Source organism: Triticum urartu, chromosome 4A, assembly GCF_056163025.1.
Source record: "Triticum urartu cultivar PI428250 chromosome 4A, HENAU_Tu73, whole genome shotgun sequence".
Classification (NCBI taxonomy): Eukaryota; Viridiplantae; Streptophyta; class Magnoliopsida; order Poales; family Poaceae; genus Triticum; species Triticum urartu.
In genome coordinates this window covers 606,526,916-606,670,365 of record NC_141876.1, presented here as the reverse complement: position 1 = coordinate 606,670,365, position 143,450 = coordinate 606,526,916, and the positions used below count along the sequence as shown (strand labels likewise).

Below are 143,450 nucleotides of genomic sequence, written 5' to 3'. Positions count from 1 at the left end.
AGGACGAGGGCCGACGGGGACGGATATCAAAACCATGGCACTATGTATAACAAACAACGTACGGGTAAGATAATTATTATATGAGTAACTATATATCCAAATCACACAAACATCAATTTTTTATATAAAATTTCATGAACAAGAGGCTCACGACAAGGTGGTGCCGGTGACGGGACGGTGCAGGCTTGTGGGCCTAAACTTTGCGCGCTGCCCTGTGAGTCTGCTGGGCCTTTAAGGCCTGTAATTACACACCTGTGGCCTATCAGGCCCACAGGGCAGCGCCCCAATTTTTTTATAGTAATTTTCTTTTCTGCTTTATTTTCTTCTATTTATTTCTGCGTAGTTTTTTGTATAGTTTTTTCTTTTCTGTTATATTTATTTGCTTCTATTTATTTGTGAGTAGTTTTTCATCTAGTTTGCCAAAATTCAACATTTTCAGAGTTCATTTTGTAGTGATTTTCAATTTCACGGTCATTTTGTAAACGATTGAAAAATAACAAATATAATTTTTTTCTTTTCTGCTTTATTTTTTCTTCTATTTATTTCTGAGTAGTTTTTTCTTTTCTGCTATATTTATTTTCTTCTATTTCTTTCTGAGTAGTTTTTTATATAGTTTTTTTTCTTTTCAGCTATAGTTTTTCTTCTTTTCTGCTATTTTTTCTTTTCTGCTATTTTTTCTTTTCTGCAAAACTTGATGGTCAAAGTCTGGAGTTATAACTTAAAAAAAAGAAATGTCGATGTGCAATTAGTTTTTGCCATAACAGAAGAAGTCCGGAGTTGTAATAAGTTATTAAAAATAAAAAAGAGGTGCAATGCTCATTAATTTGCTTCAAGCCTTTTGGAATAGTGTAACTGCACTGCGCATAGCTCCGTGCAGTCTACCGTATTCCTGAAGGCTTGAAGCTAAGCAATGTGAGCATTGAGCCTCTTCTTCATCGTCTCTGCACTCATGGCTTATAAACCGCTCCTAGTCCCTCTCACTTCGCGAGGTGGGACTAAAAAACAGTTTGCCATAACCTCATTAGTACCGGTTCGTGATACGAACCGGCACTAAATGGTGATGGTGGGGCCATAGCCTGACCGCAGGCTGACACAGCCTCTTTAGTACCGGTTCGTGGCATGAACCGGTACTAAAGGTTCGCCACGAACCGGTGCTATTGATCGCTGCCACGAACCGGCACTAGTGTACACATTAGTGCCGGCTGAAATTCCAACCGGCACTATTGTGCTTCACATTTGACCCTTTTTCTACTAGTGTAGTCATCCCGAGTCAAATTCGCAGTTGACTCACCACATGTATGACCACCAGAGCCCTGGCCCGTCTCCATGTCCCGTGCATACCGCACGCCTCGCCGCTATTACTGCGTCGAGCCTCCGCTGTCCCGGTCGAGTCTCAAGGGTCGCAAGACCACACCACTCAACCCCCACTGCAGAGTACCACCGATCATCACTGACCGATGACGAGTTTTACGCTTCCATCAGACCCTTGGGCTCCAGTCTGAACTACGCGTCACTCGCTTTTCCCGCTGAATAGGCTTCGACTCTTTGAGCTCTTACGCCGTAGCCCCTCAATCCAGCTCCACCTTCAACATGACTCCATGGTAGATGATCAGTCCACCTTCGCGTCCCGTCGACTTCAAGCTCACATGCGTACGCCATCTTGAATCAACCCCACGCCATAGTCTTGTCGAAGCCACACAAGCCCTCGGGGCCTGCGCCACGTGTTCCTGCGTCCAGAAGTCGGTCACCATCAGTATCACGCTCCTATGTCGCTGTTGCTGATCCCACCACCGTCTTCTGTACCGACCGACTTGCGTCGATCCCGTCAGACTATCTAGTCCGACCCAGGCTCCCAGATCATTCCACGAATTTCCATCCGTCACATGATAATTCCATCTTAGCTGACATGACTTCATGCAACGCTTTCAAGCATCCATGTTGCGCCAACAAATCTTCCACCCTTGTCTGTCATAACCCAAGGTTTTATGTCCCGTTGAACTTCTCCACCTTAAACATGATACCTGTTGGCGCCATGATTCTTCATATGACTGACCCAGTGAAAAATTCATCGAGCTTCCACCACAATGCCCCAAGTACACGAGCAAACCTGAAGAGGTACACCCCCATGCACTAATAGCAAAATCCAACCAACCTTGGTATTTCACGTGATATGCTCCTGGCTCAGTATCTGATGCTAGCTTTGCTTTTGTCAAGTCTGTGCTTTCCAATGTAAACTATCAATGGATTTCATCTGCTGATTTGATCTGACTGCCTCGTGTCTTTGTCTCCCTTGTCGACTGCTGCTTTCAAACGGCTACAGCTGCCCGACTCGGAGACCAGGAGATCACGTCTCCTCATGGGACTCGGTCCCTTTTTTTTGTCCAAAAACAAATCTCACGACGCCCTTGTGTAGTTTCGTACGCATGCCTCCAGCCTGAACATGCAGCGCCTGAGCCACAGCTTCAACCTAACGGCTGTACAAGGGCATAGCCCACCAAGCACGCACCAGCCAGCCCCACCTGGGACAGCCTGACACGTTTTAAGCTGCCCACTAGCCGCCTCGGCTTTTGCTCCCTGCGACCCAGCGCCCAAATTGGTCTGCGCCGCTTCGATCGATCCCGTCGGTCTTCTAGACGAAGAACACCAACGGTTTCACCGCCGCCGCTTGTACCAATCCTCTGCTAGACACACGTATGATCTGCAAGACCTGCAGCGTACTAGCCTCACGTCGCCTGCTTCAGATCACTTTTCTCCATCTCGCCGAGAACCACACCATAGCCGGCTGCATCTCAACTCGATACTTCCTTCTAAATCAACGATCCACAGCCTCCGAACAACCTAGCTCATGATACCACTTGTCAGAATAAATCCGAGGCATACCGTTGATTATCCAAGGACCAAGCAATCACACGAGGCACGACACCGAGATTTGTTAATAAGGTTCATCGATATGGCTACATCCCCGGGGCCTGACTACGGGCGCTCCTTCCCGTGACACCGTCACAATACCGCACACCGGCCACCCGGCCGCCGGCACACGTCGCCGGCTCCCCCTTGCGTGCCTGTGCTATTATGTTGGCATAGGTTACATCGTGTGTCTACCCCCACTATATATGAGAGGCCTAGGATACAAGTGTCCTACTAGGACACGTCTCCATAGCCTATCTAAACACAATACAACTGCAAGTCCAACTGTAACCTACCTTATACACTATATTCGACACAACTCCAACAAAACCGAGGTCGCAAAGTTGTTCTTTGACATATACATCCTCGTTCGGCTGACGAGATGGATGTCAATTTTGCATCGTTCCTGTATTTCTATTTGGAGTGGCAACCTAACAATTTGCTCAATGGGTTATATAGAGTACTTATGTACGTATAGTTTCCATGTGAAAGTAGGTTAGGTCCAAATGCGGAAGAAACGGTGCGATGCTTTGGGGAGTTGGTGGCAGGAGGTATGCATGTGCCGGACGAGGAAGTAGTAAGTTAATCAAAGGATATATACTCTACAAATGCACGTTGCGATACATTGACTGATGACTCCATGCACAAGTCCTTGTCGATTCTTCTTTCATTCATTCTTTCTAAAATGTTTTTTAATCCTCTGGTGGAACATCTATTTGTTTTTGTCGGCATTCATCTGAGAATTCAAGGGCCGAGTGTGCGGACCAGCCTCTGTACATACATATGGTGAAAACCAAACCAGAATCTTGGATTCAAGTGCTGATTGAGGATGGCAAATTGGCAATGGCTGGTTGGTGGGGAAAAAGCAAGTCAGGCCTAAGTAGTACTCGTGCTGATTGATTCGAAGGATGGAAGTTGGTACGTGGACTGGAGGCGGCTAGCTGATGGTGGTTGGGTACTTGGGTGCTAGCTGTATACGGAGGCCCTGAGCGAGTGGTAGCACATCTTCTGCAACAACACAACTACTTGTAACTAATCACTGCAATAATGGTAATTCATCAGAGGTTATTTAAAAAATTCTAAAACGAAAGGCGCCGCTCTAGATGAGAAATTTCAGGCGCAGGTAGCACAAATGAGAAGCCAGATGAACGCATCTATTGGCATTCATTTGTGAAAGGTGCTGGAATTTAGTCTATTTTGGGACAGCCCAATAACTATTTCAGAAATTCCTAAATAAATTCTAGAGGCCCACTTAGCCCATTTGTGCAAGGAAGGGATACTACTAAAGTTTAGTCCCACATTGCTAGTTTAGTGGAAGTTGGACCTCCTTATAAGGGAGGTTCTTTCCCCACTTGTATGAGCATGAGAACAAGAGGGACATCCACGCGCGCTCCTCCTCCGCCGCCCGCCGCGCCTAATTTTTTGCCACGCACTACGGGTATACAAAAGGTCACTTGGGAGCTGAAAAGTTTTTGCGGTAGTGGATAATGAATACGAACGGCGCACCTCTTCGCGTGCTGCCTGTTCACTTCGTCTCCCTCCGTTGCTTCACCTCCTGTCGCAGCCTGTTCGCGTCCCTCTCCTGTGCCTATATAAGAGAGGTCGTTCCTCTCCAGAGAGACACATCAGAAGGTCCTCTACCTCTCGCCACACAGTTCCTGAGCACTGCGCTGCTGCTAAAATCTTCCCCATCCCTGGTCTCGGCGTGCACCGCAGGTCGGGACAGTAGGCCTCCGAAACCGCACCTTTTGAGTCTTGTATGGGAGAAGGGTGATAAGGTTTTTTGGGAGCACTCTGCGCGACTACTGACTTCTTCGTCACGGACACCACGGACTCCGACGACTACTTCCCCAACGTCGACAACCTCCTCGACGACATGGAGGACACCGACCCCAAGTCCAGTGCCTCTGCTCCTGCTGCTGTCACGTACGTGTTTCTCCCCTTTCTATTGGAGGTTCTTCTACAATTCCTTGTTCTAGTATTTGCCCTAGATATGTTAGACTCTATTTCATATATGCAACCTAGTATACTGTCTGTTTTAGATATGTTTAGTTACTCTTCATATATGAACATGCTGTTTACCTTCTCTTTGTCAAATCGCATGGCTTATTTTATCACTGCTATACTAGCCATGCTTTATCTAGTATTTCTGTTAATAAACTCATTCGGTAAATTGCTTATTTTTTCAACAATCCAAAAACCTTATTATAGGCAATTTACCCCAAGTGGTTTTGCTGCTTCCATGAGACCTCCTATGTTTGAGGGTATCCACTATAAGAGGTGGCGCGCGAGAGCAGTCTTATGGTTTCAAACCATGAGTTGCTATGACGCCACTCTTGGCAAACCTGAAGGAGAGCAAGATGCCCAACAGGCACAAGCTTTTCAGAAAATGGATACCTTGTTTAAGGCTGCTCTCTTGAGTGTTCTTGGTGAGAACATAGTTGATGCTTATGCGTCAATTGATAATGGAAAAGATATGTGGGATGCACTCGAGGCCAAGTTTGGGATCTCGGATGCTGGCACTGAGCTGTACATCATGGAGCAATTCTACGACTACAGGATGACTGAAGAGCGCTCCGTGGTTGAGCAAGCTCATGAGATACAGTCATTTGCTAGAGAACTTGAGCACTTCAATTGTATCCTACCGGACAAGTTTATTGCTGGAGGTACCATCACTAAGCTTCCTCCCTCGTGGAAGAAAATGCACTTTGCTACCTCACTGAAGCATAAGAGGCAGGAGTTTTCCGTTCCGGATCTCATTGGTACTCTTGATGTGGAAGAAAAGGCGAGAGGAAAGGACAACCGTGCTCGAGGTATTGAGGGAGGTTCTAGTGCCAATCTGGTACAGAAGAAGAACTTTCAGCCCCACAAGTTCAAGAACAAGGGCAAGTTTGATGGTAAAGCAAAGTTTGATGGGAAGAACAAGGCTGTGCAACACACGAACTTCAAGAAGAAGAATGACAAGAAGAAAGGTGTTTGTCATGTGTGTGGAGATCCTGATCATTGGGCTCCTAGTTGCCCCAATCGCTATGACAAGCGTCATCCTGGGAAAGGCGGCAAGACCGCTAATGTTGTCATTGGAGACACTGACATGAAGGATGTTGGGTATGGTATATTTCCGACTATTCTTTCAGTATGTCATTCTCCTGATTGGTTGATTGATACGAGTGCTAATGTGCATGTATGCGGTGATATTTCCATGTTTTCGTCTTATCAGACCGCAGGGACTTCAACCGTGCTGATGGGCAACGGTTCAAGTGCTTCTGTTCGTGGTGTTGGCACGGTCAATCTGAAGTTTACTTCGGGAAAGATCGTGCGGCTGAAGAACGTGCATTATGTCCCCTCCGTCAATAAAAATCTTGTTAGCGGATCTCTTCTGTGTAGAGATGGCTACAAAGCTTGTCTTTGAGTCGAATAAATTTTTAATTTCTAAGTATGGAACCTTTGTTGGTAAAGGCTATGAGTCAGGAGGCCTGTTTCGTTTATCCTTATCAGACGTTTGCAATAAAGTTGTTAATCATATTTGCAACAATAGTGAATCAAATGTGTGGCATTCACGTCTTTATCATGTTAACTTTGGTTGCATGTCGCGACTAGCAAAGTTGAACTTAATCCCTAGTTTCACCATTGTCAAGGGATCTAAGTGTCAAGTGTGTGTGCAAGCTAAGCAACCTCGTAAGTCTCACGTGACTGCGGAAATGAGAAATCTTGCACCACTAGAACTCATATATTTAGATCTATGTGAAATGAATGGTGTTTTGACAAAAGGTGGAAAGAAATATTTCATGACGTTAATTCACGACTCCACTAGATACTCCCGTGTGTATCTTCTAAAATCTAAGGATGAGGCTTTGAACTTTTTCAAGATCTATAAAGCTGAAGTGGAAAACCAACTTGATCGAAAAATCAAGAGGCTTTGGTCCGACCGTGGTGGAGAGTATTTTTCCAATGAATTTGATGCTTTTTGTGCGGAACATGGTATAATCCATGAGAGGACGCCTCCCTACTCACCTCAGTCAAATGGGGTGGCCTAAAGAAAGAACCGTACTCTAACTGATTTGGTTAACGCCATGTTAGACACATCGGGTCTCTCCAAGGCATGGTGGGGGGAGGCGATATTGACAGCATGTCATGTCCTAAATCAAGTCCCCACAAAGAACAAAGAGATAACTCCATTCGAGGAATGAGAGAAGAAAAGGTTAAAGCCCTCTTATCTGCGAACATGGGGTTGTTTGGTGAAAGTCAGTGTTCCAATTCCAAAGAAGCGGAAGCTTGGACCAAAGACTGTGGATTGGGTTTTCCTGAGGTACCTGACATGCATGTCGATACGATCATGGAGTCGAATGATGCGACTTTCTTTGAAGATATCTTTCCCATGAAGGATATGGCTACCTCATCTAATCAGGAGATGCCTAGTTCATCGAATCAGGAACCAGTTAAGATTACTGAACCTGCCATTTCGATGGAACACTTTGAAAAACCTGCGGAGGAGAACAATGAAGTTCCTACTAGGAGCAAGAGACAGAGGATTGCAAAGTCCTTTGATGATGAATTTCTTGTGTATCTCATAGATGACACTCCCAGTTCTATTTCAGAGGCATATGCATCTGAGGATGCTGACTACTTGAAGGAAGCGGTCCGTAGTTAGATGGATTCCATCTTGGCAAATGAAACTTGGGAGATAACTGATCGTCCTTATGGGTGCAAACCTATAGGATGCAAATGGGTATTCAAGAAGAAGCTTAGGCCTGATGGTACTATTGAAAAGTACAAGGCTCGGCTCGTGGCTAAGGGTTATACCCAAAAGGAAGGTGAAGATTTCTTTGATACTTACTCACCTGTGGCTCGACTGACCACTATTCGAGTTCTACTTTCACTAGCTGCCTCACATGGATTTCTCGTTCATCAAATGGATGTTAAGACTGCTTTCCTAAATGGAGAGTTGGACGAGGAAATTTATATGGAACAACCAGATGGGTTTGTAATAGATGGTCAGGAAGGGAAAGTGTGCAAGTTGCTGAAGTCTTTGTATGGACTTAAGCAAGCACCCAAACAGTGGCATGAGAAGTTCGAAAGAACTTTAACAGCTGCAGGCTTTGTTGTGAACGAAGATGAAAAATGTGTGTACTATCGCCATGGTGGGGCGAGGGAGTTATGCTTTGCTTGTATGTTGATGACATACTGATTTTCGGAACAAATCTGAATGTTATTAAGGAGGTCAAGGATTTCCTATCTCGCTGTTTTGAGATGAAGGATTTATGAGTGGCTGATGTCATTCTGAACATCAAGTTGTTGAGAGACGATGATGGTGGGATTACATTGCTTCAATCTCACTATGTGGAAAAGATGTTGAGTCGCTTTGGCTACAGTGACTGCAAGCCCTCTCCAACACCATATGACGCTAGTGTGTTGCTTCGAAAGAATCAAAGAATTGTTAGAGGCCAATTGAAATATTCTCAAATTATTGGCTCGCTTATGTACTTAGCCAGTGCTACAAGACCTGACATCTCTTTTGCTGTTAGCAAACTGAGCCGGGTTGTCTCAAAACCAGGAGATGTGCATTGGAAAGCTCTAGAGAGAATTTTGCGTTATTTGAAAGGTACTGCGAATTATGGAATTCACTACACTGGGCACCCAAAGGTGCTTGAAGGGTATAGTGATTCAAACTGGATCTCAGATGCTGATGAGATAAAGGCCATGAGCGGATATGTATTTACTCATGGAGGTGGCGTTGTTTCTTGGAAGTCTTGCAAGCAGACCATCTTAACGAGGTCAACAATGGAAGCAGAACTCACAGCACTGGATACAGCTACGGTCGAAGAAGATTGGCTTCGTCGGCTCTTGAATGACTTGCCGGTTGTTGAGAAACCTGTACCGGGTATCCTTATGAACTGCGATAATCAAACTGTGATCACGAAAGTGAACAGTTCAAAGGATAACATGAAGTCATCAAGACACGTTCTGAGAAGGTTAAAGTCTGTCAGAAAAATGAGAAACTCCGGAGTTATTGCATTGGATTATATCCAAACATGTAAAAATCTGGTAGATCCTTTTACTAAGGGTCTATCACGTAATGTGATAGATAATGCATTGAGGGAGATGGGTATGAGACCCACAATATGAGTTGTTCACAGTGGTAACCTATTCTTTGTGATCGGAGATCCCGTGAATTAGATGTGGAAGACAAGCTGTTGGTCAACCAGGAGTAGAGTACCTTTACTATTAAAGTACCACTCCATGAAGATGCAATACACTCCTAAATCTGCATGGCAGGTTGATGTATATCTTAATGTGTTCTAAGAGGCTCATTGAAGCAGAGATGTTGTCCTGCAGAACATCTTTTGAAGAACGCACCTATATGAGTCTGATTGTTAAACGTCGCAATCTATGAGAGTAGGGTTCTCTCTAGTAAAATCATGAAAGGTCTCGGAGTATGACGCATAAGATCCACCCGCGGGGAAGACCCACGGTAGCCACGTATCGGTCAAGGCTTTATGTGAAGCTAGATTCGCAGAAAACTTGCAGTTCAAGGCTCAGCCCACTGTCCAAGTTGCTTACTAGTGTAGCATAGAGTTCTAGGTGGAAGTTCAACTTAACAGTCTCCACTATAGTACCGGTATATAAAACAGTGTTTTGGAACCAAAGGCAAATTTTGTGTGCCTCTGGGATCTGGTGGGGGATTGCTGGAATTTAGTCTATTTTGGGACAGCCCAATAACTATTTCAGAAATTCCTGAATAAATCCTAGAGGCCCACTTAGCCCATTTATGCAAGGCAAGGGATACTACTAAAGTTTAGTCCCACATTAAACAGTGTTTTGGAACCAAAGGCAAATTTTGTGTGCCTCTGGGATCTGGTGGGGGATTGCTGGAATTTAGTCTATTTTGGGACAGCCCAATAACTATTTCAGAAATTCCTAAATAAATCCTAGAGGCCCACTTAGCCCATTTGTGCAAGGCAAGGGATACTACTAAAGTTTAGTCCCACATTGCTAGTTTAGTGGGAGTTGGACCTCCTTATAAGGGAGGTTCTTTCCCTACTTGTATGAGCATGAGAACAAGAGCGACATCCATGCGCGCTCCTCCTCCGCCGCCCGCCTCGTCACGACGCGTTGCGCCGCGCCGCGCCGCGGGTTGTGGGAATGAGCCGAGCCGATGTCTAATTTTTTGCCATGCACTACGGGTATACGAAAGGTCACTTGGGAGCTGGAAAGTTTTTGCGGTAGTGGATAATGAATACGAACGGCGCATGAGGGAGTCCTGGATTAGGGGATATCCGGATAGCCGAACTATCACCTTTGGCCGGACTCCTGGACTATGAAGATACAAGATTGAAGACTTCATCCCGTGTCCGGATGGGACTTTCCTTGGCGTGGAAGGCAAGCTTGGCGATACGGATATGTAGATCTCCTACCATTGTAACCGACTCTGTGTAACCCTAACCCTCTTTGGTGCCTATATAAACCGGAGGGTTTTAGTCCGTAGGACGAACAACAATCATACCATAGGCTAGCTTCTAGGGTTTAGCCTCTCTGATCTTGTGGTAGATCTACTCTTGTACTACCCATATCATCAATATTAATCAAGCAGGAGTAGGGTTTTACCTCCATCGAGAGGGCCCGAACCTGGGTAAAAACATCGTGTCCCTTGTCTCCTGTTACCATCCGCCTAGACGCACAGTTCGGGACCCCCTACCCGAGATCCGCCGGTTTTGACACCGACATTGGTGCTTTCATTGAGAGTTCCTCTATGTCGTCATCTTTAGGCCCGATGGCTCCTCCGATCATCAACAACGATGCGGTCCAGGGTGAGACTTTTCTCCCCGGACAGATCTTCGTATTCGGCGGCTTTGCACTGCGGGCCAATTCGCTTGGCCATCTGGAGCAGATTGAAAGCTACGCCCCTGGCCATCAGGTCAGATTTGGAAGTTTGAACTATATGGCTGACGTCCGCGGAGACTTGATCTTCGACGGGTTCGAGCCACAGCCAAACGCGCCGCACTGTCACGATGGGCATGATCTAGCTCTGCCGCCGGACAGTGCCCTGGAGGCCGCACAAGTGTGCGCTCTGACCCTTAGCTCGGAGCCGACTGCGCCGATCGAGGACGGGTGGCTGGACACCGCCTCGGGGGCTGCTATCTCTACGGCGATTGAGCCGAACACCAACCCTGTCCTTTGCGAAGCTCGTGACTCCAAGGTGCCGGACTCCTCTCCGGACTCCGAACCTTCCGCGCCCCTGCCAATCGAATCCGATTGGGCGCCGATCATGGAGTTCACTGCTGCGGACATCTTTCAACACTCGCCCTTTGGCAACATCCTGAATTCACTAAAGTCTCTCTCTTTATCAGGAGAGCCCTGGCCAGATTATGGTCAGGAAGGTTGGGATGCGGACAACGAAGAAATTCAAATCCCACCCACCACCCACTTCATAGCCACTGTTGATGATTTAACCGACATGCTCGACTTCGACTCCGAAGACATCGACGGTATGGACGAAGATGCAGGAGACGACCAAGAACCAGCGCCTATAGGGCACTAGAAGGCCACCTCGTCATACGACATATACATGGTGGACATCCCAAATGATGGGAATGGCGATAGAACAACGGAGGATGACCCCTCCAAGAAACAGCCTAAGCGCCGGCGTCAGCGGCGCCGCTCTAAATCCCGCCATAGCAAAAACGGCGATTCCGGCACCGGAGACAATAACACCCCGGACAGTGCCGAAGACAACCCCCTCCAGCAGGATTCAGCACAGGAGGATGGAGAAGCCAGCCCTCATGAGAGAGCGGCAGACAAAGAGGTAGAAGACGATAATTACATGCCTCCCTCTGAAGACGAGGCAAGCCTCGACGACGACGAATTCGTCATGCCTGAGGATCCCGTTGAACAAGAGCGTTTCAAACGCAGGCTTATGGCCACGGCAAGCAGCCTCAAGAAAAAGAAGCAACAGCTTAGAGCTGACCAAGATTTGCTAGCCGATAGATAGACTGAAGTCCTGGCGGCCGAAGAGTACGAACTCGAATGCCCCTCCAAGAGCTATCCAAAACGCAGGCTGCTACCCCGATTAGAGGAGGAAGCACCTAAACCTACATCACTAGTGCATAATACGGCTGACCGGCCACCTCGTGGCTGCGACAGAGAGGCCTCTCGGCCCTCCACTCAAGCCGCACCCCGGCGCCGCTCAAAAAATACCAAGGCGCGGGAAAATGCGCCAGACCTGCGGGATATATTGGAGGACAAGGCAAGGCAAACAAGATCGATCTACGGATCGCGTGGGCGCCCCACGATACGTGATGATAACCGTCACGCCGGATATGGCAATTCCGGCTGGGCCGAACACAGTAGACAAAGCTCATTTGAGCTGCGTCGTGATATAGCCCAATACAGAGGCGCCGCACACCCACTATGCTTCACAGATGAAGTGATGGATCATCAAATCCCTGAGGGTTTCAAACCCGTAAACATTGAATCATACGATGGCACAACAGATCCTGCGGTCTGGATCGAGGACTATCTCCTTCATATCCACATGGCCCGCGGTGATGATCTACACGCCATCAAATACCTCCAACTCAAGCTTAAAGGACCAGCTCGGCATTGGCTTAACAGCTTGCCAGCAGAGTCAATTGGTTGTTGGGAAGACCTGGAAGCCGCATTCCTCGACAATTTCCAGGGCACTTATGTGCGACCACCAGACGCCGATGACCTAAGCCACATAATTTAGCAGCCAGAGGAATCGGCCAGACAATTATGGACACAGTTCCTAACCAAGAAAAATCAAATCGTCGACTGTCCGGATGCAGAGGCCCTTACAGCCTTCAAACATAACATCCGCGACGAGTGGCTTGCCCGGCACCTAGAATAGGAAAAGCCGAAATCCATGGCAGCCCTCACAACACTCATGACCCACTTTTGCGCGGGAGAGGACAGCTGGCTAGCTCGTAGTAACAACATGACCAAGAGCCCTGGTAATTCGGATACCAAGGACATCAATGGCAGGTCGCGTCGCAACAAGCACAAGCACCGCATTAATGGCGATAATGCTGAAGATACGGCAGTCAATGCCGGATTCAGAGGCTCTAAACCCGGTCAGCGGAAAAAGCCATTCAAAAGAAATACTCCGGGCCCGTCCAATTTGGACCGAATACTCGATCGCTCGTGCCAGATACACGGCACCCCCGAAAAACCAGCCAATCACACCAACAGGGATTGTTGGGTGTTCAAGCAGGCAGGGAAGTTAAATGCTGAAAACAATGACAAGGGGCTGCATAGCGACGACGAGGAGGAGCCCCGGCCGCCGAACAATAGAGGACAGAAGGGCTTCCCCCACAAGTGCAGACGGTGAACATGATATATGCAACCCACATACCCAAAAGGGAGCGGAAGCGTGCACTAAGGGACGTATATGCGATGGAGCCAGTCGCCCCAAAGTTCAATCCGTGGTCCTCCTGCCCGATCACTTTCGATCGAAGGGACCACCCCACTAGCATCCACCATGGCGGATTCGCCGCATTGGTTCTAGACCCAATCGTTGACGGATTTCACCTCACTAGAGTCCTGATGGACGGCGGCAGCAGTCTGAACCTGCTTTATCAGGATACAGTGCGCAAAATGGGCATAGACCCCTCAAGGATTAAACCCACAAAGACGACCTTCAAAGGCATCATACCAGGTGTAGAGGCCAACTGTACAGGCTCAATTACACTTGAAGTGGTCTTCGGATCCCCGGATAACTTTCGAAGCGAGGAGTTAATCTTCGACATAGTCCCGTTCCGTAGCGTCTATCATGCATTGCTCGGATGAACCGCATTTGCAAAGTTCAATGCGGTGCCGCACTACGCATACCTCAAGCTCAACATGCCAGGCCCTCGAGGAGTCATTATGGTCAACGGAAACACCGAACGCTCTCTCCGGACGGAGGAGCATACTGCGGCCCTCGCGGCGGAAGTACAAAGCAGCCTCTCAAGGCAATTCTTGAGTCCGGCTATTAAACGTCCGGACACCGTCAAGCGCGCCCGGAGTAACCTACAACAAGACCGCCTGGCACGTCCCGAGCATGCGTAGCAATGCGGCCCCAACCCCAGCCCTCGCGAAATTGCGAAACCAGTACTACGCGTACATAATTATGCTCTGGAAATACCATGGGCATAGGGGGAGGGGCACGACCACGGCAGACCCAGAATGCGGCTCAACCGCACCAGGGGCTCCCAATTGCGTCATTCTTTATTTACTTTCAGGACTCCTTTCTCAAGAAGCCCTGTCCGGCAGTAGAATCTCCGAACACACGATGCAACAGCCAGGGAAGCAGAAAGCTACGTCGAGTGTCTAGGTGGTATCTATAACGAGCAGTATACTTGTTTACATATCATCCCGCAGCTCGCTCCTGGAGGGGGACATGTCAAATAGTCCCGTCCCTTGCTTATCGCACTATTTGTATCGTTCTGCTTTTACCGCAGCTTTTTTGAATAAACAATGCATAGTTTTTGCCTATTATTGCATTCCTTTTTTATCTATATATGTTCACTTATGACATGTTGCATCCGTACGCTTTGGTACGGCCAAATACACCAGGGGCTTAAGTACCCCAAAATATGGTGTGATAAGTCCGAACACTTTCACAAGTGCGGCACCCCGAACTTATAGCATTATATGCATCGGCTCCGAATCATGTCTTGGGTCAATAGTTGGGTTTGCCCGGCTCCCATGTTTTGGTACCTTACGTTCCGTTATATCGGCTAAGGTAGCGCTGGGAGAACCACTGCGATTGTGCCCCGGTTGAGCTGGGTTAAGCACCTCAGTGGAGAAAGCTAAAACTGACCGTCATGATAGGGCGAGAGCCGGTCGCTGTTCGAGAGGTTTTCGAGTCCCTAAAGACTTATGCCGCTTAGAGCGAGGAGTCGGCTTTGTCCGGCCCAGGCGTGGATAGCGCCCCGAACTCGGTCTTCCGGATACTAGGGGCTTCACCGAAATTTAAAATTATAGAATTCTATGACTAAGTGAGAGTGTTCAAGCATTATAGTCCGGTTGCCTTGTTCGTTGTGTTGAGCGCCTCCCTCGAAGGACCCAAGAATGGGAAAAAGAGCGCTCAAGTTTATCCCGAACACCCAGCACTCGTGGCATGGGGGCAGAAGCCGACGACTCGCCATCTCTCAAATTTAATAAACGGCCGCATAGAAGGTAATATTTTAAATTCACAAGCGTTGCTTAGCGCATATGAACAAGTTTTCAAGCGTACAGGATAACAAATGCGAGTTTACTAAAAAATTACATCTTTGGAGCATTCACCTGCTATAAGGCGGGCACCCTTCAGGACGCCCTCATAATACATCTCGGGCTTGCGATACTCCCTGCCCGGCGGTGGAGCGTCCGTCACAAGCTTCTCAGCGTCCATCTTGCCCCAGTGCACTTTAGCACGGGCAAGGGCCCTACGGGCACCTTCAATACAGACGGAGCGCTTGACGACTTCAATCCAGGGACAGGCGTCCACCAGCCGCCTCACCAGCCCGAAGTAGCTCCCAGGCATGGCTTCCTTAGGCCACAGCTGAACTATGAGGCCCTTCATGGCCTGTTCGTCCACCTTATGGAGCTCGACCAGCTGCTTCAGCTGGTCGCTCAAGGGCACCGGGTGTCCGGCCTCAGCATACTAAGACCAGAACACCTTCTCCGTCGAGCTCCCCTCCTTGGCCCGGTAGAATGCGGCAGCGTCAGACACACTGCGGGGCAGATCTGCGAATGCTCCTGGAGAGCTCCGGATTCAGGTAAGTAACAAGTAATTCACTTTCACGTGCTTGCTTTGCATGAAGAATGCCTTACCATCCGCTATCTTCTTCATTGCCTCAATTTCCTGGAGGGCTTTTTGGGCTTCGGCCTTAGCGGCTTTGGCACTCTCAAGAGCCGAGGCGAGCTCGGACTCTCGAGTCTTTGAGTCACGCTCCAAACTCTCGTGTTTTTCCACGAGAGCCTGGAGCTCTTGCCGCACCTCCGCCACCCACGCCTCCTGCTTCTCTCGCTCGGTGCGTTCCGCGGCCGCATTGCTTTAGGCCTTGGACACCGCTTCCTTCAAGGTCGCCACCTCGTTCGTGGCCCCTGCAATTCCCACGTTATTCCTGTTATTTTTTGCAACCACATCTTTTACATACTTCCATAAGGTATTACTTACCTTCCTTGTCCTCGAGCTGCTTTTTGGCAAGGTCGAGCTCGTTCTCGGACCGCTCGAGGCTCTACTTCAATGCATTGACCTCTGCAGTCAGTGCGGCAGAGGTCAGCAGCGCAACCTGCATTCCCATACTGACATACTTATGTTAGACTCCCGTGTACATCTTTTTAGATCCTCAGTTCGGCTTTTCTTTTCGAACACCAAACTGAGCATCAGGGGCTACTGTCTATGCGGTAATATTTTTACATATCTTAAATACATACCTCAAAGCCTGTTAGAAGGCTGGCACAGGCTTCAGTCAGCCCGCTCTTGGCGGACTGAACTTTCCGGATCACCACACTCATAACAGTGCGGTGCTCCTCGTCGATGGAGGCACCGTTAAGCGCCTCCAGCAAATTATCCGGTGTCTCCGGTTGGTCGGAGGTCACCGGTGTCGCAGTCTCGCCCTTCTTATGAAGGGGTCGCCTGCCGGACTCCTGAACCACTGAAGGTTCCGGTGCGGAGTCCGGCCCAGGGCCGGACTTAGATCCCTTTGGGGTTTTATCCCCCTCGCGTCTGGAGTCCGGGAGGTTGCCTTGCGGCGCCTCCTGGCCGGGGGCCCCTTTTGGGACCCCACCTCAGCATCATCCGCAACGCGAGGAGAGGAGGCAGCCGGAAGTGAGGTGCTGTTCACGTCCGACGAATCCAGGGAGCCGCTCGTTGAAGCGTCGAGCTCGTCCTTGGGCGGGCTGCAGGGTTATATTCTGCGTTAGGAGATACTGTGCGACAAATGAAACGCCATGAGTTATTCTGGTATCCGTACACTTACGATTTCGCCAGGGGCTTAGCCCTCGGTGGCCACTCCTCTTCGCCGTCGTCGGCGTTGGTGGAGTAGTCCAGAGGAAGGGTCCTTCCCTTCTTGGACCCTCCGGCCTCCCCAATTGGGGCGACCTTCCTTTTCTTCTCTCCCCCCGCTGGGGGAGAGGCCTCTTTTTCCTCCTCCTCGTCTTCGCGGGAGGAGTCCGCCTCGGAGTCATCGGACGATGAGTCCGACAACACCTGGCGCCGGGAACTCCTTCGAGTTCCCGTGGCCTTCTTCTTGGCCTTCTTCTCCGGCACCATGTGAGGTGCCGGAACCAGCAGCCCCGTCAATCGGGCGTCCGCTGGGTCTTCTGGCAAGGGAGTCGGACAGTTAACCTACCCGGACGTCTTCTGCCAGGCCTGTCAAAGGTAAGGGAGTTTAGATCCCGCATAGAGTCAAACTATGGATAACAAGAGTCCCGTAAAGGGTAAAGTAGCTTACCCCACTGGCTTGACGCTGCGAGCTGTATCCGCGATCTTCGGTAGCGGATGCGGGAGCCTCGGCGCCCTTGAACAGCACCTTCCAGGCATCTTCGTACGTAGTGTCGAAGAGCCTGCTCAAGGTTTGGTGCTGTGCCGGATCAAACTCCCACAAGCTGAAGGCTCGTTGTTGGCACGGGAGGATCCGGCGGATGAGCATGACCTGGACTACGTTGACAAGCTTGAGCTTCTTGTTCACCAGGCTTTGGACGCAGGATTGAAGTCCGGTCAGCTCTTTCGAATTACCCCACGTCAAGCCCGTCTCTTTCCAGGAGGTGAGCCGTGTAGGGAAGCCAGATTGGAATTCGGGGGCCGCCATCCATTTAGGGTCACGCGGCTCGGTGATGTAGAACCACCCCGATTGCCACCCCTTTATGGTCTCCACGAAAGAGCCCTCGAGCCATAGGACGTTGGGCATCCTGCCCACCATGGCACCTCCGCACTCCGCCTGGCGGCCGCCCACTACCTTCGGCTTGACATTGAAGGTCTTCAGCCATAAGCCGAAGTGGGGCTGGATGCAGAGGAAGGCCTCGCACACGACGATGAACGCCGAGATGTTGAGGATGAAATTCGGGGCCAGATCGTGGAAATCCAGGCCATAGTAGAACATGAGCCCCCGGACAAATGGGTGAAGTGGAAAACCTAGTCCGCGGAGGAAGTGGGTGAGGAACACCACCCTCTCATGGGGCCTGGGGGTGGGGATAAGCTGCCCCTTGTCGGGGAACCGATGCGCGATGTCACTGGACAAGTATCCGGCCTTACGCAGCTTTTTGATGTGCCCCTCCGTGACGGAGGAGACCATCCACTTGCCTCCCCCTCCGGACATGGCTGGGGAAGGTTGAGGCGAGATGTGCGGACTTGGGCGCTGGACCTTGAGTGTGCGGAAATGGATGAGCAAAGGAGGAAGAAGGCGTGTGTGAAAAAGTGGATCCTTATCCCCTTATATGGACGGACGAAGCTATGCGTCCCCACCAGCCTGGTAAAACTCGCTTATCTCCCAAGCGCCGTAATCAATGGCGCGGTTGGGTTACCCACGCCCGTATTGATGAGAATCCCAGAATAAGGGGACACGATCTCTGCTTTGACAAGATGTGCCAAGGAAACCGCCTCGCTAAACGCGCTGAGGTGGGACAGTAAAAACGATTCGAATAAAGGCCTGGCCGTGGTGTGATGTCACGCCGCGGAATACGTCAGCAGATTGAATTTTTGTAAATATTATTCTCTCTACGGTGGTATGTGGAACTTATTTTGCAGAGCCGGACACTATCCTTGTGTTCGAAATCTTCTATGAAGTATTCGGAGGAGGAACCCGCCTTGCAATGCCGAAGACAATATGCGCGCCGGACTCGTCGTCATTGAAGCCTGGTTCAGGGGCTACTGAGGGAGTCCTGGATTAGGGGGTGTCCGATAGCCGAACTATCACCTTTGGCCAGACTCCTGGACTATGAAAATACAAGATTGAAGCCTTCGTCACGTGTCCGGATGGGACTTTCCTTGGCGTGGAAGGCAAGCTTGGCGATACGGATATGTAGATCTCCTACCATTGTAACCGACTCTGTGTAACCCTAACCCTCTTTGGTGCCTATATAAACCGGAGGGTTTTAGTCCATAGGACGAACAACAATCATACCATAGGCTAGCTTCTAGGGTTTAGCCTCTCTGATCTCGTGGTAGATCTACTCTTATACTACCCATATCATCAATATTAATCAAGCAGGAGTAGGGTTTTACCTCCATCGAGAGGGCCCGAACTTGGGTAAAAACATAGTGTCCCTTGTCTCCTGTTACCATCCGCCTAGACGCACAGTTCGGGATCCCCTACCCGAGATCCGCCGGTTTTGACACCGACAGCGCACCTCTTCGCGTGCTGCCTGTTCACTTCGTCTCCCACCGTTGCTTCACCTCCTGTCGCAGCCTGTTTGCGTCCCTCTCCTGTGCCTATATAAGAGAGGTCGCTCCTCTCCAGAAAGACACATCAGAAGGTCCTCTTCCTCTCGCCACACAGTTCCTGAGCACTGCGCTGCTGCTACAATCTTCCCCATCCCGGCTTGCGGCGTGCACCGCAGGGCGGGACAGTAGGCCTCCGAAACCGCACCTTTTAAGTCCTGTACGGGAGAAGGGTGATAAGGTTTTTCGGGAGCGCTCTGCGCGACTACTGACTTCTTCGTCACGGACGCCCCGGACTCCGATGACGACTACTTCCCCGACGTCGACAACCTCCTCGACGACATGGAGGACACCGTCCCCAAGTCCAGTGCCTCTGCTCCTGCTGCTGTCATGTACATGTTTCTCCCCTTTCTATTGGAGGTTCTGCTACAGTTCCTTGTTCTAGTATTTGCCCTAGATATGTTAGACTCTATTTCATATATGCAACCTACTATACTGTCTGCTTTAGATATGTTTAATTACGGTTCATATATGAACATGTTGTTTACCTTCTCTTTTTTTTGAGCAATCAAGACTTTATTTCTCAAATGACAGCTAGATCATTTACAATTGCGTGAGAAATAAAGTCCGGGATATTAGATTCCCAGAAACAAGAAGTTCTATGACTAAAAGCATTGCTTGCTAGTAAATGTGCAACCTCATTTGCTTCACGAAGACAGTGTGAGAACTCAACTTTGCCAAAGTTTAGACCTAGGTGCCTGCATTCCATTACAGTTGCCACATTCTCACCCGAGTACTCATCTGGATGTCGGACCGCTTCTAGCACAAAGCTATTATCTGACTTGACCTACACTTTGTTACAGCCAATTCAGTCAGCTAAATAAAGACCATTCCGAATTGCCACAATTTCAGCAGAGTCGACGCTGTTTATATGAGGTAGAAACCAGTTTGCAGCAGCAATTAGCTTCCCCTGATAGTCTCGCGCAACAGCGCCCGTTGCACCTGAAAGGGTTTCAGGTTGAAAAGCTGCGTCCACATTGATCTTGATTACTTCACTCAAAGGTCGCTTCCATGTTTGATCGTTCCTCTTCTCCGCTTGTTTGCTCGAGTATGCACGGGCAAAGTTTGTAGCGAGAACCCTGATAGATATGGCTGCCTTATCTGCATCTTGGACCGACTCCCCTTTCACATGTTGTCTCCTCTGCCACCACAGGTACCAGGCAGCCACCAAAATAAGTTCAGGTATAGGTAGATCATCAGCGGCTCCCGCCATCTCACTAAGAATCTCCATTGTAACTGATCCCAAGCGGTCCTGTCTAACTGCTGCCATAATTCTTTCATATAAACCCAGCTATTCCCACACCTCCTGCACCCTTGAACATGAAAATAAACAGTGTTGTATATCCTCCACCCCCACTGAACAAAACGGGCATTGCGGGACTAGGGGGATGTGTCTGTTTGCTAAAATGCCATAACAAGGAAGCAATCCATTCAGGCTCTTCCAAGCAAAGTGCTTAATCTTACCTGGAAGTTTTAAATTCCACACTTTTTGCCAAATGGTATTGGCTTGTATATTTCCTTGCCCATCTGATCTACTGAGGTGTCTGCCATACGTGTGCTCAAACTGCCTATGATATGCAGATCGAGCTGAGAAGATCCCTGATCTTGTGTAGTGCCATGCAACAAAATCTTCCACCACCTGAACATTCAGAGGAATCTGGAGAATCCTCTGCACATCAACCGGGGAAAACACGTCTCGAATTAGGGCTTCGTCCCATTGTCCATGATGTGGATCGATCGGTTCATCTACAAACCGTAGCATCACTGTACCGCAAGGGGTGATCACTTTCCTTGATGGGCTGGATGGAATCCACGGGTCTTGCCATATATCAATGTGTGATCCAGTCCCAACTCTCCATATACATCCTCTCTGAAAGGTTTGTATACCAGCTACTATACTCTGCCATGTGAAGGGCGAGCCTTTCTTCGGTCCTGCCTTCAAAATATTTCCCTCTGGATAGTACTTTGCGCTCAACACACGTGCACATAAAGAATCCGGGTTCTAAATTAGTCGGCAACACTGTTTTGCTAACATAGCAAGATTAAAACTGTGAAGGTCTCTAAATCCTAATCCCCCTTTCTTCTTTGGTACACACAATTTCCACCACACAAACCAATGCATTTTCTTTTTCTCTTCTCCATCTCCCCACCAAAACCCAGACATCTCATCTGTGATTGTTTTGCAAATTCCTTTGGGGAGCTTAAACACAGACATAACATATGAAGGAATTGCTTGTTCTACCGATTTCAATAAGATTTCCTTTCCCTGAATAGACAAGAACTTCTCTTTCCATCCTTTTAGTCTTTGGCAGATTCTATCCACTAGATGTTGGAAACAATCACTTCTATCCACCCCCACCATAGTGGGCAAGCCCAAATATTTGTCTGATAGAGCCTTAGTAACTATATTCAGCTCCCCACACACCTCTTCTCTTACTCCAACTGGAGTGTTAGGGCTAAAGAAGATACTTGATTTTGCATTACTCACCAATTGCCCTGAGCTTTCACAATACGTACTTAGAACTCTTCTCAGAGTGGTAGCACTTTGCATGTTGGCCTTCATTAATATTAAGGAGGCATCTGCAAACAGAAGGTGAGAAATCATGGGGGCATTTCTACACACTTCAATACCTTCCAAGTGACCCAGATCCTCCTCATGTGCCAACATACATGACAGCCCTTCCGAGCATAATAGAAAAAGATAAGGGAGAGAGGATCCCCTTGACGTATCCCTCTTGTAGGAATAATCTCATCTGTTTCTTTGTCATTGAAATGAATTCTATATCTGACAGACGAAACACATTCCATTATTAATTGCACCCAGTGTTCATTGAATCCCATCTTCAACATCATTTTCTCCAAAAAAAAACCACTCAACTCTATCGTAGGCTTTATTCATATCCAACTTCACCGCACACATTCCAGAATTACCATGTGTCTTCTTCTTTATCGTGTGAAAGCATTCATAGTCCACTAGAACATTATCAGTAATCAACCTTCCTGGTACAAATGCACTTTGTGTGGGAGATATGATCTCTGGCAGAATACTTTTTAGTCTGTTTGCAATCATCTTAGAAATAATTTTGTAAGCGACATTGCACAAACTAATAGGCCTATATTGGGTGATTACCTCAGGGCTGTCGACCTTCGGAATCAAAACCACATTTTTCTCATTCCAACCAGCCGGGATTTTCCTGTCATTTATAGCTTCCAACACCTCTTTGGTGAGCTCCTCACCCATAACATGCCAAAACCTCTTAAAGAATATTGCATGTAGTCCATCAGGCCCTGGTGCTTTCATGTCACCTATTTGGAAGAGTGCTTTACGCACGTCCTCTTTGGTATACGGTGCAACCAAGAATTCATTCATGTTATGAGTTACAAGAGGTTTTACAGTAGATAAAAGATCCGGGCTAATCGCCCCTCCACTAGAGGTGAACAGATTACTAAAATACTCGCGGACCAAGGGTCGCAGATTGTCATTACCCTCTACCCAATTCTGGCCCTCATTCTTCAGTTTCTTTATCAAGTTCCTCCTCCTTCTAGCCGAGGCACAATGCTGGAAGTATGAGGAGTTCCGGTCTCCTTTCTTCAACCATTTAACACACCCCCTTTGAGCCCAGTAGATTTCATCTTGTTCAAGCAAATTTTCAATCAGCACTGACAGTTCTTTATGCCTCATTTTTGCTTCATTCGAGTACGGTCCCCTCATCAATCTCTCAAGTTCTTTGCACGCAGCTTTGAGCCTAGCCTGTGGCTTCCGTAGTATCTTACGGTCCCACTCGTGTATGTCCTGATGTATAGCCCCAAGCTTATCAGAGATTTTAGGGCATAAACCTTGGTGAATGGCCTTCTGCCATGCAGTGTTCACAATCTCATTAACTGTTTCTTCCTCCAGCCACCTCATTTCAAACTTGCGTTCTTTCTTTGGGTTATTATCCTCAACTCCAGCCAGATACTCCATATCCATCAACAACGGACGATGATCTGATTTGCCTAGCTCCAAGTTACTGAGCCCCGCAACTGGATGCAAAAGTAGCCAAGCTGCATTGGAGACCGCTCGATCTAGCCTCTCGCGAAGCCCGCCCCTAAACCAAGTGAATTTGTCACCTACGAAGCCAACATCCTCTAACATGCAGTCAGACAAAGCATCTTGAAACGCCTGTAAACGAGACTGTTGGCGGGGAGCGCCCCCTTCCTTCTTTGAAGAATATAAGATTTCGTTAAAGTCTCCTATTATCATCCAGGGTAAACTTGATTGGGCGTGCAAATCCCTCAAGTTTTGAAACGTCCTCTGTTTATTATCCCAACTTGGCTCCCCATATATTCCTGTCAGCCTCCACATTTGCCCGTCTGGTTCTTCGACAGACACATCAATGAACTCCAAAGTGGTGGTCCGGGAGTAGATTCTAACCTCCTTCTTCCAGACCATTAAGAGTCCACCTTTTCTCCCATCCAGACTGGGCACCACTAGTCTATGATCACATTGTAGTTTCCTCATCAGCTTTTCTACCTTAACGTTATCCAGGTGTGTTTCAGACAGAAAAAACACATCCGGATTGAAACGCCTCTGGAAATCTAGAAGCGAACAAACTGTCGGGGCTCCAAGCAAGCCCCGACAGTTCCAGCTAAAGATTTTCATTGCTGCCGGCGATCCTCCATGCCGGAGGTCGCCGTTGTCATAGTAGTGCCACCTGCTGTCCCACTCTGACCATCCTGATCGTTCTCACGTACCCGCTGCCTCTTCTGATCTTGTACCTTCTGGGGAGTGCTCATCGCTCCTTTGTCCTCAGGAACAGCCTGGCCACCCTCTATCCGCATAACTCTGTCCGCTACAACTCCAGCACTTGAAGGTGACCCCGGGTTTTCCTTCAGAAAAGTTCCATTTGGACCTACGAGCCTCTTTCTCGCCGTCGGCCATAACTGACTTCTATCTCCACCAAGATCCATGTTCTGGTTTTCCTCCTCGTTTGCATCCCCTGGATTACTTCTCTCTCGACCAAATCCTCTTCCACGACCTGTTCCAAATCCACCTCTGCCACCCCTTCCGCCTCCATGCCTGGGGAAGTTTGGGGCGTCGAAGTTAACCAAAAGCCAGTCTCCCCACTCACAATCTTCATCCTTGTGTAACCCATCTCCACATTCAGTTACCAAGTGTCCAATAAGGCCACAAAAGAAACAGAAATCCGGCATTTTCTCATATTCCACAAGGTTATAGGGACAAACCTAACAAGAGGTGTGTCCACATCCAAAAACACACGAGCTCGCAGATAATTTGTTTGGACAATTCTTCCATCATTGACTGCTACCTGGATTGGTGGTTTGCCCACTTTCCTTGCTATTTTCTCTGCGATCTCTTTCTTCTTCATCAAGCCGTCAGGAACCCCTATGATCCTGGCCCATACTGGGATTCGATCAAGTTTGTAATCCTTTGCATTAGTGAACCCGTCATATTCCTCCATAACCACAGCAAATCCACGGAACTGCCATGGGCCTCCACCCATGACTCTATTCCAGTCGCCAACACACATGAACTGAGCGAGGAACAAGTTTTCCCCCACAGATTTGAAGGTGACCCCTTGTGCTGACGCCCAGGCATTCCGCATAGATTTATAGAGAGCTACATAACTGAAAGGCTTAGTGGTATGAACCCTGAAGATCGCTATCCATCTGACCTCCTGCGCAAGTCCATCAATCTCTGCAAAGAGATCGAGATCCTCCTCCTCTTCTCCATGCAGGTTTAGACCCGCAAACTTGTCCTCCAAGTTCGGCCCTGTTTCCCTGCTATTTTCTCCATTACCGCCGCCAGATCCGCTCGCCGCCACCGGCGTCATCGTCTCCTTCCCAGCCATGCAACACGACCGCAACATGCGCAGCTGTACCAGGATGCGATCTAGACCGCGCCCGCGCCGGATCAGCGCTCAAATCAATGGGAACCCGTAGGTAGATAGGGGAACTCTCGCGGTCGCCGCGGGAGGAAAGTGGAACCCTAGAAAAACCCTAGGGGTAAATAAGTTTGCCACGCCCACCTACGAAAATTTGACTGAGGGCTGTTGTTTACCTTCTCTTTGTCAAATCGCATGGCTTATTTTATCATTGCTATACTAGCCATGCTTTATCTAGTATTTCTGTTAATAAAATCATTGGGTAAATTGCTCATTTTTTCAACAAAAAGTGGGTCCATATATATTATATTATTGGCCAAGTGGTCACCTTGGCTGTACATGTTGGAACCAAGAGAGGGTTGGGGAATCATATGCTTACCTCAGCTGCAATTGCCATCGCATGGAATTAAAGGGGAGAAATTGCATGAAGAACTGGTGTACATTGACTGACAACTCCTTGCACGAGTATCATGTGGAGTACAGACTACAGAGTAATTTGTCCAGTCGGTTTTTCTAATCTGTTGGTAATTTCAGGAACATATTAGTCATTATGTTACAATTACTGCCGGTCAAACTTTTACAGTTTTGACCATCACTAAATAAGAAAATATCATGTAATATTTAAAAAAAATATTTTTTAGATTTAAATTGCTAGTCAAAGTGCCACCTCAAAGATCTTATCAATTACTATAGTTATCTTAAACGGTATCTATATTCTAGATCATAGGGAACGATCGAGTTGGGTTCCTATAACAGCCAAGTGGCCAAGTGGCCAAGTGTACATATATACATTCTTTTTGGCATCTGAGACAGACAGAGGTAGTCCAAAAGATTATCTTTCAATTATGTGGTGATTGAGGACCAAGGTAGCCGGTGGGAAAGGTAGTCTGAGACTAGGACCGAGAAGAGTTGAATTCCTCACATGGCAGAAATAGCAAGAAAGTACGTTAGGTGCAGATGTGGAAGAAGAATTTAGCGGCACACATGAAAGAAATAGCAAGGAAGGAGCTTGCAGCTCACCTATCCTCCTTGTATAAGTGCAGCATATCACTAGTACAAAGAAACACGCAGCTTACTGAAGAAGCACAACATGTGTGACGACAGACCAAGAAGGCTCCTAGCCATTGCTGTTCTAACCTCTCTTGTGAGCCTCGCTGCCGCTGCTTCTTCTTCTTCATCTAACACCACTGACTTCGAAACCCTCCTTTGCTTGAAGCTCCATCTCTCTAACAGCCCCAACTCCGTCCTTGGCTCATGGGTGCAGAACAACTCCCTCCCTTTTTGCAGCTGGCTCGGTGTCACTTGCAACGCATCTCGCGTTGTCGCGCTGGACCTCGAGAACTCCGGCCTCAATGGCCGGATACCACCCTGCATCGCCAACCTCACCCTTCTCTCAAGAATCCACTTCCCGGAAAATCTGCTGAGCGGCCACATACCAGCGCAGCTTGGGCAGCTGAGCAGGTTGAGCTACCTTAACCTCAGATCCAACAGCCTTACTGGTTCCATCCCCAACACTCTGTCCTTCACATCCCTCCAGGTGATTGATGTTGGGAACAACAAGCTCAGCGGAGATATCCCGGAAAGCCTCGGGACGCTCCGCAATCTCTCTGTTTACGCCTTTCTCGCAATAGCTTGACAGGCAGCATTCCGCTTTCACTTGGAAGCAGCAGCTCGAACTCCCTTGTTTCTGTCATCCTCGCAAACAACTCCCTCACAGGACCCATTACGTCGGCACTTGCACATAGTTCATCTCTTCAGGTGTTGAACTTGGTAAGAAACAACCTCGACGGAGAGATACCTCCTGCTCTTTTCAACAGCACATCGCTTCAAAGATTAGCCCTTGGATGGAACAATTTTTCTGGGTCAATACCTGCGGTCGTTCCAAATTTCAATTCACCCTTGCAAGCTCTTATATTGTCGGTGAATAGTCTTGCAGGCACCATACCGTCGACTCTGGGTAATTTTTCTTCCCTTCGATTCCTTCTGCTTGCGGCCAACAGTTTCAAAGGCAGTATCCCAGTGAGTGTAGCAAAAATCCCAAACTTGCAAGAACTAGATGTTTCTTACAACATTCTGTCAGGGACTATCCCGTTCTCCATATTCAACATGTCTTCACTCACCTACCTTAGTTTAGCTGTTAACAATTTTGTTGGGGAACTTCCATTTGACATCGGATATACACTTCCAAGCATCCAAACATTCATATTGCAACAAAATAAGGTTGGAGGAAAAATCCCTGCATCGCTAGCCAACGCAACCAATTTCCTTTCCATTAACCTAGGGGCTAATGCATTCTATGGCATTATCCCTTCTTTTGGGTCTCTTTCTAACCTAGAAGAGCTAATTCTGGCAAGTAATCAGCTAGAAGCTGGAGACTGGTCATTCCTCTCCTCGTTGGCAAATTGCACGCAGCTGCAGGTCCTGTCTTTGGGAACCAACATGATGCAAGGAAATCTGCCAAGTTCAGTTGGTAGGCTTGCAAATAGCCTACAGGCTTTGGTTCTGCACGCAAATAAGATGTCTGGTAGCATACCACCAGAGCTAGGGAACCTCACAAACCTCTCATTTCTTAGAATGGAGCAGAACCAGTTTGCGGGTGATCTCCCCGACGCAATCGGAAACCTTGCAAACTTGAGTTCCGTAGACTTGTCACAGAACAGACTTTCTGGAAAGATTCCACGTTCGATAGGCAAACTCCGTCAACTAACCAAGCTATTCTTGCAAGATAACAATCTCAGTGGAACCATTCCTAGGGAGCTAGGTGATTGCCAGAGTTTAATCACTATCAACCTTTTGTGTAACGCGTTGAGCGAGAGCATACCAAGAGAGCTCTTCTTTCTTGACTCTTTATCTGCAGGTTTGGATTTGTCCCACAACCAACTTTCTGGACAGATTCCACAGGAGATTGGTGGCTTGATTAATATAGGCCCACTGAATTTTTCCAACAACCGTCTTTCTGGCCACATTCCAACTACTCTAGGCGCTTGTGTCCGCTTAGAGTCCCTTCACCTAGAGGGTAATTTTCTTGATGGCCGAATTCCTCAGTCTTTCGTCAATTTGGGAGGTATTTCTGAGATCGATCTATCTGGAAACAACTTGAGTGGTGAAATTCCGAACTTTTTCCAGTCCTTCAAATCTCTGAAGCTTCTCAACTTGTCCTTCAACGACCTTGACGGTCAAATGCCACAAGGGGGCATATTTGAAAATTCTCGTGCAGCCGGATGGCGGCGGACTCGGTGGTTCTACCGAGGGGGGGGGGGAGTTCGGGGCAGGCGGCCACGACTCCCTCTCCTTCTACCCTCTCGCCGGTGATGGCGGCCTCGCCGTCGTTGGCCGGCCGAGGAGGGGTCCGTCTGGGGCAGGTGGCCTCGGACGTTTCCCGTGCGGGTCCGGTTTCTACGGCTGTCTCTTCTGAGGCGCTGGGCGGGAGTCAGGGGCAGGTGGCCCCGGTCCTTCCGGCACCTCCGGCTGTCGAGACGGCGGCGCCCTCAGGCTTGAGGGCTGTGGTGGGGGGGTGCTCAGGCAGGCGGCCCCGGCACCTTCTACCCCCGGCGTTACGTCCGTCCGCAGGGGGAGTCCTTCGCCGCTGCCTCCTCCGAGTGCCGCTACTCGGGAGGAGGTTATTGCCTTTGGCGGGATCCCAGACCCGGTCTCTGAAGGGAGACGGATGAGTTCTCGTCTCCAGGACTATCCGGAGGTTGATGACATGAAGCAAAGGTGCGCTATGAGGGCGGCCAAGCTTCGTGACATTGAGGTCACAACCGGTATGTCAGTCAACTTATCCAATTCTATTTTGCATTTTTCTAAGGATGAGATTATTAATAATGCAAATCAAGTAGGGGTTTCGCTTGGGAATAACAATTCTGAAATTACCAACTCGGTTAACGATCTCCTTGATCTGGAAGCGGAACGTGCTTTAGAAACCATTAGAAACCTAGCGGCAGTGAGACCTATGAATGATGCTGAGATTGATGCGTTGGGGGTGAGAGTGCTTGACAATTTTTGTGCGGACCTTGTTCCTCCCACTGTTGAATCCGAGGAGGAGGAAGTTAGTGTAGAGGATGTAGTGATTCAACCACCAGAGCCCGGTTATGAGGACCGGACGGAGGTCAATAGTAAACCAAAACATAAGTGGAAGCGGAAGGTGTATCCCGCGTCCGCGGTACGTAGGAGTGCTAGGATTCGTACGGCCAAAAAATTCCATGATGACTTATGAAAGGAATATTCTGGAATAGCAGAGGTCTGAAGGACTTGGCTAAACGAAGGTTTCTCGCTGAAGCGTCTTTAGAGCATCGATTAGATTTCATTGACCTCTCTGAAACTGGTCGGGGTAATTTTGCGCCATAGTTTCTTAGCACGCTTTCGGGGGGTGTCGATTTTGATTGGCATTGCCTTCCCCCGCGGGGGAGATCCGGTGGGATCTTGCTTGGTGTGAGGTGTGACTCACTGGAGGTCCGTAGCGTTGTGATGGGTGACTTCGCGGTCAAATTTCGGGTTAGGTCTAAAGCAGATGGGTTTAACTGGGTTCTGGTGGCGGTTTATGGGGCCGCACAACCTGAGCTTAAACCGGAGTTTCTGGCTGACCTGGTTCGAATTTGCGGGTCCGAGCAACTCCCAATTCTGGTTGGCGGTGATTTCAACATCATTCGGAGGAGAGAGGAAAAGAATAACGATAACTTTGACGGAAGATGGTCCTTTATGTTTAACACCATCATTGAGAGCTTGGATCTGAGAGAGATCGAGCTTTCTGGTCGAAAGTTTACCTGGGCCAACTCTTTGCCTAATCCGACATATGAGAAGTTGGATCGGGTACTAGCAAGCGTCGAGTGGGAACAGAAGTATCCTCTCGTGACGGTTCAGGCTCTCTCGCGCGGGATTTCGGACCACACACCTTTGTTCGTGGACTCAGGCGAGCCCAATCATGTGGGAAACAAAAATACTTTCTCCTTCGAACTGGCTTGGTTTGAACGAGAAGGTTTCCTAGATCTAATAGCCAGGGAATGGGCTACAGATAGAGGAGGCAAATCGTCTGTCGAGAGATGGCAAAATAAGATTAGAGGAGTTTCCTACGGGGCTGGGCTAAACACCTTAGTGGGACATATAAGATTGAGAAGGACAGGCTTCTTGCTCTTATACAGTCTCTCGACATTAAAGCCGAATCAACAATTTTGCAACCTGCTGAGTTCCAATTTAAGCTCGATGCGGAGATGAGGTTCAAGGAACTTCTCCGCGAAGAAGAGTTGAAGTGGGCGTTGCGGGCTAAAGTTCTCAAAGTGATCCAGGGGGATGCGAACACTCAATTCTTTCATCTGATTGCTAATGGCAAACACAGAAAGAAGAGAATTTTCCAGCTTGAGCAAGAGGAAGGAACAATTGTTGGTCAAGACAATCTGAAACTTTACATTACCGAGTATTATAAGCAGTTATTTGGACCTCCGGAGGATAGTGCTGTGTCCCTCGATGAGTCCAGGAATGAGGATGTGCCTCAACTAACTGCTGCTGATAATGATATTCTGGTTGCTCCTTTTTCGGAAAAGGAGGTTTTTGATGCCATCTCACAGATGAAAAACAATAAGGCTCCCGGGCCGGATGGGTTTCCGGCGGAGTTTTACAAAAAATGCTGGCATATTATTAAGGGGGATTTACTTCCTATGTTCCATGATCTCTTTTCTGGACGGCTTCAACTTTTTCACTTAAATTTTGGAACAATAACACTGCTTCCTAAGAAGACAGATGCTCTGAGGATTGAGCAGTTCAGGCCAATATGCCTGCTGAATGTTAGTTTCAAAAATTTTACCAAGGTTGGGACCAATAGGCTCACACAGATTGCGCATTCTGTGGTGCAGCAGTCTCAGACTGCTTTCATGCCGGATAGAAACATCCTGGAAGGGGTGGTGGTCGTGCATGAAACGCTCCATGAAATCCATTCGAAGAAACTAGATGGAGTTATCTTTAAAGTGGATTTCGAGAAGGCGTACGATAAAGTTAAGTGGCCTTTCCTACAACAGGCCTTGCGTATGAAAGGTTTCGATGAGGTCTGGAGACGCCAGGTTGAATCTTATATGCAAAAGGGGAGTGTTGGAATTAAAGTTAATGACGACATAGGTCATTACTTCCAGACACACAAGGGCCTAAGGCAAGGGGATCCGATGTCCCCTATCTTGTTCAACATTGTTGTGGACATGTTGGCAATTTTGATAGGAAGGGCCAAGGAGGTTGGCCAAGTGGGAGGCCTGGTGCCTCATCTAGTTGATGGAGGGATTTTCATTCTTCAGTACGCAGATGATACTATCATCTTTATGGAGCATGACTTGGTAAAAGCGAGAAATATGAAGCTGGTGTTATGTTTATTTGAACAATTGACTGGGCTCAAAATTAATTTTCATAAAAGCGAATTGTTCTATTTTGGTAGAGCCAATGAGGAACAAGAGGCTTACAAACAATTGTTTGGGTGTGATTTGGGGGCTTTGCCATTCACATACTTAGGAATTCCAATCCACCATCGTAAGCTCACGAACAACGAATGGAAGTGTATTGAGGATCGATTCAAAAAGAAACTGAGTTGCTGGAAGGGTAAGCTCATGTCATACGGAGGCCGTTTAATTCTTATTAATTCAGTTCTCACGAGTATGCCTATGTTTCTTTTGTCTTTTTTCGAAGTCCCAGTTGGTGTTAGGAAAAGACTGGACTTCTATCGATCCCGTTTCTTTTGGCAAGGTGATGAGCTAAAAAGAAAGTACCGTTTAGCAAAGTGGGATATCATCTGTAGACCGAAAGACCAAGGGGGTCTTGGGATTGAAAATCTTGAAGTTAAGAACAGATGTCTTCTCAGTAAGTGGTTGTGGAAGTTATCTAGCGGAACTGACGCCACTTGGGCACAAATCCTCCGTAATAAGTATCTTCAAACCAAAACGTTGTCTCAGGTCACAGTAAGACCGAATGACTCACCCTTTTGGAAAGGCCTTATGAAAGTAAAGCTTTCATTGTTTCAGAGGACAAAGTTTATTGTTGGTGACGGTGCTAGTACGAGATTCTGGGAGGATACTTGGCTCGGAGGGGCGCCCCTTGCCATCCAATACCCGTCGTTATATCGTATTGTTCAACGACGTGAGGCTTTCGTTGCAACGGTGTTCCATTCGATCCCCCTTAATATTCAGTTTAGAAGGCCGTTAGTGGGTAATCGTTGGGAAGATCGGCTACATCTAGTTACGAGACTGATGAATGTCCAACTTTCACAACAACCCGATAGATTACGCTGGAATCTCACTAGGTCGGGTGAATTTACAGTTAAATCAATGTATGTTGATGTCATCAATTCGAGCTCGATTCCTAGCACCAAGCATGTGTGGGATGTCAAAGTTCTTTTGAAAATCAAAGTGTTTATGTGGTTTCTACACAAACAAGTTATTTTAACGAAGGACAACTTGACAAAGCGTAATTGGACAGGGCCTACTAGGTGTAGTTTCTGTGATCGGGGTGAAACAATTAAACATCTTTTTCTTGATTGCCCACTAGCTAGAGTTTTATGGAGGACTGTCCATATTGCTTTCAATATTTCTCCACCGAATTCAGTCAACACGTTATTTGGAACATGGCTAAACAGGGTAGAGCCCGGGTTAGCAAGACATATTCGTGTGGGAGTGTGCGCCTTGGTGTGGGCGCTCTGGAATTGCAGAAATGATTTGGTTTTTAACAGAACAACAAACATTCATTTTTTGCAGGTTATCTTCAGAACTACGGCGCTGATCCGTTCCTGGTCGCTACTCACTCCGACGGAGGCCAGGGAGCGTTTGGTTACTGGATCTACCCGCTGGGAGACGGTAGCTCGGGATATCTTCAACCGGTTTGGATGACGGTCATGTAATAGGATAGGCAATTAGTTTCCCTGTCTATTTTCGAGCCAACCGGTTGTGGTTTATCTCTTTTGGCTAGTCAGTGTATCTAGCCTTTTGGTTCTGTGTGAGCCTTTTGTCTTATCTTTTTTTACTTGCGGAGACATTGAGACCTTGTTGAACCATTTTATTAATAAGATGGCCGTATGCATCATGCTGATGCAGAGGCCGGGGAGGCCCCCTTTTCGAAAACAAAAAAAATTGTCCAAGGGAATAGTATGTTGTGTTCCACTTCCCCGATGCTACAACTGCCACTTTGCTCCGCGTCATCCAGACACAGGCGCACTTGGCGTACTCTAAAGATAACTGGGATCAGTGTGGCGGCTCTTGCTTTGGTCTGTATGTCATGTGTAGTATTTATTCTCTTGAAGAGGAGGAGTAAGAGATCTAAACATTCAGATCATCCATCATACACGGAGATGAAGAGCTTCTCATATGCTGATTTAGCCAAAGCGACAAATGGTTTCTCTCCAGACAACTTGGTTGGTTCAGGGGCATATGGATCAGTATACAAGGGTGTACTTGAGTCTGAAACAAATGGAATGATTATTGCTGTAAAAGTTTTCAAGCTTGATCAACTTGGAGCACCAAAAAGCTTTGCTGCCGAGTGTGAGGCCTTCAGAAACACTCGTCATCATAATCTTGTAAGGGTGATTTCTGCCTGCTCAACATGGGACAACAAAGGGAATGATTAAGGCTCTTATTATTGAATACATGGCTAACAGCACCCTAGAGTGCTGGATTTATTCGGAAACGAGAAGACCATTGAGTTTGGGCTCCAGAGTAACGTAACAATCGCAGTGGATATGGCTGCTGCACTGGATTATTTACATAACAGTTGCATGCCCCCTATAGTCCATTGTGATTTGAAGCCTCGCAATATGCTACTAGATGATGTCATGGGTGCCCGTCTCAGTGACTTTGGGTTAGCCAAGTTCCTTCAAAATCATAACTCTTCAAGTACCATTACTTCTTGTTGAGTAACGTGATTGTATTAGGAAACATAGCTTAGACTAGGAAATATTCTGGCTTGCCTTGTACTCCAAGTAGATCATGTACTCCTATACATATGCCCACGAGGCTCAAGCAATACAACGAACTATTCCCCCAATCTCCCTCTCTCCCTTCTAACATGGTATCTATCGCAAGTCGATCCTAAACCCTAGCCGCCGCCGCTTCCGCACCTGCGCGCCGCCCCCGGGGCGGTCGGCCTCCATGACCGCCGCCGGGGGCCGCGCCGCCCGTACCTAGGGTTCGTCCGCCGGCCGTGTTGACCGGCTGTCCTAGAGAGTTTTTTTTCCGATCCTTTGATCCGGGTTTTCTCTCTCTCTCGCCGGTCGCTTTGATCGGCGTCTACTTTTTGGTTTTCCGATCTATGTGATCCGGTTTGTGTCGCCCACCGCCGCCGTCGACCCCGTGCGCCTCTACTCCAACACCGGCGCGATTGGCCGGCTTCTTCACCGACCCGGCGGCCTCGCGCGTCGTCCGCGCGTCAGCCCGCCGGTCGCCCCGACTCGGCAGCCTCGCGTCATGCGGCGGCCCTTCACCGCCGCCGTTCGCGCGACGTCCCGCCCGTCGATCTACGCCGGCCGTCACCGCCCTGCTCCGACCGGGACTCCTGCATCACCCCGACCCGGTGGCCTCGCGTCATGTGGCGGCCAATCATAGCCGCCCTGCCGCCCGCCGCCGCCGGCTTCATCTCGGACTCCGTCGTCACCACGCCTCCACCAAGCAGCGTCCCTGACCTCGCGCGCGATCGGCTTGATCACCCGCTCGCCGCCGCGATCCGCCTCATCTATGCCGCGGGACCGACCTGGCCCGTCGGTTGCACGCGCCTCCGCAGGTCCCGTGAAGATCGTCCCCGAGTTCAGCGCACCTCTCCACCGATCGAGCATCGGGCTGCCGCTGCCTCGCCCCGTCGGGCCGCAGCGCCGCTGCCCCGTGGTTCTTCTCCCGGCTGCACCGACCCGCGTCACCGCTGCGTCGCCCCTTCGGGCCGTAGTGCCGCGGCCCGCGGTCCCCCGCCGCCCCGAGGGCGTCCGCTCTAGGCCGTCCCGTGGCTGCGTCGACCCTCGTGCCGCCGCTGCGTCGCCCCGTCGGGCCGTAGCGAGCGTGGCACGCGGTCCACGCCGCCGTCCTGAGCCGTCCCCGCGGTTGCACCGACTCGCGAATCGCCGTTGTGTCGCCCCTTCGGGCCGCAGCGTCGCGGTCCGCGGCCCCCGACGCCGCCCCGACGCGCCTACCGCCGCTGCGTCGCCCCTTCGGGCCGTAGCGCCGCGGTCCGCGGTCCACTCCGCCGTCACCGCGCGTCGACCTCCCGTGGTATGCGCCGCGCCGTCTCCCTTGGCGCGGGAACGCCACCGTCCGCGCTGGTCTTCGTCATGTTGTTGGGTTCTACTCGCCTACTTCGAGCACCGCCGCCGCGCTCCTAGCTTAGCCGCCGCCGCCGCTGTCAGGCCGCCTCCGCCGTTCTTCTTCGGCCGCAGCCGCTGCTACCCCTGTAGCCGTCGCCGCCGCCCGTCCACCTCCCTTCATCTTCGTCAAGCACCAGCCCGTCGCCAGCGTTGCCGTCATCTACCCCGACCACTTCGTCTACTCCGACCACCGTTGGTGACATCGACCCCGTGCCGATGGACGCCACAATCGTCGTTGAGTTCTTCTCTGCTGGCCCCTCCGACTTCTCCGACATGGCGTACAGCTCGTGCAGGTCCCTTGTAACACCCTCGATGCGACTATATCTCCCACGTGTCGAGGCACGACTTAGAGGCATAATTGCATTGAAGGCATATGTCGCAAGTGAGGTAATCTTCACACAACCCATGTAATATATAAAGGAAAAAGATACATAGTTGGCTTACAATCGCCACTTCACACAATTACATGAATAAAGCATTACATCAACCAAATACAATCAAGGTCCGTCTACGGAACCAAAATAAAAGAAGAACCCCAAATGCGACAAAGGTCCCCGATCGACCCCAACTGGGCTCCACTACTGATCAACTAGAACGGAAAACAACACAGAGGACAAGATCTTCAACGAGCTCCTCCTGAGCTTGGTTGCGTCATCTGCACGGACTCATCGGCACCTGCAAGCTGGTTTTGGAAGTAACTGTGAGCCACGGGGACTCAGCAATCTCGCACCCTCGCGATCAAGACTATTTAAGCTCATGGGTAAGGTAAAGGTATGAGGTGGAGCTGCAGCAAGCGACTAGCATGTATGGTGGCTAACATACGCAAAAGAGAGCGAGAAGAGAAGGCAAAGCACGGTCGATAAGAGTATGATCAAGAAGTGATCCTATAACAACCTACGTCAAGCATAACTCCAACAACCGTGTTCACTTCCCGGACTCCGCCGGAAAGAGACCATCACGGTTACACACGCTGTTGATTCATTTTAATTAAGGTCAAGTTTAGGTTTTCTACAACCGGACGTTAACAAATTCCCATCTGCCCATAACCGCGGGCACGGCTTTCGAAAGTTCAAATCCCTGCAGGGGTGTCCCAACTTAGCCCATGACAAGCTCTCACGGTCAACGAAGGAATAGACCTCCACCCGAGACGTTCCGATCAGGCTCGGTATCCCGGTACAACAAGACATTTCGACAGGGTAAAACTAAACCAGCAACACCACCCGAATGTGCCGACAAATCCCGATAGGAGCTGCACATATCTCTTTCTCAGGGCACACTCAGATGAGCCAGACGTCGGGTAAGCCAGCCCAGAGTTGCCCCTGGTAGCCTCGGACATCGCTCAGTTGGACCAACACTCAGAGGAGCACTGGCCCGGGGGGGTAAAATAATGATGACCCTCAGGAGCGTGACTCCCAAGGGAAAAGAAAAGGCTAGGTGGCAAATGGTAAAACCAATGTTGGGCATTGCTGGAGGAGCTTTACTTAAGGCGAACTGTCAAGGGGTTCCCATAATAGCCCAACCGCGTAAGGGACGCAAAATCCGGGAACATAACACCGATATGACGGAAACTAGGGCGGCAAGAGTGGAACAAAACACCAGGCATAAGGCCGAGCCTTCCACCCTTTACCAAGTATATAGATGCATTAATTAAATAAGATACAACGTGATATCCCAACAAGTAAATAAATGTTCCAAATAAGGAACGGCCTCCAATCTTCACCTGCAACTAGCAACGCTATAAGAGGGGCTGAGCAAAGCGGTAACATAGCCAATCAACGGTTTGCTAGGACAAGGTGGGTTAGAGGTTTGACATGGCAATTGGGAGGCTGACAAGCAAAAGGTAGGCATCATAGCATTGGCATAGCAAAAGAGCGAGCAAACTAGCATAGCAAAGATAGTAGTGATTTCGAGGGTATGATCATCTTGCCTGAAATCCCGCAAGGAAGAAGAACGAGTACATGAAGAAGACAAACGGAACGTAGACGAACGGGTCCTCACAAACTCGACGTTATCGGAACCAATCCGAAGAAGCAATCACCGGAAAAGAAGCACACAACATAGTAAACAACCAACACATCAACATGGCATGATGCACAATCAAGTATGATGCATGACCAGTTTAAAGAAGCATGTCATGGCAAAGAGCACAAGCAATCCTACAAATTAAGTGGAGCTCAATATGCAACGGGTTGCATATTGACGAAACACCACATCAATTATTTAGTTCTCTCTCGTTTATGTACCCCAACAATATTAAATGTTGTTAAACATGGCAAGAGGGTGAAGCAAAACAAAACTACCTATCTAGGCAAGTTTAAATGAGGCCGGAAGCAACGAACAACAATTCCGGAAACTCCCCATGAGCATATTATAGATTTGGTACTGTTCTGCCCTAAACACAATTTTAGAGTTGTTAAACATGCAAGATGATGCCACCATGTTAAACTAGGCAAAATTCTACCCCATTTACATATAAAGATTATTAAAAACGGAGCTACGGTTATTTAGTTATGAATTAAATCATTTTAGCATGGCATAGGAGCAAATTAATGCAAACAACATTTTAAGCATTTCAAACATAGATGAAAGTTGGATATTATTAATCTACACAAAATTCTGAGCAAGTTTCATATATAAAACATTTTAATCCGATGCACCAATTGTGAGTTATTAAATGCATGAACATGAGGGTCTAATCTGCAAAACTGGCAATCTCTGGATAAATAGCTAAATTCGTAGAACTGGGAAAAACATGGCACGGGCCGCATCTGAACAGTGCACTAGGCAAGACCAACGGCAGGAAAAAAAATAACAAGAGGAGGGGGCGCTGGGGCGGCTCACCCTGGGCCTGGCCCGGTAGAGGAGGAAGGAGGCCGAGGCGAGGCCGGCTGGAGCTGGGCCTTGGGGCGCTCGCGCTGGACCGCGGGGAGCTGGGCCGGCGATGCTGGCCGCGGATCTGGGCTGAAGGCGGGGGCGGGCTGTGCGAGGGGGATCTCTTCCCCGACCTTCCGCCGAGGCCGAGGCGACCCATGGTGGCGGCGGCAGAGTCCGGTGATGGCCTGAGGCGGCGGGGCGAGGCAGATCCGGCAGGCGGGCACGGCGGGGCCTGCGGGAATGGACGGATCCGGGCACGGGGAGCCCGGATCTGACCGCGGTGGTGAAGATCCGGCGACGAACGAGGTGGCGGCGGGGAACTCCGGTGATGACCGGCAAAGGGGCGGCGGCGCTGCGCAGATCCGGCAAGGCGAAGGGGAGGCGGGCGCGCGTGGGCTGCGACGGCGCTGCAGATGGGCTCCGCGGGCCCCTCTCGGGCCTGGCAAGGCCGCGGGAGGTTGGGGGAGGACAGGGGCGACGTGGCGGCTTCCTGGTGGTGGAGGGCGGCGGCTGCGGCGGCGCTGGCCGCACAGGCGGCGCCAAGTGGCGAAGGCGATGTGGTCGGGCGCGGAAAACGAGGCAGAGGGGAGAGGATTAGGGTTGCACCGTGAAATTTTGGAAGGGATCACGTATTTATAGGCATAAGGAGCTAGGAGAGTCCAAACGAGGTGCGGTTTTCGGCCACGCGATCGTGATCGAACGACCGAGATGATGGAGCAGAGTTAGGTGGGTTTTGGGCCAAATTGGAGGGGTGTTGGGCTGCAACACACACGAGGCCTTTTCGGTCCCTCGGTTAACCGTTGGAGTATCAAACGAAGTCCAAATGATACGAAACTTGACAGGCTGTCTACCGGTAGTAAACCAAGGCCGCTTGGCAAGTCACGGTTCAATCCGGAAACGTTTAATCCCCACACATGAAAGAAAGGTAGAAATGACCACCGGAGAAGAACGGAACGCCGGATTGCAAAACGGACAACGGGGAAAATGCTCGGATGCATGAGACGAACACGTATGCAAATGAAATGCGCATGACGACATGATATGCAATGCATGACACGCAAGCAATGACAAGGCAACAACAACGAATAACTGAACGACACCTGGCACATCGGTCTCGGGGCGTTACATCCCTCGTCTACGCATGCCCGGTGCTGGCAACACTGATGCGTGCCTTCATCCACGACGTGTTCCCGGGCCTGGCAAGCCTGGTCGACGTTTCGTCAACTTCGTCTTCGTCCGTCTACGCATGCCCGGTGCTGGCAACGCCGGCGCGTGCCTTCGTCCATGATGTGTCCCCGGGCTTGGCAAACCCGCCGCGACGCGTCGTCAACAACATTTTCTTCCGGGCGCACCCCTACTTCGACACCACTGCGCCCATGCTAACTCGGCGCCCTCTTGCACCCGCAGCTCTACGGCGACTTCCTCGACACCGGCCACCTCGACTCGACATCGACCACGGCATTCTTCGCACGGCTACCTCGACCACGGCTCCACCACCCACGCTCTTGGCTACATCGACAACGGCACAAAGGGCTACCGCCTGCTTGAGCAACCTCGTTGGTTTCCACTCCAGCCACGACTCCGCGATGCGTCGACCATTACGACTGGGGGGGGGGGGGGTGTCCGTCGGCTTGCCTTCGGATTCTTCTCCAGTCTCACCGTCTGCGTCTCTACCGTTGTGACTGCGGGGGGATGTTGAGTAACGTGATTGTATTAGAAAACATAGCTTAGACTAGGAAATATTCTGGCTTGCCTTGTACTCCAAGTAGATCATGTACTCCTATATATATGCCCACGAGGCTCAAGCAATACAACGAACTATTCCACCAATCTCCCTCTCTCCCTTCTAACACTTCTACGAGCTCAGCAGGACCAAGAGGATCAATTGGATACATTGCACCAGGTAAACATTTACTATATTATTATTATTATTATTATTATTATTATTATTATTATTATTATTATTATCTTTACTCCCTAATATGATTCGGGTTTCACTTTTCCTTTATTCAAAAGGAACCTTTATATAGTTTTCAATAATCATTGTTCTAAGATAACTGAAATTTAAACAATGCAGAGTATGGCATCGGGAACAAGATCTCAACAGCGGGCGATGTGTATAGCTATGGAATTATCATCCTAGAAATGCTCACGGGGAAACGCCCAACAGATGAGCTGTTCAAGAATGGCCTGAGCCTTCAGAAATTTGTGGGAAATGCATTTCCTACGAAGATCCACGAGATACTTGATCCTAATGTCATCATCCAAAATTTGGGAGACGAAGGCGTGGACATAAACCTAGACCAAGGAAACCATGCAATGGTGGGAATGCTGAGCTGCATTATGCAGCTTGCTCAGCTTGGTCTCTCATGCTCCACGGCGACACCAAAAGATCGGCCGACAATGCCGGACGTCTACGCAGAAGTCTCCGCAATCAAACGAGAATACTCAGCGCTGCGTGTCAAGGAATAGGACATTTTGGTTTTTGCTCGCATGTATATTACTTACGGGTGAGCTGTACTCTATGCTCAGTTTGCTCAAGTGACTGAAAGATATGTTCCTGAGTAGCCTCTTGAAATGTAGGATTCTATGGTTTCCATTTTGTTCTGGTGGTGATATTTCATCAAGAGAAATACTGATCCACCGCGCGTGATAAAAGTGCGGAAGAAAACATGTTGTCAGGCTGCAGCATAAGGATGTCAAGGCTGACTGTCAGATTTACTCTGAAAGTCTGAATGTGTTGTGTTATTATGCTACAAGAGGAACTATGGTGGACGCCTACTGCCCATTGTTTCTCAAGTTAAAAACGTTGGCACCAATGCATTATACACTATCAGTAGCAATTATCCTTTCATTGAGCGCATGATGCTACGGTGTGAATTGTTCCGTGAGAGATCTCTTGTCTAGCATAAGGCATAGGAATGCTGCATTCATTGCTCTGGCTGATTTGGCTGTTCCGGATTCAGCTTCAGGCAAATTAGTTGAGATAAACTATAGGGGTGGAGTGCAGTGAGAGTCAGGCACTCTGTCTATGCATCCATTTAAGTTAGAACTCGGAGTAGCTGGATTAGAAATTACCCGATCCATTTCGAGAGAGCACCGGAGCAGGCGAGCTCGACCCAACCAGCGTTCCTCCGTGGCGCGGAGGCGGCCGCAGAGGGTGGCTGGCCGCGCCGCGGCGGTCGGCGGGGGCAGAGGAGGGATCGAATCGAGTCTAACCAGTAACCAGACGTCCAGACCAGCCAGTGCCCTCGGTGAGGTACTACTGGGTTGGGCCTCGGGCCGAATCTCAAGCCTGTATAATTTGGGGTAGCTTTTTCTTTTCTAAAGAAAAAGAAAATCACTAATTAGGTGTACACTTTGCAAATGTCGCTGCCACCTTCTTTGATTAATTGCTCTCAGAAGAACATGAAAAACACAAACCAAAAAAATAAATCAAACCAAAAAGAACCCGTAAGCACAGTTGTGTTTTTAACTTTCTTTTTGGAAGGTGTTCCTCTATCATTTTGGGGAGCACAGTTATGCTTCTCGCTGAAGCATGAACCATGCTTCTTCATTTTTACGAAGCACATATGTGCTTCTTCTAGAAGCACATACCGTATTTTTACTTTTCGAAAAGCACATACCATGCTTTTTTCTTTTTCGGAAAGCATAATTGTGCTTCCTAAAGAATAAAAAAATCTAAACCTAGAAAACCAAACAAAAGCCAATAGGACAAAATAAAACAAAACAAAAAACCGAAAATGCATGCAAAAAAAAACCTGAGGATGCGCTCAACACGACACGTGTCGGTGCCTGAGCAGACCACTGGGCACGCTTCTAGTCCAAGAAAGTGACCGCTACTAGAGCCCATCAAGGGGTACCCTTTGTTAATTGCTCTCAGAAAAGAAGGTTATTTTTTTTTGCGACAGGAAAAAAGAGAGCTTAAGTTGGGGTAAGGAAAAAAATATAAGACAGGTTCAAAATTCCAGTCTACTTTAGTACTTTACGCCTGTATGAGTAGTAACAAAGAGATCAACCCATTCAATTTAGGCTGCATGTAAGAAATAAACAAACAAGATTCAAAGCTTCGAAAGGATTTGCTTGTTGATCTCTAGCTACCTACCTACCTAGTCTAATTCAGAGCGTATATGCCAAATTTATAGATAGATATCAATAAAGTTTCAAATGTGTGTTAACGAAAGTGTGATACCAAATTTATAGATAGATATCAAGAAAGGTTAGTGTTGCTTTCCTTATACTCGAGGTTAGTTAGTGCTTGTGTACCTCTGTGCTCAAATGTTTGATGTCACTGCTTGAATGAAATGAGCTGTAACGCTTGTGTAGAAGCATACAAGAGCACAAGCAAACAAAATTGGTCAGCACACTTGGCTACGTGGCCCTTCTTCTCATATGAATGCCAACTCACGCTGCAAGTGGACTCGGGCCGTCGACGGCGCCCGCACAAAAACCCACTTAATTTGTGCTCGTGGACGCCCGCGTAATCTGCGATTTAGAAAGTGGGCTAAGTGGGCTGACCCACGTTTTCCACATATGACCCACTTAATTCCTTGTTCCTGTCTTCCTCGTTCCCCTCTTCGTACGATGCTACTAGGGTAGGGCACGCCGCCGCCGCTGCCGCCGCCTTCCCCATAGCCGGCTTAGCGCTGTCGTCCATCTTCCCAATGGTCGATCTAGTGCCGCCGTCCACCTACCCAATAGAAGCCGCAACGCCCAGATCCATCATCTCCATGGACGCCGCAGCGTCGCCTTCCGCCTCCATCGTAGCCGCACCAGCACCGCCATCCACCTCTCCCACAGCTGCACCAGCGTCGCGGTCCACCTCCCCCACGGTTGTACCAGCGCCGCCTTCCAACTCCCCCACTGCCGGACCAGAGCAATCATTTATCTCCTCCATGTCCGCCCCAGCGGCGCTGCCGTCAACCACCACCATGGCCGTCACCAGCGATGCTCGCAAGAAGCGACCTCCCTTCAAGAAGAAGAAGATGACTCTAAATATTCAACCTCTATGTTTAAGGTGTTCTTTTCCCATGCATGCAGGGGCAAAGCGTAGACGCCGCAAGCTGGTATCTCGCATTTGGGAGGAGGCCGAGCCAATCTATGATGGTCGAATGCTTGTGGAAGGCCAGTGTAATCATTGCCAACAATTTTTTCCGGCCACACGAGACAGTGAGACCAACCACTTACGTCGGCACTTGAAGTTATGCCCAATGAAAACCGCTATAAATGAAATGATTGACAAGTTGGGTCCTCCTGAGGTGGTAGATCCTAATTGGAAATTTGATGCTAAAGTCTCACGGTTTGAATTAGTCAAGTTGATTGTTGTGAATGAATTGCCGTTCTCTCTCGCGGAGTACAAACCATTTCGGGACTTTGCATTCAGAGTAACATACAATGGAGAATATGGAATGACATGTACTTGCTGTAGCCAGAGGGAGGCTAGCTTTAACAGTATGATAGTTGTTGCGTTCAGTTCAGATTGTAGATTACGTGGGTATACGGCAACCCACGTAGTCCCACTTATTTTATGTGGACATCCCACTTAATCCCACATAATCATGTGGGTAGATGCGGCATTATGTGGGATGACCGCAGGTTGTCCCACTTGCAGCCTGAATGCCAACAAAAATGACTAGACGTTGCACGATGAAATGATTTACAAAGAACCGATAAAGACTTGTGCAAAGAGTCAGCCATTGCATGTATAGTACGTGCGTTCATACTTCTTCCTTGTCCGGCACAGTCACGCATGCATACATCCTTCCACCAACCCCAATTTCTACCTAGCTAGCCCACTTCCAGAATGTCACAGAAGCTAATTGCGTACTCCATGTAAGAGCATCTCCAACAGATCCCGTTTCCTTCAAAAAAAAAATCTAGTTTAAGGGAATTTGAGAAAAAAAATGCTCCAATAAATCCCATGAACACGATTTTTAGGGAAACCCGTATAAATCTGCCCCACAGGTCCCGATTCCCTAAAAAGAATTTAGTTTAAAGGAATTTAGGCAAAAAAATGGTCCAACAAATCTTGTAAACACGATTTTGTTTATAGTGAAACCTGTATAATCTGTCTAGCTCCCCCCACGCCACCCCCCACTTGGGCCTTCTTCTCAGATGAATGCCAACAATTTTTTTTTTCTTTTTGACGGTGCTACGGCGGGTTTACGCCGGCCTGAACCATTTTCATTATAGATAAGATTTAGATACAACACAACCGGTACAAAAGATAGTACCCAACACAACACACACAAGAAGTTACATAGAACAACAGAGACAACAACAAAACTAGGAGAGAGTCGCGACAAACAACCAACACCGAGAACTTAGCACCCATTAGCACTAGGTAGACCGGGAAGAGCGGGAGCTAGCTTTGTTGGACAAGTCGAAGGAGATCCGCCACCGAGAAGACGAAGAGAAGAAGTCACCAGCTGCTTTGCGATCACTCTGCACCTTGAAGAGCTAGGAGAGTCACAGACACCATCGAAGGGCATCCCACTACCTAGGCACGTCACGACGGAGAAAGCCATAGACCGTGCCGAAGGGCAATGTTCCACCGAGACAGTCCTGCACCACCTCTAGGCCACACCCGGCCACCATCACAAATAGAGGGATCCAAAGCACTATGCAAGCAACAAAACCTCAAGCGCCGTTGAAGGGTACCCAAACCCAAGACCTCACCGCCGCCACGAGCCCCCAAGAGATAGGTCAACCCTCAGAATCAGGATGACCAAGGAACCAGACGCCGCCACAGATCACATCCACCGCCACCACCTAACAGCCCGAGCACCCAACAACCGCTCCAAACCAGACATCAGACAACCAAACGCGTATCCATGGCTCCAAAAACAACGCCCCCAAGAGGGGACACACCATCGAAGATGTCGTCGTCGTCCGATCCAAAGAAGGACCTTAGGCTTTCGCCCGGAGCACATGAAAGAGCAAGCACGGAAGCTCCCCAATGACGCCTTCATGAAGGTAAACGGCGCCCGAAGGCGTCGCCATCATTGTTGCCGACTAGGTCGACACAAGGCTTTCGCCTGAAACATCCCGTCCCGGTCTTCTCCGCGAAGCTGGCAACCGAGTGCGACAATATGCAGACCTCCCCGCCCTCCAATCAGACCCAGGCGAGCGTCCCCGCTAGGCCAGAAGGAGGCATCCGAAGCCACAGTCGCTCACCTCGAGCCCCTGTACGTACCGGAGTCAGGAAGACCCTGCTGCCGCCTGCATCCGATCCCTTGCCGTCAACCACCACACCCAACCTCCACCACAGCAGACCCCGCCGATGGCACCACCGCCGACCCCCCAGCCACAGCACTGTTGACCGACGGCCACGCGAGCCACCGCCTTAGAGACAACAAGATCTGGGATCCCCGCCAGACCAGGCATGGCAACGACCCGGACCACCGTGCCTCCAGAGAGCTGCGCAGCCCAGCACCTGCCCCATGACCCGCCATCTCCCGAACGCGGCCACGGGGCCGCTGGTCGAGGAAGCCGCTGCCCCAAGGGAGCCAGATCTGGTGCAGGAGCTCCCCTGGACAGAGCCGTGGCGTATCCCCGGATGACCAGCCACCCACGCCTCCGCGCCGCTCGCGCCACCGCACAACGCCACCCCTGCCGGCGCGCGCCTCCGGACGCACGCGAGTCCCCGCCGCCAGACCGTGCCCCGCGCCGCCAAGCCCAGACGGGAGGAGGAACAGCCGTCCCCGCCGCCGCCAGCGCCGGCGGGCTTTGCCCATCGACGCCCTCCGGCGGCGGCGGGAGAAGGAGGAGGATGAGGGTGGTAGGAGCCGCCGGCGGCTAGGGTTTCTCCCGAGCCGCCCGCACGGGAGCGCCGGGGGGGGGGGGGGGGGGGGGGGGGGGGGGGTTGGGGGGAAACCGTCCACACTATGAATGAATCTAATCAATGCCAACAAAAATGACTAGGCTTTCCACGATGGAGGGCATTTACAAAGAATTGATAAAGACTTGTGCAAGCAGTCGGTCAATGCATGTATAGGACGTGCGTTCATACTCCTTCATTGCCCGGCAGAGTCATGCATACTTCCTTCCACCAACCCCTCATTTCCACCTAGCTAGCCATTTTCAGAATTTCATGGAAGCTACGTATGTGCTCTATATAAGCGCTACTTGAGTTGAGAACCCATTGCACAAACTGTTAACTTGCCACTCCAAGTTCAACAAGTAAGCAAAACATCCAGCTCGACAGAACCATGATGGCAAACAAGTACTCGGCTAGCTCGGTTCGGCTGATGCTGGTCCTCCTGGTTTTACTGGTTTTCATTGGTGGCATCCTTGGGCAACAAGGTGGACCGTCCACCTGCGACAACTGTAAGCTAGCACTCGATGTTGTTGTATTTGCATAAATAAACACACATGAAAATTTTGTTGTCTTTCTATCTAACTTGTTTCTGTTCATCATTTTCCGCCAGCTGGACCGGTTCAGAAGAGCTGCCCGCCAATCCGTGGTGGCTCATAAGTATGAGATAGACGATTTCTACGCAGCGGATTTGGTAGGATCTCGCATTGGCCGGCGTAGGAAGCTTTCTATTCTATGTAAACGATAATATATATGATCTTGAGGTGTTGGTGTGTGTATGTTTGTATTTTCACCTGGTTTATAAATAAATAATATGGCTTCGAAAGATTTAGATGCTTTCGTTCGATTCCTTGCACCACATATTATTTCTAGGGCTTCTTCAAGATTTTCGTCAGGTATTTGGATGGTTTTAGATTCACAAAGTTTATTTTCAACCATTTGAAAAAAAAATCTACCAAATCATTCACGAGTTTTCTTTCTGTAAAAAGGAACCCTAACTCTACTTGACTGAGTTAACTCAAACCATTTGAGGTATATAAGATAAAAACTAATTTGCGAACTTGCGAAGCAAAAAAAGAAACAGAGGGAGGAGGTATATAAGAATCCAACTTGATATTGGCCCCTCTCTGATGAATGAATATAATGCGAACAACTGCATGTGAAAGTCAATCAATTCATGGGGAGATTGCGAGGAGCCCTGCACGTTTTGATTTGGAAGACTTCTCTTGACTTCCATGATTGCAGCTCAAGTCATCCAGCAATCCCAAGGCTGCCCCCATTTCGGAAATTGGCACCTTCAAGTATAATTTAGATGCTTGAGAATAGTACCCTGACTTTCCAAATAGTGTAGTACCATACTGAAAGAAAATTTTCAGATTAATGTTGGCACGTGGCTCCATTTAAGTAACCGAATACAGTTTGGAAAACGAGTTGCTTATTTGTGCTACCAGCACCTGAAAAAAGTTCGTGGACACACACATGCATATTATCTTATAGTTGTGCATTCCAATATTTGGAAAGCTCATATTGAATTCCTATATTTTAGTACGCAGGTTTTTTGTTCATGCTTTCTTGTTTGCATGTTACTTGAGAGCATGGGACTTGAGGCCTTGCCGTCTCTCATGCCCTACTCCTCCTTGTCAGAGTCCAGGACTTGTCCCGTTGTCCGTCACCTGTGGATGTTGATGTGGTCATCTCCTACGGGGTAGGCCCATAGTGGTCTAAACCTAGCAAAAGACCATGGGGGGCCATGCCCACATACTCCAGGTATCGGAATACCAACAACATCGTGGGGGTTTACTCACTCGGGCAAGGCACCCGAATGAAGATTCACTAGGATGATAGGAGCATGATTCCAGTGGGATGATCTTCACTCGGACAGAAGTAGCCCAATTGCAAGGAGCGCATTGATTAGGATGTTACTGTAGTCATAAGGGCTTTACTTACGTACATCAAGACGTCCGTTACTGTTAAAAGTGGGCATGTGTTATTACCTATCTTAACTCACTTTGCAACATAGCATGCGATCGAGGAGGGAAGCAAACTTTATATAAGCATCCCCGCAGCATCTAGTTACAGGTTGGAAATCTTTGTACTTAGACAGTTATAGGGAAGAACACACTCTCCAGAGAACATGACTAGGGTTTTTAATTCCTTGTGTCATCCCCCTAGGTCTCGTGTGATCAGGCCTCGTTCCTCCCTATCTCTTACTGTCAGAATTCACACCACGACAGTTGGCGCCGACCTTGGGGCTACACATCTTGCGGTCGATTGCGCAGATGGTTCGTTCAACTTATCGACTTCCGACATGGAGCTGATCCCAGGGAAGCAGATCTTCTTCTGGTCACTTGGCTTCATCGCCGACGATTTGGCGTGGCTTCCTGAGACCCCGCTAGATGCCTATTCGCTGCCAATGCGCGGTGTCACACACTACCGCGCCAACCACTCCGGCGTGCTCCATTGTCAGCGTCCGTCCCATATCAGGCAACTCCACTTGACACTTTGGCTGGCAATTTAAATTTAAGATATATTATTTGAAATAAAAAAGATTTCATGTTATTGAACTTTTTGTGTGTGAAAATCCAAGAAAACTAATTTTAACTTCTAAATCTACGCGATATTCTTTTGTTTAGTGACGGTCAAAACTATAAAAGTCTGACCAGCAGTAACTGTAAAATAATGATGTATATTTTTCTTAGATGACCAAGAAGTTAAAAAATACACTGGACAAGTTCATCTGTTCACCAATGCATGTACTCCACATGATACTCGTGCAAGGAGTCGTCAGTCAATGTACTCCAACTATTGATGCAATTTCTTCGCAAAGCAATTTTGAGTTGTGATGGTACCTAACCATAGATCTCATACTGCTCACATTTTCTGAGATGCGTGCGAGCTATGGCCAACCGAGATGTATTACATACTTCACCTTTTATGTATTTCAGAGTCAATTCACTGCACGGGTCCTATCAGTCAGAAAAAGGACACATGCATGGTACACATCTTTCTCTCTTGTCTGACGCAAGCACATACTCTCACTCTCTCTCTTAAATCCATCCCTTAAATCTTTTTCATACTTTGAATGATTCATATATCTTAATCAAAACTTTTGTTTCTGATTTTTAAAATATATTTTAACTCCTGGCGTCAAGACCTTTAGAACAAGATCAAGCCTGCATACATTTGAAACACGTTCAATTTTTGACATTTCAGATTCCATGAAAAAACATTGTTCACTAGAAAATGTGGAACCAAACTATTTCATTGGAAACCTATTTACCCCAAATATGAAACTGAAATGTCAATTAATGAAATTTATTATTTAAAAATATGTAAAAAATTATTTCAAATGAGTGGAATATGTTATTCCAAAAATGTGCAATTGTAATAGATGCATTTTTTGTAAAATAAGCCAGTGAAAAAAAATGAAATGTAGGTTCTGCAAATGAAAACAATATGAAACTGAAATGTCAACTTGTGAAAGTGATTATTTGGAATGAGTGAAATATGTTATTATGAAATATTTTTTTGAAATGAGTGAAATATGTTAGTATGAAATGAGTGAAATGTGTTAATATGAAATCTCTTTTGAAATGAGTGAAATATGGTATTATGAAATATTTTTTGAAATGAGTGAAAATATATTAGATAAAATGAGTAAAATATGTTAATATGAAATCTTTTTTGAAATGAGTGAAATGCGTTATATGAAATGAGTGAAATATGTTTTGGAATGTGTGAAATTGGTTTTAAAATGGGCGAAATATGTTATATGAAATGAGGGAATTTGTTATTATAATATATATTTTTCTAAATGAGAGAAATATGTTATTAGTAAATGAGTGAAATATGTTATTATGAAATCGATTTTTTTCAAACTCATTCAAAATATATTCGAGGTCAGTCGTTTTTTGAAGGTCTCTTCGCCATGAGTCAAATATTTAAAAAAAATATTAAAATTAGAACTTTGGTTTAAGAGATATGAATTATTTTATGTTAGCAAAGGTCAAGTAAATAGATTAATTAGCTTGGGAGAGAGAAGAGAGAGAATGAACATCACATGTATGCAAGACTACTTTACCATCTGACTAAAAGTTGACATTGTTGGGACCCATTTACCGCATTTACAGATTTTATAGATGTATATTACCAAAGCAAAATGACTAGCGTTTTATACTGCACAGTGATGCACGGATCTTGAAATTGCAGTGAGCGGATAGGAATGTGCGATACCTTCTTTTGCAATTTCCTCCCTTCTCGTGATGACAACAAAAGCTGAGGTAAGCGTATTAATCACTAATCGTCTCTTGATTCCAACATGTACAGCCAAGGCGGCCACTTGACCAAGAATATGATATACTGAAAAAGGGTTTCCCCTACTTTGTATACAAAGCAATCAATAGAGACAACCAACGATAGGTGTTGTGGCGGAAGCAGCATAGTCACGCCCAAAAGAACTGAAAGAGAAAATACAAGAGAAACAAATGCCGACAACGGCGGATCGACAAAAAACGAAGAAGCCTCGTGGCCGCTGCATCCACCGTAGATTGCCCACCAAGCTCCAAGCCTCCGAAGCACCGGTACCAATCAACACCTTTAAGAAGGGACGCGACGATGACGACGCTGCTGCCAAGGGTTTCCCCCGGTACGCGGTGAAGAGAGAGGAAGGATAGCCCCGACGCCCTTCAGATGAATGCCAACAAATGCATGCATGCACGTGGAAGTAAAGGCAAACATACATCTGTTTAGAAATGCTGTATTTCCACTATTTGTGCTTATTGTACTTATTATAAATACTTAATTGTTGCATCAGGTGTGCTTACGGCCTCCGTAACCACCATCAGCTAGCCGCCGCCAGCTACCACCAGACTACCCACAATGGGAGTAACATAGGTAGTAACATCACACATATCTAGATAGAATAGATGATGTGGCAAACAATAAATGGAGAAAGAAAGGCATGTGGTAACATAGCTAGTTACTACTAGTATGAGTAACATCACACAAATCAAGGTAAAATGAGTCTATAGCCTAATAAATGAAGTGTTGCATATTATCACACATATGTTACTCCCCACTATAGAGGTAGTAACATAGAGTAGTAACATGGGTATGTTACTACTCTATGTTACTATCCATTGTGGCTAGTCTTGATGTGCACGAGTTCTTGCATGCATACATGAGGCTTGACTTCATTATTCCACCAACCATGAATATGTTGCGATCCTAATCATCATCTGATTCGAAGATTCTATTTTATTTGACCGCATGCGCCCAGGTGAGGGTCCGCATACTTGGCCTTCTCATCGGTGCCTAGATGTTCCACCATAGGCACAGAGTGCATTTGGAAACAAAGAATTGAAAAAAGACTCCAGCAAGGGGTCATCAGTCAATGTATAGCAACGTGAGTTCTTACTTCTCACTCGCATAGGAGTACATCATATTATCCTTGATTAACTTGTGTGATACAATACTCCTTACCTTTCTTCGTCCGGCACAGTCATGCAATGCATGCATACCTCCTTCCACCAATCCCCAAAAGCACCACACCATCTCCTCTGCTTCCACATTTGCACCTAACCTACTTCCACATGAAAATTATACTCACAACTTCTATATATAAGTGCTTCAGTTGAGCACCCATTGCACACATTGTTAGCTTGCCAATCCAAGTAGAAACACAGGAACGAAGCAAAGAGCCGAACGATCGATGATGGCAAAGAAGAACTCCTCTGCGACCTCGGTTCGGCTGATGCTGATCCTCCTTGTTCTGCTGGTGTTCGTTGGTGGCATCCTTGGACAACGTGGCCCGTCCACCTGCAGCAACCGTAAGCTAGCTGCCACAGCCGCTGTTTCCATGCACATGCATGTGAACCAAACAAATTAAAGCATGTACGTACTCCTTTCTTTCTAAATGATTAACTTGTTTTTGTTCATCATTTGTGGCAGCTGCGGCTCAGCGAAACTGCCCGCCGATCCGTAATGGCGGCTAATAAGCACGAGTTGGACCATTTCTGCTTAGCAGGATTCGGTAGGATCTTGCGTTCGTTGGAAGCTTCCTATTATATATGTGAACCAAACAATATACATGTTCTTGAGGTGTTGGTGTGTGATGTTTGTTCGTATTGATATGTTTGTACTGCGACCTGGTATACAAATAAATAATAAGGCCTGCCCCATGCATTAAAAGAACCTGTTCAGAGCCATCTACGAGTATAAGTTGGCGCATGTCTAGTTAAAAAGTACTGAATGTGGGTCGTGGAAATTTCTTGACTACTTGGAATTATTACATCTTTTTTGTTTGTGACTTCTGGGACTGGTTTCACATGAACCAGATATTGTTATAACTATCTGTGGCGTGCATCTGAGTTTCTTTTCAGTGTTCAGCTTCACTAGCTGAGCCCCCTTAATATAAATACTAAAATAATACTCACTGTACATATATATGAAATATTATGACTAGACAAGTGTGTAAATAACATGCATTTGAGAGTAAAGGCAACCTCTGTTTATTTGGAGAAACTTGCCAAGGCAAGGGCAGGAGCTCTGCCATTTCATATAAGGAGAAGAGAGTTGCCTAGTTAAGAGGACAACCGGGCGAAAACCATTCAAAAAGGAAAACTAAAACCATAGGTGTAGGGTTTAGCTGAACGCGTGCGCGCGCGCACACACACAAACCTCAAGGGACGTCATCTGAGCCAGATACAAGAGCGCCAAGGCCCAAAAACACTGGTCACAAGTCATGGGTAACCAAAACTACCCTCACCATCAACAAAGGTCTCATCCACCTGGAGATTCTCCATCTCTCCATGCAAGAATCATGTACTAACATTATAGGTCCTCGGAATATCCCATCTTGGTAAGGTCCAACTTCGTCATTCTGTCGACGCCCGCCAAAGTCCGGATTGCTGTGATAGCCTGCAAAGAAAGCGGCTTGTTGTACATATCTAGGTAAGCTTTCATCTTGTTCTCTGCAAACTCATCTTTGTTCATCTCAGGCAACTCTTCAAAGGTCTTCATCAATTTGAATTTTACTCACTACGTCGTTGGCATATTGCACAAATTGTTCATCTTTTCAAGATACCCGCTTCGCCACGCTGATTGAGAGGCATCATAAGCCACCATCTACAACGGCATCAGGGTCCCAAGCAGGGGATGCAACAATGGTCGAGTGACCATTCTAAGAAACTCCACCGAGACCGAAGGAGGCTCGACTTGAGTCATGCTAGCATGGGCACACCCTGCATGATCCTGAGCCCCCATGGAGAGTTATCCCTCAACTAGTGTTTTTTTTTGCAAAAGATTAGACCGAGAATTAGTGCTTTATGTCAGAAATTTATAAATAGGTGTTTTCTGTAAACCTAGACGTTAATGTGATGGTTTTTTACAATTCGCTACCCCTGGAGAGGACGATGCGGGGGCCCTGTGAATTTTCTCATGGACGGATTTGGACACACCATTTCCATTGTTTTATGCTTCTTGAACTGTTGCATCAGGTGTGCTCAGGGCCTCCGTAACCACCGTCAGCTAGCCGCCTCCAGGTGCCAACTTTCCATCCTTTGAATCAGCAGGAGTTCTTGCATGCATGCTTGAGGCTTGACTTCCTTTTTGACCGACGTACTCGGACTCGGAGGTGGGTCCGCACGCTTGGCCACTTGGCCCTTCAATTCTCAGATGAATGCCGACAGAAATGACTAGACGTTCCACCATAGAGGATTAGAGAGCACTTTAGAAAGAAAGAAATTGATAAAGACGCCAACAAGGGGCCATCAGTCAATGTATAGCAACGTGCGTTCTTACTCGCATAGGAGTATCATATCCTTTGATTAACTTGTACTCCAACACTCCTTTCCTCGTCCGGCACAGTAGTCATGCATGCACACTGGCTTCCTTCCACCAACCCCCAAAAGCACCACACCTTCCCCTCTTTTGCACCTACCTGCAGCTTCCACAGGAAAACTATACGTACGTACTACTCTATATATAAGTGCTTATGTTGAGCACCCATTCCACAAATTGCTAGCTTGCCAATCCAAGTACAAACACAGGAAGGAAGCAAAGTGCCGTACGATCGAGGATGGCAAAGAACTCCTCTGCGACCTCGGTCCGGCTGATACTCACCCTCCTTGTTCTCCTGGCTTTCGTTGGCGGCATCCTCGCACGGGGTGGACCGGCCACCTGCAGCAACCGTAAGCAAGCTACCACAGCCGCTGTTCCCATGCACATGCATGTGAACCAAACAAATTAAATCATGTACGTACTCCTTTCTTTGTAGCTGATTAACTTGTTCTTTGTTCATCACTTGTGGCAGCTGCTGCTCAGCGAAACTGCCCGTCGATCCCTGGTGGCGGCTCATAAGCTCGACATATGGACCATTTCTACGCATGAAGCACCGGATTTAGTAGACCGGCTCTCGCGTTCGCCGGCGTCGATTTCTATGTGAACCGAATAATATTGTATGTTCTTGAGGCGTCGACTGGTGTGTGTATGTTCCTCGTAATTTTGTTTGTATTGTGGCCTGGTTTATAAGTAGTTAGTACTACAATGAGTCGGGGTGTTCTCCTGCCCATGCTGGACTTTGATTACTGGATCTGGTGGCCAAAATAAATAAAAATTAAGAGCCATCTATGAGTATATATCGATGTATTTTTTAACATTATTTAACTATATGCCGGTGAACCGGTGAGTGTTTTAGTAAGGAAGTATTTGTGTCGCCCGATGAGTATATGATCTTTACTTCGTTTTTTGACAAAAGGGAGCTTTTTATTTACTCGTAATGTAGCATCGAGTGATACAAGCACAATGAACACACACCCGGGCTCTGCATAGTTAAAATGCACACAGCCAACACTACACATACAAGAATTATGCTGACAAAAAGCAAAGTCATATAAGGCCGAAGCTATGCATAGGCGAAGAAAGAAAAAGAAAATCCTGAAGTGATCAATAGGAATCCAATTTCCTTGCACCCCCGATTATTTTTTGGAGACTTTCCTGAGGTATTGGAAATAATTCTTGCTGTATCTATCAAATTGTTTACGAGTGTTTTTTAAGGAACCATTATTTTTGAAATGGATGATAAACCCCGGGGCTCTGTATTGGTTGATGCACACAACCATATATTATTAATTATTGAAAGATACCAAACATATTAGCTTACAAAAAATAACTAGAGGCCATCCGAAAAAGGATCGTATATATCTCCACAATCCCACTACATAAGCTATGACATGTGACCGAACAATGACAAGTGTGACAAAGCCTTCAAGAAGAGGTCGTCGCACGTTCGCCAATGTTGACATGTTTAACCAATTTTCAAACTTGGAATTGTCATCCTCGAAGCCAACCTTCGAGCCAACATCTTCTACAAGGGCACAAAACAAACACGTTGACATTGCTTGATCAAGCCGAAGAGGCGAGTTCTTCAGTTTCACCTCGAGTCCATGCATACTTGTTATCGAATATGTCACTTGTAGAAACATTTCTACCTGCTAACGATAACTAGTTAGCCGAATTCTAAAGCTAAGAGAGTTCGATGCCGCCACTGCTGAAAAAAAAGCTAGAAGCTGCTTGAGGACCTTGTCATCCCGGTTCTTGACACTGCCACACCGCCATTGACCCCCCCCCCCCCCCCCCCCCCCGGCGGATGAGAGAGGGGTGGACAATGGACACTTACGACCAGATTAGGTCGTGGATGACCACATCCTAGGGGCCGCTGCTCCGATGTCCGCCACCCTTGGCCCCCATTGATTGACCAGATCAGGCCCCTTGGCAGGGGCACCGCGCTGCCAATTCGGACATGTGTCGGTATCATGCATGCGCCCACGTCGACATAGTACCGGTAAGACATTCACACTCCATCACTGGGCCACCGCTTTGCACCTCTGCGAAGACCTACATGTGCCGCCTTCATGCCCGCTGCATGTGGAACAACACTCCGAAGTGCAGTAGGGTCAAAAAAGAGAAAAGATACTATTTATGAATGAATTTGGTCTTTTTGTTTCTATGTACAAAGATCGGATTTGGGTTTGAATTTTTATCCATTTAATTTTGCATGCTAGTTGAGACTTGACTTCATTTTCCCCACCGACATCAGCCATCACTTTATTCCATGATTCCGATCATCACTCCCACTTGTCCACTTGATCCTTGTCAGATGAATGCCGATAAAAATGACTAGAGGAGATAATATAGGGCCATTTAGAAAGAACCGATAAAGACGGTCCGGGAAAGTGAAATGAAGAATAGCTAAAGTCAGTCAACGTATGTTGGATTCTGAAATTCCTGTCGGGCACCTTTGTCAACCAATTTATAGCACGTGTGTTTATACTCTTTCCTTGTCCGGCACAGTTCAGTTCAGTTCAGTTCAATTTATAGCACGTGTGTTCATACTCTTTCCTTGCCACTTGATCCTAGTTTACTCTAACAGTGGAAGAACCCTTACTCTACTCAATTCAGTTCAATCAGAGCACTGCCTAAACGGGCCATTGCACATGGTTCAAGAAAAACTAGGTATCATCCGGTTTCATTTGTATGATGAAGAGGGTTGTGTTGGCGCTGCGTCTCGCAGCGCCGCTCTTCTTCTTCCTCATGTTGCTTCACACAACTCTCTCTTCTTCTCTCATGAACACACACCATGAAAAAGCTCCAAGAAAATACACACACACGCATACACCAAGGAAGAAGGATCACAATGGCTTTGCCAAAGACACCTCCCTGGTGGCACACCGTGGCTACATGTTTCTCTCGCCCTCACGGCATTCTTTCCATTGCTCGATGTAACATATATATACACAGGAGGGCGCAGGCACTCACGCCATGCACTTGACCACTAAGCACTACATGCACTAACTAATCCTTAGCTATATGCACGCCCATATACAGCTCTTGCGCAGTATCCACTTAACGGCCACACGGCCCATGCATGCACACCAACGAACTAACTAGCACACCGATTCTCTTGGCTCCAATCCAGCTAACCCATTCAGCCAATCTGGCTCCAACGCGCCTGGCCGCTACACGCGACCGTGCCGCATCACACAACACCGCAGACATCTCGTCATACTCGCCACATCGCAGGGCAGCCAGATATCTCGCCTACTTCGCGCGCACGGCTGAAGCTTCACCAGACACTTGATAACCTAGACTAAACTACATGCAAAACTCAAACATGCAAATACACGGAATCAAGATTAACGCTAACAGGTTGGTGATATTGCATCATGCCTAAGAAGCCGAAGAAACATATGTTAAAAGCCTGCAAATGTAGTTACGTAGATGATGGAATTCTCAGCTGTACGTTAGAACGCCTCTACGACCAAGTTACCGACTATCGTCAAGTTTGTCTGTAGAGAGTATGAATCATAGAGCAAAGCAAATCACCACCCCAGGCACCAAAGGAGGACATCCACAAGTAGAGGGACAACCATCAACCTAGACTAGAGCAAAAGATATGATACATAGCATTAGAGTGAGACCCGTCCACTGCAAAGTCTAAAACACAACCACATAAAACACAACCCAATCTCGACTACCGTATATAGCGATGATGGAGACCGCAATGATCCAAATCATTTGTACGAGTATAGACGACACATCACTGAACAACCAAGGCCACCTGCTAAGCCACAAGATCTATCTCCACCCAGTCCATAGAGGGGGGGGGGGGCATTGTGGTCGACAGGCATAAACCATGGGGAAGCAAAAAGGGCGCACGTGAGCATTGAGGATGAAGCCAACCACGACCAAAGAAGCTGGAGACGTATCCTGAGCAGCACGTGAATCCATGATCAGCCAATGACAAACCACCAGATGACCATGACCAAAATCACAAATCGGCCGGAGATGAGCAGGCGGATGGACTAGATTAGACGGAACCAGAGCCAGATCTCACTACCGGACTCGCGGGCTATGCCTACGGCCCAAGGCCGTCGGCATAGGTCCTTTCCCGTCGGCATAGATCTATGCCTACGGCCGCCGTCGGCATATTCCCATCGGCGTAGATCACGTCAGCGTAGATGTGTCAGACCGTCGGCGTAGTATAGCCGTCGGCATAGGTGCACATGCCGACGGTCGTGGGGTAGCCGTCGGCATAGTTTAGCCGTCGGCGTTGTTTTCCGTCTGACGGCAACGGACGGCGCCATCAACAGCACTACTCAGGAGACGACACGTGGCGCGATTCAGGAGACGACACGTGGAGCAGGTATGCCGACGGCTTGGCCGTCGGCATAGATGGAAAATCTATGCCGACGACCTAGCCGTCGGCATACCTGCTCCACGTGTCGCCCCCCGGCTTCTCCTGGCGGCAGACATATGCCTACGGCAAAGCCGTCGGCATAGATTTCCATCTATGCCGACAGCTTTGCCGTAGGCATACGTCTGCCACGTGGTAGCTCCTGGTTTCTCCTGGCAGCAGGGCTATGCCTATGGCAAAGCCGTCGGCATAGTTTGCCACGTGGCAAGCCCTGGTAACTCCTGGGCGTATATATGCCGACGGCTTTGCCGTAGGCATAGTTTTTTTTGTTTTTTTTTATTTTCCCTGTTTTCTCTTTTCCAATTCATTTGACAGCATTTCAAAACAGAACAATATCATCACCGATGGAAGTTCATCACATCATGTGAACATACTCAAGTTCATCTAAACATACTCAAGCAAGTTCATCACATCATCTAAAGATCATCACCGATGGAAGTTCATGAACATAAAAGTAGTGCAAGACATGAAACATGATAAAAGTAGGAATATGAAAGGCATGGCACGATGGCCACATGCACGGAATCATCAAGCAAGAGCACCCCCGCCAAAACCACCACCTCCGTCAAAAGCACCACCTCCGCCAAAACCGTCATCGCGACCACCACCACTCTGCCAGATCGGAGTGACTGGGGTCGACGGAGCAGGAGTCGAGCCACCGGTCCCCTACATGTTTCAAAAAAGATTCTAACGGTAAATATGATATGATAGTGTTTCATGAACGAGAACTAGTTTGCTAGTAGTTAGGCAAATGTACTAACCGAACCATCACCGCCTAGTGCTACCCATTCATCGAACGTGGGCACGTGTGGGGGTTCTCCCGCAGGTGGTGGTGGGGGTCCCATTTGTGGTGGATCCGTGCGGTTAGTCCAAGACGCCAACATAGCCTGAATGTTAGTTAAACAAGCAAACTAGAAGATCAGAAGGAATGAAAGTGCAAAAATTTAGGTTGGTTTTAAGAGGGCAAAACTAACCGTCATCATCTGACGGTTGTAATCATCGTTTGCCTTCACTCGTTTCAAGTACTCTCGCACCTCGAGATTCCTATGCTCGACAAACTCCTTATATGCCTACATAATTTAGGTTGTTTCTAAGTGAGCAATGCTGAAAATAAACTGAGAATGTAAGATAGAAAAAGATAAGGAGGAAGTACTTACAGCATGCTGGCGGGCTAAGGGAGTCTGTGAACGCCCCGTACTCTCTAACTGGCTCGGGTTGCTAGCCCGAAGCCGTGTGTACGAGATCGAAGGAGTGATCAAGCCATCGAAACACGGATACCGGCCATTCTTCTTCCCCTGGATGGCCACCACCGCCGTGTCGTCGATCTGAGACTGGGCGACCTCAGCAACAGGAACATCCGGATGCAACTCCTGATAGTGATGAATGTAAGACCCCAGGTGCTCCTCGGTCTTGCCGTAGTACTGGCTCTCGCCCTCCTTGCGATGACTCCGCCCGCGGGCCAGCTTCCACGACTCCATGTCTGAGAGCGGCCTCTTCAACTTGTCCTCCTACAACGTCAAATAGAAGTCAGCCATACATAAGAACATGACGTAAAGAAGAACAAAAATGCATCATGCACATAGATATACCTTCATGGCCTTGAAGCCCCAGTGGTTCCTGTTTCCTTGGCCGTGTGTCCCGTCGTCTCCACGGTTAGCCCGGGCCTTGATGCTCTTGGCAGCAAACTCTGCATCGGCGCCGAGCCACCTATCCACCAAACTCGCCCATCCGTCATGCCTTCCATAGCACCAACGAGGAACAACCTATGCAAATTTTGGAAGCATGACATGTGAGCACGAAACATATAGTTGACTGCTTGAAACAATGAAAAGTTAGTAATAGTTACCATCATGAACTGCTCCTTGCTCAAGGTAAGTCGTAGCTTCTGCGCTTGAGTTTTGGGCATCTTTTGGTGCAGGTAGTAGTGGTAGTACTGCGAGACGGCAACCCAGCACACCTCGTACTGCAACTGACGAGCTTTCTTCTTCGCAGCCGCAAGCAAGACCACGTCGGCTCTGGCCTTGTGCTCGTCAAGAACTCTATAGAGTTGCTGCAATCATTCAAAAACCAGAAGCAAACAAGGCATGAGTTGAGTGATTCAATGATAAACTATGAACGAAACTGAAGACAAGTGATTCAGAAGAGAACTTACCCAAAATTTGGTGATCACGGCCTTAGCGGTCGTCCCGTACTCCGCGTTGCTGCAAGCCTCGTAGTGGGCCCAGCTCGTGGCCAAAACCCGCTGCTGCGGGTCCCTGTCTGGCCGCGGGCAGAATAGGCCAGGCCAAAACTCCTTCAACAGGACAGTGATAAGGCCGTTCGGTTTACGGCCCTTTCCGTGAAGGATCCAGTTTCTGCAAAAGAATCAAATGATTGCCATGTGTACAATAAGAAAATGTTGTCATGTGTTGAAAATATGATTGAGAGGCACTTACTCTGTCCCCACAGGTTCAATGAGCCACTTGTGCTCCTCGATAGAAGGTGGTGGATTTGTAGCTCACCCTCGGATGTAGATGATGTAGTCGATCAGCGAAGGGACAATCAAAGACCAAGAGCTCCAACGTCAATGATCACTCCACCGGAGGCAACACCAGAAATCCTCTAAATTCCACCAAATGAAAAAAATTAGGTCATCACATCACATATAAAGCATCATCACACATCACATCATATCACAAACTTGTTTTAGCAAGACCAACTTGATGAAGTAACCACTCATCATATCCAAATTTTAACTTTCGTCTCTCTATCTTCACAAAAAAATTACTCTTCCCTCTCATCTCATCTTCACAATACATATATCTATAATATTAAGTATGTATCTAAAAACATAGTAAAACTACACAAATATCCATTCATCTCATCTATCTATCTCACATTGTGCACTTAATTTTTTTCACATTTATACTCTCTTTCATTTCATTCATCTATCTAACATCCATCTATCTAATCATCTATTACTATACATATATATGCATTCATCTACAACATTACTACACAAAAAGGTAAAAAAAATCTTACCTACGGATGAGGGGGCGACCACCGGAGCAGGGGACGACCACCGGAGCAGGGGGCGGCCGGTCGGGGCAGGGGACGACCACCGGAGCGGCAGGGGGCGGTCGCCGGAGGGGCCGACCGGTCGGACCAGCAGGGGGCCGGCCAGGCTAGGCCGTGGGCCGGCCGGGGCGGCGTCCACGCAGGGAGGAGGAAGGGGCGGGGCCGGGGTCGAGGAGGAAGGGGCGGGGGCGGCTGGAGCAAGGGAGGGGCGGGAGCGGCTGGAGCGGGGGTGGCAGGAGTGAGGTGCGGCGGCGGCGGCTGGAGCAAGGGAGGGGCGGGGACGGCTGGAGCGACGTGCGGCGGCGGCGGCTGGAGTAAGGAAGGGGTGGGGGCGGCTGGAGCGAGGTGCGGCGGCGGCGGCAGGTCGGGGTGGGGGTGCGGCGGCGGCGCAGGTCGGGGTCGGGGGGTGCGGCGGCGGCAGCTCGGGTCGTGGGTGAGTAAGTGAGTGGATGGGGAAGAACGTGAGGGGATAAGGTCAACTATGCCGACGGCTAAGCCGTCGGCATAGCTCAGGGCGCCACGTGGCACCTATGCCGACGGCTTAGCCGTAGGCATACTTTTTTTTATTTTTATTAGCCACGTCACCGATCCGCGTATAAGCTTCCCTATGGCCGCAGCTATGCCGACGGCTTTGCCGTCGGCATATTTTTATTTTTACTTTTCTTATTTTGTATAAATTTTGTAATGTTTTCTTATTTTTTATAAATATTTTAATGTTTTCTTATACATATTTTTTACATGCAGAACATTATTTAAAATGTACCATACATTTTCTTTAATGATTTGAAACATTATTTTTAATGACATGATCTTTTTTTATATTGTACAACAATTTTCTAAAATATCACGTATATTTTTTTCTATGGTCTCGTGAAAGGTGATACATAGGAAAGCAACTAACTGAGGGGTACCGTTACCGAGTGCCTGATCCGGTAACTATGCGAGTGCCTGATCCGTCTACTACCGTGTCATCGCCGTCCGTGAGGGGGGCACGCCCCGGAGACACGTGCCGCCTCTTCGGACATGCCACCACACCACCCCGCATGTATGAGGGCCCGGTGCGACGCTCCGGTTGTGTCGGGTCAGCCCAGAGGGACACCGGGGAGCAACATCTGGGCCAAACCCACAGCTAAATCCACTCCGTGTAGACCCGATGTGGTAGTTTTCCCCCTCCAGGTGCCGGCGGCGGCGCCGTCCGTGAGGGGGGGCACGCACCGGAGACGCGTGCGGCCTCTTCGGACATGCCACAACACCACCCCGCATGTATGAGGGCCCGGTACGACGCTCCGGTGGCATTGCTACCCCCCAGGGCCCCCGTCCCGCCTAACCCTGGAGCGGTTGACCACGGGATCTAGCCCTTTGACTTTGCACAGATGGGCTTTGACCAGTGGACCTCTCCACCCGGTTGTGTCGGGTCGGCCCAGAGGGACACCGGGGAGCAACATCTGGGCCAAACCCACAGCTAAATCCACTCCGTGTAGACCCGATGCGGTAGTTTCCCCCCTCCAGGTGCCGGCGGCGGCGCCGTCCGTGAGGGGGGCCACGCACCGGAGACGCGTGCGGCCTCTTCGGACATGCCACAACACCACCCCGCATGTATGAGGGCCCGGTACGACGCTCCGGTGGCATTGCTACCCCCCAGGGCCCCCGTCCCGCCTAACCCTGGAGCGGTTGACCACGGGATCTAGCCCTTTGACTTTGCACGGATGGGCTTTGACCAGTGGACCTCTCCACCCGGTTGTGTCGGGTCGGCCCAGAGGGACACCGGGGAGCAACATCTGGGCCAAACCCACAGCTAAATCCACTCCGTGTAGACCCGATGCGGTAGTTTCCCCCCTCCAGGTGCCGGCGGCGGCGCCGTCCGTGAGGGGGGCCACGCACCGGAGACGCGTGCGGCCTCTTCGGACATGCCACAACACCACCCCGCATGTATGAGGGCCCGGTACGACGCTCCGGTGGCATTGCTACCCCCAGGGCCCCCGTCCCGCCTAACCCTGGAGCGGTTGACCACGGGATCTAGCCCTTTGACTTTGCACGGATGGGCTTTGACCAGTGGACCTCTCCACCCGGTTGTGTCGGGTCGGCCCAGAGGGACACCGGGGAGCAACATCTGGGCCAAACCCACAGCTAAATCCACTCCGTGTAGACCCGATGCGGTAGTTTCCCCCCTCCAGGTGCCGGCGGCGGCGCCGTCCGTGAGGGGGGCCACGCACCGGAGACGCGTGCGGCCTCTTCGGACATGCCACAACACCACCCCGCATGTATGAGGGCCCGGTACGACGCTCCGGTGGCATTGCTACCCCCCAGGGCCCCCGTCCCGCCTAACCCTGGAGCGGTTGACCATGGGATCTAGCCCTTTGACTTTGCACGGATGGGCTTTGACCAGTGGACCTCTCCACCCGGTTGTGTCGGGTCGGCTCAGAGGGACACCGGGGAGCAACATCTGAGCCAAACCCACAGCTAAATCCACTCCGTGTAGACCCGATGCGGTAGTTTCCCCCCTCCGGGTGCCGGCGGCGGCGCCGTCCGTGAGGGGGGCCACGCACCGGAGACGCGTGCGGCCTCTTCGGACATGCCACAACACCACCCCGCATGTATGAGGGCCCGGTACGACGCTCCGGTGGCATTGCTACCCCCCAGGGCCCCCGTCCCGCCTAACCCTGGAGCGGTTGACCATGGGATCTAGCCCTTTGACTTTGCACGGATGGGCTTTGACCAGTGGACCTCTCCACCCGGTTGTGTCGGGTCGGCCCAGAGGGACACCGGGGAGCAACATCTGGGCCAAACCCACAGCTAAATCCACTCCGTGTAGACCCGATGCGGTAGTTTCCCCCCTCCAGGTGCCGGCGGCGGCGCCGTCCGTGAGGGGGGCCACGCACCGGAGACGCGTGCGGCCTCTTCGGACATGCCACAACACCACCCCGCATGTATGAGGGCCCGGTACGACGCTCCGGTGGCATTGCTACCCCCCAGGGCCCCCGTCCCGCCTAACCCTGGAGCGGTTGACCACGGGATCTAGCCCTTTGACTTTGCACGGATGGGCTTTGACCAGTGGACCTCTCCACCCGGTTGTGTCGGGTCGGCTCAGAGGGACACCGGGGAGCAACATCTGGGCCAAACCCACAGCTAAATCCACTCCGTGTAGACCCGATGCGGTAGTTTCCCCCCTCCAGGTGCCGGCGGCGGCGCCGTCCGTGAGGGGGGCCACGCACCGGAGACGCGTGCGGCCTCTTCGGACATGCCACAACACCACCCCGCATGTATGAGGGCCCGGTACGACGCTCCGGTGGCATTGCTACCCCCAGGGCCCCCGTCCCGCCTAACCCTGGAGCGGTTGACCACGGGATCTAGCCCTTTGACTTTGCACGGATGGGCTTTGACCAGTGGACCTCTCCACCCGGTTGTGTCGGGTCGGCCCAGAGGGACACCGGGGAGCAACATCTGGGCCAAACCCACAGCTAAATCCACTCCGTGTAGACCCGATGCGGTAGTTTCCCCCCTCCAGGTGCCGGCGGCGGCGCCGTCCGTGAGGGGGGCCACGCACCGGAGACGCGTGCGGCCTCTTCGGACATGCCACAACACCACCCCGCATGTATGAGGGCCCGGTACGACGCTCCGGTGGCATTGCTACCCCCAGGGCCCCCGTCCCGCCTAACCCTGGAGCGGTTGACCATGGGATCTAGCCCTTTGACTTTGCACGGATGGGCTTTGACCAGTGGACCTCTCCACCCGGTTGTGTCGGGTCGGCTCAGAGGGACACCGGGGAGCAACATCTGAGCCAAACCCACAGCTAAATCCACTCCGTGTAGACCCGATGCGGTAGTTTCCCCCCTCCGGGTGCCGGCGGCGGCGCCGTCCGTGAGGGGGGCCACGCACCGGAGACGCGTGCGGCCTCTTCGGACATGCCACAACACCACCCCGCATGTATGAGGGCCCGGTACGACGCTCCGGTGGCATTGCTACCCCCCAGGGCCCCCGTCCCGCCTAACCCTGGAGCGGTTGACCATGGGATCTAGCCCTTTGACTTTGCACGGATGGGCTTTGACCAGTGGACCTCTCCACCCGGTTGTGTCGGGTCGGCCCAGAGGGACACCGGGGAGCAACATCTGGGCCAAACCCACAGCTAAATCCACTCTGTGTAGACCCGATGCGGTAGTTTCCCCTCTCCAGGTGCCGGCGGCGGCGCCGTCCGTGAGGGGGGCCACGCACCGGAGACGCGTGCGGCCTCTTCGGACATGCCACAACACCATCTGATTGTGGTAGGTCATCCGATATATATGAACACTTGGAGCAAAGTCCCCTTCGTATAGACCCGATGCGGTTGTTCCCCATTCCAGTTGCCGGCTGGCGGCGGCACCGTTCGTGAGAGGGGTCACACCGCTCTGTACAGAACCGAAAAATAATGTATGTATGCTTATTAACACATACTGTATGTAAGTTAGTTAAATAATAATAATAAAGAAAACAGTGAAGAAAAAGAAAAAAAAAACTATATGTATGCTTATTAACACATACTATATGCTTATTAACACATACTATATGTATGCTTATTAACACATACTATATGTGTGCTTATTAACACAATCTATATGTATGCTTATTAACACATACTGTATGCCTAATACTAATAATAATAATACTATATGGGAAAAAGAAAAAAAGGAAAAAACTATGCCGACGGCAGCTGCGGCCAGGGCAGATGGACAGCGCCGCGGATCGATGACGTGTCAGCTATGCCGACGGCTGCCGTCGGCATATGTCCTGGTCGGTGCGCTCTGGATCGGTGACGTGTCACCCGTATCTATGCCGACGGCCACCCGTCACGGCCGTCGGCATAGATTTGACGTCGTTAGCCGGCCGTGATGAGTGTTGTCGGCGGGCCCGCATATATGCCGACAGCCTATATATGCCGACGGCAGCTGTAGGCGTAGTCTGCGATAAGCCGACGGCTGCTATGTGCCGACGGCTGCTGTCGGCGTAGACGGGGATAGCCCGACGGCCATTGTACGCCGACGGCCAGGACTTAGCTGTCGGCATAGCTCTGGTTAGGCCGACGGTGGCCGTCGGCATACATTTGGCTGTCGGCTTAGAGCCCTGTTCCGGTAGTGTCTGCCCAATGATGACCAGTTTCACGACCAAAACAAGCACCACATGGAGCGCTGCACATGTCCCCGACGACCTGAATGACCAAATCCGGCCAAGGACAATATGACATCAGCAAAAAAACCATATCAGACGATGAGGCGCCTGAATCTGGCAAAGCAAAACGGCATAGCAACCAATCAGATCCTGAGGATAACGATCGGTCGCCCGATCCAGCATGAAGTGGGGTGTCCCTTAGGGATGACGATAGAGGGTCTCGAAGTTGGGGGCGGCGGGGGAGGGGGGGTGTGCTCCCGTGATGGAAGGGGACAAGCTTCTGACAGAGGGTCGTGACAGGGCGGTCTTGTAGAGTAAAGGATGGAGCAACGCACCGCCGAATGGGAAGCACGACACCATCCATGGAGATCGCACAGCCAATCAGCCACTCGGGAACACACAGCAATGCCTGAGCTGGTCCTTTGTGCTCGTTGTTTAGCTTTTTGGTTTTGCTTTTCTCATGTACCTGAAAAAAAATTCTCGCATCAGCCACCTTCTTCCTACCTTCACGTCGGACCTCGCCGGAGTAGACAACCCCGTATTTACTTAGGGGGAAGCCATGGTGGCCCCATTATCTATCTTAGGGGGTAGGGGTGCAAGGGATCGCCGGTGTTGTTTTCCGGTGCGGCGGGGCTTCTAGAGGGATGGCCAAGGTGATGGCCAGCACGGCGGTGTGTGTGCGCGTGTGTGTGTGTGTGTGTGTGTGGTTAGGCCTGGGTTGGCTGGTAGCTACGGGAGGAAGAAGACGATGGAGGTTGAAGATGAACAGTACCACAATTTATTTTTCCACTGTTGGATGAAGATCTAAGGGCCCTGGATGAAAGCGACCGATGCAATTTTATTTTTAGGTACCTGGCGTATAGTCAGTCGGGCCTTCGTTAGCTTGTATCTTCTCCTTTGTTAATGAATACACATGCAGTTTTTCCGTGTGGTTCGAAAAAAAAGCAGGACATGAGAAGTGACAAGGTGTAGGTGGCCAAATCGTGCTGGTGAGGAAAGGAAAGAAACTAGCACAAAATATGTATGGCGTTCAAGGTACTCTCTTGCATAGTATCATGAATCACAGACAAAATTGAGTCAAAGTGGAAAGGATACTACTCCCGGGTGAAGAGGATGGCTTCGAGCGACACGCTCCCGTGCAACGCACGCTTCCCGTGCGACGCACGCGTCTCGCGGGATCGGCGAGTCCGCTGCGACTATGTGCCCAACTTGGGCTCGGCGCTGCTGATATTTCGGCCGGGCGCGATCCGTCGGCGGGGGCAGCGGCTTGAGCTCGTCGACGGCGAAGAGGTGGTGGTGGATGCCCGAAGCTGGCCGGAGGATGAGGAGATCAGGATGGGCCGGATGGTGGCGTTCCCCTGCCACTTAGCGCGTTTTGCAACGGCTGACGGGTGGGGCGCTTTGGAGGCGGTTCCCGAGGTGATTAATGGCGACGAGGGGGAGGGGAGAGGGGATATCTGGCCGACGCATCGGCTTTTCTCCACTTCCTTCACTACCTCCCCCCTCGTAGATCCGATCCAAAATCGCCTCGACGCTGAGCAGCTCACAAACCTAGGGTTCGATGACGACACGCCAGCAGCAGATGTGGGCGCTGGCGGCCAGCGACGAGGTGCTGATGGGGAGGCTTCGAGAGATCGATCGGTGGTTCCCGACGGCGAAGACCCTCAACGACGCCTCCGAGATGGTGAGGGATATGCTCAGGGGGGAAGAGACCCTCCGCTGCTTCCCCAACTACGACAGGCAGCCGGCGATGGGGGTCCTCCTCTGGGCGATGTTGGAGGCGGAATCGCTGGATCCGGTGCAGCGGGAGAAGTGGAAAGTGTTTCGCTCTCTCCGCTATCGCCTGATCCAGCCAAGAGCGCCGCCGCCGATGCAGCCGCAGGGGATGCCGGTGCCGTAGCCGCAGGAGGAACAGCAGGCGCAGCCGCAGGCGGTGATGGGGATTCCAGCCCCGGGGTCCAGATGGTTCCCCATCGAGATCGAGGAGGACGAGGAGGAAGAGATGGCGGTGACGGCTACGCCAAGACGCAGGAGGGCGACGGCGACTCCAACAACTCTCCCTCGCCGCTCCCCCCACTTCCCCAGGCGCTCATCTCGCCTCCTTGCCCTCTCCCGCTGCCAGTAGGGTTCTTGCCGGCCGGGAATCGTTTCTGGTTGCTGGCCGGTGAGGGCTCCGAGGCGGAGGAGGAGGGGATTCCCAATTTCTGCAATAAAGGTATGCTTCCAAATCCCAAATACTTAGCATCTACTGCTTTAATTGAGGTGGATGGTGTTAAAATGGGAAGATCCAAAGGGAATGCTAGGCTTCGGAAAAAATATAATGAGAGCAATGGGTTAAAATCCCAAAATGCAGATGACTGCAAAGAGTGGTTAGAGAGGGATGGGGATGGGTTACATAAGATTAACATAAATGAGAATGAAAAAGAATTTGCTGACAATAATGGTAGGGATGTTAGAATTGATGCACAAACAGTCTGTGAGCATATGAAAAAGGATGCTATACATCCTATTCCCCCGTGGTTTGATTCTGTTGGGGTTGATTTTGGAGATATAGTGATTCATGGGCATCCAGTTAGAGTACATGACATCCCAATGGGAAAAGTAAAAAGGAGAGGGGAGGAGAATACCATGGGGAGACCCCTGATTATTTTTGGGGGCTCGATAGGGAAGGATTTAAATGTGGACCTGGAGTTGGGCTTGGTGGGATGGGGGCCCAATGGGCTGATGGACACCACGGCCCAGGAAGGTGTTGGTGGGAGGGATGCTATAAGTAGGGGTGAGGGAGATGGGACTAGTCAACCTCATCAGGTAGGTTTCCTCCCCCTTCCCACCGTGCCGCCGCCAGCGGAAAATATGGCTGGAAACCTAGGAAGAGGGTTTGGAGGCCCTAGATTCAACCGTGGAGGAGAGGGAGGTTTTGCCAGAGGTAGATTCAACTACAGCAACAGAGGAGGGGGTTGGGCTAGAGGGAGACATGCGATGACTGACAGATTTGGCAGCTTGGGAAGGGGTAATGGCAGATTTGGCATAGGTAATGGGAGTGGCAGAGGAGAGGGAGAGGAAGAAGAATTTGCTGCAGAGGAAAGGGGTGAAACACTGAAATGGCAAGCCAAGACAGGGAAGAAAGAGGCGATGGATAGCAGAAGTGAGAAGGAAATTGATAGGGCAGAGAGCTCGGAAGTGGAAAAGGAGAGGGAGAAAGAGGGGCAGTCACAGAAAGATCAGAGTGCTCAGCAGCAGCTGTTGGCTACCCTGCTATCTCAATTAGTTCAGGGATTGAAAGGAGAAGAAAAAGATATTGTTGAAAGATCATTTGGAAAACCAATGGAAAGCCAGCCTGGTAAGGAGACCCTGAGGAGAGAAGAAGGGAAGAGTGGTAATTTGCAGAAAGCTGATAGGAGAGGAGATCAGGATCTTACTGTGGATATGAAGAAACAGGGTGGAAAAAACAACTGGCAGATCAATCTAGATGAGAATAGAAGGGGAGGGGAGAGAGTTAACAAGCAGGTGTGTGGCAAATGCAAGGATCCAAGACACTCTACCAGGGAGTGTAGAGTGGGACATTGTCTGGTTTGTGGTAGGGAGAATCACATCACCAGTGAATGCAACTTGCTGAAACAAATAAAACCAGTCCCAAAATATGTTGGATATGCTGCTAAAGGGCTGGGAATCCTGTTGGTCCAAAGCTATAAAGACATGCTTGTTGCTGAACACACCAATCCCCTGGGTGTGGTGATAGTTAGAGAAGGGAAAATTAATGAAACTGAGCTTACTAAGGCCTTGGGAGAGATGTTTGATTGGGGATGGTAGTGGAGAGTTAAGGAGTTTGGACAAGCTGGCTTCATGATGAGATTCCCTAATAAGGCTAAACTGGTAGAGCTGGCTAAATTCAATGACTTCAATCTGCTTGGTACTGGGGTGGTCATCAAGGTCCAGCCTTGGTCTTTGGATCATCAAGCTGTGGGGAAAATGCATGCTGTCTGGGTGAGGATAAGTAAGGTGCCTGACTGCTTCAGACATTTCCTGGGTATATGTGAAGTCTCTGCTGCAGTGGGGCCTGTGTTAGAAGTAGACATGGACACAGTCAATGAAGAAAAAGTTAGGGTCAAATGTGGGATTAGAGATGTGGAGAAGATCCCACCCCATGTGGAAATCACTGCCCCTGATCTGCTCATGTTCAGGGTGGGTGTGGAGTTAGAGATGGTGGTGGAAGTTGGCTGGTATAAGGAGGAGAAAAGAAAAAATGGAAGTTTACATAACCTAGAAGAAGGAGAAGGAGAGGCAGACAGCAGGAAGAGAATCAGGGCAGAAGACAATGATCACAGGGCCATTTCACTAGGATGCTTGTCACTCAAACAAAGTGAGGAAGTGGATGGGAAAATGAATAAGATGAAGAAGCTTATGGAGGAGAACATGCAACAGTGGCAGGATGAGATGCATAATGAGAAAAAAAAGTGGCAAAAAGAGAATGACATTTTGTTCACCAAAGTCAAGATCTTAAAAGAAGATAAAGCTAGACATCAAGCATTGTGGGCCAAATATGAGCAAAAAATTAAGGAGCTTGAGGAAAAGCAATGCAATATGCAGATCAAGATGAACCAACAACAAAAAAAGATTCAGAAGCTAGTCCAAGAAGCAGTTAACAGGGAGCAATATGAAATGGAGCTGGCTAACATGGATTTGGAGGATTATGATAAGGAAAACCAGCACAGGAAAAGTGAAACTGAATCTGGGAAGTACAATGAACCAACTGATTATAATGCTAGTCAGGAATCAATTGGCACCCTGGGAGAGAGAATGGCAGACCTTCATGGTGTGGAGGTCGCAGAAACAGAGGGAGAGGAAAAAGAAGTGGAAATTAAAAGGAGCCTCAGAAACAAAGGAAAAGAAGATCAGAAAATAGAAGAGATGGCTAAGATCAGAGCTGAGGAAAGGGACAATTATGGTAAGGATTCTACTTTTGAATTTGCTAACCCCTCATTGTTGCAAATTAGTTCTATGGTGGGGATTGATTTAGGATGTTCTATTGACATGATTGAAAAGAATGTTGATATTATCAACAAAATGGAGAGAGCTAGAAGGGAGATTTACTTCCAAAGTATTAAAAGAGAAAAGATTGATGAGGCAGGGGAAACAAAAAGATATATGGAAGAAGGTAGTGACACACCAGTATATATAAATACTGGAGATGTAAATGTTGATGAGTTATGTTCTGATTTAGAACACTCTGATGCTGACATTGAGGAACTACAATATAAAAATATTAAAGGATTGTTTTCTGGGAAAAAAGGAGGTAGAAAAAGCTCACCATCTTTGAGCTGTGTGAAGCAGACTGTTGGGATTGGGGTTCTGAGAAGGAAAAAAAGGGAAGAGGACTTATTAGTCTCTCAAATCCTAAAAAAGTATATATTGTTTTTTGGTAGACAGTGATTGTTAAAAAATACTTAAAATGAGGGGGTTTTTTGGAATGTTAGAGGCATTGGGCAAGATCACAAAAAAAGATATGTTAGAGAAATGATCATAGATCATAGACTGGACTTTGTGGGGATATCTGAGACTATTAAGCAAGATTTTACCAAAAATGAATTGCACAATTTGTGTGGGGGGAGAAATTACCAATGGTTTTGGAACCCCCCAAGAGGAATGTCAGGGGGAATACTAGTGGGCATTAATAAAGATATGTTTGATGTTGAACACATTGAAAAGGGGCAATATTTCCCGAGAGTTTTAGTTTTTGACAAGAATATTAAAATGCACTGGAATTTAGTCACAGTATATGGAGATGCTTAGAAGGAAGGGAAAGCTAGTTTCCTTGCTGAACTAGCTAGACTTTATCATGACAATCCTCTACCCTGTTTGGTTGGAGGAGATTTCAACATTATTAGAAACAGCCGAGAGAAAAACAAACCTATGATAAATGAGCAATGGCCCTTTTTATTCAATGCTATTATTGAACAAGCTGGATTAAGAGAACTTCCTCTGAATGGTAGGCAATACACCTGGGCTAATAACCCGGAGGACCCTACTTTTGAGAAGCTAGACAGGGTTCTGATGTGTCCTGCATGGGAGGAAAAATATCCTTTTGCTATATTGCAAGCTTGGGCCAGGGAGATCTCTGACCACACTCCCCTGTTCTTGGATACAGGGGAAACACATATTACCAAATACATTTTCAGGTATGAGAATGGGTGGTTTTTGAGAGAGGGCTTCAAAGAACTGATTCATAAAACCTGGAATAAAAAGTTCAAAGGAGATGTGTTAGATAGATGGCAGTCAAGGACGAGGGAATTGAGGAAAAAAGCCAAGGGGTGGAATAAAAATGTGGATGCTTGGTACAAAAAAATCAAAATAGAAATTATAAAAAAAATTGGATGAGATTGATAAAAGAGCAGAAAGAATGGGGATGTCTGCTGCAGATAGAACTGAGCAAAAAGAGCTTAGATCACAACTGAAGAGAATTATGACACAAGAGGAAATGAAATGGATTCAGAGATACAAAGATAAAGAAATAAGAGATGGAGATGGAAACACTAGATACTATCATGCAAAAGTGAATGGGCGAAGAAGGAAAAACAGAATAATTTCTTTAGAACAAGATGAAGGGACTATTGAAGGGGATGATAATCTGATGGAATATATCACTAACTTCTACAAAAATCTGTTTGGGCATCCCGAGGAATCCAATATATCCTTGAGAGATATGGAAATGGAAAAAATATCTGCACAGGATAAAGAGGAATTGCTGTCCCCTTTTTCCTTGGATGAGATTCATCAAGTGGTTATGGGGATGAAAAGAAATAAAAGCCTTGGACCTGATGGATCCCTGCAGATTTTTACCAGGATTTCTAGGATCTGGTTAAGTGGGAACTAAAAGCTTTAGTTGAGGGGTTTGCCAGGGGGGATATCAACATTGCTAGGATTAACTATGGCATCATTACCTTGGTGCCAAAAACTAATGATGCCAAACAAATACAAAAATTCAGGCCTATTTGCTTGTTAAATGTGAGTTTCAAAATAATCACAAAAGTTTTGATGAACAGGTTGACAAAATGTGTTGCACGTGTCATATCCAGAACACAAACTGCATTTATCAAAGGGAGATATATTATGGAGGGAGTGGTTATTTTACATGAAGCCTTGAACACATTTCATAAAGATAAAGAAGATGCTTTGGTTTTTAAAGTTGATTTTGAAAAAGCTTATGATAAAATTAAATGGCCCTTTGTTATACAGATGCTAAAACAAAAAGGTTTCCCTGATAAATGGTGTGATTGGGTGATGGAAACAATGAGAGGAGGACATGTAGGAATCAAAGTTAATGATGAGATTGGACCTTTCTTTAAAACCTATAAAGGCTTAAGGCAGGGTGATGCTATGTCACCACTGCTATTTGATGTGGTTGCAGATGCTTTGGCAGTTCTAATGAATAATGCCATAAACATGGACATTGTTAAGGGAGTCTTGGGGAATAATGAAAATAAAGGTGTAAATATGTTGCAATATGCCGATGACACCATTTTTTTGCTTAAAGATGATGAAACCAGTGTAAGAAACCTCAAATTCATTTTGGGGGCCTTTGAACAGATGTCTGGGTTAAAAATAAACTTCCATAAGAGTGAGTTGATGTTGTTTGGTAAAGCTAAAGAGAAGCAATTACTTTATCAGGAAATATTAACTTGCAAAATGGGAGATTTACCTATTAGATATTTGGGGATGCCTGTGTCTGACTCTAGGATCAGAAACATTCATTGGAGTTGTGTTACAGATAAAATTGAGAAAAGATGTGGGTGTTGGCAGGGGAAACTGCTAGGATCTATTGCTGGTAGGATTACCCTAGTACAAGCTTGTTTGACCAATATTCCATTGTTCATGATGTCCTTTTATGCTGTTCCAAAAGGAATCATCAAAAAAGCTGATTTTTACAGGGCAAGACTGGTATGGCAAGAGGATGAAAATGTTAGAAAATACCACTTAGTCAACTGGAAAGAATGTTGCTTACCCAGGGAAATAGGGGGGCTGGGGATTCTGAATTTAGAAGTCATGAATATAGCTTTATTAGCTAAGTGGTTCTGGAAAATGGAAACAGAGGAGGGGATGTGGCAAGATGTTTTAAAGAGAAAATATGGGAAGAAGGAATGTCTGGCTCTGATGGAAAAAAAAGCCAGGAGAATCTCAGTTCTGGACTAGTCTTCTGAATATTAAGGAATTTTTTTACAAATTTGTTAAAAAAACCTGGGGAGGGAAAGAATATTAGGTTCTGGGAGGATACCTGGATAGATGATAAGCCCTTGAAAGATGCTTATCCTAGATTATATGACATTTGCTTTGAGCATAAAATCACTGTATATGAGGCCATCCAAAAAGGATGGAAGGGGTTTAGATTCAGGAGAACTTTGCATGGAGAAACTTTAGATTTGTGGAATGCTTTGAAAAGTAGATGTGAAATGATAGAAATGAATGGGGGGAAAGACAAAATTGAATGGACCCTCACTGCTGATAAGAAATTCTCTGTTAAATCATTATACAAGGAGATGATTACATCTGGGATTAAATTTCCACAGAAATATTTGTGGAAAATTAAAGTCCCTGCCAAAATAAAAGTCTTCTTGTGGCTAGTGAATAAAAAAAGCATCTTAACTAGGGATGTGTTACTTAAAAAAGGATGGAAGGGAGGAAAAGAATGTGTTTTTTGTGGACAAAATGAATCAATTGATCACTTGTTGTTCAAATGTTCTGCAGCATCCTTGCTGTGGAGCTTGGTCAGATGTGTGTGTGGCTTGAAAACTAGTCCTTTAAATGTGAAAGATTGTTTTGGGGGATGGATAAACAAATTCAATAAGGAAGACAAGAAAATGGTGCTGGTTGGTGTCTCTGCTTTATTTTGGGCTATCTGGAAAAGCAGAAATGCAATTGTCTTTGAGAAAAAAAAGATTAATGATCCTTTGCAGATTATCAAACTAATGGTCCGATGGTTGCTTGATTGGTCTATTTTGCAGACAAAGGAGCCGCCAAAAAAACTGCTGGAACTGGGGGCAAGAATACTAGAACGGGCAGCAAGTGAGGTGTACACAGCAGGGCAGGGATGGAGACTTAATGTGGCAAGGCTCCCTGGATGATGGCTGCAACACCTTATTTTGCTGCTGTTCTAAGTCTTTGTAGGCCTGCTAGTAGCTAGCTTTATCAGTTTTTTCTTATTTTAGTTTGTGTCGATCAGAATTTGCTGCCCCTGTTGGCCTTGTATGGGTGACTGGAGACTTTGTTTCTGGGCGTTTGGATGTTGAACCTGTCTTTTGCTGTTGGTATTGTGATAACTATGTAATGTTTGGTTTTCAGTAATGAAAATCGGAAGGGGGGAACCCTTCTTTGATCAAAAAAAAAATTGAGTCAAAGTAAAGAACCAAATGCACAGTAATTCTGCAACATGTATATGCAGGTGTGGAAACGTGCATTGCTGACCTGATGGTGCTCCATGTACTGAAGGCAGATGACAGAGAGAACAGAGAAGGTACATACATGACAGAGGAACGGGCAACAACAGAAAAACTGTTCTCCTAACACACAGACAAGCAACATAGCTTACAACAATCGTGCCACGCTAGAGTACATGCTTCTTTAGTTGCCACATATGCATAATCATCATTTGAGCGTTGCAAAGAAAGGTTTGATAGTCTTCTCTTTTTTTTTGCGGGGGAAAAGGTTTGATAGTCAACAACCCATGGGTGAGTACTTGTAATTAATTCAGGACCCCACGACAATCACCATACTCATTATCAGGATTGCTAATCGACGGCCGTCCCCAAGAGATAATGTTTCCAGCAGTTGTGTAATCAATGTTGTGGAAGAGGAAGAAAAATTGATGATTTGCAAGCATAACTGAACCAATTGCTTACTTGTTTTCGGAACACACAAACGATATTTGATCCAAACCGAGAAGCAAATCGCTGAGCAAAATCCACAAGAGTTGTCTCGATCCAAAACCACCACCACTACTGCTACTACTTTTGCTACCCCAGGACAAGTAAATCAAACAAGCAAAAAATCTAGCTAGATCGAAAACCCCTAACACTGCCAGCACTCCTTGACGACGACGTCGGGCGGCGACAACTACCAGGAAGGAGGGCCCAAGAGGGTCTGGTACTCTGTCCGCGCGTTATCCATCTCGTTGAACGCGGCCTCACGGTCCGTCAGGATCATGAGCGGCAACACCAGCACCAGGAAGCTCGTCCCTGCGATCCACGCTGCCTTCCCCGTGCTCCGCGTCAGCTTCCAGGCCACCGTCCCCGCCTGGCGCCCCACCTCCGCCGCGCACGAGCACGCTTGGCGCCCCGTCTCCGCCGCGGTCGAGCACGCCTGGCGCCCCTTCTCCGCCACGGTCGAGCACGTCGGCCCAGCCGCCGCCGCCAGCTTCCGCCCCTGGTCCGCCACCGACGACGCCACGGCCGTCCACGTCGTCATCGCCGACTCCATGTGATGCTGGCCGCCGCTAGCTCTCGGTTGGGACGTCGATCGATCGGGTCTCGAGAGGAGGATCGCTAGGGTTTCTTAGGCCTCGAGAGTCTCTCCGTGGGTTTAGGGTCCAGGGCCTCGGTGCCGGGTCTTGTACTTATAGTAGTTGAGGAACGATCAGATTTAATTTGGGTCCGAATCCGGCCTGTGTCCTAACTTGACCTTCAAGAAAGAGACTTTTCCAGTTCAGTTAAGGGAAACGAGTTGGAGACTTGCCCGTTACCAGGCGTACGCGTGCAACGTCGACAACTCCGACCAGGGCACGAAAGAGGTGGATCGGCCTCTCAGCAAAGAGTACGTAGCTGGTACCAACCTCATCTCAGAGGTGATGTTGTCAACGGCAGCGACGGTGACGCCACCAATGCAGCACTTCCATGGCAACACCGCGTGAGCTCGCCAAACTCCTCTAATGAAAAAACAAAAGCGGAAACACTAACGCCCATACGTGTGGACGTTTGCATCTCGCCCACACACGTGAATCCGCGTCTTTTTATGGGTGCACGAACCTTGGCATGTTTGTGGTGCCACATAGGACTGGGCTGGTGTGTGAGCATTCACCCGGTCGTCCACACGTTCGTTTCACCACACGAAGGGGCCGGTGTGTGGGCGTTTAGCAGTTCGCCCACACGTCAGTTTTCACTCACGCACAAGGGCTAGTGTGTGGGCATTTGCCATCTCGCCCGCATGCTCGTCTCCTCTCCTACACCCAAACTGTCAGTTGCCATGTGTTTTGCAGTGTATATGGCAACTGCCCTAGTGTGCTTGTAAGCAGATGGCAACTCTCTCTTTTTTTTTACCCGAACATGTCAGTTGCCATGTGTTTTGCAGGGTACACGGCAACTGCCCTAGTATGCTTGTAAGCAGATGGCAACTCTCTCTTTACCCGAACATGTTGTTTTGTCATGTCTTTTTGTAGCGCTACACAGCAACTGCCTAGTGTTAGTAGGTGGCAACTCCTAAGGTTTTCAAATCATGGCAACTGTTGTAAACCAGACCATACATGGCAACTGCTTAGTGATAATTAGTAGGTGGCAACCTCTAAAGTTTTCAAATCATGGCAACTATAGTAAACCAGACCATACATGACAACAGCTGCAATTGTCCAAAATGGCATCTCGCACTTGACCTGAGATGGCAATTGCAGTTGAGCAACCATGGCAACTGTAAGTACTAAAATACAAGAATACGTAGCTGGTACTCCCTTTGTTCGGAATTAGTTATCACAAGAATGGATGTATCTATAACTAAAATACATCTAGATACATTCATTTCTTGGACGAATAATTCCGAACGGAGGGAGTAGTACATACCATCCGGTATGGTTGCTAGCTGCCAAGCTCATCTCAGAGGTGATGTTGTCAACGGCAGCGACGGTGATGCCACCAATGCAGCACTTCCATGGCAACACCGCGTGAGCTCGCCAAACTCCTCTAATGAAAAAAAAAAAGATCTTTGCCCCATTGCAGCATGGCGCCTGTGTTGCAGCTGCTTCGCCGACCACCACTTTGCAGTATCTTTGTTGCAGCATCTCGGAAAAAAAAACCTTCGCAGCATCCATGGTGTCTACCCAGTTTCCTTTATGCATGTAGCTTGTCAACTAGTCCTGTTCGCAGTTAGCTTTCATGTAGCACTGTAGTCCTAGCTTCGTCCTGGTTTATTAGTCCCATATAACACGGTAGATATTGTTGCATGTGGTCAGTGGCGGAACTAGCATCAGATCACGCCTAGGGCTAAATTAGCTTGAGTGATGCACTTGAGTGATTTTGTATATTTTATAAGAAGGAACTACAAAGGCAAATGTTGCTAGGCCTAGGGCTATAGCCCCAACTGCCCTAGGCCTGTCTCCGCCACTGCATGTGGTGTTCATAAGGCTCGCGACGTGCCTCCTGGACTCTAGTATGTACCATGTCATGTTAGAAACGTCTGCATGCATAGCCCCGTAAATGAACTTACCTACTCCATCCGTCCTCACACAAGTGTAAGTTTAGCATGAAATTTGTCTATAAAAGAGTGTACTTCTATCTTCCTAATGCACTTTAAAGTAGAGAAAAATATTTCTCTCTCATCACACGGGAATCAAGCCCAATAACATTCAACACATGGTCTACTCATTTTGTACATGCACTTAACTCATTAGAGGTGGAGGAATTAAAGAAGAGGGAGATAGTGGATTGTGCCTTTCCAATGCATTTTCTATCCTTGGGAGCACTCCAAGCTTGGGCTCCTTGAACAATGTTTTTCTCAAATATTTCTCAAACATTCAAAATTTGTCTTTTTTGCTACGAGCTCTTCGAATGTCCAAACTTCATCAAATTTTGCGGAGGCTGGGCCGCAAGGGCTCCAAGCGTCGGGCCGAACCGCTGGTCGAGAGACTGCGACCTCAAGGAGCAATGCGTCGCGGCTGCCACGTGTTGGGAAACATAGCAGAAAACAAAAAAATTGTCCTACGATCAATCAGGAACACTATGAAGATGCATACAAGGTTTATATCGGATCGTTGTCAACTACGAGTTGCTGCGGAAGGAGAGTAGGTGTAGATCGTCGATGAAGTCCCTCGAACCGTTCACAATCGATCCCTCAAACCAAAGACCAAAAGTATGAGCCCTCTACGGATTGCACGCATACGGTCTTCACGATCCAGTAGCGCTTCGTCGTCCAAAGCTAGACGTTACCTGATAATTAGAGAGAGGAGAAGAAAACCGCGTAGAGTTTCTCTATTATGAGGAACTAGAGATAATCAATCTAGATCGAAGAACTAGATGAACTAGAGAGGAGGGGCGCCCGGAATCAAGGACTTGATATCCAGGGGGCTCCCCCTCTCTCATATATATAGATGGGAGAGGGGGAGACTGACTTGGGGAGGGGGCTCCCCTCCCTTGGCGCAACTGCCAAGGAGGATTCCTCCTCTGACTCTCATTTCCCCCATTTGGCTTGTCCAAAAAGCCCTAGGTGGAGCGCTTCCACCAATGGGCCCAATATGGCCCATTAACCTTTCCTTCTTGGGCCTTTTTAAGATATCAACCCAATAACTTTAAATAAACTAGCAAAAAGGCCCGTGCATTGCAAGGGGAGAAAAAAAACACCACACACTCTTAATTTACAAAAAAAATGATCTATAATCTGAGAATTTGTAATTACAGCGCAAACAAAGATGATCTTAACCTATAAAAGTGTTGTTTAAGATTCTACAGGTGTTCTATTTCAATACGGCTTGCATGTAGATTTAATCTATACAAAGAAACGGGCAAGTAATCATGCATTTATTCATGTCATGTTTGCAATGGGGTGTTGTTGTGGGTGAGTAAAGAAAAACGATAAAAACAAATGATGACACATTAGCACACTACAGAGATATATGTGCATCAATGGCAGTTTTCAGTTTAATCACCAACTTAGGGTAACTCTTGAACACTTTTTTCACATGCATATTTGTTAAATACATGAAGAGTTGCTAAAAAGGTAGTTAAAAGATGCATAATTTTTTAATCATAAAAAGAGATTTTTTTTTGTCTGAAAAAGAACACTTTTGTATGGTCTCCTGTGGATGCAGGTACTTGCGCCCCTACTTCATCACTATTTCGTGCCATACATGTCATAGGTATTGGTTCCCGTTTCATCACTATTTATATCATATCAAACTTGTTTTTTATTTTATCTTTTTGTCATGCATGACTTCTTTTTTTGCATGCATGTCCTCTCTTTTTTCCTCTTATATATAGGAGAATAGCGCAACATCTCATCTTTATCGGATTTCCTCTATATTTTCTCTTTTATTTCTTTTATAGAGGACATCCAATCTTTATTGGGCCCTTCTTTTATTTTTGTCATGCGCGTCCTTATTTATTGGGTGTCCCTAGCAAATTGCTAAATTTTTGATTTTGCTGAGGTGTTCATCCCCAATCTTAATCAGTACCGGTATGAAAAAAAGACGGATAGTGCATTGTTGATTAACATTGCAGCCTAGATAGTATTTTTTAAAAAAATTGCTAACAGATAAAATAGCATCATATTCAGATTCTACATATTTTTCTAATCAATTCCAACATCATATTTAGATTCTACATTTTTTTTCTAATCAAATTTCATATATAACATGTTAAATTTGAAGTTACGGTTTAGAAGATATGAGTATTTTAGAAAACATTTGATATGTACTGCGGGTTTAATGTTAGAAACATTAGAGGGTTTTCTATAAAATAACAAAACGGACTAAGAATACATATTTCTTTTATTCGTAGGTATAGATAGATTGCAGAGTCCTTCTAATCATTATTAGAGACCTTTATTATTTATATTAAGTCCCCGTAAACTATTTCCTCTTATATATATTAATTCTCGTATTACCCAGTACTCCCCGAAACATTTTCGGTAACTCCAAAATGCCTTCGGTTTCTCTCGAAACTATTTGATATTCATAAAACTATTTCATAAATATTTTCTCATAACTCTTACACCACTGACACTCAGCAGACCGCTATTCCCTTAAGTGTATGACCCTGTTAGTTCGGTAAATCATAGACATGAACAAAAACCCTTTCATTCAATGACCAATAGCAAAACTGTGGACATTCATATTGGTCCCTATGATTACACAAATGATATTCAAGTGAACCTTTGGTTATCATGTGTTATTCCCTTTGCCTCGTGATGCTTTACAAAACCCGAGGTGAGATGTATCGGTATCCTCTTGAGTCATTCTCATGCTCACTATACCGATCTCCTTCTTACCGGTTTTGTTATTCTTTCTCGTTGACATGTTTCTGGCATCCCTGTGCTTAGTCACCTGTGTCTGGCTAGACGATGATGGATGTCGTCACACTGAGAGGGCCCTAAGAATATCTCTCCATCGTCGGAGGAGCAAATCCCACTCTTGAGCTACGCAACCTCTTGTCATTATGATCACCATGTTATAGATGACATTTGAGCAACCCCCAAAGTCCATCGAGGTGACTACAATACTTTCATGGTCTAAGGAACAAAAGCACATGTTAACTCTCTACATTATATCGATTGACTTGTGACGATAAGATCTCGAAGTATAACAAACAAGTTTGGGTCAATTCAGTTTGATCGTTCTCCTAATGTCATACTCTCGAAGCTGTTTTGAGACTATCATTACACTTAACAATATCTCAAGATCTGGAAAACATGATCACATACAACACTTGAGCTAGTCCTAGAGGCAAGACTAGGAATCAGATTTTACCGTTTATCATTCCACATGTACTTATGAGTTTTTCACTAAATCACAAATTCCAGGATCATAGCAGTTATAACATAGAATATTACCTCTTAATTATAAACATGGAAATAAATAATACAATCACTGCCTCTAGGGCATATTTCCAACACCATGTTGTAGGGCCGGACTCGGCACCTCGCTGACCAACTCCACGTCGTCGAGATTTGCAGGGGAGGTCGGGGACCAGCTGGCCGCCGTCGATGACGGGGATATGTGTGGTTCCCGGGCATGTTGCCTATGGTGCCCGTCCTCGTCGTACCGCACTCAACTCCCATCAAGGAGACGTCGGCATGGCCCTTTCTCCCTGGTGCTTTGACGTGCAGAGCAGAGGAAGAGGAGGAGCACGGCGGTGCCCATGGCCTTCGTCAGAACCGACAACGAATCACCTAGTGAGCATATTCCCTCCCCCATTTTCTCTCTACATGTTGCTACTAATGGACGCCTAGTGGCCTTTGGCGAGATTTTTTTCGTCATGTTTGATGTCATTTTAGTCTGGCTAAAGTCATAGGTTGGAGTAGATGCATTTTTACTGTGTTTTTCTCCTGGCAAACTCCACGTAATGTGTGTCGTTAGTTAATGACCATATAAAGATGATATTTGGTGCCCTCTAAGGACCAATAGTAGAAATGATGATTGGGAGAAGTTCTCCCTTGCACCTTAGTGATGGCAGTTTTTCATTTTCAGTAATTGTGTCATCATTTTCATCGAATGAGGTGATCCTCATGTATATGCCAAACTGTTTTTCCTTTTGTTTTACTTCATATGCATGAATTTTGTGTGTGCATGAATTTGGGTTCAAACTATATCCATGTTGTTGGTAATAGTTTGGTTAATGTTTTGACATGTAAACTTAGATTTGTTTCCCCATGATAACTTTAGTTGTTTAGCCATGGCAAGCTTAACATGTGTTTTTTGATAAGACAACTTAACGTGTGTTTTTCCATAGAAACTAGAATATTCTCTTGCCATGACAAATTAAGTTGTGTTTTCACGACAAGTTTTGGAATTTTTCATGTGCCATTTAACACTTGCCATGGCAAGTTTAAGATGCGATGACATGGCAATTTTTAGTTGTTTCTTACTGTGTGTTCATGGCAATTTATAGCTGTTTCTTACTGTGTGTTCATGCAATTTTTAGTTTTTCACATGCCATTTAACAGTTGCCATGGCAGGCTTAAGATGTGTTGACATCACAATTTAAAGACCAGACTTTAAAAAATGTTCACAAATTTTTAATAGGTTTCCATATTTTAAAAAATGTTCACTATTTTATAAAAATGTTCATGAATTCAAAATAGCATTCATGAATTTTAAGAAAAATGCTTACCTATTCAAAAAGTGTGCACGAATTTCTAAAAAAGAACATTATTTTAATTTTAATCAACCTTTTTAAACTTGATGGATAGTTTTTGAATCGATTAATGTTTTTTGAATTTTATGAACTAATTTTAAATTGGATGAACATTTTTGAATTTGATGAAGAATTTTTAATATATGATGAAAACTTTTCATATTTGAGGATGAAACTTTGAATTTGGTTATACTTTTTTCTAATTGGATTAACTTTTTTTAAAATTGATAAACATTTTTTGAATTCAATGAATTTGTTTTTGAATTTTCATGCATAAAAGTTGTTCATGATTTTAAATAATGTTCCTGAATTTGGGTAAATGTTGCGAAATGATAAACAAAAAGGGAAAGTAGGAGAAAAGGAAAGAAACAAACATAAAAAATAAAATCAAAAATATAAAATGGAAAATATAAAATAATATTAATCCAGGGTGCGAGCGTTTGGTCCACAAACGTGGACCTAGAGCTCGACTCATAGAAATATAGCCGATGGGTGTTCTTGGCGCAATTAGCTGGAGATTCGCCGCTCATTTCCTGCAGAGAGAAAACAAAGCAATTACCTGGAGATTCGCCGGTCATTTCCTGCAGATAAAAACAAAGAGATCATTTATAAAAGAAAAAAAGTTGTTCATGATATTAAATAATGTTCCCGAATTTGAGTAAATGTTGCGAAATGAAAAACAAAAAGGGAAAGTAGGAGAAAAGGAAAGAAACAAACATAAAAAATAAAATCGAAAATGAAAAATATAAAATAATACTAATCGAAGGGGCGAGCGTTTGGTCCACAAACCTCGACCTCGAGCTCGACTCATAGAAATGTAGCCGATGGGTGTTCTTGGCCCAATTAGCTGGAGATTCGCCGGTCATTTCCTGCAGATAAAGATAAAAACAAAGTGATCATTTATAAAGGAAAAAAAGTTTAAATTGGATGAACATTTTTGAATTTGATGAAGAATTTTTCATATATGATGAAAACTTTTCATATTTGATGATGAAACTTTGAATTTGATTATACTTTTTTATAATTGGATTAACATTTTTAAAAATTGATAAACATTTTTTGAATTCAATGAAATTGTTTTTGAATTTTCATGCATAAAAGTTGTTCATGATTTTAAATAATGTTCCCGAATTTGGGTAAATGTTGTGAAATGAAAAACAAAAAGGGAAAGTAGGAGAAAAGGAAAGAAACAAACATAAAAAATAAAATAAAAAATGAGAAATATAAAATAATACTAATCCAATGGGCGAGCGTTTGGTCCACAAACGTGGACTAGAGCTCGACTCATAGAAATGTAGCCGATGGGTGTCCTTGGCCCAATTAGCTGGAGATTCGCCGGTCATTTCCTGCAGATAAAAAACAAAGCAATTACCTGGAGATTCACCGGTCATTTCCTGCAGATAAAAAACAAAGCTATTACCTGGAGATTCACCGGTCATTTCCTGCAGATAAAAACAAAGTGATCGTCTATAAAAGAAAAGAAAAAGTTGTTCATGATTTTAAATAATGTTCCCGAATTTGGGTAAATGTTGCGAAATGGAAAACAAAAAGGGAAAGTAGGAGAAAAGGAAAGATACAAACATAAAAAATAAAATCGAAAATGAAAAATATAAAATAATACTGAGCGTTTGGTCCACAAACGTGGACCTAGAGCTCGACTCATAGAAATGTAGCCGATGGGTGTTCTTGGCCCAATTAGGTGGAGATTCGCCGGTCATTTCCTGCAGATAAAAAACAAAGCAATCAGCTGGAGATTCGCCGGTCATTTCCTGCAGATAAAAACAAAGCGATTGTTTATAAAAGAAAAAAAAAGTTTAAACTGGAGATGGGAGGTATCGATCCCCCTGCCTCTTACACGCATTGATTAAGTGCTCTACCATTTGAGCTACATCCCCATTTCATACCCGTAAAACTAATCCAGGTAATTATTAGGAGTAACGGATTATATTAACTGTATTCATCAGGAAATCATGAGTTATTCATCAATCATGAGTTGTTCAGATACGGGAGCATCCTTGACATCCTTATGCAACAGACTGAGAGCATATTTTACATTATCACGCAGTGGCTTGATGTTTTTCTTGATGAAATATTAGCAGTACAACAAAATGTAAGGGGCACGCATATACAGTTCAAAAACTAAGAATGTAGCATGTGGTGCCTAATGACAAAAGTAACCCCTACATATAGGCTTGGCTACAATTCAATGACTTGTCAGACAAGCACAACCATTCCCACTTCCATCTCATCCTCACGGACCACTATTTTTAACTCATTTTGCAATTTCATGAGACAAGAGCAGCAAGATCTAGCGTCACTAGAGTATGAAACATTTCTAACTATACCATTATCTTGTAATAAAAGCACATGATGAAAATGATATCTAGTCATTTATTTCAATAGCACATATATTTTAACTAAGATTGATGAAGCAGGGATATCACAGAATTGTGAAAAGTCTGGCTACATCATATATAAAGATTGGCCAGTAACAGACCTTGAGCTACAGCTCCAGAGATACCAAATTAAGTTGCGTGCCAAAGACATGATAACCACCGGCTTCATTTCCCTGAAGTAGAAATGCTACAAGACTTAACTTCCAAGAATAGCATTCCTGAATTTTTGGTACTAATAAAAAGTAGGATTGGCTTATAATCCATACCATAACCTATCCTGTAGGTGTAAGAAGGTGCTGCAGCACACTTGGGTTCATGAACCAAACAGCTGGCAAGTGGTATGTGTTACTAATGAGTAAATCTGAAAAAGAAATTACAATGGTTGTCATGAGATTTCAAACCATCCTGGAAACCTATTGATGATACAAGTTTTTTGTAATAACTGGATGATACAAGTTGACAACACATTTTTTAGTTTACAGCAAAGTTGGTCCTCGGGACTTCAGATAGCATGAGCATCATGATAATTTGCTCAAACCAGAGGCTGACATTACTTAATGGTGTTGGCACTGAGCCATGACATCTGTGTTTAAGGCTCACCAGATACTCTAACAACTAACTGCATGACTGTGACACCATATGGCCCTACTCTCTGGTATTCATCAACAAACTTACCACTCGCTAGTCCCAACAGTTTTGGCTGAGTTCTTGGGCATGGACTACTGGATGAACCCTGCATCAAATCCCAACTCCCAACACATAGACTATGGGTGAGTACTTTATTTGACAAATAAATTGTGGAGCAACGGGCTTAACTCTCTGTTGGCTTTTAACTTGATAAAACATTCCATCTCGAACCTGTTCCAACATGTTCAGAATTATTTCCATCTCGACCTTACTGAGAGTCGACCATAGTTTCTCGAGTTTTTTTTAAAAAAAAACCTTCAGTGACAAAGAGAAGAAGAAAGTGACTCTGACTGCACTCCACTCATACTTTATCTCTTGAATATCAAGATCTGAACTAATTTGCTGGATGCAGCAATGACGCATTGACAAATCCACATACCTTTGAGGTTTGAGCCACAAGCAACACTGATGTATCTTGCCTTAAACCTGATCAAATTTTATGCCTTAAACCTGTTGGCCACGCTGGCACCTGAACTATGGGTCCGGCCTGGCAGAAACGTGATTAACTGCAGCGAAGCGGGCGGTTCCACGACTTGGTAGTTTTTTGCCACTGATTAGGTAAAAAGTGGTAGTTTTCCGCACAAAATCGTAAAGTGGTAGTTTCTGGGCACGTTTCCATGAAATGTGGTAGTTTTTGGTTAAATACTCCCTGAAACAGGTACATGTTTCCATTTGCCAAATCTATCAACATTGCCCTCAGAAATTCAGAACATGGCAGAGTAACGAATATATTCCTATGCCCTGATGCTAGACAAAACAGATTTCCCATAGAATAATTCATACTCCAATACCATGCAGAGTATAGTGTACTGTAACAGAGAGTCAAAATTTTGAACCATACTCGTGGGAGAAGGAAAGCCAGAGTGCATACATACTTACCGTGATGTCGCCCCGCAGAAGAACTCACCGTCAATGTAGTACTGCCGGAAGGTGGGCCAGGTGGAGCACTCCTTGAGCTCCTGGTGTAGCACCTCATTGTTGAGGACGTCGAGCGAGTTCAGGATCCGCACCACTGTGTGGGAGAAGCCATACTGCTGGAAGCCGACCTGACATGTTGAGTGCTGCTTCGGCAAGACGTCGATGCTGACCATGTGGAAATTGTGGCCGCGCTGAGCGAAAATGCAGAGCAGACCTTTTAAAAAAAGAACAGAGCACGTCTTGCTCTGCACATTCTGTGAGACATCTGCAGAAGAAGGCACTGACGGTTCAGAATATAAGGGTTGTGTATTCAGAGGACAACTGCTAATGACAGTTCGGAATGTAATCAACAGAATTAACAACAGGGTGCCACCATTTTAATTTTAGGAACAATAAGCAGTTGTCTGAAAATAGTTACCCTCATATAATACTCCTACAATACATTCAGAATAAATCTGACAAAGTCACTACAACTACCAAAGGCATCCTTCGCATCCTTATGCCGGAGACTGAGAACATGTTTTACTTTGTCATGCAGTGGCCTGATATTTTTCCTGATGAAATATCAGCAATACAACAAAATGTAAAGGGAACACATGTCCAGTAGCTAGATAGAGGCGTGCAGTTCAAAAACTTAGAACGTAACATGTGGTGCTTAGTTTTTTTTTCTTGACACATCAACGGCGGGCTTACGCCGGCCTGAACCATATATTACCCAAGCAGAAGCAATTACAGTATTGGAGTTGCGTGAGAGAGATACAGGGGGGTTCATAAAGAAGGAAAAAGAGACCAAAAGAAAATTACATTAGGACTATATTCTCCCAGCAAGGTGTAACAACATGGTGCCCCAGTCCTGGAGCAGGAGTGACAAAAAGTGACCCCTGCAATTAGGCTTGGGTATGATTTAGTGACTTCCTCAGGCAAACAAACTATTAATTCCTGCTTTGGAGCAGCCAAAACTCATTTTGCAATTTCAAGAGACAAGAGCCAACAAGATCTAGCGTCACTAGAATATGAAACATCTGAAACTATACTTTTTCCTTGTAATAAAAGCACATGATGAATCTGATAATTAGTCATTTCCATAGCACATATAGAGTAATGTTTTAACTAAGATTGATTAAGCAAGGATATCACAGAATTGCGAAAAACGTAGCTACATCATACATAAAGATTGGCCAGTAACATACCTTGAGCTATATATGAGCACTCTCCAAAGACAACAAATTAAGTTGCATGCCAAAGACATGATAACCATTGGCTTTATTTGATTATTTCCTTGAAGAAGAAATGCTACGAGACATAACTTCCAAGAATAGCATTCCTGAATAGATAAACAGTGAAAGCGCGTTAATTCCTTGAAAAACGCCCTATCAGGCATATACATTGACACACCTTCCATTTACGCAATAAATAAATTAAGAGCAAGACAAACAAACAATATATGACAACGTAACACACGAGCAACGTTACTGATGATAGCATAGGTCAAAATTCACATGGTAAGAACACGAGTTGATCGTTCAATTATCCCTTAGGTGAGTAGCATTACTCAGCACATACACCTCTAATCTGGACCTAATTACCAGGCCAGTTAATGTGTACTCAAACAACCAGAATCCAATACTTGGACAACTCATGTGTACTCAAAGCAATCTGAATCAATACCATGCCAATTGATTTACTCCAAACAATCTGAACCCAACACCAGGCCAATTGATGTACTCAGAACAATCTGAATCCAATACCAGGCCAATTAATGTACTGAAAACAGTGTGAATCCAATACCAGGCTAATCTGAATCCAAGCAGAGCCAGACATCAAATTCATACTTATTGACGAACCCCTCCTCATATATACGGGAGGAAGAAGAGAGTGCATACATGGAACACATGGACACGATGACCAAAACTTGTTTACTTTTCTGCAGACCGGGGACAGCACCGTGGCATACAGACTCACATCCGCTAACCCACCATATATCTACTATTCCCTTTGATCCATATTAGTTGTGGCTCAAACGGATGTATATAGCACTAAAATAATCTGGATACATCCATGTGAGCGACAAGTAATACGACCGATCGACCACTGACAGAAGCAGAACAAATGAACGACCGATCGACCGGAGCAAACTCTGCAGATCAGTCAGAGCTTAAAGGGGACGAAGCCACCCACCGAGATGACGAGGAGGAGGAGCACGTGAGCGCAGGGCAGGCAGTAGGAGGCGAACGCGAGGAGGCGGCCCTCGCGGCTGTGGCGCAGGCAGAGCGCGGTCAGCAGCTCCACCGGCACGGCGACGAGGAGGACGACCCCGAGAATGGCGTAGTAGGCTGCAGCGCAGCGGCCAAAGACGGGTCCTGCGGGCGGCAGGTGGAACAGGGCGGTCAGGGCCAGGACAAGGGTGGTGGAGCCCAGCACCCACAGCGCAAACGCCAGCTGTGCTACCTCCGGCGGCGAGGCAAACGGAAGCAGGGAGCGCAGCATGTGGCTTATGTTGGTGAGGTCTTCTATGTCGGTCATGTCGAAGCCGTTGACTCCGGACTGGGAGGACACGGCCGCCATGGATGGATGGGTCGATGTTGAGCCTCGCTGAGTCGCTGTGTGCAGGGAGGGAGATCTGAGGGAGGAAGACAAAAGGGGATCTGCAGGTCAGCAGCAAACTTGCCAAAACACATCAGGGGCGCACCTACGCATGGCTGGATACGTACGAGAGCGAGAGAGAGAGAGAGAGATTGCACGTACCTTGGCCGGTGTGCTCCGCTGCCTGCGTCCCTCTGGTCGGCCGCAGCAATGGAGAGGGATGAGTGAGATTTAGGGGGGGGGGGGGGGGGGGGGGCGCCGCCGCGGCCCCCTGGTGTGCGCCCATCCGTGCGCCCTGGGGTAGTGGCGAGCATCCAGCGCTTTCGCACCGCCCGCACCTTCCGCGCGTTTATTTCCGTAAAAGAACCCCGCAAATACGTGTCATATACTGAACAATAATATGCATCTGTATTCTTGTATTGTAAGAAAAAAAAAACCCGTACTCTTCTTCCACAACCAAACTTAACTAGAGCTGAACCCATGTCCCTACATCGACGGCCGTCGCCATTCGTCCGCCGGCCACCGCCGGCCCATTGTCGCCGGCTGCATCTCCTTGCGCCGCTGTCTGCCATCACTTTCTCGCCAACGCGCATGCAGCTAGCAGGTCGAGGTGTCGTGCTGTGCATCGGCTGCAGCCTCCGCCATGGACGAGGCACCCCTGGTGGGCATAGCTTACACGACGCGGCGAACCCGTTGGAATGTAAAACAGAGGATGTGTTGGTGGCGCCCCTAAACCCGGCCGCGGTTGCATCTCGTAGTCTAGGGCCGGCACGCGTTGCGTCGTTCATTCCATCGGCAAGGAGCCACCAGCACCGGATTGTAGCTCGTCAAACTACTGATGCACCTCCTCGTGCTACATTGTTCATTTGTCCTGATTTACCCAGTCACCGCAGGTTGCTCATCATTGGCTTCCTCCCTACCCTCCCAATCCCACGTCATTCTTCTGAAGGTCGTGCACCTTTTCGTCGCGGCCATGGCGGTCTCGCTGCGTGTGTGCCATCGCCCTTCACGTTGCAGACACTACAGAGCCCTCCTACGCGAACGACTGCAGCTGTGCGAGCCTGGCCTTTCCGAGCTCGGTCGCGGCTTCTACCTTATGGAAGTCGAGCTCTACGCCTCTACGGCGATGTCGTCCTCCGGTTCATGAGCTATCCAGCCAGGCTACATATGTCTACATCGATATCCCCTGCCGGTGTTCGAGATCATCGCTCGGGACAGGTGTCTGAACTACGCCATATAGCTGGGCTGCATACGGTTCACAAAGCTCGTCGTCCGCACTTCAAATTCCTGTCCAAGGATCTCCAAGTTGTGGAGCGGAGCCTTAATATTAGGCGGGAGTATTACGGGAGTGGAATGGTGTCAATCCGTATTTGCAAGTTGCTTTGTAACGGAAACACACGTATTTGAGGGAAAAAGCTGCCGAAGCGCTGGATGCTCGCCACGTACCCAGGGCGCACGGATGGGCGCACAGCAGGGGCGCAGGCAAGCCCCGCTCGGGGGGGGAAGGGGGGAATCCTGGCGCGGGGTCGAGGAAGAAAGAATGAGCGGAGCGGCCCATCCGCTTTTTGTGCCTTTTGCCGTTTTGCGTGGCGCACGGAGTTTATCCTGGCGGGGGGTCGAAATCGTGGGGCCCGCGCAGGCAAGTCGTCCATCCGGAACGATACGCCGAAATCGCGTGCGCAGAAATAATCACAGGCAAGTCGCGGGCCAGGAAATCGCAGCGGCCCGCTCAACTCGACGATTGATATGCTTTTTTTTTGCGCTGTTAACTCGAGGGCGCATAGTGTATTTCTATTTTATCAAACAAGAACTGGCGGGCGCAGAAAATCGCGGGGCCCGCGCAGGCAGGTCGTCCATCCCCCCAAGTTACTAAGCTCCCGTGAAATAACGAGCTCACAACGATCTGGTGTGTTTTTCGCTTCGTGTCCCCGCTTGTCAGTTGGTCTACCGCTGTTTTCTATCGCCTCGGCTTCTCTACCCCTAAGGTCAACTCCACCTCGCGACCCCAAATGGACGTCCGTTTTGTTTTATTTTTGTCTTTTTGGGTAGGGATTTGGGGTCGTGTCCGGGCCTGTCCTGGGATGCGTTGGCCGTGCGCTCAGCGCGCAGCCGCATCCTTTTGCCCCATCCTGTCCGTCAGGGCCAAGAAATGCCCAAATTTGCATTAAAACTAGTTTCGAACCCAAATATTTGTCTGAAAATTAAAATAATTTTACAACTCAATTGAAATTATCTTTAATAAAATAGTTTTACAACCAAATCGAAATTGTCTTGACTGAACATAAAATGGATAAATACATCTATTGGTTGCCAACGTGATCCCACACGTGCTCAACCAAGTCATTTTGAAGATTCACATGAGTGTGCCAATCACGCATCTCACGGTGGAATTGGGCAAACTGTTCAAATGTGGCCGGGTCTTGGTGCAGGGGCTTAATATTTTCACCTTGGTAATCAAATCCTTGGTCGAAGATACTCTCATCACGCTCATCCTCGACAATCATGTTGTGCATGATCACACAAGCAGTCATCACCTCCCAAAGCTCCCCTTCATCCCATGACAGTGCAGGGTTTCGAACGATACCCCACCGGGATTGAAGCACACCAAAAGCACGTTCCACATCCTTTCTAACACTCTCTTGCATTTGGGCAAATCTCTTTCTCTTCTCACCTTGGGGTTTCGAGATTGTCTTCACAAAAGTTGACCACTGAGGATATATACCATCTGCTAGATAGTATCCCTTGTTGTAATAGTGGCCGTTGATCTCAAAGTTGACAGGTGGGGAGTGGCCTTCTGCAAGCCTCGCGAAGACTGGAGAACGCTGCAGCACGTTGATATCATTGTGAGAACCTGCCATGCCGAAGAAAGAATGACATATCCAAAGATCTTTCGATGCCACCGCTTCTAATATGACAGTGCACCCGTTAACATGCCCCTTGTACTGGCCCTGCCAAGCAAATGGACAGTTCTTCCACTCCCAGTGCATACAATCTATGCTGCCAAGCATACCTGGAAATCCTCTAGCTGCGTTGGTCGCCAACAATCTCTCTGTATCAGCGGCAGTTGGCTGCCTCAAGTACTCTGGCCCAAAGACCTTGATCACAGCCTGGCAAAACTTGTACATTGACATCAGACATGTTGTCTCACTCATACGCACATACTCATCCACCAGATCGCCTGGAATTCCATATGCAAGCATGCGGATGGCCGCGGGGCATTTCTGGTAGGAGGAGAATCCAAGCTTGCCAAGGGCATCCGTCTTGCACTCGAAATATGGGTCATGAGCAACCACTCCCTCTCGGATACGATTGAACACATGCTTTGCCATACGAAAACGGCGACGAAATTTATCCGGCCTGAAGAGCGGGGTGTTGGCAAAGTAATCTGCATAGAGCAGGGCGTGGCCTCTCTCCCTGTTGCGGTTCAGGTTGGGAGCACGGCCAGGGACTGACCCCCTGTACCGAAGAAGCTGCCGTTGAATATGGTCGTGAACGACCAGTGCAGCTACCACAAGATCGTCATCATCTGACGACGAATCGTCCGATGAACAAAGGAAGTGATGGAAGAAAAACTCATCTCCACTGTCCATACCTTTGTTGGCAAAAGGTCGAACACCTTGCGCTCGTGGTGGCGAAGAGGCCGCGATGATCACCTCGACACAGCAGGGTGGTTGCCGGCCGGCTACAGCCCGCTCTGGAGCTCTCGTCGAAATCTGCCTCGGCCGCCGTGGTACGTCACCGGCAGTCGTGTCCGCTCTGCCACCGGCAAGGACGGCCACGGCCAAACCTCCTCCGATCGACGACCAAAACTACGGCGGAAGCGCGAGCGTGGTGGCGGCCATGTCGAGACGTGGTTTCGTATGGACGGCGGGGGGCTGCGCGGTGAGGAGGCGGCCGGAGAATAGCGGCGGCGCCGGCGGCGGGGCGGGGCGGGGAGAGAGGGTGAAGCGTTGGGAGCGGAGGAACTGCTAGTGTCCCCGACGGGCGGGCCAGGGAAGGACAAGCGCGCGTCCCGCCCGTCCGCGTGGTGTCCTTTTCACCCCAAAACCGGCGCAAGTTTGAGCCATGAATGGGTCGAAAGCGGACACAAAGCGGACAAAAGTCCGTTTGCTCCCGCGCGCTGGGCCGCCTTTTTTATCCCTTTTACCCCAAACGGACGGGGCCGGACAGGACAGGGTCGCGCGGTGGAGTTGGCCTCATGTGTGCCGTCTGTTCCTATATCAGTGAGTACCTGACGGGCACGCATCCTTTTCACAAGTTTGAGCACTGCCTCGTCGAGAGGGGAGAACCGCGTGGGTATCGGCCATCTGTGGGAAGTTGCCTCCCTCCACTGCTCCCTAGCTGCCCGTTGCTCTTTCCACTGCAACCCCCCTACCATGCATCATTCATCCACCTCAAATACCCACAGGAGTTTAACCCCTGTACATTTCAAATTACAGAAACACATCTAGTCAAAATTATCATACAGTGCAAAAGTCAGTGAAACAAATAAATAACCTTATCTCATACCTCGTATGTACAACTCAGAAATCTTAGGCCTTCATTGCAAACCCTAATAACTGGCGTTTTGCATGCACATTAAGCCGCATCAAATCCTTCATTGGAAACTCTAATTCCGCATGCCCCCTAAAATTTCAAAGTAAAATCAAAAACAAGAAATACAGCAAAGAAATCGAGGAAAGAACATATCTTCATCGCTTTTTTGGAGCCAAAACTAAGCTCTGATGTGACTCTCCACTCGCCATCCATGTCGCATCCGGTGCCAGAGCCGCCGCCGCCGCCTTGGTTGACAGAGCCGCCGTTGGTTTGATAGAAGCCGCCGTTGACAGAGCCGCCGGCTTGGTTGAAGCCGTTGTTCCCAACGCCTCTCCATGGCGCACGACCGCGTCGTCTCTCCATGGTGCACGACAGCCGGCCGGCCGCGTCGCCTTCGCAGCTAGGGATTTGAAGAAGGGGATTGGGATACAGAGAGAATGGTCATGGGTTAAATCTCGATAAACTGAGGGGGGTAACTGTAAAGATACAAATGCATACACGGCCGACCCCATTGCGTGCGTGGCAGCCCATCTGTCCACTTTGCATGCGTTTTGTAGCTAAACGGATCCACATCAGAGTTAATGTATGACTTTTATGGATTTTTTTGTTTGTGTATGGATTCGTTACCACCGCGGAAGTTTATGTACCCCAGGTGTAATTAACTCAATAAAGAATATGGACAAGAAAAAGAGAGGATGGACAGCTTACCCCTTGTGGCCGTAGTCGTGTTGGTATGCAGCACAGCACACCACTGCAGCGAACAGAGAAGGATCAGAGGAGGTGGGCCGCGCTTTAGGAACGGTAGATGAAAGTGGATCCTCTAACATGAAGAAGGGAAGTTACCTAAGCTACAATCCTTAACTTCCCTCCTTCACTTCCATATGATTAAGGCTAAAGTAATTTAAATTAATTTACAAATTACAAATCTACTTTATACATTTACAAAAATTACATACAAACAAAATTGTGGTGCAATAAAATTAATTTCAAATTTATTTATATCAACAGTAACTGTGTACAATACCTACTTAGATAGGTAATACATTGTTCGTTATAGTACCCTTGACTTTCCTTTTTTCTTTTACACTAGTTTGCATTATAGTTTAGGTGACTTTATTCCTTCAGGATCCACTTCGGCGGTGGAAATGGATAGGGGGGCGCCGAATGGTGGTTTATGTAGGGGAGCACTTTGTGCAGACTGGAGTCGGCCGGTCGGGAGGTCAACCATGCAGGACTGCCCACCATGCACACAAGTTTGCAGAAAAGCCATCCAGGACTTTGATATGTACGCACAAGTCCAGGACCTCGACCTGTGACCCTTGGATCTCATATCGAACGGCTTGTGGGAGCTTGTATTTGCAATTATTCGATCACTGTAAGGGCGCAAACCAGTTCATTCCATTAAACCAAGCAACCATCACCTGCACAAACTCGGGCGCCCTTCCGCGTGCATTCCAATCGAGAGCTTAACATCTACAGCTACGTTGGGCAAATCCGGTCTTTCAAAAGCCGGCGGACAGGCCCGTCGTGTCCGCGGACACTAACCGATCACACTTCAAATAATGCAATTCATATTCGGACATCTCAATTACCATATCTTAAATTCATACAAACTCATATAACTATATCGATGCACACATATCGTCTGGCTACTACATAACTACTAACAAGACATGCCATCAGACTACCAAAATTTTGACATGTTTGGCTATGGTGCAGATCGTCCATGCCCGCCCTTGCCCTTCCCAGTGCCCTTGGCGTCCTTCTCGCGGAAGTACCAGTCGAAGACGTGGTAGGGATCAAGCTGGATCTGCTCGTCGCCGGACCTGTCCTCCATCAATGGTGGTCTGGCCATGGCACGGAACACCCGATTCTGCTCTCGGGCGAGGGCGCGCGTGCTCCTCCGCTGACGTTTCTTCACAATGCGGACGTAGGTGGTTTTGTCCTCTATGACCGCCTCCGCCGCTGTCATTTCCTCCGTGATACGATCCTTAGCGGCCCTTATCCTCTCCTTCCCACAGCGGGCCGCCGTTCCTGATGGGACTCATAGTATGCCCGACCGGTCACATCGGGTCGTCCGTTCCTGATGGGACTCATAGTCTGCCCGCCGGTGATGGGGAAGGAGAGATTTTCCGACTGCTAGGACCACGATGATCCAACCCCAGAGGACCCGAGCGCCCGTTGAGCCGATGCTATGGAGTCGCGCCGGACAGATCCATTCGTTGGCTGGGCACCGTCCTCCCGGAAGCGGTGGAGTGCAATGTGGACCACCATTGCCTCCTCCAACCCAAATGGGATGACACCCTAGTCAACGGATCCGGACTGGTCGGAGTCAGATCCGCTGCTCGCCATGCCGGAGACGACCAAAAATCGCCGAAGGTAAGCTCGGGTGGCTGAGGAAGTGGAGGGAGAGGAGTGTGAAGTGGTTAGGATTTGGTCCGGCGAGCAGATGGGGACGAATATATGTGAGGTCGAGTGGGCCGGGTCCGACGTGGCAGGCATGCCCGGGCGCCCCATATCCATGGATCCGCCTCATATTTGGGCTGGATAAGGGAGGTGCCGGTCAGCACGGACATTTGAGACGCCCGTTTGGGTCAGATTTTCGTGACTGGCCAATAACCGGGCGGGCTGCCCAAGCGTTTGAGAAGTGTTTGGATACCCAGTTGTAGATGCTTTTTAGCCGCCTGAAAGGAAACTTCTACATCAACAAATCGCCCAACCGCCTGCCAGTGTTTCAGAACCGCCCATCTCAACATCAACGGCCCAAACGTATGCCCTCTCTTTCGCGAAGTGAATATGCATGTCCGCCTTCCCCATCAAAATCGGCAATTGCGTACGGCCGGGGAGACGCGCGATGCAGTGCGTGCAGCCATCTAATTCGACACGCTTTTCTGACATATTAGGGGATTTTTATCCATAAATTATATTTCTTGCGGCCAAAGAAGGGCAACAACCACCTTAATTATGAGGTGCTTACTATCCATTAGGGCGCGCCGCCCCCCCGGCGCGCCCTGGTGCCTAGTAGGCCCCTTGAGCACCGTCTTGTATTGATTCTTCTTCCAAAAATTCACATATATTCCAAAAAATCTTCGTAAAGTTTTATCGCGTTTGGACTTCGTTTGATATGGATATTCTGCGGAACAAAAAACATGCAACAAACAGGAACTGGCAGTGAGCACTGGATCAATGTGTTAGTCTAATAAATCATATAAACTATTGCCAAAAGTATGTCAAAGTTATATAATATCAGCATAGAACAATAAAAAATTATAAATACCACGGAGACATATCAAGGGCAGAAATATAATTGACTGCAAGTGAGTTTATAAGGTAAAAAAAAATCTGATAGCACCATTGAGACGTACAAGACATGTTTGGTTACTAAAGGATTCAAACAGAGGTATGATATTGATAATGAGGACACGTTAAGTTCGGTAGTAAATGTTGCTACTATTAGATGGATCCTTTCAGTTGCAGTATCTAGAAACTGGTGCATAAGACAGCTAGATGTGAAGAATGCATTTTTGCTTGGTGTTCTGGAAGAGGAAGTGTTTATGAGAAAACCTCCTGGGTATGAGAATTCAAATGCATCACATCATATTTGCAAACTTGATAAGGCATTGTATGGACTAAAACAAGCACCTAGAGCTTGGTACTTGATACGTCCGAATGTATCTATAATTTTTTGTTCTTCCATGCTATTATAGTATCAACCTCGTATGTTTATTATGCAATTATATATCATTTTTTTAGAACTAACCTATTAAGTTAGTGCCAAGTACCAGTTACTATTTTTGATTTTTCACAAAATCAATACCAAACGAAGTCCAAATGCCACGAAACCTTTTGATGATTTTTTTCTGGACATAAGAGACACTAGAAGGTTCGGGAGGAGACCAGAAGGTGAAGGAGTGGGCCACGAGCCACCGGGGCGCGGTCGACGCGCCGTGGTGCCTCGCCGGCCACTCGTTCCTCTCTTTGACCTAATTCCAGCTCTATAAATTCTCTAAAATCAGGAAACCAACAAAGAGCCACCCAAAATACCTTTTCCACCGCTGCAAGTTCCTGTTTTCGCGAGATGCCATCTGGAGGCCTTTTCCGGCACTCTGCCGTAGGGGGATTCGATCATGGAGGGCTTCTACATCAACCTTGTTGCACCTCCGATGATATGTGAGTAGTTTACCACAGACCTACGGATCAATAGTTAGTAGCTAGATGGCTTCTCCTCTCTGTTTGATCTTCAATACAATGTTCCCCTCGAAGTTCTTCTAGATCTATTCGATGTATTCTTTTTTGTGGTGTGTTTGTTGTGATGCGATGAATTGTGGGTTTATGATCAGATTATCCGAGAATATTATTTGAGTCTTCTCTGAACTCTTTTATCCATGATTGTTATAGCTTTGTATTTCTCTCCGATCTATCTGTTTGGTCTGGCCAACTAGATTGATTGATTTTGCAATGGGAGAGGTGATTTGTGATGGGTTCGAACTTGCGGTGCTCAATCCCAGTGACAGAAGGGGACATGGCACATATTTGTATCATTACTGTTAAGCATAAAACAATGGGGTTTATTCATATTAATTGAATTTACTTTGTCTACATCATGTCATCTTGCTTAAGGCGTTACTCCGTTTTTTATGAATTTTACTCTAGATGTATGCTAGATAGCGGTCGATGTGTGGAGCAATAGTAATAGATGCAGACAGGAGTCGGTGTACTTGTACCGGACGTGATGCATATATACATGATTATTGTGTTGGATATTGTCATGATTATTCGCTTTTCTATCAATTGTCCAATAGTAATTTGTTTACCCACCGTATGCTATGTTCAAGAGAGAAGTCTCTAGTAAAAACTATTGCCCCGTGGTCTTATCTTTATCATATATTAAAATCCAAAAATTGCTAAAATTTTATTTAGTTTATTTTATTTTGTGTTTTTGTTAATCTATCTGGCACATTCCAACAATTTTGTCTGGTTATAGAAAAGACAATTGTTTTTTGGTTATAAAATCGGCATGAGACTAATATTTGGTATGCATACATACTGCGACACCAATATTTCTTGATAGCTACATATAATTCAGTACAAAGACATCGCACTCACACACTTTTATAATAGACCTGAATCCTTTTTTGCAAAATATAAAAGAGCCCATATACGTTCAGCAATATGAAGATACCTAAAATCTTGTTTGCCGGCCTGCATCGACTTGGTTTAATTAGCAGAGATAGACCCACCAGCCCTCTGCACGTCACGATGGGAAGCGATGAAACACTCCCAACACGCGCCCTTTTGGGCTGGCCTATGTGCGGTGCGGGGCAAGGTACCCCTTTTTTCGCATTCATTTTCTTTGTTTTTGTCTTTCCTTCTTTAAATCAAGTTAGAAATTAAAAAGTTGTTCATGATTTCAAAAAAAGTTCACAAAATTATAAAAACTGGAATTAACATGTTCATAAATTTAATTTTTTTTGAAATTTCTAAGAAATGTTCATTAATTTGAAAAATGTTCGTAAATTAAAAACAATGTTCATGAATTTTAAGCAATGCTTACATATTCAAAAATGTGCATGAATTTCTAAAATTAAACATTCTTTTAATTTTGATGAAGACTTTTGAAATTTGATGAACAATTTTTGAATCGATGGACTTTTTTCAATTTGATGAACTAATTTTAAATTGATGAACATTTTTTAATATATGATGAACGCTTGATGATAAATTTTGAATTTGTGGAACACATTCTGAATTGGATTAACATTTTTTGAAATTGGTTAACATTTTTTGAATTCAATGAGTAAATTTTTAATTTGATTAAATATTTTTGTAATTGATGAACATTTTCTGAATTAGATAAATTTGCTTTTGAATTTGGATGAACAAAAAATGTTCATGATTTAAAATAATGTTCCCAACTTTGGTAAATGTTGCAATGGTAAAAAATTTAAAAGAGAAAGAACAAAATAAGAAAAACCAAAATGAAAAATAAAATAATAAATAAAAGTAAAACAATAACAGAAACAACTATTGATTAAGTGCTCTACCATTTGAGCTACAGCACCATTTCATATCCATAACACTAATCAAGGTAAGTAATAGGAGTAACATATTATATTAACTGAGCTAGCTAGTTTTGGGAGGTCTAATCCGCCGATGTGGTGGTTGGATACAGCTCCGAGTTATTTTTTCTTTATTAGCAGACGATGTAAGTGTGACTTAAGTTAATAAAGCTAGCCATGAATGCCTTTTCCTAAAAAAACAGATTATATCAACTGTATTCATCAAGAAATCATGAGTTGTTCAGATAGTGAATTGTGCTAGCTTCGTGTTTTTTTCTTGACAAGGCTGATGTTCTAAAGGAATAGCAAACTAATTAAGACGTTTGTCACATTTGGGCAACAATCTAACTAACAAATATGAACCTACGCCCAGCGGAAGACTGTACAAGCCAGCAGTAGTAGTTTTGGAAGCCTGAACTAAACTTACAATGATATATACCATTCATGAATGGCTCTAATTAAGATTTGCCATCTTGAATGCCGGACTTCTCATAGAAATGATATACATTTACGGCTCAAAATATGCACACCAGGCAATTCCTTGATGTTCGTGTCGCGAAGACAATCAATCTAAACCATTTCTCGTGTCTTGGGTGTTGCATTAATCAATACATTTACCATCTACACCACGAATCATCATCGCGCCTTCTTTTACAGGGAAGATGATTATTTGCATCCATGTCTATCAAGTCATTCATCCAACAGCTGCACAGCACATCAGGGCGTGCATTAGCAATTCAGTGTCGTTAGTCCCAAATAGCAGCAGCAATGTGGGCCCAGGCAGTGCCGGAGTCAGAAGATGGAGAGGTTGACGACAGAGTAGGTGGAGCATTAGAGGATGCGGCTAGCGGGTGGGTGCACCAAAGGCTCAGGACATGGTGGACATCCAAGATGAAGCAGTTGCTAAAGTACAATGTCACTGGCACTGAACCATAAATATGAGCTCTATTTTCGAGGATTTCAATGATATTTATCTTGTTCTATCATGTTCACAACTCCTCCGCATCCCCACTTTCCTAAAAGCTTATCATGCTCACAAGTATTTGAAAATGTTGATTAAGTACTAAAAATATTGAACAAGTATTTGAAAAAAATGTTCAATAATTATTAAAATGTTGTAAAAGTATTTGAATTTTTTTTGAAAAATCATTGGGACAATGTTGAATGTGTATACAAAAAATGTTGATCATTTGTTACAAAAAGTATTTTTGACATGTACGAAAATGTAGAGTGAAAACGAAAACAAACATAAGAGAACACAAAAGAAAAACAAAAAATGGAGAAGAAAAAAGAAAACCAAACAAAAAATGGAGAAAAAAGAAACGAAAAAGAATGAAAAAACGGAGAAGAAAAAAGAAATGAAACAAAAGAAAACAAAAAAAGAAAAAAAAATGGAGAAGACCGGCTCGGTCACCTCTAGTAGATCTTGATCCTACTACTAACCAATAACATAAGTGGGCGGAGTGGTTAGCTGCGCTCCAGGGTTCGATTCCATGCTCCGTTTATTCCCGAATTTTTGAATCTACACGCGCTAAATGGGCCGGCCCGACACTTTACATCGACGCTAGATATCCTTGTGGACTCGCTTAATGCGATAAATAGTCCCTGCAAAGAAATGCGCCCCCAAAAAAAAAATCCCCGGTGCGTCCATTTGGACCGGCCCATGTGCTGTGCAGGGCAGGGTGCCCCACTTTTATCATAATTTGTTTTTTTTGCGTCTTTGAATAAAATTCGGAATTTCAAAAATTGTTCATGATTTCAAAAATATGTTCACAAAATTATTGAAAACATAATTTTAGAAATTTTCAAAAATTCGAATTGGTTTCCCAAATTTTAAAAAATGTTCACTAATTTGAAAAATTGTTCATGAATTCAAAAGAATGTTCATGAATTTTAAAGAAAATGCTTACCTATTCAAAAAGTGTGCACGAATTTCTAAAAATGAACATTATTTGACAACAGGACATGAAGCAGTTGCAAAAGTACATTATTATTTTGCATCTTGGATGTGCACTCCCCCATATTTTTTCCTCATTTTTTTGTTCATTATTATTCCGCATCCCAGTTGTCTGATTGTCTCCTGTGACCACATGATAGCCCTACATGTCAGCTTGGCGGGTCCTGCATGTCACTTGCAGGAGGTTGATTCGTGGATTCCATATTCGTAATACACCTAAGATAAAATTAACACATGGACATGACATATACACGTGGATCTACACATGGACACGTCACGTAGGCGAAATTGGTGAGGTGTTCGATCAGTCGTTTTGAAGCATTGTGAATTAGTAGTCATGACCATTTAAATTGCTCGTAATCGGCTTGGCGGGTACCACATGTCAGGTCTGAGGCAATGTTGAGGTGGCTTGACACATGGACACGCCACATCAGCAAAACTGATGATGTGTCTGACCAATCATTTTGAAGCATTGTGAATCAGTAGTCATGACCATTTAAATCGGTCAAGATAGACTAAAATGAGAGGTGTAGATCAGTGTTGTCTATGTTATGACCATTTTAGATAAGAAGATTACGATCTTCTTGACGAAAATGGTCATGACGATTTAGAGTTTGGACCCCCTCCCCCTCCCCCCCCCCCCCAAACGGCTTACGACCATCTGCCGCACAATGGTCATAGATTTATGACCAATTCACCCACGGTCACTACGAAAAGGTCACAATTAAGCATATTTCTTGTAGTTCGGGGAACGCCTCCTCCTCTCCTCTCTCTGGCAGTTGTGCAAAAGAGGGGTTGATTGCTTTTTCTTTTTAGATCTAAGGGCGTGTATGCAAATGTTATGCCACGTCAGCTCCTTACAATTTGGTCCCACTTGTCAGAAAGTGATCAAATGAGCCAAATCACCCGATTAGTGCGATTTGCAAAATGTTTACCGAATCCGCGGTGATTTTTGCAAAAAATTAGTGACCTGGTGATTTTCCGCAGATGAAGCCCCAAATGTGGTGGTTTTTTGCAATTCACTCCCACCTTCCTAAAAGCTTATCATAGTTTCCAAAAATTGTTATCCCCTCCGTCCTCACCACATCCCCAAAAGAAAAGTTCACCAACAAAGAAAGGGAAGCAGAAAGTGTTCCGCTGCAACAGAGGGCCGAGTGCAACCCAATCCTAGTTTATCTCTTGAATGTGAAGAACTCAACTACTATGAAACAATGCCACTCCCCCATATGTCAAATCTACCAATGTTGCCCTCATCTAAAAGTACATCCAATCATCGAATGAATTAGTATGCTCTGATGCAAAGAACAGGTTTCTCACGGAACAATTCATAACGAACATCGGCGTGTACTACTACAGCAGAGTCAAATTTTGAACCGTAATCATAATCATGGGAGAAGGAAAGGCAGAGAGCATATATTCCACCGGTACAGAGTGCCATGTGCACTCCAATCCTACTGAATGTGAAGAAATAAACCATTAAACATTTGAGACTGCCATAATCGTGGGAGAAGGGAAGGCAGAGCCAGAGAGCAAACCTCATATTTACATACCAACTGTGATGTCACACCCTCTGAAGAACTCGAATTCGATGTAGAGCTGCGGGGAGGTGTGCCAGCTTGAGTACTCCTTGAGCCACTGCTGGAGCGCCTCGTCGGCGAGCACATTGAGCGTTTCGAAGGGCACAACAAGCAACCACAGAACCTGCACCACCATGTGGGAGAAGCCACACTGCGGGTAGCCGACCAGAAACGTTGAGCGCTGCTTTGGCAAGACGTCAATGCAGACCACTTGGAAATTGTGGCCGCGGTAAACAAGAAAGCAGAGTACACCTTTTGCTGTTCGTATTATGTGAGACACCTGCAGAGGAGGACACTGCAATTCAGAATATAAGGTTTGTGTAATCAATGGCCAACTGCTAATGACAACTCAGAATGTAATCACCAAATTTATCAACAGGGTGTGGGTGTCAGCATTTTAACTTTAGGAACATAGTTACTCTTGTGTATAATATAGCAGTCAGAATAAACGGACAACGACACTACAGTTACCAAAAGCATTCTTGACATCCTTGTCCCGCAGGCCACAGAGTGAGAGCATAACACGCAGTAGCTTGATGTTTTTCTTGATGAAATATCAGCAGTACAACAAAATATAAGGGGCACGCATGTCTAGTAGATAGACAGAGGCGTACAGTTCAAAAACTTGGGCAGTAGCATGTGGTGCTTAGTGACAAAAGGTGACCGCTGCAATTAGGCCTGGGGAAGAGATTCAGTGACTTGTCAGACAAGCGCAACTATTCCTGCTTCCATCTCATATCCTCAGGGACCACTATTTTTGCTTGGAGCAACCCGAACTCATTTTGCAATTTCAAGAGACAAGAGCAGCAAGATCTAGCATCACAAGAGTATGAAACATTTGTAATTATACTGTTTTCTTGTAATAAAAGCACATGATGAATCTGATAGCTAGTCAACTATTTCCATAGCATTTTTTTTTTGATAAAAAGGGATTTCCCCCCGCCCCTTTTCTATAGCATATATATTTAAACTAAGTTTAATGTAGCAAGGATATCACAAAATATTGGCCAATAACATACCTTGAGCTATACATCAGCACTTGTTATGCAGAGGCCGGGGGTCATCCTCCTTTTCTAAAAGAAAAAAAAACATCAGCACTTGTTACAGCTCCAGAGACAATAAATTAAGTTGTGCGCCAAAGATATGATATCCACTGGCTTCATTTCCTTGAGTTAGAAATGCTACAAGATTTAACTTCCAAGAATAGAAATTCCTGAATTAGCAAAACAATGAGAGCACGTTAATCCACAAAAATGCCCTATGAGTTCCCTACTCCCCCATATTCATCAACAGACTTAGCACTCAAGTCCCAACAGTTTTGGCTGAGTTCTTGGGCATGGACTACTCAAGAAACCCACATCAAGTCCCATCCCAACACACAGACTATGGGTCGAGTAGTTTATTTGACAAATAAATTGTGGAGCAACAAACTTAACTCTCTGTTGGCTTTTAACTTGATAAAACATCTCATCTTGACCCTGTTCCATCATGTTCATAATTCTTTCCGTCTCCTCTTTACTAATAGTCTACCACAGATTCTCAAACAATATTTCCAGTTTCCCTATCTAGTTTGAGCCGGCCGGTTGTGGCATCTTGTCTTGGCTAGTGGGTGTTTCTAGCCTTTTTTTGGCTCTGTGTGAGCTTTATGTGCTTTTTATTACTTTTGGAGACTTTGGAGACCATGTAACTTCTTTTTTGGTTAATAAGATGGCCGTATGCATCGTTCTGATGCAAAGGCCGGGGAATCCCCCTTTTCGAAAAAGAAAAAAAAAATACATACCGAGAGTGATGTCGCCCCGCAGAAGAACTCACCGTCAATGCAATGCTGCGGCCAGGTGGGCCAGCTGGAGTACTCATTGAACCCCTGCCGGAGCGCCTCGGCCTCACTCACGAGCACGTCGAGCGAGCACAGGAACTGCACCACCGTGTGGAAGAAGCCGCGCTGCGGGAAGCCGACCTGACACATCGAGCGAGCACACGAACTGCACCACCGTGTGGAAGAAGCCGCGCTGCGGGAAGCCGACCTGACACATCGAGCGAGCACACGAACTGCACCACCGTGTGGAAGAAGCCGCGCTGCGGGAAGCCGACCTTACACGTCGAGTGCTGCTTTGGCAAGACGTCGGTGCTGATCATCTGGAAATTGTGACTGCGCTGAGCAAAAATGCAGAGCAAATCTTTCAGAAAAAAAACAGAGCATGTCTTGCTCTGCATATTCTGTGAGACATCCGCAGAAGAAGACAATGAAGATTCAGAATATAAGTGTATGATTTAGTGACTTCCTCAGGCAAACACAACTATTCCTGCTTTGGAGCAGCCCAACACTCATATTGCAGTTTCAAGAGACAATAAAATAGCCAGCAAGATATAGCGTTACTAGAATATGAAACATTGTAACTGTACTATTTTATTGTATAAAAGCACATGATGAATCTGATAACTAGTCATTTATTTCCATAGTATATACTCCCTCTGTCCCATAATATAAGAACGTTTTTGACACTAAAACGTTCTTATATTATGGGACGGAGGGAGTATATTTTAACAAAGATTGATGAAGCAAGGATATCACAAATTATGAAAATTTTGGCTACATCATATATAAATATTGGCCAGTAACATACCTTGAGCATTAAATCAGCACTGGCTACAGCCCCATAGATAACAAATTACGGTGTGCGACAAAGAGATCGTAAGTTCGTAACCACTGGCTTCATTTCCTTGAGGTACAAGACTAACTTCCAAGAATAGCAACCCTGAATTTGTAAACAATGAAAGCATGTTAATTCCATGTAAACTGCCACGCCTGCCATTTAAGCAATAAATAAACTGTCATACAAAATTAATAGAAACAGAGCATAACACATGAGCAGCTTTACTAACGATGGCATAGGTCAAAATTCACATGCATAAGAGCATGAATTGCTCGTTCTGTTATCCTTTAGATGCACGGTGTTACCCAGCATATGAACCTGAGATCTGGATCTAATTAGTATTAGACAAATCTGAATCCGATACCAGGCTATTGTGTAGTCTTTCACCGTTCTTCGAATAATTAATAATTCCCAGCTTCGATCAAAGACCGGCACACTCATTCAATTGCAAAACTGAAACACAAAAAAGCGAAACGTATGTACTTAAAACGAAGCTGTCTGATGAGAAGTCAGCCTAATTTGTGCCCAATAATTCTACTTCCCATTCAAACATTAACAAGCATCCATACAAAAGTTGCAGTGTTTATTAAGACTGAGGGCCTGCTTGGATTGGGGAATTTATTGTGTGCTCCTCAATATTTAAGTCATTTCACAGAAAACCTGCTCAATTCAAGCAGAGTCGGGCATATGAAATTCATCTTGACGACCCCCTCCTCATATGCGAGTGAGAAGAGTGCATACATGTAACAACACATGGACACATGAAAAAAAAATATTTACTTGTGTGCAGGTCGAGGACAACACCGTGACATACAGACTCACATTCCCTAACACAACGTACTTGGAAAGTATCTAGAAACAGACTATCTAGTGCATGCATATGTACCCAGAACAATAAGAAAGCAGATAACCACTGACAGCACCGACAAATTTTGACAGAATACAAATGAACCGCCGATCAACCAGACCAATCGACTTACCCTGCAGCACGTAGATCAGAGCTTAAAGGGGACGAATCCACCGACGGAGATGACGACGAGGAGCAGCAGGTAAGCGCAGGGGACGAGAACCCTGGCAAAATGATGGATCCGGCGCCCGTGGCTGCAGCGGGGCAGGCAGAAGGCGATCCCCAGCTCCACCGGCACGGCGACGAAGAGGACGAAGGCAAGGACGGTATAGTATGCGGCCTTGTAGTGGGCGAAGACAGGTCCGGCGGCCGGCTGGTGGAGCACGGTGGTGAGGGCCAGCACAAGGGTGAGGGAGCCCAGCCCCCACAGCGCGCGCCCCAGCTGCTCTACCGCCGGCGGCGAGGCGAACGGCACCACCCACTGCAGCATGTGGGTTATGCTCTCTAGGTCGGTCATGTCGGCGGCGGCGGAGGCGGCGACGCCGCTGCCTTGGGATAAGACCGAGATTGAAGTTGAAGTTGAACTCATGGAGGATGGAATCGATCTACAGTTTTGTTTGTGGGATACTGAGCTGTGGTGTGGGGGCTTTGTTTTGTAAGACCGAAACCCGCAAAAATGTTCCGCGTTGGCGATTTGAGGAAGCTGCGGCGAAGTTGCGGTGAGAGCCCGTCCCGACGCATTTGACCGTCCTGATGGCATCTGCCTCCACGTGTCCGATCTCAGCGCCCGACGGCCTCCGCCCAGGCTCGACGACTCTTTTTTCTGTTTTCATAAAAAAAAAAAAAATCGGCCATCTACCAGACGACAACGCGGCGCTAAAACAGGCGCGCCTGATTTTTCATCCTTGGCAGTGAGGAGCTAGAATCATGGGCTCATCCTTGGCGCTGAAACATGACATCTTAAGCTTCTGTCTCTAAAGCTGGCCAGAACCTCTAACTAAGAAAGTGCTGCATGACTGTATCACCATATGAGTTCGTGACCGAAACTGCTCTGCATACGATGATTTTCTCGTCCGACTAGTACGACCAGAGACCAAATCATCTCTAAATGCTATGACCCACAAACTAAATTATCTGCGATTGTCTCTAATAATCATACAATGTTGGACAGGCACTCTGTTCGTACGTATAGCAAGGTTCGTTCGTGACAGACTTACCACTCGCAAGTCTCATCAGTTTTGGCTGAGTTCTTGGGCATGGACTACTCAAGAAAACCAACATCAAGTCCCAACTCCCAACACATAGACTATGTGCTGAGTAGTTTATTTCACAAGTAAATTGTGAAGCAATGGGCTTAACTCTCTGTTGGCTTATAACTTGATAAGCCATTTCATGCTTTTAGGTTCCTTTCCATCTCGACCTGTCCCATCATGTTGAGAATTCTTTCCATCTCGACCTTACTGACGATAGTCGATCGTAGTTTCTCAAACAATGTTTCCATTTTTTCTTTTCAAAAAAGAAGTGAAAGAACATAGCCTTCAACGACAAAGGAAAGCAGAATGCAACAGGGTGCCTGACTCTGACTGCACTCCACTCCTAGTTTATCACTTGACTTTCAAGATCTGAACTAATTTACCAGTTGCAGTTATGACACATCCAAACTGACACATACCCTTTAAGCCGCAAGCAACACTGATGTGTCCTTCCTTAAACCTGATAAAATCTTATGCCTGAAACAGCTACGTGTTTCCATTTGCCAAATCTACCATTATTGTCCTCAGAAATTCAGAACATGCCAGAGTAATAATTATATTCCGATGCCCAGATACTAGACAAAACAGATTTCTCATAGAACAGTTCATACTCCACGTGTACAGTGTACTGTAACAGAGAGTCAAAATTTTGAACCATACTCCTGGGAGAAGGAAACCAAAGTGCATACATACCGACAGTGATGTCACATCCGCTGAAGAACTCGCCATCAATGTAGTGCTGCCGGAGGGTGGGCCGGCCGGAGCGCCTCACTGGAGAGCATGTTGAGTGAGCGCAGGATCTGCAACACCGTGTGGAAGAAGCTGCGCGACCGACTGCTGCTTCGGCAAGACGTTGGTGCTGACCACGTGGAGCAAAAATGCAGAGCACACCTTTCCAAAAAAAAGAACAGAACACGTCTTGCTCTGCATATTTTGGGAGACGTCTGCAGAAGAAGGCACTGACGATTCAGAATATAAGGGTTGTCTATTCACTATTCAGAGGACGACTGCTAATGACAGTTCAGAATGTAATCAACAGATTTAACAACAGGGTGCCACCATTTACCTTTAGGAAAAAAAATCAGTTTATCAATCCTTGAAATCCTTATGCCACGAAAAATCAGCCTACATCATAAAAACTGTGCAGTAACATACCTTGAGCAGTACATCAGCACTAGCTACAGCACCAGCGATAACAAATTAAGTTGCGCGCCAAAGAAATCATACCACTGGCTTCATTTCCTTGAATTAGAATTGATAGAAGACTAACTTCCAAGGATAGCATTCCTGGACTGGTAAACAATGGAAGCACGTTAATTCCATGAAAAAGGCCCTATCAGGCATATACATTGCCACAACTTCCATTTAAGCAATAAATTAACTGTCATACAAGAGCAAGACAAACAGACAATAAACTGTAGCGTAACACATGAGCAACGTTACTGATGATGGCATAGGTCCAAACTCACATGCATAAGGGCAGAAACTGCGTGGTCTGTTTATCCCTTAGATGAGTAGCATTACTCAGCACATATAACTGAGATCTGCATCTAATTACCAGGCCAATTAATGTGTACTCAAACGATCTGAATCCAATAACAGGCTATTTTCTAATTGTCCACAGTTCTGCTAATAATTAATAACCAGCTTCTATTTTCTAATTTACCAGGCCAATTAATGTCTACTTCTACTCATTCGATTTGCCAAGTCAAAACACCAAAAGGCAAAATGTATGTACTCAGAGATAATGAAAAGTCCACCTAACATGTGCCCAGTTCGTTTTATTTCCCAGTCAAACACTAATAAACAAGCATACAGCAGATTCGGGAACTTTTTAGTTATCCCCAGTATTTAGCTCAGTTCACACAAAATACACTCAATTCAAGCAGAGCCAGGCATAAAATCCATCTTGACAGACACCTCCTCGTATGAGAGGAAGAAGAATGCATACATGGAACACATGGACAACATGACCAGAACTTTTTGTTTTGTTTTCAGACCGAGGACAGCGCTGCCGCATACATACTTATATTCGCTAACACATCTTCCAGTATCTTGAGACAAAACCTACATACTCCATACGTATAACACATATCTTCCAGGATCTAGAACAAAACATACATGCTCCATATGTATAACACATGTCCTCAGTATCTAGAGACAAAAACCTATATACTGCGTATGTATAACACATATCCTCCAGTATCTAGAGATAAAACCTATATACTGCATATGTATAACACATATCCTCCAGTATCTAGAGACAAAACCTATGTACTGCATATCTGCCCAGAAATAACCAACCAAATAATCACTGACACCACCGAGAAACTTCCACCAAATACAAAATTAACCTCCGAATCAACCGGACCAATCAACAGAATACATCCAGGCATCTGTGCAGCTAGTAGTTTTGACCTTGCATAAGATCAGAGCTTAAAGGGGACGGCGAAACTACCAACCGAGATGACGACGAGGAGCAGCACGAATGCGCAGGGCAATAGCCCTGTGGCAAAGCTGAGGAGTCGGCCCCTGTTGTTGCAGCGTGGCAAGAAAAAGGCGGTCCCCAGCTCCACCGGCACAACGACAAGGAGGACGGTCGCGAGAATGGTGTAATAGGCTTCCCTGTAGTGCCCGAAGACGGGCCCTGCAGCTGGCAGGTGGAGCACAGTGGTCAAGGACAAAACAAGGGTGAGGGAGCCCAGCCCCCACAGCGAACGCACGAGCTGCGCTACCGATGGCGGGGAAGCAAACGGTAGAACTGACTGCAGAATGTTGCTTATGGTGGATCGACCGATCTCCAGGTCGGGCATGGCGTTGTCCTCGACGCCGTTGCCCTCAGGTTGGGACAGTGCGGCCCCCATGGATGAATCGATCTCGAGTCTCGTTGAGTTGTTCTGTCTGGGCAGGAAGATCTGAGAAGGAAGAGAACAGGGGATGTACATACAGTCAGCAGCAGCCAGATAAGCTTACCTGATAGTCTTGTGCAATCCAAATACTACATGCGGAAATAATTTTATATGAAGTAGTATAACTTACTGCAAGTCTAACTAGCAATGTTTAGAGGAAACTATACCGATGTATAGCTAGCAACAAACTCAGAGTGTTATCTTGGTGTGAAATATGTACAGATGGGCTAAATACCAGGAAGCAGGCAAAAATTGCACCCAGTCTAAAGCAGCAGCTAAAATGTTTCTGGCTGGATATAAATCATCTCAGATCTACCATGAAAGGATTCCAACTAGAACAGGTAAACAGTTATTTCTAGACAGGCAAGAAATGTGTACAACAATCAGTTTTCTGAAAACAAAAACCTCCTATGAATATGACTATGATGCGTCATACGAATGGACACAACACTGCTAGTTATTGCATATGGCTTTGAACTAGGATGGGAAATCCCCGAAATGGTCTTCCCCAACAGTAGGAGTAGAGCGATAGATGCAGAGAAGAAAAGAACAGGAAATGGGTATTAACGATAATCCAATTTAGGCAGCTATACCACAGTTGTGCAGCGTGAACAGTTACTCACGGTAATTTAATTCGAGCAGCTATTCGACAGTCCAGTCAACCACAGATACGAAGCATGGACAGATATTCAAAATCAACAGCATATGAAGCATATGCGTCACAGCAAAAAAATTATGTAAAAAGGGGATTTTATAGGGGATGCTCCGCGGGAAAATGGAGACTAGCAGACTGAAATGAAAACGGAGACTACCCGGACTGAAATGCAACGGGGACACCGGAGGATGGCGACAGGGATTTGACCTCTGGGCTCTGGGGGATGGCGACGGGGGGATCGGAGGATGGCGCCGGACCCGAGACGAGATTGGAGGATGGCGACGGAGATTTGACCGAGGGATAGCGGGACTATAGGCCAATATTTTAACATTCACTTTATTTCATAATAAATATAGTGCACTGCGTTTTTTGAAATTTAAGTTTGATCATAATTTTAACCAACGTGATGACTAAGGCTGGAACAAAAATTATACCATTTAATTCGTATTAGAAAGAAGTTTTTAATGATATAATTTTTCTATTGAATTCGTATTCGAAAGAAGTTTCTAATGACACAAATTTAGTCGCCCATGTTGGTTTAATTTATAGTCAAACTTAAATCTCGAAAAACACGGACGCACTATATTATAAAATAGAGGAAGTAACACATAGCCGATAACTGATTTTAACTTGTTAAACTTAACAAGTTTTTTTTTCAGGAGCTAACGAGTTTTGCGAGCACCCCGTTAATATAACACAACACCTATTTTATGCTAAATGGCAATATTTCTTAGCATCTCAATCCATCTATTCCATTTAATCCGTCCAACCTAACTCATGAGAGACAAATAACTAGTGCTGAAATTTAGTCTATTTTTGGACCAACCCAATAGCAATTTTAAGATTCCTAATAGATCCTAGAGACCCACTTAGCCCATTCATGCAAGATAAGAGATGGATTAAAGTTTATTAGTCTCATACTGCTCACCTAGTAAGAGTTATACCTTGTTATAAGGAAGGTTGTTTCTTCACATGTATAAGGATGAGAATAAGACAGACATTCATGTGCGCTCCTCCGCCGCCGCCCACTTGGTCAAGACGCGTCGCGGGTTGCGGAAATGAGCCGAGCCGCTCTTCAGATAGGCACATCAGAACTTCGTCTGCCTCTCGCCACCAAGTTCCAAACTTTGAGCTGCTACTATGTTCGTCCACATCCCGGCTTGCGGCGTGCACCGCAGGTCGGGATAGTAGGCCTCCAAAATCCCGCCACTTCGAGTTATATACCGGAGAAGGGCGATAAGGTTTTTGAAGAGCGCTATGCGGGACTATTGACTTCTTCATCACGAAAGCCACGGGCGTCGACGACTTCTTCCTCGGCGTCGACAACCTCTTCGACGACATGACCGGCGACGACGTCAACGCCAACCCCAATGTTACTGCCACGGCTCAGTACCTCTTCGTGTTCTTTTCTGATTGAGATTCTACCACAGTTTCTTGTTCTAGATATGTTTTGTTCAACTTCACTACTTCAGATGCTATTTGCATACTCTATGTGGGATTGCATGACTTGTCTTATCCCTACTATGATAGTCATGTTTTATCTACTATTTTTGTTATTAAAATCATATGGTAAATTGCTCATGAGCCTCCATATGTTCTAGATATGATCATATTTTCAACAATAAAAAAAATCTTATTATAGGCAATTTACCCCGAATGGTTTTGCTGCTTTCATGAGACCTCCTATGTTTGAAGGCGTGCACTATAAGACGCGTGAGAGCCGTTCTATGGTTTCAAACCATTAGCTACTATGACGCCACCCTTCGTAAACCTGAAGGAGTTCTTGATCCTCAACAGGAACAAGCTTTTCAGAAAACGGATACCTTGTTTAAGGATGTTCTCGTGAGTGTTCTTGGTGAGAACATAGTTGCTGCCTATGCGTCAAATGATAATGGCAAGGATACGTGAGATGCACTCGAGGCCAAGTTTGGGATCTCAGATGCCGGCACTAAGTTGTATATCATGGAACAATTCTATGACTACATGATGACTGATGAGCGCTTCATGGTTGAGCAAGCGGACGAGATAGTCATTTGTTAAAGAACTTGAACACTTCAATTGTATGTTACCGGACAAGCTTTTTGCCGGAGGCATCATCACTAAGCTTCCTCCCTCATGGAGGAACTTTACTACCTTCCTCCCTCATGGAGGAACTTTGCTACCTTTCTGAAGCATGAGAGGCAGGAGTTTTCTGTTCTGGATCTCATTGGGTACTCTTGATGTGGAAAAAAAGGCGAGACCATCATCATTCTTCAGTTCAGGGACATTACAGATATTTCAGCACACAACTCATCTCATAATCTCATACCACAATCTTAGAAAAGAACTCGATGGCTGATTCTGTCGGAAGCTGATTCTGGATAATATAATCAAAAGGTAAAAAGAACTGCGCTTCAATGTGGCCAGGCCATGGAAACAATGGAAAAATAAAATTATAAAATTAAGAAAGAAACACTCGTGCTAACACGCCCACTTTTACTAACGGACCGTCGGATCCGAGCTCAAGTTCCCTTGACTCAGATTTGGGTCTTCGAGTTGGAAAAACTTGACTGTCAAATATTTCTCCTAAAATCTTGAGATTATTAAACAAACATTGAAATTGAAGAAAAAATTTAGTCGTTTAAGAAACTCCCCATTTCGGGTTCTCATTACAACTCTTTGTTGTGTGACATCGTGTCGTTTAACGTCCTTTTAAACAGTTGGACACCCACTATTGCAGATAAAGCTGTTGAGGAAGATCATCAAAAACCTTACCCAGGGTTGCCCTCCATGTCACAGGAAACCATCGTGCAAGCGATTGACCACACATTGCACAAAATTTATCATAGACATTAGACAAAGTGCATTGTACATTTGTAACTCACTGCTTCATAATTTGAATCATCTACAACTTAGCAACTGTATCTCCACTTTTCTGCCGTGGGCTGAAAGAGTGCGTACGATCGACAAGGGCTAGAGCATATATAATGGTTTACTGTATGATGTCGCCCGTCATTCGCTAAGAGCACATTGCTTTCTCCAGCGTCTCCTGCAGTTCCCCACTCTTGTATGCCTCTGCAAAACATACAGCAGCGTAAGCGTTAGAAACTCGGTTCATTCAAGCACTGATTTCAAACACAAACAAGTATACAAGAAACATTAACACTAATCATGGGTATAATGGAGAAGCAGTGATACTAATCCTTCTCGATAACCATAATTTCGATACAAAAAGATCTCACATTTTCGTCAACAAGGTGATCCTTTTGACACCGCAATGTTGTACATTTCTCATCTGTACTTGATAAAACTAAAAAAGTGCTTCCAGTTCATGAGCCTACAACACATACAGTTCATGAGCCTACAATACATAATCTGCTGCTCCTTGACTAGAATGGTGTGGCAGCAATTTAAGCTAAGTGATTGGAATTTTGCACCAGTCCTGGAAATTGGTGTTCCCAAAGGCTGGCATTATTCCATGTCACTGACACTGAAGCATAAATAATAACAATGGATCTGAGCTCGAAGCTGTACTAGGAAGTGTCTGGTCAGAATGTTACTTGAACTTGGAACGGGAGCAGAACAAATGAGATCGCTCATGCTGCAATGTTGGCCGGTTTGATGTTGGCAGCCGCGAAAAGAAGGTTACCAACTTACATTATGATGGTCCTTCCTGATAATGTTGAAATCACAGATGGGATAAACGCATAGTACAGAGGGAATCTTACAGCAAGAAACAAAGCAATATTCCAGGGGGGAAAAAGCAATTTTTCCATCTTAAGAGTTGAGATTTTGTGATTACTATTTCAACTGCTACTAGTACTTCGGAGTTTAGACTTTAGAGCATGGAAAGAAACACTATGAATGATTGAAGTCGCTATATTTGTTTGGGGGATTTGGAGCAAGTCACATCACCAGATGTGATCCGTACTGTCTGACAACCATCACCAGACTTTAACAGTCCCAACAGTCCCAGCACATCCTGGGATGAAATGAACTTACTAGGCGGTTTCGGACTAGAAAAGAAAAAAGTATGCCTATCTGAAGTGCTGCAAATAGTGGGCATGAAACTATTGATGATGGTAATGATGGTGAGCAGGTGGGGGAGCAAGCATCTTTTGTTACTCATAATAAATATGGATTGTTTGTCATCAAGTTAACTTGTAGAAAAGGAACACTGAACCCGTCCTGGAAAACTTGTGGAAGCTACAAAACAGCTTCTTAGTTTACAACAAAGCTGTTGATCAGAACTCAGCTAGTCTGAGTATTGATGTACCATGATAATTTCTGATCCAAGAAATTGGCACCATCTAATATGGGAAAACTTGTGGAAGCTACAAAACAGCTTCTTAGTTTACAACAAAGCTGTTGATCAGAACTCAGCTAGTCTGAGTACTGATGTACCATGATAATTTCTGATCCAAGAAATTGGCACCATCTAATATGGGAAAACTTGTGGAAGCTACAAAACAGCTTCTTAGTTTACAACAAAGCTGTTGGGTTAATTTGATAAATGCCACTCCAAATTTGGCGATTCCGAGAAATGCCACTGCAATTTGCAAACTTTGAAAAATGCCATTTCATGCCATTTCTTTCGAAGTCTGTAGTGGCGTTTTTCAAAGTTTGCAAAAATTGCAGTGGCATTCTTCAAAGTTTGGAAATTGCAGTGGCATTTTTATGAATCACCATAATTGGAGTGGCATTTATCTAATTAACCCCTCTAATATTGGCAAGAGCCATGGCATTCTCAATATATTTTCTCTCTAAAGTTGACTACAAACTCTACTAGGCAAGTGCCACATCATCATACGTGTCCCCTACTCTCCAAAGTCCCAGCAGTTTGGCTAAGTTAGAGCATGGAACCCTGAGGCAGACTACTGAATAAACCAGTCCATAGACCAAGTGTGACACTAATCTTTCTTGATAATCATAATTTCGATGCAAAAAATCTCACATTTTCTTCAACACCGAATTCAGATGTTCTAGATTATATAAAGGTAGAGATCTGCAAGCTGATCTTTTTCAAGCTTGAATGCCACACATTCATAGCATGGAATGGTCTAATAAAGCTTTCGAGTAGGTGACTCAGCAATGCATAGTCTGCTGCTTGATTGGAATGGCTTACCACAAATTTAAGCCATGTGGCTGGAATTTTGCACCAGTCTGGAAATTGGTGTTCCCAAAGGCTGGCACTATTCCATGTATTTGACACCGAAGCATAAATAAAAATAATGGTTGAGCTTTCATGTATACTAGGAAGTATCCGGCCATGAATGCTAATCGAGCTTGAAACAGGAGCAGAACAAATGAGATCCTCGCCTGCTGCAATGTTGGCCGGTTTGATGTTGGCAACCGCGAAAAGAAGGGTACCAACTTACATTATGATGGTCCTTCCTGATAATGTTGCCGCCATAGATAGATAATGTCATAGCACAGAGGGGGATCTTACAGTAAGAAAGAAAGCAATGCTCCTATTTTGTAGCACAGAGGGGATCTTACAGCAAGAAACAAAGCATTGTTCCCATTTTGAGATTTGAGATTTCGGGCTCTATTTCAATTGCTTCTACTTCAGAGGTTTCGGGCAACGCTGGGAATGATCAAAGTCACGAGACAAAATTACGATTATAGGAAGCCATATTTATTCGCAGGACTTGCAGCAAGCCACATCGCTTCCGTACTGTCTGACACTATCACCAGACTTTAACACTACCACAGTCCAACTCATCCTGGCATGAAATGGACTTGTTATGCAAGATTTCTGCCTAGAAAAGAAAACTTTGCACCTACCCAAGGTGGTGCAAATAGTGGGGATACAACTATTTTTGATTATGATAATGATGGTGAGCATGTCTGGGAGCACACCATGGATTCTAATTAGCAACAGGAATATCCATGCGTCTTTTGTTGCTCATACAGTAAAGATGGATTGTTTGTCATCAAGTTAAGTCATAGGAAAGGAATACTAAACCCATGCTGAAAAACTTCAGGGAGGTACAAAGCTGGTTCTTAGTTTACAACAAAGCTGCTGATCAGAACTCAGCTAGTCTTGATAATTCTGATCCCATAGGTTGGCATAATCAAATTCTGATATTGGCACCAAGCCATGTCAACTCGATCTTTGTTTTCTCTCTAAAGCTAACTGCAGACTATAACTAAGCAAGTGCAACATCACCATGCGTGTTCCTACTCTCCCAAGTCCCAACAGTTTGGCTAAGTTATAGAGCATCGAATCCCTGAGGCATTCCCGCACACATAAGCACTGCATCAGGTAGACTACGGAAGAAAGCAGGCGGCTACTTCGTCCGTCACATTTCTACACTAATATGGAGATTACAAAGAAACAGAGGGACGAGTGCAATCCAATCCTAGTTTATCTCTTGAATGTGAAGAACCCAACTACTCCTATTTAAAACTGACACTGCCCCAAAACTCTTTCAGTTACAAGAAGCAGCATGAATGTAGTGTGCCTTGAACATGAGCAAATTATATGCCTGAAACAGCTACACAGACATAGAGTTTTCCACATGCCAGATCTACCACTATCGCCCTCAACTGAAAGTATTTCAGGTTAATGACGCATTGCTACGCCCCGATACTAGAGAGAAGAAAATAGGTTCGTCACAGAACAATTCACACCATAACATCAGGCGTGTAGTAGCACAGCAATAATTCTCAAATTTTGAACTCGCCGTCGATGTAGAGCTGCGGGAGAAGGAAAAGGCAGAGGGCTCATATGTATACATACCGAGGGTGATGTCGCATCCGCCGAAGAACTCGCCGTCGATGTAGAGCTGCGGGAAGGTGGGCCAGCTGGAGTAGTCCTTGAGCCCCTGGCGGAGGGCCTCGTTAGCAAGCACGTCGAGCGTCTCGAAGGGCACGTCGAGGGAGCGCAGGATCTGCACGACGGTGTGGGAGAAGCCGCACTGCGGGAAGTCCTTGGTCCCCTTCATGAACAGCACCACCTTGTGCGCCGACACCACCTTGTCCAGCGTCTCCTTCATGCCCGCCGGGGGCCCCTCGGCCGCCGCCAGGCGCCGCACCGACCGGAGCCGCAGGGCCGGGGGAGGAGGGGCCGTCCGGGGGAGGGCCACCGCGGAGAACCGAGCGGGTTGAGGTCGCGCGGAGAGGGGGAGCGGGAGGGCCGCGCCGGCGAGCGCCGTGGCGGAGGGGGCGGCGGCGGCCATCGCGGCGGGTGGCGTGTGGAGGTCGCGCGCCGGCGGCGACGGATGGGAGACGGAGAAGACAAGTCGTGGCTGTGGTGGACTGGATGGCACAACCGTCATTTCCTCGCGAGATTTTGTGGCCGGCCGAGAAGGCCGCATCCAGCCAGTACCGTGACTGGGCCGCCGAAGATTTCTTGGGCCTGCCAGAATGGAGTATGAAAAATGTTTATCTCCAAAATTCTTTTTAGGAAGTTTGTTCTTCTGGAAGTGGATTCATTCTATGGGAAAAATTGGGTGGTGTTTTTTTTGCAGGGTAATCGGGGTGGTATTTCGTGGAGTGTGGCTAGACTCCGTAGAAGTATAACTTATATAACCATGTGTCCATGTCCACCAATTTGATCCACGTGATATCATTTGTTTATGTTGTCATGATGAGTTGAGCAAGGAGTTCCTTGATGAGCTTTCTCTGTTTTATTTTGGGAAAAAATCCAGATCTGTTATAAAGGTTCCGTAGGAGTATAAAAGCATCTAATAAAATATATAAAATGTTACATTGAGGTATTTGGACCGTCGAATGGCCACTGTCGACATGCAACTGTCGTTGCTGCCAGCCCGAAACTAGTCGATGGCAGCTGGGAAGTCTTCGTGCGCATGCCCCTAACTACCATCGTCTCAGAGCCGTCGTCACCGTCATTGAACCCTTGAATCAATTTGAAGAACTTGACATCGCGTACGCATATACCTGTCCAAACCTCGGGCCGGGACCGGCCTAGCCAAGCTTGAGGCAAAAATCCTAGGCCCGGGCCCGGCCATCGGGCCTGGTTTTTGGGCCCAAGCCCGCCCCGTGTAAAAGCCCATCGGGTCTCTTCAGAAAAGCGCAAAAACGACGGGCCCGGCTTGACCCGACCATCGGGCTCAAAATCTAGGCCCAAGCCCGGCCCGGGAGCAACGTCAGGCTGGGCCGGGTCGGGTCGGGCTTCCCATGGTCAGAACCACATACGCATGACGAGGAGCCCTAACCTCGCCTCACCGAGGAGCCCTCAGGAATCTACGTTGAAGCCTCGTTGAATCCGTCCATCGGTCGAGGAGGATCGTAGCTCGAAACACTGATTCATACATGAAGTGTCACCCCATTGAGCACTAAAACTATAACATATCTACTAGCCAAAGTCGAGGCACCAGAATTCCCCTCCTCGCCACCGCCCGTTAGAGCAAACAGTCAAAGGGAAGGTGAATCCACGGGCTCGCCGACGGATATCGAGAGGAGGAAGGCTTGCTAAAGAAAGCTATCGACGAGTTTTGTATTTCCAATGTTATGAAAATTGTGGGGGTTGACTTCAATATCTTAGGCGAGTGGCGAAACAAATAAAGAAAGTGTGAAATATATCACTTAGGTATATCCAACATTATACTTAACCACGTGCCTTTACTCGTTTTCTGCAGAATTTCATTTTGAACTTTTCTGGTTAAATAATGAAGTTTTTTGCCCTATCATCTAATCTATTTGAAATATATGTATTTCTTCCAAAGATTATATTGAGACTATCGACATCAAACCTAATGCTTAAAAAAGGTTGTTGGTCTAATTTAGTGGACACTTGAGGAGGAGAAAAAAATTACATGAGAGGGGTGCTAGATGCTTTTAGAAGGAAGGGAGGAAATGCGCATTTGCCTCCTGAGCTTTGTGAAAGAGAATTGACGTGAATATTGGGATTACCAACTTGTTTGTTGATGAAAAAAATATGTTGTTACAACTATCTCAAGGTTTCTCTTTGTTCTAAATATGTTCTAACAAGCATCCCCTCTCAACATACATCTAGGTTTCTGATGAACAAAACTGTTTATTGGGAAGCTTGGTGAACATATAAGAAGGTTTCTTCAGCAGGGCACCAGATGGCTGTAGACACAAAAGCAAAAGGGAGATAAGGTTAAGGACCTAGGAAAGTATTATATTAGACAAATACGTGCATAATCAAATTGTTGCTTATGTTGAAACTAGATTCTTTTATTCTCCTCATCTAAAGCTATTTCAATGTCACAAAGAGTTGCATATAGTAATTAGAAAAAATCCTTGAAATATGGAAAATTTTGTTAGAATGTGGAAATGTGCCTTCATGGTAGTTTTTTTTTGATAAAAGTGTCCTTGGCCTTTTAGACATGCAACATGCAAAATTGCACGGTTGATCAATTCCCACAACCAATCCCACTGTTTATACTGAGAAGAAAGTTATCTATTGTTTCGTCCCAATAGTGGAGTGATGTGTGTTATATAATTAATGCCTTTTTGGTTCTTGTTCTTTTTTTTTTCGAAATTTACCACACAAATCCATATAGAATGGCTAGAGAGCATTATTGAAAGGGCTCGTTGACGTTGGATTGTGTTGCGGAAACTCCTCTCAAACTTCATATCTTCCTTTGGCTGTTGGCCCAAGAGGTCATTTTTACTTATGACCAAACAGGTTATGAGGAAAAAGTTTGTTGGGCAACCTTAAATCAATTATGAAAAATATTTTCATATTCTGTTTATTTTTTTATCATAGATATCAATATCTACTTATACTTTTATAAAATCGACACACATTATATCCTGGAATGGAGGGAGTATCTCTCTTTGGAACTTTGCTTGATTGTTACTGTTGAGAAATTAATAAAAAGGCTAGCCTAGTTTTCAAAAAAGCTAGGACAACGTCCGTGCATCGCAACGGAATATAAAATATTCTAGTATGTTAGTTTGTGATTTACCTGCCTATATCACTGTGATTGCGTGAATAAATGTTTATTATACAATGCCGTGTTTTACCTTATATTTCGATGAGAAGTTTGGTAAGTAGATTAAAATGAAGTCGGTTTAGAAGGTAAAAAAGTTGATAAGGTGATTAGTTATCATACAGAGAAGCTTGGACGAATCGATTGTGAAAAGAAAAGGTGAAAAATGAAACTTTACATCCTTACTCTTTTTATTAAAGTGTAAGTAGAGATAGAGAATTTTTTTTGAGGGGTAGTAGAGATAGAGATAGAAAGTTCAAAAAAGAAGAGATAGAGATGCAGAAAAATACTGGGCCGCCAGAAGAGCACACCGAAGCTCCCCAGCACTGTGAGCCCGGAAGGCCCGTGTCGAGCGCGGCCCACGGGGCGTACCGTGACGTAGAAGTAACGGGAGCCGCTCGCATCTCCCATTTCCTCTTCGTGGGCGCCGCCTCCTCCTCCTCCCCCATTCTCCTCCTAAAGCCCTAACTAAACCCATCCCCCCTCCTCGCGCCGCCGCCGCCGCAATGGCCGCCGCCGCAGTGCTCCGGGGCGGCTCCCGCCGCGTCCTCGCCTACCCGGCCCTCCGCGCCGCCGTGATCTCCGGCCCCGCCGCGCTCCCCGACGTGCCCGCGGCCGCCGGGCCCCAGCCGCCGCCGCCCTCGCCGCTGGCCGCTGGCCTATGGGCGAGGTCCATGGCCACCTTCACCCGCACGTGAGCACCCCCTTCCCTCAGATCCGCTCTTCCTTCCCCGCCCCCCTTCCGTTTCCCGTGTCCTAGTTCGGAATTTGAGTGGTCTCCCGGCTGAATCTGTGCCGCAGGAAGCCCCACGTCAACGTCGGCACCATCGGCCACGTCGACCACGGCAAGACCACGCTCACCGCCGCCATCACCAAGGTCAGTCAGATCAGTCCCGCTCTGGCTCGAAGCAGTGCGAGCTGGTCCGAATTTGGGTGGCTCCCCGTGTGTAGGCGTGATCTGAATTCTGAACCGAGTCTTGTGGCAGGTGCTGGCGGAGGCTGGGAGCGCCAAGGCGGTGGCGTTCGACGAGATCGACAAGGCTCCCGAGGAGAAAGCCAGAGGAATCACCATCTCCACGGTCCGGCCTTAGCGCTTGCTGCTGACATTTTTGGCATACTATTGTTCTGTGTTCATTTCCATTTGCAGATCAAGTGCTGATTCTATGAGCATTTGTGTTTTGCACAGGCTCATGTCGAGTATGAGACCGCTAAGAGGCACTATGCTCACGTGGACTGTCCAGGGCACGCCGATTATGTCAAGGTAACTGCTATGGGTTGAGGGATCTAGAGAAATTTTACTTTATAAAGCGTAAAGGAATGCCCTGTATGCTGAATTCAGAATCTGGGTGACTGACCTTCATGAACTTCCAGCATAATCCCTCGTATCTGAATGAACACTTATGACATCTGAACTTTGCATTCTAGAGCTTTCATATTCCTAAACTGTCTGTCACACACTTCTCTGATGCTTGTGTGCTTTTAATTTGCTGTGGATTACTTAGAACATGATCACTGGTGCTGCTCAAATGGATGGTGGTATTCTTGTTGTGTCAGCTCCTGATGGCCCCATGCCACAAACTAAGGAGCATATTCTTCTAGCTCGACAGGTTCAAAATTCTCAGTATTCTCCGCGGCAGTTTGTCTCTTCAGCATGTTCGCTTTGCAGTTCTGAGCAGATGGACATTTCTCCCTTCTGTTTTTCTAGGTTGGCGTGCCATCACTTGTTTGTTTCTTAAACAAAGTTGATGCTGTTGAAGATGAAGAGCTACTAGAACTTGTGGAGATGGAGCTTCGAGGTATTCTAGCATTTTTCAGCTGTCCATGTTGTTTTTGGTTGCTTGGTTATATTCCTGCTGTAATGGAAATTTGTTGTCTCCCTTCTATCTGCAGAGCTCCTCAGTTTCTACAAGTTCCCAGGCGATGATATTCCTATCATCCGTGGATCTGCCTTGTCAGCCTTGAATGGAACAAATGAGGAGATTGGAAAGAATGCTATTTTGAAACTGATGGATGCCGTCGATTCTTACATCCCCGATCCTGTGAGGGTGCTTGATAAGTCTTTCTTGATGCCAATTGAAGGCATTTTCTCAATCCAGGTGATTATATTTTCAGATTGCTGCACTAACCACTGTGATATACAGTTATTTGTGTTACATTTTCATTCCGATGTTTGATTGTTAGAAAGCCTAGCAAACTATTATGTACAAGAATTAAGACATCTCCATCGTTTGGTAGTAAGCAATGTGATGTTAGGATACTTATGACGGTTGCACATCAATCTATTCCCTATGTTCTATGATATTATCTCTTGTGCCATAGACGATTTATTCGCAAGGTGGCATTTGCACTAAATTATGCATGATCAGACTATCGTAATTTTCCTTCTCTAGTATGCTTTTATCTCGGCTATTCTATTTTCCTTCTTAATCAGGGAATCTTTGATTGTTATTCTGTTTAACTTAATCAGGCCCTGCAGCACTAGACCATGAAACTCTGAAACACAAATCTCAGGCAATATTTCTGTGTACTCAATTTTCAAACTTAAAAGTTGTCCCTCCGCACTCCGCAGTCATTATTTCTGAATTATCTATCAGTATAGTCAGGAATATCAGCATCCTTGAGAAGTTAAAAGTCATCAGCTCCATAAATCATAACGACAAATTCATACATTTGTCTTGCCTAATCTTATCATTGTCAGCTAATTATGATAGCGATTAATTTGTTTCAATTTGCAGGGTCGTGGTACTGTTGTGACTGGACGTATTGAACAGGGGGTAATTAAAACTGGTGAGGATGTTGAGGTCATAGGTTTGACGGAGGTGAGTTAAAGCCTGATAATGTCCCTGACCCATGGCTGGCCCATAATCATTTTTTTTGCATGAATTTGGCTATCTTATGCAACTGTTGCGTATTGAAAAATAATCAGCTATGTATTATAATGCTTAATCCTAGTGAAGTTGTACATGAGATTATTACTTTTAGTTGTAATATATCTTTTCTCCTATGTCTGCTATGCACACATGAGCCTAGATGCAACACTAAGCAAAGACTGGTGGCACTAGTTTCCTAGTTGTCCTCACAAGTTTATTACCCATTACATTGCTACCTTGATGTATCATGATGGAACATATTCTTGGTCACAGAGTGGTCCTGTGAAGACTACAGTTACTGGTGTTGAGATGTTCAAAAAGATGATGGATCATGGAGAGGTAATGATTATGAAAGTAGGCCGTGCATTGTTCTTCATTGATGATGGGTCTCATGCTGACAACTCTTTGTTTGTAGGCTGGTGACAATGTTGGTCTTCTTCTCCGTGGTCTTAAGCGTGGTGATGTCGAGCGTGGCCAGGTCAGTAAGCCTGATTCTTAGTTGAACATGTAGATGTTGGATCTAAATATACTTCTGCTCTTAGCCATAGAGATCTTTGGGCAAACAGATGGAGTACCAAGTAATTGCCTCTGTTGTCACCGAATAATATTTGTTATGCACATTGCCTTTTCAAATTTCTTTTTTGCTGCCGCATACCTATCTCTATCTGGTGCCTTTTTCAGTGTTACTTGCTGCTTCTTTTTATCGATTTTCACCTGCTAACATTTGCTACTATTTCAGGTGGTTTGCAAACCCGGTACTGTGAAGACCTACAAAAAGTTTGAGGCGGAAATTTACGTCCTTACCAAGGATGAAGGTGGTCGCCACACTGCATTCTTCTCGAATTACAGCCCACAATTCTACTTCAGGACAGCTGATATCTGTGGGAAAATCGAGTTGCCTCCGGACGTGAAGATGGTTATGCCTGGTGACAACGTAACCGCAATCTTTGAGTTGATGTTGCCTGTTCCGCTAGAACCAGGTACGATTGCATTTTGTTCTTTGAACTTTTCGGCATCTGATACGCTTTAGTAGTATCCGAAGACTTCATCTCTCTGTTTTGTGCTATCCAGGTCTAAGATTCGCGCTGAGGGAAGGAGGGAGGACCGTCGGCGCCGGAGTTGTCGCCAAAGTCATGAGCTAATAACAATAATATGTTCCAGACCTTTCTCTTTTTTTGGCGTAGTGAATTTTAGCGAACAAATGAATGTTGATATGAAGGATTTGTCCGACCGGAAACACGAGATAAACGAGAGTCGAGAGCAAGGGGACTGGCATGGATGCATCTTGTGTGGATGCATTCAGCCAACCAACTTCCTACGGATAATGGTTTGCTACCATTCCGAAGAATTGCTATTTTTTCTTCTCATGTTGGGTAGTTTGCTGTATCATACCGCAGCTTGTTACCTAGACACGCTTCTCTGGCATATATTAGCTCGGTGATTCAATAAGACCGTCTTGTTTCCTGATGCTTTTTTAGTCGACCTACTACAAGAATTCTTGATGTTTTGTGGAGTTTGAGAAGTTTTGATTTGTACCATTGGAAGGAGGTGACACGTGTTTGTTGTTCTTTGCTGTGTTGTGTGCTGTGTAGTCCCATTATTCGATTGAAACATTGGGATTGTGTGCTGTTTAGTCCCATTATTTGGTTGAAACATTGTGTGCTGTTTTCAGAAACGCTGGCTAGCTTCATTCACCCGGGATCTCCTTTTAGTGTCGATGTCATAGCAGTACAAGCATGGGCTGCGTTCACCCCATAACTCAATATTCAACCCCTTAGCTCACTCCATGACAACCCTTATGTAGTCGGTCACCTTGTCTTCCTCTTTAAACCCGGGCAGCGTCAGCAACTTCAAAGGCTTATTTGGTTTGGAGGAAATCAAACCGTATTTAGGACTAGTATAGAAATTTGATAGGATAACACTTGCCGTCCTAAAAAATTTGACTTGTCTCGTTCCTACGCGCAAAATGAGTTTTGAGTCTATGCGTAGTTTCCTCTAGAAAAACTGAAAATGAGTAGTGTTCCTATAAAATTCCTGTACAAATTTCCTACAAACCGAATGCACATATACGACATTTTTCTTTGAAATTCTTATTCTTATGTTTTTTTTATGAAAATCCTTCAAACTGAATGAGGCCCAAGTCCGTGCTTCAAATCCTTGTATGGTTCCCAGACAACGTTAGTCTTCTTGGCACCGTCCTCAAGCATTTTTTCAGAAAGCAATATAAGTTAAGGTTAAACTCCACCAAACGCATGCTTGAAAGCGTAGCAACAATTGCAGTTACACATCTTTTCCATTAAATTTTTTGCGACAAGCTCAATTCTTACATTTGATGTAAGTTTAGGCCTTGTGCGGAGCCTTGGAAGAATTTGCGTGAACTAAATCCTACATAATGTAACACACATGAATATGCTTTGAGGATCCGTATGAAATTATAATCCTCTCCGCAAAACTCAAATGGAGTATCGTAATTAACTTCCATTTGCATTGCACCATCATTCATATGCAAGCCACGCGTTCCCTAAATCCAGTTATAATGCAGGGAGGACTAAATCATCCTGTATGCACTACTTCTAGTATGTGTGATAGATTAAAGTTTGTGAGTGATTGAAAATCAGATCAACTTAATGGTACTCCTTCCATTCCAAAATATAGTGCTTCCTCTATTCCCGTGCTTCAACTTTGATCATAAATTTAACCAACGAGACCGACTGCGACGGAAGCAAAAGTTATACCAGTGAATTCGTATTCAAAAGAAGTTTAGGCGAGGAGGTTGATGCGCGAGAGCTGGCGGGGAGGTGCCGCCACCGCGTCGAGGCTACGCCGGCGCGGTCCGCCTCCTCCAGGCCGAGGAGCTCGAGGATGTCGAGGAGGAGGTGGCTGGGGAGCGCGCTGATCCTCTCGTCCTTGTGGTCTTGGCCTACTTCGAGCTTGGGAACGCCGGTCGAATACTACTATGTCGCAGCCTTGGCACCGTCGCGAGGAGTGAGCTCCTCTCTTTAAGCTGAGCAGAGCAGAGAGGGAAAGTTGCGGTTGCCTTGCTTTCACAGCCACTACGTGTCGACCAGACACAGGGCAGCTACCACTACTGGTAATGGTCCGCCAACATTTATTTTTTTCGTAAAAACTAATTCAAACTGTTTTATTTAAATAATTGTGAAAACCAGTTCAGTAATGGAGAAATTTATCTATGAAAATATTTAAAAAATACCGTCATATCGATTCCGCATCGTCCTCTTTCGGGCCCAATTCGCGGACGACCGTGGTCGGCATGGCCGTGCGCCGCCCCCTCTATCTCCTCCCAATAGCCGAGCGTAACAGTTTGACACAGCCAGTTAGGACCCACCTTTTGCCGGGTTTATGTGGTGGGGCCTACCACATACCTGTTCGCATTGTGTGCACCTCTTATTTGCGGCTTATTGCAGCAAATTGTTTTTTTAGCGGCTTTGCGGCAATTAGCGAGTGAAAATTTGTCGGCCCAATTACCGCTAGTTCGGTTCCGGTTCGGTTTTAGGAGTGTTCTATAACCCTTTTTTGTATTCCTTTTTTTTGGGTTTTATAGACCATTTTCTTGGGAACTGTTAAAAAATATATTCATGAAATTCAGGAAAACGACATGTTTTAAAAAAATGTTCACATGTTTCAAGAAATGTTCATAATTTTTATTTTTTTACATATCTAAAAAAATCAGAAATTATAAAATGTACAGGACCGTCATAGAAAATGTTCACACTTACAAAACATCGATAACTGTGACATAATACTTCCAAAAAAGTTGGTTATTTTTCCAAAAACCAGAAAAATTAAATTAACTATCCATTAACGCAACTTTTGTTAGTTTTAGAAAGTACATATAAATTATACTTGATCTGAGTAGCTTCGACAAAGACAAGAGAATTTTTAAGCGCATGCCAAGCGAGACAAGCCCACTTTGATCGTACTGGACCCATGTCTTCACTATTGGTTGAATAAGTTAATTGAAAATGCATAAGGTCGTTTCCTAGTAATGTTATTTAAGATTTTAAAATTAGATCAGTGTCCATAAATATGTTAATTTTTTTAGAAAAAAACTACAATACCATTTTGTTAGTTGACACCTGTAGCTAGGCCATATACCCCGCTGGCGTTGACCACACCAAGAGAATTTTCTATGCTATTTTGGGTTTTCTAGACCATTTTTTGGGGAGTGTTTTAGTTTTTTTTTTGAAATTCAAAAGAATGGCATGTTTTGAAAAATATTCAACTATTTCCAGAAATGTTCAGAATCCTTTCGAAATTTTAAATATTTCAAAAGATGTTTAGATTTTTTTAAAAATGCACGACCATTCTAGAAAATGTTCATGTTTTAACAAAAAAAAATCATATTTTCAAAAACATCAATAACTTTGAAATAATAGTTACAAATAAGCTATTTATTTTTCGAAAAACTACAACATTAAATTAACTATTCAGCAATGCCACTTTCTGTTAATTTTGGAAGTTATATACTTATTCTGTTAATTCCTGGCGATTTGAGAACGATAGTTTGAGTAGCTTTGAGAAAGGCAAGAGAATTTTCAAGGGCATGCCATGCTAGACAAGCATCCACTTTGATCTTAGTTGGCCCGTATTTGCATTATGGCTATTTAAGTTGATTAAACATGCATAAGACCGTTTCCTAGTAATGCTATTTAACATTTAAAAAATGGATTGTTGTCCATAAATAAGTTATTTTTTGTAGACAAAAAAAATACAAAACCATATTTTTGGTTGCACATCTGTCTAGGTCATATAGCCAGTTGGCGCTGACCACACCAATAGTGGGACTCTAGGAAACTAGCTTTTGGGTCGTGAGTTGCAATGGGGGCAGAAATATTCTAGTGGTTCAACATCAAACATGTCTGACGTATACGTTACACTCATCATATTCTAGATTTTTGATAAGATTTAATTTGATTTGAGTATGGATAGGGGAAGACAAGTAAAGTTCTAATTTAGTTGAGGTTTTGGTAAGATTTGATTTTGTTTGGGTATTAGTAGGGTAAGACAATTTTTTTTTGATTAAGTTGAGATTTTGGTAAGAAATACTTTATTTTATCTGATTGCGTTAACACATGACATGGTTTTGGAAAGTACCGATTTTTTATTATTTCAAGTTATTCCACAGATTTTTTTTGTGTTGCATTTGTTGAGATTACCAAAAAAAACCAAAAGAAAACCAAAGTGGAGGGGAGGTGTGAGGAGTAAAAAACCGACGGAGAAGGTGGAGACACGACCAACTTCCCTTTAATAGTAGAGATAGTGAGGTTAATTACGCCTGGTCATGCTTGGTAGAATGAAATTCAATAGGAAGTTATAGATCACACTGAAAAAGTGGGGCTTGTTTTTATAAAATCTCTTTTTGAGAGAGTATTTTATTGTAGAAATTGAATGAGTTCTATTAAACCTTTTTTGCATGGGAGTTCTATTAAACCTTGAAAAATAAATGTTGCCTAAGAATACTTTTTAAAATGAGGTTTGACAAGAGAATAAAAAACCAAAACTTTTCACTCTATTTCACTTTTTAAAAGGCGTAGAACCTCGTAAGCAAATAATCGCGACATATATTCCACCGTAACACTTCCCCGTTACCATTGACATTGACTGTGAATGTTTTTAACTGACAATATCGATCCGTTGATCATCCGTGCCTGGCGCAAATTGAAGAGCACATATACCTATGTAGGACAGATGGATACACACCTTATCTCGATCGTGACGATCTACGTCGAGATGAATCTGTTCCTACCCTGCACGTATGAACGTGTCCATAGAGAACGTATCTAGTGCACCAGTGCTCCGGTGCACTGAACGCATTAGCAAATTTTAAATTGTTTTAAAAAATCTGAAAAATCTAGCACATTGGCATAACATCAATGTATGTTGTCATAAAATTCGAAACATTGTTCGAGATGCAAAAATGACAAATTTGATATCGATAATGGGCCAAATCTAAACCCAACTTGTGTTATGTACTATCCAGTGTCAAAATTTCCAGTTTTGTATCTCAAGCTATGTTTTGAATTTTGATACGAAATTTTGTAACGACATACGTTGATGTTATGCCAATGTGTTAGTTTTTCTTTGAGAATTTTTGGAAAATTTAAAAGTATGCTAAGAAAGTTCGGTGCACCGGTAGGACCAAATGGCCTGGTGCACCAGCTACGTCCTTGTGTCCATATCCTCTCCAGCGGCGTTGAAACATTTGCTCCTCCGGGGTCAAATCAAAAGGCCCAGCGCAAGAGGAGTGCTCCTTTCAGCGCACATTTCTTTAATCTTTTTTCTATTAGTTTTACTTATATTTCTAAAATGCAAAAATATAATTATAAATTTTAAAAAGCTTCAGCGGGCATTTAAAATTTTTTTATACATTCGTGTAATTGAAAAATGTTGTTAGAATTAAATACTGCAGGTGACATTTTAAATATGGTCATGTATTTCAGAAAAATGCTCGTGAAATAAAAAAATAAATTATACAATGAATTTTTTTCGCGCAACTCAAATAAAATGTTTCGTACCATTCAATGAAATGTACGTGCCATTTTAAGAAAATGTTCACACGTTTCAGAATAACTTTCAGATATTACAAAAAAAATATGAAAGAAATTGTTTGCGTAATTCAAGAAAAATGTATTTTAACATTCAAAGAAATGTGCGTGACATTTTAAAAAAAGTGTACGTGTTTCAAAAATATGTTTGTGATATTTTAAATATAACGTTTAGAAAATATAAAAATATTTTCGCTTAGTTTAAAAAAAGTTTCATGCCAGTAAAATCATATTCAACGTGTATTCGGAAAATGTTTAACATGTATTGAAAGAATGTTAAAAAACATGTACATCATGGATTTGAAAAATGTTCAAAATGTAAAAAATGTTGCACATGTATAAGAAATACTAGGAAACATGCCCGTGCGTTGCAACGGGAGAAAAGAAACATCACTGCAAATTAAAATCTCATTATCCACAATATTCTTTGACATGCAGAAGTTGAAAAGCTTATGAAAGCAATAAAATAATTGATTGGCTGCAAATTATAGTTTGCCCCAAAAATTAAAGAAACAACTAAGTATGAAGAACCATATGTTTATATAACAAAGAAAATAGGTAAATACCAGTGTTGGGATCTACCTAAACGATAAAAGAATAAGCATTTACATACTCTAATTTTTTTAAGGAAATGCTTGAAAGACACATGCCTTGCTACCCATATGCCCGAAAATTCTGTATGTTGTGGTAATGGGAGGGGAAACTCGGAGACCTAAACAACTATAGAAGGGCAAACCAGTTTCAAGACAACACATGTCGACACTTAGGTCGAATATACAATAGAAGATTCATATCCGCGATCAATAATACGACCATACCAATATTAGTTCAAAATCAATTAGAAATTACAAATCCTATTTTTGATCAACATAATATTATGATATATCAAGTTTTCTCATATATTTTTTTGTTTTGAAGAGCTCCTAGTGCATATAGTGGGCATGTTCAAATTCAGTGCGCATAACCAGCGAAAGGAATCCACTCAACGAAGCATTTACAATAATTAGACTTGGGGCCCACATAATATGCAGAGCTGAAAATGCACTAACCATATATGCAGCGTGCAATATCAATTCTCGCAGGATTGAGAACATCGCTTATGTTCAGTAAAGGGGGGAGATGTGGAATAGCAATACCCGTTATGCCACTATATACAATTAAATTAGAGACGAATCACTAAATAACCAAGCCTCTTGCATTGCAGATTGTTGTCTGTGCTCCAACACCAATAAGTAGGAAGAATCGAGTCAAATAATTCTCCAATTATATGTGCAGAAACAATAGTGAAGCAAAACAAAAAAATACAACTGGATGACCAATGGTGCTAGTTTTCAACTGCAGACCAAGGGTGCAGAAAAAAATAGAAGCAGGAGATCGAATAAAAATAAGGGAACATGGCGACCGCGCTGAAAGGATCGATATAATTGACTTGGGGGGGGGGGTGGGTGAATAGGAAACTAACAATTTTTAACTTTTCTTTACCAAATTAAATTTTGCAACAAAGTAGGCTGTCTAGATATGCAATGAGGTGAGCAACCTATATGATGCAACAACGAAAAGTACACAAGCAAGCTAAGGAAACAACACAAAAGCTTGCACAAGTAAAGGCACGAGATAACCAAGAGTGGAGCCGGTGAAGACAAGGATGTGTTACCGAAGTTCCTTCCTTTTGAGGGGAAGTACGTCTTCGTTGGAGCGGTGTAGAGGCACAATGCTCCCCAAGAAGCCACTAGGGCCACCGTATTCTCCTCACGCCCTCACACGATGCGAGATGCCGTGATTCCACTATTGGTGCCCTTGGAGGCGGCGACCGGACCTTTACAAACAAGGTTGGGGCTCTCTCCACAACCGAATTGGAGGCTCCCAACGAAACCACGGAGCTTCACCACAATGGAATATGGATCCGAGGTGACCTCAACCGTCTAGGGTGCTCAAACACCCAAGAGTAACAAGATCCGCAAGGGATGAGTGGGGGGAATCAAATTTCTCTTGGTGGAAGTGTAGATCTGGGCCTTCTCAACCAATCCCTAGAAAATCAACAAGTTTGATTGGGTAGGGAGAGAGATCGGTCGAAAATGAGATTTGGAGTAACAATGGAGCTTAGGGAAAGGAGGTGAGTCAACTTGGAGAAGAAGACCTCCTTTTATAAGGGGGGAGGACAAACCAACCGTTACCCCTGCTCAGCCCCGCACAGGGCGGTACTACCGCAGGGGTGGGCGGTACTACCGCAGTGGCCAGCGGTACTACCGTTCCACCTCGCAGTACTGCCGTGCAGTAAGGAGGGAGTGGGGACCAGGACCCAGGGCGGTACTACCGCAGTGGTAGGAACGGTACTACCGCCCCTACTGCCGCAGCTAGTGCCGCAAAACCCGACACGAAAGGAGAGACCTCGAGTCGAGGCGGTAGGAGCACGGAGCCGCAGCGGTACTACGGCTGAGAGCTCTAAGCGACACTACCGTGCTGATGAGCGGTACTGCCGCTTTGTAGCTCTCGAGCGGTACTACCGTTGGGGTTCGCGGTACTACCGCTGGGACCAAACCACAGGGAGAAGGCAGCAAGGGAGCCTTCAACGAAACGGGAAAGCTCAGAGGGTGCACAAGGGATGTATACGTGTTGATTCCACCCTAGCCTCACCAATGCGGACCCCCTCTTAATAGTAGGGCTTTCCTACGACTCAAATCCACCAAAAAGAAACGTAGACAAACGCCGTCTTCAATAGTCTTCGAGAGGAACAAAAACCGTCTTGTGCTTAGTGATGAAATGTCTGAAATACTCAAGGCACACAATTAGTCCGCAAAAGCATTATCATCAATCACCAAAACATCTTAGGGATAAATATGCCCTTACAATCTCCCCCTTTTTGGTGGATTGATGACAATACGGTATTTGCACAAAGGGGAAAATATAGGACATAAGCAAATCCCACATCTCTAAAATATAGACGGGCTCCCCCTAGATGTGTGCTATCTAGATAAGTGCTTTGGACTGCACGGCGCACATACTAGGATCAACACTCCTCCTATATTTTATAAGCAATGCATATCTTGCAACAATAAGGCTAACACTAAGCAAGATAGTAAATATGAGCCTAACATAATTAGCACAAGATAACATAAGCTCAATAAGATGCGATAGAGTGCATATGTCTTACACCATATGAAAGATAAGTCTCACGAGCACAACCAAACCAACGCAAGCAAGGTTCAACACGAGAAAAGAGTTTGCGAGAAAGACAGGCAAGGCAAACACGCCACACAAACACACGCTCAGAACTCGACAACGACAAATTCTTAAGCTCTATCCCCCTTTGGCATCGAGACACCAAAAAGGCAAAGAGCGCCGCTAAGGCTCCAGGTGATAACAAACTGAGGGGCTCAAACATCACATCCTGGTGGGATTGTCTGCACTGCCATCCTCAGTCGGAAACTGCTCGGTGTCTGAATCGGTCCATGGACAGTGCTGCTGAATCCACCCCTCCTCATCAGTGATCTTGCCCTCAGAATCGCTGGCAACAGTCGCACCCAACTGAAGCATGAGCTCCTTGTGACGACTCCTGGCCCGCTTCTCAGCCACATGAGTCATGTACTGACCGTGAGACTCCATGCAGAAGAGTTTCTTCATCTTGCGCTTGAGCTTCTTTGCCCAAGAGGGCTCTGCTCCAGATGGCTCATAGTCATCGTCATCATCAGCATCAGCCTCGGTCTCCATGTGAGCAGCTCCAGGCGGAACGCCAGAACTCGGAGCTGCGGTGCCCCAGTTCTCCTTCTTCCTCAGACGCTTGATCTCATGAGAAACTAGATCCCCAGTCTCTAGTACCACCTTAGGATACACACGCTCCCAGGCCTTCTCAATGAGCAACATGATAAACGGTCCATAGATAGGGAACTTGCGCTCAGAGATGGCGGAAACCAGCTCAGACCACATGACATGAGAGATATCCAAAGAGTCTCCAGTATTTTCTTCCTTCTCATGTTGACAGAAAAGAAGCATGTCCACAAGATAAGAGTGTACCATATCCAAGTTGCCAATGCGAGGGAAGAGGGTCTCCCTAAAGATGCGATGGAGAATACCCAGAAATGCTGGCAGCTCATAGGTCTCCTTTTGAGTCACTAGGTTAATCTTCAAGGTACTGTTTGGCCAGAGAGATTGCTTGTGAGTGGAAGTTACATTGCGGTGAGGGCGAAAGCCAACTGGGTTCTCAAGACCTCGATCCTCAACTTCAAGAAGCTCCATGAAGGCCTTCCACTTGACAGTAAGCAGCCTGCCATTTGTTATCCAAGTCAGAGTCCTGTCCTCATCTGTTCCAAGATGGACGGTGGCATAAAACTGAGTCACCAAATCTGCATCAAAATCCTTGTTGAACTGCATGATCCTGAGGATGTTCAACTGAGAGCACATCTGAAGAGCCTCCCCAAAGTAGTCAGGATCCTTCTCCATAAAGGCAATGTCGATGGAGCGAACATCAACAAAAAGATTCTTCTTGGCTTTGATCACATAAAAGTAGATGGCATACTGAAAACGGTTCCAGAACAGGCGGTTGACCAAGGCAGGTTCTTGAGCGACCTCATAGGGGTTGCGCCGACGCTTCTCCCAGAATTCCTTGGCAGACATCTCTGTCACAGACTTGGCCCTTGGCTTGGGCTTGGACGCACTCATCTTCTTCATTTGAGGTGGAACACTTGATGAGGCCGCCATTGTCTCAGAGGTGCGGTAGCGCTTGGAAGTGGCACGCCCAGGGTTGACACGGCGCGATGCTTCTCAGAAGGACCATCACCTAGAACCAAACACCCGGACACACGGAACAACCAGAAAGAACGAGCATAAGCCACAAAACACAACAAAAAGATCAAAAAAATGGCAGGAACATGGTGGAATTAGGCAGACAGCGGTAGTACCGCGATCCATAAGCGGCAATACCGCCCGAGCGGTAGTACCGCTCCACAGGGAGCAGTAGTACCACTCAAGACGGGGAAACGGTGGTTCCCTACTGCCGTGGTCAAATCCGGCACTACCGGTTTGCCAAATTCAAAAATACTCCTACCAATTATCAATCCAAATAGTCTAGTTTCCTTCTCCAACCTACTCAAGCCTAGATTTAGCCAAAAATTGAGAGATGCAACCACTATTGCCCCTAAGACACTAGATCTGAAATCTAGACAAAAGGAGAGGAGGAACGGGGGCAATACCGGCATCCATGGCAAGAGGACGGGGTGGGGATCGACTACACCGAAGGAAAAGGAGAGGGATGGCCCGGAGACGGCAGCCCGCCGGAGCCCTCCCACGGCGAGGCGACGCTGGAGAGACGAAGAGGAACGAGGGGGCGGTGCGAATGGGTATGGGGGAGACGAACCCCCCTGCCCCGACATAACCCCCTGGTCCCGCCCCTCACCGGTAGTACCGCTCGGGTGGGCGGTAGTACCGCTTGTCAACCTCAGCGGTAGTACGGCGCACCATGAGCGGCAGTACCGTCCAGCAAGACCCAAAAACTAGACACTAAACGACTAGCTCAAAAAGAAGGGAAAAACAAACGACAAGAAGAGGGAAGCAAAACACAGCAATGAGAACACTAGAGAGAGGACAAGAAACACACACCTCTTCAAGAGAGGGCGGTGGCCGAGGCTAGAGTCGAGAGGTATGGCACCGCGAAGATTTTAACCTTGGGCCCATGACCACAACTCGTCTTTGAAGCACAAGTACCATCAAAAATGGCTAATGTGACAGACTTGATCAATTTATGCATAATGGGGGGAGGAAGAGTTCATTGAGAGAACAACACTCCCCCTATGTCCATGCCTACACCTAAACAAGACAACAAGTTGAGTATGGTGGGGTGTGCAAGGGTTCAAGTCACATTGCTCGAATCAATGATATTTAGCTCATGCCTTAACTCATGAAATATTGCTTCATCCAAAGGCTTCGTGAAAATATCTGCAAGGTTATCATGAGTGTTGACATAATTGAGCTCGATCTCCCCTCGCCTAATGTGATCCCGCGAAGTGATACCGAATCTCAATATGCTTCGTCTTGAAATGTTGAACCGGGTTGAGAGAAATCTTGATGGCACTTTCATTGTCACACCAAAGAGGCACTTTGTCACAAATGACACCGTAATCCTTTAAAGTTTGCCTCATCCAAAGAAGTTGTGCACAACAACTACCGGCGGCCACGTACTCCGCCTTGGTGGACGAGAGATACACACAACTTTGCTTCTTGGAAGACCAACTCACCAAAGAGAAACCAAGAAATTGGCACCCTCCGGAAGTGGACTTCCTATCCACTTTGTCTCCCGCCCAATCGGAGTACGAATAACCTACAAGCTTGAAGTTTGCTCCTGTTGGGTACCATAAGCCAAAGTTTGGGGTATGAGCCAAATATCGAAAGATTCTCTTGACCGCCACAAAGTGGCTTTCCTTAGGTGCGGCTTGAAACCATGCACAAATTCCCACACTCAACATGATATCCGGTCTAGATGCACAAAGGTAAAGCAAGGAGCCAATCATGGAGCGATATACCTTTTGATCCACCGCTTTACCGTTGGGATCTAAGTCAAGTTGGCATTTGATGGGCATTGGAGTGGAAGCCGGCTTGACATAATTGAGCTTGAATCTCTTGAGCATGTCTTGAGTGTATTTGGATTGGTTGATGAAGGTTCCTTCTCTCCGTTGCTTGACTTCGAACCCGAGAAAGAACTTCAATTCTCCCATCATGGACATCTTAAACTTGGAGGTCATGAGTGCGGAAAATTCCTCATTGAAAGCTTTGTTAGGGGAACCAAAGATAATCTCATCAACATATATTTGGCACACAAACAACTCCCCTTTGGCCTTCTTGGTAAAAAGAGTGGGGTCAATTTTCCCAATTTCAAAACCGTGATCTTGCAACAACTCGGTAAGGTGGTCATACCACGCACGTGGGGCTTGCTTAAGGACATAGAGTGCCTTATCGAGTTGGTACACATTATCGGGAAAATAGGGATCCTCAAACCCGGGGGGGGGGGGGGGTTGCTTGACATACACCAACTCATTAATGGGACCATTAAGAAATTCACTCTTCACATCCATTTGTTGCAACTTAAAGTTGTGATGAGAAGCATAAGAAATCAACATGCGAATGGATTCAAGGCGAGCAATGGGAGCAAAGGTTTCACCGTAGTCGATACCCTCGACTTGGGAGTAGCCTTGTGCTACCAACCGGGCCTTGTTGCGAATGATAATTCCATGAGCGTCTTGCTTGTTCTTGAATATCCACTTGGTTCCAATGACATTGTGGTTCCCCGTTGGCCTTGGCACCAATCCCCACACCTTGTTGTACTCGAAGTTGTTGAGTTCTTCATGCATGGCATTGAGCCAATCCAGATCTTCGAGCGCCTCATAGACCTTTTGGGGTTCGCGTGATGTTCACAATAGTTTGCCAATTGTCTACAAGTGCTTACCCCCTTTCGGATGCTTCCAAGCACATTTGTCATGAGATGGCCCTTGGTTGTGAGATTGGAAGCGATCTTGGCGGCATGACGCTCAATTCCTCCTCAGGGGTGAGTTGAGGAGCGGTGACTTGATCATCTTGAGCGCCGTCTTGAGCTTGCTCTTGATCTTGAACTTGCTCGGAGGAGAGAACTTGACCTTGGGCATCACTTGGTGATTCAACACCGTCTTGAGATTGATCTTTCCCTTGGTCTTGTTCATGATGTTGAGGGCCTTCACTTTGTTCTTCGGAAGCGTGTGGGCCTTGGGTTGGTGATGGCTCCACTTGAGTGGAGCATTGTCCTTCTCCTTCGGCCACAAGGGGTTCCTCAATGGGTAGGATAAATAAAACTCCCATTCTTCTTATGGCTTGGGGAGAAATTTCATCACCTACATCACAAGTGCCACTTTGCTCCACTTGAAAGCCGTCATTCTCATCAAACTCCACGTTACATGTCTCCTCAATGAGTCCCATGGACTTATTGAGGACACGGTACGCATGAGAGTTGGTAGCATAACCAACAAATATGCCCTCATAAGCTCTAGCCTCAAATTTAGACAAACGGACACCTTTCATGAGAATGAAACACTTACACCCGAACACCCGGAAGTACTTGAGGTTGGGCTTATTACCGATGAGTATCTCATAGGGAGTCTTGTTCAAGCCCTTGCGGAGGTAGAGCCGATTGGATGCATGACAAGCGGTGTTGATGGCTTTGGCCCAAAAGTTGTATGGAGACTTGAACTCCGCCATCATGGTCCTTGCCACATCCATCAACGTCCGGTTCTTCCTCTCCGCTACACCATTTTGTTGAGGGGTGTATGGTGCGGAATATTGATGCTTGATCCCCTCATTACTAAGGAACTCATCCAAGGTGTAGTTCTTGAACTCGGTGTCGTTGTCGCTTCTTATTGGCAAGATCTTTGCATTGTGTTGTTGTTGGGCTTCATTTGCAAAGTCAATGATGGTTTGTTGGGTCTCGCTCTTCCTCTTGAAGAAGTATACCCAAGTGTATCTTGAATAGTCATCCACAATCACCAAGCAATACTTTCTACCCCCAAGACTATCAAAGGATGGAGGCCCAAAGAGATCCAAGTGATGGACCTCCAAAGGCCTCTTAGAGTAGATGATAGTCATGGGAGGGTGAGCCTTTTCATGAAGCTTTCCTTCGATACAAGCACTGCAATCACGATCTTTAGCAAAACTAACATTTGTTAGTCCACGGACATGGTCCCCCTTGAGAAGACTTTGCAAAGATCTCCTATTGACATGGGCTAAATGGCGATGCCAAAGCCATCCCACGTCAACTTTAGCCATTAGGAATGTCGCGGTCTTAGTGGGTCGCTCCAAAAAGTTAATCACGTAAAGACCATTCTCTACATGCCCAACAAAGGCTACTTTAAGAGTCTTGCTCCACAAGAGGGCCACGGTATCAAAATCAAAGAAAGTGGCAAAGCCCATGAGTGCAAGTTGACGAACGGAAAGTAAATTGTATGCAAGGGACTCAACAAGCATGACCTTCTCGATCGTGAGATCATGAGAAATGACGACCTTGCCAATCCCCAATACCTTGGAGGACGAGGCATCACCCCACTCGACATTGGTGGGCATAGATGGAATCTTGTGAACATCCACCACCAAGTCCTTGCTTTCGGTCATATGATTAGTGGCTCCACTATCGAGCAACCATGACCCCCCACCGGAAGCAAACACCTACAAGAGATCAATGCTTGGTTTTAGGTACCCATTTAGTAATGGTTCCTTTGATGTTAGTAACAAGGGTCTTAGGAACCCCAATAGACCATTCAATGTACTCATAAGGAGAGCCAACAAATTTGGCATAAACATGTCCATCACTAGCACGACACAACACATAAGAAGGGTTAAAGTCGCCGGCTTGGTTGGGAAGGGAAGTGTTGCCCTTCTTGGCATCACCACCCTTCACGGTGTTCTTCTTCTTCTCCTTAGTAGCACACTCTCCTTCCTTCACAAAGGTTTTCTTGAGAGGGGGAGGTCGTTTGGCCTTGTCATTCTTCTTCTTGTTCTTGGACTCGGGTGCGTACCCAATCCCTTCCTTGGCCACACCTCCCTTTTGATCGCTCAAAAGGTTCTTGAGGTTTTTCTCGCCTTGTATGCAAGAAACAAGGCCTTTCTCAAGTCGCTCCTTCAACTTAGCATTCTCCTCAACAAGATGCACATGCTCACAACATGGGTTAGTAGCATTTGCATTATCAATTAACACCATATGAGGAAATGTGGCTTTCTCCTTGGTTAGCTTTACTTGAAGTTGATCATGAGACTCTTTGAGACTAGCATGAGTACCCTTCAAGACCTTGTGAGCCTTGTCAAGTAGGTCAAACTCCTCTTTGAGTCTAGCAAGATCAACCCCAAGCTTGTCCTTCTTGGAGTTTAGTACACGAGAAACAACAATAGCATGATCAAGATCTTTCTTTAACTTAGCATGATCATCATTGTGTGACTCCTCAAGAGCCAAACGAAGACCAATCTCTTTCTCAAGAGCATCGGAAAGATCCGAATTCTCATCAGCATAGTCACGACTATGCCCCTACATCTTAGAGATGGTATCTTCGTGAGCCTCGATCATGTCATTGGCTTCACCAAGTTGTTCCAAGAGAGCAACGAAGTGCTTCTTGGATTTACCCTTGAGTTTACCCATAAAGGACTCAAACTCATTCTCCTCCACATTAGATCCATCATGTTCATCAATGCAATCCATTAAATAAGGATTATTAATGATGGTAGTTTTGATGTTGGGGGTTACCTTGTTGGTGGCTTTAGCCATGAGGCACTTGGCGGTGATGCTCTCATTGGGTGAGTCGAAGAGTGACACTCGTGGAGTTTCCGCAATGGCAACGAAGGCCATGGCAACCAACTCACCATCCTCGTCATCATCCTCATCCTCATTGTACTCTTCTTGTACCACCAACGCCTTGGGAGGCGTCTTCTTGGTGAAGTTGCTCTTGTTTGGGAAAGACTTGGCTTTGTCCTTTCGGATGATCTTGCCACCATTGTCTTCCCTCTTCTCATACTGGCACTCCGCAACAAAATGGCTCACATTGCCACAATTATAGCAAGTCCTCACATGTTGCTTGCCCTTCGTGCCACTTGAGTTGTTCTTATTGAAGTTGGGCCTTGAGTTTTTCTTGCTCCAAAATTGCCTTGAAGCAAGAGCCATGTGTTCATGATAGGCATACTTTGTATCTTCGGGGTTGCTCTCCTCTTCTTCTTCTTCGTCCCCTTCTTCCACACTAACCTTGGCCTTTAATGAAATGTTGGGCTTCTTTGCTCTTTGAGAACGTAGCACCACATTGTCGGCGGTATTGTCCAAGATGCTCATGGCCACAAACTCATCCAACACTTCACTCAAGGACAAGGTGTGGAAGTCCAGCCTTTGACGAATGACGGAGGACATGGCCTTGTGGTAAGGCATCATTGCCTTGAGGAATTTGCGCTTGATCCAATTGTCATCCGTGTCCTTGATCCAATGATCTCGGAGTGAGACCGCGAGTTTGGTTACCCTCCGATAAAGCTCATGAGATTCTTCATCTTCTTTCATTGCAAACTCATCGGCTTCATCTTGCACCACTTCATAGTTGGAGCGTTGTATGCTTGCTCTTCCCTTGTAGAGGAAAACAACTTGATGCCATGCATCTTTGGCCATGGCAAAGGGCCGGAGATGAGGAAGATCTTCGGGTGGAATTGCATCTTGGATGATGAAGAGAGCATTCTTGTTGAATTGATTATCCGCGGCTTCTCTAGGAGTGAAGTTGCTTCGGTCATGCGGATAGAAACCTTCTTCAATGATTCTCCAAAGATTAGTATTCACATGATTTA

The 143,450-nt window shown here is 46.2% G+C and overlaps 7 protein-coding genes, 1 long non-coding RNA gene and 2 pseudogenes across 29 annotated transcripts; 4 read left to right on the top strand and 6 right to left on the bottom strand.

The window, feature by feature from the left end:
• Positions 1-26,252: 26,252 nt before the first annotated feature.
• LOC125553196 (uncharacterized) lies at positions 26,253-28,527 on the top strand (annotated as a pseudogene). The gene is made up of 2 exons (XR_015601816.1): positions 26,253-28,231; positions 28,342-28,527. The product of XR_015601816.1 is annotated as an uncharacterized LOC125553196 (transcript).
• A 9-nt stretch (positions 28,528-28,536) lies between these two features.
• Positions 28,537-33,992, top strand: LOC147977241 (receptor kinase-like protein Xa21; annotated as a pseudogene). The gene is made up of 2 exons (XR_015601817.1): positions 28,537-28,979; positions 32,937-33,992. The product of XR_015601817.1 is annotated as a receptor kinase-like protein Xa21 (transcript).
• Positions 33,993-60,420: 26,428 nt separating this feature from the next.
• LOC147977240 (uncharacterized) lies at positions 60,421-60,953 on the bottom strand. The gene is made up of 3 exons (XR_015602202.1): positions 60,900-60,953; positions 60,617-60,818; positions 60,421-60,514 (listed from the first exon to the last, which is right to left on the bottom strand). It is a non-coding gene; the product is annotated as an uncharacterized LOC147977240 (long non-coding RNA).
• An 8,521-nt stretch (positions 60,954-69,474) lies between these two features.
• Positions 69,475-76,007, top strand: LOC147977239 (uncharacterized). Its single transcript, XM_087519931.1, has 2 exons — positions 69,475-71,605; positions 75,657-76,007. The coding sequence occupies exons 1-2, from the start codon at positions 70,504-70,506 to the stop codon at positions 75,719-75,721; spliced, it is 1,167 nt and encodes a 388-aa protein (XP_087376057.1). The 5' UTR covers positions 69,475-70,503; the 3' UTR covers positions 75,722-76,007.
• A 523-nt stretch (positions 76,008-76,530) lies between these two features.
• Positions 76,531-77,248, bottom strand: LOC125554411 (uncharacterized). Its single transcript, XM_048717974.2, has one exon. It carries the CDS (start codon positions 77,125-77,127, stop codon positions 76,765-76,767), a length of 363 nt encoding a protein of 120 aa, XP_048573931.2. The 5' UTR covers positions 77,128-77,248; the 3' UTR covers positions 76,531-76,764.
• Positions 77,249-82,260: 5,012 nt separating this feature from the next.
• On the bottom strand, positions 82,261-90,567 carry LOC125553187 (uncharacterized). The gene is made up of 8 exons (XM_087519217.1): positions 90,506-90,567; positions 89,939-90,405; positions 88,951-89,084; positions 88,565-88,641; positions 86,422-88,025; positions 86,257-86,328; positions 84,549-85,480; positions 82,261-84,340 (listed from the first exon to the last, which is right to left on the bottom strand). Exons 2-4 carry the CDS (start codon positions 90,323-90,325, stop codon positions 88,572-88,574), a joined length of 591 nt encoding a protein of 196 aa, XP_087375343.1. The 5' UTR covers positions 90,326-90,405; positions 90,506-90,567; the 3' UTR covers positions 82,261-84,340; positions 84,549-85,480; positions 86,257-86,328; positions 86,422-88,025; positions 88,565-88,571.
• A 2,076-nt stretch (positions 90,568-92,643) lies between these two features.
• Positions 92,644-94,030, bottom strand: LOC147977238 (uncharacterized). Its single transcript, XM_087521105.1, has one exon. The coding sequence runs from the start codon at positions 93,931-93,933 to the stop codon at positions 92,644-92,646; it is 1,290 nt and encodes a 429-aa protein (XP_087377231.1). The 5' UTR covers positions 93,934-94,030.
• A 793-nt stretch (positions 94,031-94,823) lies between these two features.
• On the bottom strand, positions 94,824-108,675 carry LOC125553188 (monothiol glutaredoxin-S7, chloroplastic-like). Of its 20 annotated transcripts, none has more exons than XM_087519214.1 (7): positions 108,107-108,123; positions 107,097-107,228; positions 106,285-106,626; positions 105,492-105,545; positions 104,944-105,285; positions 104,446-104,752; positions 94,824-98,012 (listed from the first exon to the last, which is right to left on the bottom strand). In XM_087519214.1, the coding sequence occupies exons 5-7, from the start codon at positions 104,959-104,961 to the stop codon at positions 97,801-97,803; spliced, it is 537 nt and encodes a 178-aa protein (XP_087375340.1). In that variant the 5' UTR covers positions 104,962-105,285; positions 105,492-105,545; positions 106,285-106,626; positions 107,097-107,228; positions 108,107-108,123; the 3' UTR covers positions 94,824-97,800. The 20 variants fall into 20 exon arrangements, 3 of the variants coding, with proteins under 3 accessions (XP_087375340.1, XP_087375342.1, XP_087375341.1); XM_087519216.1 differs by lacking the exon at positions 94,824-98,012 and adding an exon at positions 98,020-101,643; XM_087519215.1 differs by lacking the exon at positions 94,824-98,012 and adding an exon at positions 104,100-104,346.
• A 6,912-nt stretch (positions 108,676-115,587) lies between these two features.
• Positions 115,588-120,067, bottom strand: LOC125553189 (monothiol glutaredoxin-S7, chloroplastic). The gene is made up of 2 exons (XM_048716983.2): positions 119,515-120,067; positions 115,588-115,844 (listed from the first exon to the last, which is right to left on the bottom strand). Exons 1-2 carry the CDS (start codon positions 120,050-120,052, stop codon positions 115,789-115,791), a joined length of 594 nt encoding a protein of 197 aa, XP_048572940.2. The 5' UTR covers positions 120,053-120,067; the 3' UTR covers positions 115,588-115,788.
• Positions 120,068-123,117: 3,050 nt separating this feature from the next.
• LOC125553190 (elongation factor Tu, mitochondrial) lies at positions 123,118-127,035 on the top strand. The gene is made up of 12 exons (XM_048716984.2): positions 123,118-123,392; positions 123,500-123,575; positions 123,685-123,777; positions 123,885-123,959; positions 124,201-124,305; positions 124,404-124,494; positions 124,589-124,794; positions 125,434-125,517; positions 125,842-125,907; positions 125,984-126,046; positions 126,308-126,548; positions 126,640-127,035. Exons 1-12 carry the CDS (start codon positions 123,205-123,207, stop codon positions 126,708-126,710), a joined length of 1,359 nt encoding a protein of 452 aa, XP_048572941.1. The 5' UTR covers positions 123,118-123,204; the 3' UTR covers positions 126,711-127,035.
• The last annotated feature ends 16,415 nt before the right edge of the window (positions 127,036-143,450 follow it).

Coding starts and splice junctions, on each gene's coding strand:
- LOC125553187 (XM_087519217.1), bottom strand. CDS start 90,325: ATGGCGGCCGTGTCCTCCCAGTCCGGAGTCAACGGCTTCGACATGACC. Junction 89,085..89,938: donor TCCTCCTCCTCGTCATCTCG/GTGGGTGGCTTC, acceptor TTATCTATTCAG/GAATGCTATTCTTGGAAGTT. Junction 88,642..88,950: donor GTGCTCATATATAGCTCAAG/GTATGTTACTGG, acceptor GCCTAATTGCAG/GGGTCACTTTTTGTCACTCC.
- LOC125553188 (XM_087519214.1), bottom strand. Junction 98,013..104,445: donor AGGGTGTGACATCACAGTTG/GTATGTAAATAT, acceptor TTTGTTCCGCAG/AATATCCATATCAAACGAAG.
- LOC147977238 (XM_087521105.1), bottom strand. CDS start 93,933: ATGGACAGTGGAGATGAGTTTTTCTTCCATCACTTCCTTTGTTCATCG.
- LOC125553190 (XM_048716984.2), top strand. CDS start 123,205: ATGGCCGCCGCCGCAGTGCTCCGGGGCGGCTCCCGCCGCGTCCTCGCC. Junction 123,393..123,499: donor ATGGCCACCTTCACCCGCAC/GTGAGCACCCCC, acceptor TCTGTGCCGCAG/GAAGCCCCACGTCAACGTCG. Junction 125,908..125,983: donor AGATGATGGATCATGGAGAG/GTAATGATTATG, acceptor CTTTGTTTGTAG/GCTGGTGACAATGTTGGTCT.
- LOC125554411 (XM_048717974.2), bottom strand. CDS start 77,127: ATGGAGTCGGCGATGACGACGTGGACGGCCGTGGCGTCGTCGGTGGCG.
- LOC125553189 (XM_048716983.2), bottom strand. CDS start 120,052: ATGACGGTTGTGCCATCCAGTCCACCACAGCCACGACTTGTCTTCTCC. Junction 115,845..119,514: donor CGGATGCGACATCACCCTCG/GTATGTATACAT, acceptor TATGTTTTGCAG/AGGCATACAAGAGTGGGGAA.
- LOC147977239 (XM_087519931.1), top strand. CDS start 70,504: ATGATGAGATTCCCTAATAAGGCTAAACTGGTAGAGCTGGCTAAATTC. Junction 71,606..75,656: donor TGAGGAAAGGGACAATTATG/GTAAGGATTCTA, acceptor TCTATTTTGCAG/ACAAAGGAGCCGCCAAAAAA.